The sequence below is a fragment of the Centrocercus urophasianus genome, unplaced genomic scaffold (assembly GCF_019232065.1).
Source record: "Centrocercus urophasianus isolate 14NV4802_14NV808 unplaced genomic scaffold, USGS_Curo_1.0 seq_10, whole genome shotgun sequence".
In the NCBI taxonomy this organism is placed as follows: Eukaryota; Metazoa; Chordata; class Aves; order Galliformes; family Phasianidae; genus Centrocercus; species Centrocercus urophasianus.
This window is the reverse complement of record NW_024884142.1, coordinates 61,753,663-61,891,275: the sequence shown is the minus strand read 5'-3', so window position 1 is coordinate 61,891,275 and position 137,613 is coordinate 61,753,663. Positions and strand designations below refer to the sequence as shown.

Below are 137,613 nucleotides of genomic sequence, written 5' to 3'. Positions count from 1 at the left end.
GGGGGGGGGGTGGGAGGGAGGTTTTGAAAAGTATTCTAACATCACATGAAAGAACAGTGGAAAAATATGCTTCTACACAGTGAGCCAAAATAGCGCCTATACAACCTCCAAGTCCAACAGAACTCATCAAAAACAAAGTAAATGCACCAATGGCGCAGTACCTGCTCCTTCTGCTCCTGTTTTTCTATCAACTGAGTGTTTACCTGAAGCTGGTCAATAAATTTTTCAGAAGTCTTCTGTCTAATATCAATTCCTGCTGTGATTGGCCTGGGCAAGGAAAAAAATTACTTATTTGTAATGTTCTCAACTATCTTTAGTTCAGTAATTCTTATTCTCTCCTTTTTCAACATGAAACATTAGCAAAAGTTATAGTATTATTGGACACTGAACACCCACTCTAAAACATCTTGCTAAAAATACACACGAATTTTGTTTCCTTTTAGGAACTTTTTGGCTGGTGTCAGTTGGTATGTGTTATACAGTATTTTTACAGTCAACAAGAACATGCTTTTGTAGTTTGACTGACTGATTAGATTCGTTTCTTACCTGTTTCCTAGGTTTCCAGTCTTTACCTTTGTGTTGAAGGGAGATGGAGGAATCTCCTTCATTTGTTCTGTTTGTTCTTCAAAAAAAAAAAAAAAAAAAAAAAAGTTTCAGGGAAAGTCCTTTCTTTTAACTGACTGTTATCTAAGCAGCAGGAAAAAAGTCAATGAAAACAATTTGTGCAAGGTTTGACTTTTAATTTAAAAATATTCTATAAAGTATTTTTAAATTTGAAAAAAAAAACACCCTACTAATCCTCAAATCTAACATTTGGGAATAATGAAACAAGAAATGGTGATTTGTACTCCTTGCCTCAAGAGACTTGTAATGCGTAGTTAATGATGTGATCACTGCAGAATATTACACTGCAGACTCATCACTGGACAGCACTGAAATTCTGTATCTATAAACCATGCTGACTCACAAGTCAGTTCTTTAAACATTTTAAATAGCAATATTTATAGGCAAGAGACCTTCTAACTGGGCATTTTCCATTCTATTTCACAGAAGCGTGCAAATTGGTTCATCTTCCCATTTAGGCTTACAGGCTATGTTCCTTACAACAAGAAGGCTTCTACTGCATTTAATCATTTATCTAAATGTCACCTAATTGAGACTTGCTCTATAGCTCAAGTTGGTCTGTCAATTTCAGGAAAATGCCTTTATTGACTTATTCACACAGAACACCACTGCTGTTGCCAGAAACTACACAGCTTGCTTTTTGTCACTGACACACCTAGTGCTCCTGGAGGCCTTGGCAACGCACTCTCTTGCAACACAAAAGCTTGTAATGCCCTGGCAGGTCTCATGACTCAGTCTAGTTCAAGAAGCATAGGGGGTAACATCTGAACCCATTCTTTTCAGTGACTCAGTGGAAGTGATTTCCTGTAGAGCACTGACGTTGGTGATGCAAAAGTTTTCGTGTTCTTCCCTCAGCTTTTTCAGCCACATACTAAAAATCTTCAGTCTGATGACATAAAGAAGTGTTATTTCCGCAACTCAGTCGCCTGCCATAGACCAGAATTGCACTGGCACAGGCTGCCCACGGTGGTAGTGGAGTCACTAACCCTAAAAATTTTATTAAAAAAAAAAAAAAAAAAAAAAAAAGGCAGATGTGACACTGAGGGACATGGTTGGTGAGCATGGTAGTGATGGGTTGATAGTTGGACTAGATGATCCTATCGACTGATGAAACTGAGGCTGTTTAGTTTGGGGAAAAGGAGGCTGAGGGGAGACCTTATTGCTCTCTTCCAATATCTGTAAGGTGATTACAGTGAAAGCAGGGTTGGTCTCTTCTCACTGGTGACAGGACAAGGACATGGCCTTAAGAGGTGCCTGGGGAGGTTTAGGTTGGATATCAGGAAAAACTCCTTTAGAGAAAGGGCTGTTAAGCACTGGAATAGGCTTCCTAGGGAGGTGGTTGCGTCACCATCCCTGAATGTGTTTAAAAACTGTTTGGATGTGGTGCTCAGGGACATGATTTAACAGAGGGTTGCTAAAGTTAGGGTACTACAGTTAAGTTGTAGTTGAACTCAATGATCATTAAGGTCTTTTCCAGCCTGAGCAATTCTATGGTTCTATGATTCTACAAGTCTAGTATGTAGTAGAAGAATTGGAGGTGGCACAGCACGGCAGGTGAGTTCCAGCAAGGGACGCAGAACCCATGCTTCCTCCTTACAGTCTCATCTGTGAGGGTCTGCTTTATCCAGTCTTTTAGATTGTCTATTTATCTACAAGAAAAGTTGCAATGGGAATGGTACAGCAGGAGGAGTGCGTCAGCACTACAATTTTCCCCAAGTTCTTCCCAGTACAAGGCAAGAACAAAAGCATCCAGGCAGCTGTATACTTCACCTTTGTTTTCTGTTCTGGTTTCTTCCTGAGCATCTTGTCTGGAAAGCTGTTTTGTGGGGCTCTCAGTACTCTGAAGCAATGGCTCTGTGCTTATCCCTTTAAATAAAAATTGGAGACATTAGATGTGCTGCTGGGGCACTCCTATTCATGTTTCCAGAATTAAAAACCCACCATCATCACAGCAGTCAGCACTGCTCTGTTCAGCCCCATCCTCAAGCGCACAATCAGCTGGGGGACATTTCAAATCCAAGTGCACTGACAAGCTTCCAGTCAGGTGTTAAACTGATGTACTGGGGCTCCTGCCTTAGTTTCTCACACACTTTTCTCATCTTTGTATGCTGTATCCATATCCTATGTTTTATTCACCTTCCCTTAAGCATACCTTCCTCTACCTCACCATATCTCACTCTAATCTACCATTTCCAATTTAATGACCATATATATACACAAGGCCAAATTTCTTTTTCTATCAGACATTTTCCAAAATAAATTTTATAACACTTTGGTGGCTTGTGTAACAAACTACCATAAAAGCCAGCCCTTCCTCTGCCCTGCAATGAAGTTTTCACTAGGAAGGGCAGAAATTCAGTTTTGCACAGCATGCTTATATTCAAGTTTCCAGTGCTTTTCACCTACCTGAATCTGACAGCTGCAGGTGCTCTCCTGAGATTTCTGAACCGCTCTCGTTTGGCACCACTGGTGGGGAGCTGCTCTGCAGGGCAGAAGGCATTGCTGAAGGAGAGGTCTCTAAGCATCCTGGGCTCTCAACTTGTGAAGAATCTTTGGGTGGCAACTGGGCAGGAGATAAAGTAGCAGGAAAGCATGGAAGGGATGACATCGTGGCTACTAGATGGGAAGGTATCACAGGAGAAACAGAAAAACCTGAAAATAATAACCAGAGAAGGAAAATTAGAGAAGTTTATGACAGCTGATTTGCACCAAACTGGAAGTCTCTGCTAAGCTGGTGTTGCACTACAATACTGTTGCTTTCATATTCCCTGGTGTTTTGTACTGTCAGAGTGAAATAATGAAACTGTGCTCTTGTTATATACTTCAATTGTAAAATGTGCTTGCTGTACATCAGACATACCCAAAATTACCTGAAGTATGCTGCGTTAGAGAGAATTTACAAAGTACTCCTGAGAAAGTAAAACACATTTCTCCTATGTCGTCTTAAGCACATTAGCAGGTATGATTTAAATATCACAGAGTATCTCTGAGGTGACCCTTGCTGCACTTTTTATTAGAAGTGGAAAACATATAAATAGTTCTGCAAAGCGATCAGAGACCCAGCCTCACTGCTTCCAGAAAAGAATCCTGTATCAGTCTTACACGGCAAGGTTTTGAGCCCAGCATTACCCTGTGTCAGATCAGAGCAGCTCCAGCTGCTCCAAAGGGACCCACCACTGCCAGAGCTGAGCCATGAGTAATGCTGGGTATCCTCTGGGAGAGCAGATTTATGAAAGGGAAAAACCAGTGTGCAACAGCAGCTGGTAGAGAGGAGTGAGGGATGGGAGAGAAAAGGCCTTGTAGACATCAAGGAAGGGGGCAGGAGGAGCTCCTGGCGCAGACCAGAAGTCCAAAGTCTGTATTTCAAAAGAAATCTATATGAGAGATGTGTTAATAAACATATAAGACTCGTCCTCATATACTTCCTGATAATGAAAAGTAAAAAATTAAAAGAAACATTTTCTGGGGTTTACAGTTTGTGCCTAAGTCTATGTGGAGAAATAAATATTTTAGCCTGACTGCCAGAGGAAGTGCTCAAAGCTGCTGAAAACCACCACAAGACCTTCTCTTTCTTTAAAGAACTGCTGCATTGCACTGCTGGAGTACAAATCATGGCAGATAAGGTTGCTGCGGCATCAGGAGGGATTCCTCAAGTACCTGGGTTGTAAAGCGCAATGATTTTCTGCTGTTCGGCCACCAGCCTCTGCAGCTGCTCCATCTGCATCCTCAGTGCTCCATCCTGCTGCCCTGCAGTCTGAAAATATCATGAAGAGACAGTATAAAACTACATTTTGGAAAGCTTTTCAGTCAGAAAGAATCAATGGACTTCGGATTTAGGAATTTCTTATAGTGCATTATATTTAATGCTGACATTTGCATTTAAAAGCTTTTGCCATCTCACAGCTCAGAGCAGATACTGATACAGTGCAGGCAGTGTGTGCCTCAACAGGTTTTGCTGTTCGGCCTCACATCACCCAGCATTTTATTCCAGTCTATGTGCCAGGATTTCCATCACTTGGAAGCTAAAGCATAAATGAGAGGGAAGCGTCTGTGTCTCGCACCAATAAGCTGAATAGCATCAAAACAATTGATATCTGTCAGGTCCAATTTCAACTATGAAACTTTAAAACATACCCAGGTCCAATATTTAGTGGCTTGTTGAGCTATTTGGTAAAGGATATTACCAGAACTGTTGATGAAAAGAAGCTTCAAAATTCTCTCAGTCAAATTAACTTACCACACACAGAAAGAAAAACTTCTACAGCATCCTTTCTCGTTTTTATTTTCTATCCCTTGCTATCTAATAGCATTTTTTTATTACGGGAAATGTGAAATTTAGAGCAAATTTAAGACCAAACTTTTTTCTCTTTCACAAACACAGATGGTTGAACAGACTTAGAAATAATAAAAGATTATGGCAACATAAAACGTTATGAAGTGTACATAGAAATAATAAAAACCTATGGCAACAAAATGTTAAGAATTTTTCTCAAGTTTATAATGAAAATGAAATCAAAGAAAATGCCAAAACTATATACCATAATATATGAAACTCAAATCAAACGTTGCATTTGCTTTCAAGTTTTCCACTGTGCCTGTTAAAAACACATTAAAATCATAAAAAATTCAGTTAATTGAGAGGTTTGTGTAATGCTAATTTGGTCACTCATGCCCAACTTTCAGAGGCACTAAACACAGAAAATTCCCCCCAAAATTTGGGAATTGTCAGCAGAAATTGCAACGTTCAGGTTGTGTGAAGATAAAACAGTACCTTTGTTTATATTGATCTTACATGTTGATGGTTGCTTTTGCTTAGACACCAACATATGCTAGATATGGGCCTTTTTTCCACGTTATTATTTTGTTACGAAGTGCCTCTCTTTTATAGAACTGAAACTCACAGTGTAAAGTTACCCTAATCTTGTTGCTATGTCTAGAGTTTCCCAAGACTTTGCCTGAAGGAACAATTTAAACTCTAACTGTTCCATCTGGTATCACTTGATAAGCACAATATAACAAAGTAAGTCACAAATTCACTTTTTATTTTCCAGAGTCTTTAAGAACTATTCCAATACTTCACACAGTCAAATGCCAAAGGCTACCAGAGAACAAACAATGCTCAACTGTTCATTACATTTAATGTTATCCTGGAAAAAACTAGCAAACTCCTTGGCTCACAAGAAGTTACCTTCAGCTACAGCCCTTTTTTTTTTTTTCCCCCTCAAACAGCAACCAAAGATTAGCAAGATTCCTGTCCCTGTAGACAGAGTACCAAAAACATTCATTAGACTGAGACCTACTCTAGAGTGAAGATGATGTGGACTCCTGACTAGTTTTATAAGTATCTTCTTCATAAGAGAAATAGGGAACAGGATGCCAGGCCAGCTTCAACACCACAGACTGCCGTCCTCATGTACGGGGAGGTTAGATTAGAAGGCAGAAGAAAGCAGCTACTGCCTCAACACAGCCCAACTGCAGATCTCCTAGATTATGATTGAAGAACAAAAAAGTTTTCCCAGCTCATGTCTTTTGAACAGCTGTGATGCCAACAGTAAGAAGAGAAGAAGCCCTGAGATAAATTACATTCACAGCAAGACATATGATGCAGCCTGGTTAGCACAAGTAGTTCCGATTTTGTCATCAACATTATTAAAAAGAAAAATAAAAAGTTAGAATTATGATAAAGCTTCAGTAGGTAAATGATTGGAAGCAGAAGAGTTCCTTTACATTACGTAGCTAAGGCACTGTACTGTTTATTATCTCCTAAGCAACACATGGAATGTTCATCGGAAGAGTTACAGTTTGGTTACTCCTGTCAATCCCTCTGTAAGAGCTAAGAAAAAGAGCCAGAAAAAGAAAAAAAAGATTAAAAAAATAGATGGAGGATAAGAAGAGGACTTATGGAAAGAGAAAATAAAAATGTGAATACACTTCACAATCAATACATGGGAGGCCAGAATATCCAAACTTCTTTCCTAAATTGAGAGAGACAGCAACAACTATCCAACAAGGGGAACAACGGGAAAAGTATCTCATAGGAAATGCACGTTATTGCACGGATTCATTAAAGCAACATAATCAGACACAGAGTTATGGTCCACTTCCCAACACCAGCCAGTACAACCTCCTACCTACAGACAGAGAGAGGTGTTAGCAGCCTGAAGAGTTTCTTCCTGAAGAGGATCGGCAAACGTCAGAAATACGCAATTATAAATTCAGTGTTTACTTAAAGCAAATTTACCTGTTCCATGTTTTTGTCAGTGGGAGCACCCTGGTTCATTCCAGGCTGTGAGGCAGGGAGCAGAGGAGGAATCAGCGTTTCTGCATCATTAATTCCAGTCCCAGTTACACTGCAAGCTAACTTCTGAGGAAGCAAATCAGAGTTGTCCAAATAATTGCCTTGCATGCAGAAGATCTTGGTCATGGCCCAAGTCATCTATTGAGTCATTATTGTTGACCATCATATTACCGTAAAAAGTGAATGCTGCTTACTGGAGGAGTCACTTGTGAGGAGTCACAAGTGACAACCAAGGAGTCACTTGGTTGAGTGTGAGTCACTCAACCAAAGCTGAGGATAAAGAATTATTTTGTTGAATTATTTTGTTGGAAGATGATACCATGCTTGTTCGATCATTTACAGTCTGCTGTAACATATGGTCTGTTTCCTTAAAAGCCTTGCTTTCTGAAATCCATTTTAGGGATATGCAGCAAAAACCATCATAAACAAATGTGTTATAATGATATGGTAAATCCCATAGTCAGATGTTTTTATAATTTGTTTTCTTTTATCCAAGAGATTGTTTTTGTTTTGTTGATTGTTTTTTTAGTCCAGGCTGAATGGAGAGTATCTTCTGATTTAATAAGCAGCTTTTATGTATATATATATACAAATAAAACACAGCTAGGATACATACAGTAAGGAAAACTATGAAATAACAATATTTCCATCAACTAAAATGGATTAGTAGTGCTATCGCCTTCCCACTATTTAATTCTAAGGTCTCATGGAAAAAAAAAAAGAAAAAAAGAAGAGGAACAGATGTAAGATTCTGATTACAATAAGAACAAAAACAACGAAAGAATTCACCAAGTTTCTTGACCCTGTCTTTCAGCTAAATCTCCAGCCTATAAGTTTAGAGAAAGTAGCTCAATGTCTAAGGCAACAGGGAAAAAAAGGGGGGATAATAGGAGAAAACAAGAGAACACAAATAACATTGGGGGGAGGGGGGGAGAAGGAAGCCTCACTAGAATGCTATTTGATGTTTAGGTTGCTTATAAGAATATTAATCTCAAAAAGATAAAGCTGCTGCAGCTTATATCCATTTTCCGTAAGGCTGGTAATGAGTAGTCAGAGCAGTAGAAATAGGAATGAAGGTTTGCTACTTACCTTATAAGATTGGGGGTAGGTGTGTCTTCTTCAGCAGCTGAAGCTAGTAAGCTTCCCTATCTTGTCTGCTATGGGAGCATTCAAGATCATTTACTTGCGCTCTGTAAGATATGTGGACTCTTAAAGGGCTTCATTCTCAAGAAAATGGTTTAATGCCTTCATCCTACATTAATGTGAGTGGTTTATGTATCATGTATACACAGCCTACCAAACTTGTGTAGCTAGGAAACATGATATGTGCAGGCTTAAATTCCTTTTAGAGTAATCTACAGTTCCACTAGAAACATTTTAGCAATCTACAAATGTAAAACAACTAAGTTCAGGCTGCCTGAGCACTAAAATGAGAACTGAACAGAATGAATCTACAAGAGGATTGAGAAAAAAGGAATAAAAAAAAAAAAAGAGAAAAGGAAACAGGTGTAGTCACTGAAGCTACTCGGATACAGAATTCAAGTGCTGAGCACTTAAACAGCTGCAAGCTGCTAGAAAAACACTTTCATCAGTGAGGGGGTGATACCAAGGCCATTAGTGCCCTGACTTACTGATGTCACATATTGCATTAGGGGTGTGGAAGTTTCATGTACTGGTCATACTTTCTCCAAAATATAAATGATCAAATGTAAGCTGACAATTATGAAAGACAGACTCTGAAAACAAGACATGCTCTCTAAGAGTCTCTCCAACCTCATAACTCACTTCTAGTGCTACAACTACTGGAATGCTGTTAAAGAACTGTGAAGAGTTGAGGAAGCCCCTCTGATGCTATTAGCAAGGAAAAGATTTGCAACCCTGGGCACTGATTAAGAAGTCACTGACTGACTAACTTCACAGTATCAGATTTCATCCCAAGAAATTCTGGTAACTGCTCATCATAGTTGATTTTCATCATTATATTGTAATCTCAGGAGGTGTGTGTGGGGGATATGTCCTTGATGCAGGTTTAACAAGTAAGAAATTTGTTTATAAAAGTTAACATGGCCTAGTCAGCTCATAGCTGACTTTAGATAAGAAACAGAGAGCTAAAACTTGCTCTACTGTGATCCTTTTCCATGTTTCCTTTCTACTTGCTGGGGATTACCAATGAGAAACAGCAGCTTGTTTACAGCCCTGGTCGCTAGGGGTCTTGTGGAGGCATGGCTCAAACAAAGCCACTGGGAGCCTCCCTCTTTTCCAGGAAACGAAGTCATTCTTCAGTAAATGTGGCCAAAGCAGTCAACAGCTGCTCCCTGTGAGGTTGGCACAGAGCACCTTGGCAGCCAGCAGGAGCAAACAGGGAAGAGCACCACAGGCTGATGAATGGCTGGTTAATTGTTTGTGCAGAATCTCTATTTTTATCTGCAGGCAGACTGAAATCTAACTGAAAAGCCCTGACAGTTCTACTGAGGAGCCCGAATGTAGAAGTAGGAAGTGAACCACAAGCACTCAGGCCTGAAGACCTCAAATGAAGCCACTTAACTTGACTGATAGCTTTGAGAGCTGTCAGGTACCCCGGTGAAGCCCTGTTCTTAGAAGTTATTATTTGAAATTTTCTTTCTTTTTCTTTTTCTTAACTCTGTTACCAAGAGTGGAACAACAGCCATAGGCATGATGCATATGGATGAACAGGACAGAAAGACCTAAATCAGTGGTGATAATTTTCTTTTAAGCAGCACCATTAATTCCTGTTAACTTCTGCATGCTTTGGGAAATGTTTGACTTGAGATAATGAAAAATACACATTAACACAAAACGTTTTACAAAACATTGAATAATTTCAAAAAATAGCTACCTAGAAGTTTGGGGGTTGGGGGAATAGAGCTATCAAAAATACTGGAGTTTCCAGATAGATTCTTGTCATATTTAGTTTTCATATCAAGACTCCTTTTCCCTCATCTCATATGCAGGCTCTCAGATGAAGCAGAAACTCAGGTGAAAGGGAAAACAAGGTTGAAGTTAAGGGACAAAAAGAAAAGGAAACAAAAAAAAAAGGGAGAGAATAGTAGGAGAAAAAGGCATTGTGTTTGACACCAGTCTCTTGGTGTCTGTCCGGCTGAACAGACAACTTCATACCAAGGGGTGCTCAGTGCCTTGGCTTTTTCCCTGCCCTAGCCCGAAGTCTACACTTTGGGCAGGCCATACATTCCTTTAGCATCTTTGGATCTTTTTTCAAGAAGGATCCAGATGGCCATATTCATTCAAAGAATGTTATCCTGCCTTTTGTACCATTAGATCAAGATAACAAATCAAGTATTCGAGGTGAAGACATCAGGATATGCTGAATCTGTATATGAGCAAGGCTGCTGTGGCTTTGTGCCTAGGCAGTAGCAAGGCTGCTTTGGCTTTGTGCCTAGGCAGTAGCAAGGCTGAGCACGTGTTCACCACACATACATACATACAGGACACACACATGGTCAGCCACACATAGCACTCATGCAGGCTGCTGCAGTACAGACATCCCAACCCTGTTCTTCTCCTCTGCCTGATGACAAATGATGGGGATGTCTGGGGAGGGGGACAAAGGATTTTATGAAGCAAGGAAGGTGACTGCAGAATCTCTTGTTGGTAGATAATGTTGAATGCGAAAAAGACCGTAGACCAGCCTCCATGCAGACCTCCTTATGGAAGCCAAGATTTAAGCCACTGTAAGCTGCCCACTGCTGATTTTAGTCACCAAATTGCTATCAGCAAGCAAACTTGAAATTCTGAAATGGGTACATGTGCTAAATACTACTTTTCTGAAAGATTGGTCAAGCACTGGAATGAGCTGCCCAAGGAGGTGGTGGAGTCACCGACCCTGGAGGTGTTCAAGGAACGGTTGGATTTTGTATTGAGGGATATGGTTTAGTGAAAGCTATTGGTGATAGGTGGATGGTTGGACCGTGGATGATTTTGAAGGTCTTTTCCAACCTTGGGGATTCTGTGATTCTTTGCCCCTTGTATTACCTGCTGTTGTGCCTCATAAGAAAAGCAGTCTGCAAAGTTAAAAAAAAAAAAAAAAAAAAGGCAAGATTTTAATTCTCTGCAAACATAGAAATCTGCTATGAAATAACAAAATATTTTTGTTACCTGGAGAATAACCCGTGAGAAAGAAATTTCAGCTAACTGGTAACGTGCACTGACATAAATGGGTCTATATTCTCCATTACAGTAAGACAACACAAGCCCACAACAATGAAAAAGTGCATGACCTTTGGGGAAAAAAAGTGAACAATGTGTAAATGAGTGACAGCATTGTGCTCTCAGCATATTTCTATGTTCATTTAGTTTGCTAAGAAACACGTTAAATCTAAAGAGCAAGAACATTTACATATAAGATCTGACACTCCTGGGCATCTCTTGCAATGTAAAATTATAAAAACTAGATACTAGATACTGCATTATGCTTTCACATAATTTGCATGGTTTTCAGCCACTGGAGGGAAACCTTGCACTATTCTGAGTGAGAAAAATCCCCAAACAATTCTAAGGTAGCCAATCATTTTTTATAACATAACAATGAAAACTCTTTTACACTTGAAATAAACACATGGTTCCTAAAGTAATTGTAAGAGATTCTTAAGATAGTATCAGTTTCTCACAACAGGCCATGATGTTAAATGTGAAATTTCAACATCACTGAATAATCTATGAACAGTTGCAATTTGCTGTATGTTACAGTCTACTGAACTCTGATGAAGAGACCAAACAGTTTTCAGATAAACTCAAGGCTCCAAACTTGAGTCAGAAAGATAGTAACAGTGATTTGCAGACAGTTTTTTAAATGGAGCATTGCTTTATTTCTGAACCAAGTGATATTATAGTTGTTTTAATTGGCTCATGACATGATATCTTCTTCAGCTGGAATCATCACTGCACCTTAAACCAAATCCACAGCAGGGACACTTTGCTACTAGAGCTACAGAGGCTGTAACAGATGTGAGAGCAATAAAATGGATGCAGCTTACAGCAGCAAAACAGACTTTCTAGTTACCAATAAACAATGCTTCCTTTGAAAGACAGGCAGTGAGCAGTTTTATTTTGAAAGCAGTTTTATTTTGAAAGCTGGGCCTTAAGCTCTTCATTAGTTAAGGATTTTTTAAAATCCCACTGCAAGTTCCTGTAGTTCAGGATTCTTGTGCATACACTCCCCTACCCAGACACAATGCATCTCACTCTGGCAGCTACTACCTGGGAAACTGGGAGCATAAAACTCTCTGTAAAGAGAATTCCATAAATATGAGGTTGGTTCAGTTGATGTGAGTCATATAACACCTGATCCTTTTAGTATTTTTCCAATAAAGTTTGTCCAGTGCTCAGTTCTGAGGAATATTAAGAGCTATGGAAAAAAATAGTTGTGTATGAACATATGCTAACAGCATTATCCAGTGTGTTTGTAGCTGTCAGATCTCATATCCTGCACTGCCATGGGTGGTTTTTGTTTCTCCTGTCAGTCCACTTGAATACTTTGGCTCCTATCCTGAGGCAGCAAGGATATGAACTAGTCCACGTCTAACAAGATTCCTTTATGCTCTAGTTATCTGCTGGAGATATTCAGGACTTTATCAGGCTTTATGGAGTATCCAATAGTTTGTCTGTGTACTGGGTATGTTAGTTGCAGGAAGCTGCAGATGTAAGATTTGAAGGAACATTCATTTCTGATAACTGCATTTCCAAATGTTCTTTTGCAGGGTAGAAGTCAGCAGAGAAACTAAAGTGAAGGTTTCCTAATTACTTGTTTTTTTTGTTTGTTTTGTTTTGTTTTGTTTTAACAACAAATACTTATTTTTCTGAGGTGATCAAAGATAGAGGCAACCATAGGATTCACACAGGATTCTTTAAGGAGCTGTTGGCTTCGGATTTTGCTTCAAGCATCTTTACAGAAGTATGAGTGCAACTTGAATTTTGTGTGTCAGTACGTATTTGGCTGTTTGTTTGCCCTAGTTTTCCTCTTTTCTCCCTTTTTCTTTAATAGATGAATAAAATTATATAAAACTGCTGTGAACAATTCTACAATGAAGTAGGATTTGGGAGTAAATTTTACACAAAACTATATATTTTTACTAAAAGTGAAATACATTTAAAAAAACACTAGACTACCTTAATTCATGGCATTCTTCACCAAATAAACATTACCTTATCTGAGATCATACAGTGTATAGCAGAGCAGAAAACAGACCTGTTTACACTGTCTGACAATAATTTCATTCTGTCTATTCTGTGTCAAATTCATGCAGATTCTCTTAAATCTCTAAAGTATTTTCACACTTACTGAGTAGTAAAAGTTGCCCTGAGTGCCAGACTCTGAAATGCAGAAAACGAAATTGTCATCCAATATTCTCCTATAATGCAATCAATGGAAAGCCAGAGAGAGAGAGATTTCAGAAAAGAAAAATGTAGAACACATGGCACTACACATTGTTATTTTCCTTTCTGTGGGACTGTACCATGCCATTAAACCAAATTTGTGAACTGAAAATATAAACAACACCAGTCATCAAAAACAAACTAAATTTTCACAAGAATCTGCCCAATTAATGCAGATATGGCTGGTGTTCTCCATATTAAACAGTTTTACAAACAGAACACAGCTAAACAAACTGCCATTTCAGTCTCATCAGTAGAGTCCCAAGTAGATGGTTAAGTCTGTTGACACCTCTGAAGATCATCTAGTACAGCCCTCTCCTCAAAGTAGAGTAAATGTGTGCCATGACCTGTGTTGCGTTATCCACAGAATTATCTAAGTTGCACACTGTTTTCATTGTGAAGCTCTTAAGTAGATCCCTTGTAACATGTAATACAGTGATATTTCTCAAAGATTTGTTTGCACGTGCAGCTAGGGATTCCTTATTTGAAATAATTCTAGGCAATTCATATTGAACTTGCTCCTCAAAAGCCACTGACAAAACTTTCAGGTTTTAGCATTCATAAAATCTCTTTAATTTGGAAATTTTGTATTGTAATCTGTTCTTCTGACAGTTCTGTCTGGTGTTATTCTGCTTTGCAAGTAAAATATGCTGCAAGTTTTACTAGAATAAAAATCTGATCTTCTAGGAGACCAGACTACAGCACTTCACACAAACCTTGAAGTCTGTTGACTGCTTAGAATAAGAAACACTAACAGTGCTGTGTTACATGGCAGATAACTCTGAAGGAAAACATTTTGATAGGATAGAGGGAAATAAACCTTCTTCTTTGCCATCAGAATGCTTCTACTTCTTTTGCTGGCTACCACGTAGCTGAGTACATAACAGCACAAAAACCAGCAGATCAGTTTGTACTGAAGAGAACTAATAGATGGATTTTACCCTTCAAGGAAAGAGAACCCCATCGTAAGAGCTATACTAGACATAGTTTTGGGCTTGGAAAATACCACTGCTACCCTAGCTTGGCGATTTCTGAAATGTAACATGAACCCTCATTTAAGTGAATAGAAATACACCCAAAAAACAAATTCCAAAACAATTTTTGTTCCTAATACTTGTAGTGATCCAGACCAGACCATCGTACACCTTTAGTATTAGAAAAACGAGCTGCAGAACTGATGAAAAACTTCAGGATTTATTCCAGTTTATTACATCCCTCTCTTCCTTGTACCTTCCTTTGCTGGGATTATTTTTGGACATAGTTTGATATTTTAAATGTTTGATGTTTTAAAAATTGCATCCCTCTGGGAAGGTCACTGGGGCCCCTCAGTTAAGTCATTATTAACCTCTCCTGAAAGCCCAGATCACACATGTGATTGAAACACTGCTAAAAGATGTTAATCTAGACTGAGTGGATATTAATTACATTATTTTGTACTAACTGTACTATATATAATGAATGTTTAAGGTTGACAAAACTATACCAACTGAATAAGTGCTTTAAAAGTTTTGATAGAAGGGTATTAGTTCAACTGGTTTAGCTTGCTTTTACTTATAAATCAAATGATAATGCAATAATTCACTTCATATTTCTAATAGAAAGGCAAAGAAAATAAATGGAAGATGTTAATTTCATTAAAAATATGAAAGGTTCATCAGGATCAAGCAATCAATCCGAAGAAAACCAACCATGGTTGTCAACAGCCAGACTGTACAAATAACGGGTCTGTGAGTTTGATCGGGAAAGGATCGTGACCGGATCATTAAGAACTTTCACTACGGAAATCACTTTTAAATGAATAGGTCCCTTTTTCTTGACTGAATGAAAACCTATACACTTTTCAACTCAGATTAGATAATGGAGTACATTCAACCAAAAATGGAGAATTTGTTTTAAGGAACTAGCGAGAAAGGGAACTGAACTGTGTTTAAAGCATTTTGAGAACTCCTTGCCCTAGTGGTCACACCTTCATCACCAGGTTATGTTGTTCACCCACAAAAGGTGATGTTATTGAATTCCCCTTTGTCCCGAAGGACCTGCAACTGTACAGCCAAGAAGAGTATTAGAGCTATTTGTGTAGTGCCCTTTAAGGGTGAAGCATCCTCTATATAGATTTTACTGATTTATTCATTTATTGAGAGGAAGCAGAGGGTGAGAAGTGGGACAAGGAAGGGGATCTGTACTTGACATGGGGTATCTTCATGAGGATATGAGCTCCTAACTCATAGGCAGGTAGTGGTGAGGATACCCTGGTTGCTCAGCAGCGATTTGAAAAAAGAGATTATGAGACTCTTTCAGTGGTTTTGTGAAATCATTTCCTCCTTCTTTTTTATTACAGTATTTGAAAACTAACCAGATAGATAAGAGATTTGAGATGCTTCATGAGATACACTGTTATGACATTTTGAAAACTTTATCATTTTCACTGAATCAAAAAATATTTTTCAAATTCAGTCTGAATTCTCAAAGCTGTCAATCCTCAAATTTCTGTCTTCATGCTATTTTTGGCAGCAAGCTCAGTAACTCCTCAACTGTTCCCAATTTTAGTCAACAAAATTCCCCTACAGGGGATTAAAGGTAAAGTTTTGTCTAAATAATAAAACTACTTATAAATTACTTATATCCATTATGTACTTAATCATTACCGATTCTATTAAAAAAAAAAAAAAAAAGTTCATTTCTAGACCATTTTGTTCCATTTTTTTCCATTTTTCTACTGATCAGGAATTCTAATCTCTCTTTGCATGTAACTGTCATTTTCTTTCCTCTGTCTGTCCTTCCTACATGCAAGGCCCAAATGGTTTTCGTGTCCTTTGTCCAATATGACTTTTGCGGGTCCATTAGCTTATGGTGATCGCTCTTCTAAGAAAATGAATTTATAAACAGAAAAGAGGGCACATGAAGTTTAAAGATCATGAAAACTGACACTTTTACGGAAAGCTGATTATCAAATTAGTTCTATTTTAAGATATGTGCCAGAAAATAGGTTTAGATTTAGGCTGTCTGTAGTGAGACATTACACCTTTATTTCATGCTGGGCAAAGAGGAACTGCCTCCTTCTGAACTCCTTGAATGGCAATGTCAAGAAAAGCTTCCATATAGCAAGCAAAAGCAGAAAGGAATCCACTCAAGAGGAGTATGTGAATTCAATACCACAGCCCAGCCCCAGCCTACAGCTTGGGGAGAGAGAGAGCATGAATTGCTTTGTTGAAGCTTTTCAGCTGCATCTTCTGTAGGTATGCGATGACACAGCTCAGTGTGTATCCTTCTGTCCTGAAACATCATAGAAAACTAAGACTCTTTTTCAAAGATAACTGATGGGATATATGTAAAACAAGATAATTTGTCACCATGTATGCAGTACAGTGTACTGCACTTGTACCCCAAAGCTATTTTAATAAAAAGAAGCACCTGCAGCAAGTTCAGAAAAGTCTTCATGGTAGTAGTGAAAATGCCATCCCACTTCCTACAGCTCCGTGCCCTTTGCATTTTCTAAATTCCCAGCACTGGCCTGAGCTCAACAGTCAGTTCTATTAATGAAAAGAGACACTGAACAAACATCTGGAAGCAGAGGACCATCAGTGACATCCACTGACCAGCAGCCTCCCGCTGCCCAACATCTATCAAATGGAATCTGCCCTTCCAGTTATTTCACTCTGGTCTCACTCTTCTATCTGAGAGTATATTTCACAAAACAAATTTATGAAAGTAATATGTATAAATTAAATGCTTTACAATCCAGACTTCCCTTCTGTAGCTGCCTACAAAGTTCAAGTCAAATCTGTAAGGACATGAAGCCAGCACTGCATTGGTTGGAGCTGAAATTCTATTTCTCAGCTGCCTCTTGTGAGCTCTTCCCAAGCCTTTCATCCCCTTTTCTCTAGGAAGACCATTCATGGTGATTGGGATTTTATCTGTCTTAATATTAGCACAATCTGTAACCCAAACACCATTTTAATCTCATGCACACGCCATGTTCTCCTTCCCTTAGTAACATTTCTAGCTGCAGCCCGTGGAGGACCCCTGCAGGAGCACCCCAGGCCAGAGTTGCAGCCTGTTGGGAGCAGCTCATGGCAGGGCAGGAGGGCTAGGGGTGCTGCTGCTTGTGGGGACCTGTGTGGAGCAGTGCCTGAAGGGTGAGCCCCATGATACAGAGCCATGTTAGAGCAGTGCTTGGAGAGCTGCAGCCTGTGGGAAGATAGGCAGGATCTGTTCAGGAAGGGCAGTGCTCTGTGGGAGGGACACCACAGAGAACAGGGTGTAGAGTGACCATGAAGTGAAGAGAGATGCTAAGTCTTCAGGTATTAGAGATTCGGCACTGAATAAAAGAATTTTCAAGGTAATACATGTAGCTAGAATCTTAGACATGAGGTTTTTATCTTTGTTACATTTTTTATTTGTTGAATTATCACACAGAAAATCACCAGAGCTATATACAACAAATGCACACGTATGCATTTACATAATTTTGAATCATACTCTTGCTCAAGTTATTATTCAGTGATGATAAGTAGACACATCTTTATAACACCAGGCATTGACATTTAAGAATGTCACAGTGCACTGTGAACGAGGATGGGTTACACCAGCACAAGCAATACTCATTCCAAATCATACCGTATCAACATCATTCCTCAAGACTTTTTTTTTCCTTCAAACCTATAGTTATTGTCCCTTTGCAGAAAGATGTGGCTACTGATTCACAATCCTGTCTCCTCAGCCATGAGCATTAAAAGAATCGAAGTCAAACATCCAGCTGCATATTGCATTCCTTTATTCCTGCCACAGAAATGGAATATTACGCATAACAGTAAATCAATTTGCCTTCATTGCAGAAGAACTGCAGAAAACTGGTAGGAGCTTCAGCACACCGCAATCACAAAGCAGTGGGGCTCTTTGATATGATCATCTCCTCATCCTGTCTACCTGGCCACCTCACATATTGTTACAAGGTGGTGAAGTTCTCACAATGAACAGAAATTTCACTGAGGGTCTACTGGAATGTCCTTTCCAGTAGGATCTACTGCTTAAAATTATCTGCATTTATTAGAAATATCCCTATATTCAGAGTAAGTAAAATGCTGACTAACTCACTCAAAAATTCTGGCTAAATTAAGTCATACATATGTACTTGGTGCTAGTAAATCCCTTCCTATGAAAACCGTGAGTGGTAGCAAAATACAAAGAAATACAAGTTCTGCAACCAATCTAGTTACAACAAAAAGGGTTGGAATGTGACTATAGGCATTTCTGTTCAGTTTGCTGGCTTCTAGAATGTGGAGTGTGAATTTCAGCCAGAACGATGCAATAAAACAAGGAAATAACACACCAAGAAATGTTCACAAGTTGATCAGCTTCAAAACAGCACAGAACTGGAATCCAGTGCCAGATGAAGAGAAGAATGTCCCAAGTAAAGACCTTTTGTCAGTTCAGAAGATACATAATTAGATGTCAGAAAAACCTCTCTGCACATATATAAATTATAGAATCATAGAATATTCCAAATCGGAAGGGATCCACAAGGATCACTGAGTCCAACCTTTGACTCTGTGCGAGTCTGTCCCTGAAAAATGGAACTGTACTTCTGAGGCCATTGTCTGAACACTTCTTGAACTTTGGCAGGCTTGGTACCATGAGCACTGCTCTGAGGAGCCTCAGCCCAGGTATAAGCTTCTGCAATTCGTGATGAGCAGGTGGAGGGTAGAACCAGGCAAAGATTTATGAGATCTGACGTCTAAGCCCAGCTATTCCTGGAACCTGTTTCTTCATTTCTTTGCCATGCTTTGCTCAAAATGTCATCCATTTATCTAAGTATTATCCATAGAGTGACCTGTCTACCACAAAAATACAGTGGAGACCTACACTTAAATAAGAATTCCAGGTATAAATACTTAGTAACAACAGAATAAATGTAAGTAGAATGAGCCTGGACATAGCCTGATTCATTTCCTTTGTGCTCTTAAGATATTTCAGAGATGTAGGACAGACAAGACACAATATTTTTCTTAGAAACAAGGAGAGTAAACTCCTTCTCTGTAAACTTCACTTTTCTGATAATTCGGAGAGTGCACTTTAGAAGAGGATGAATGTTCAAAGAAGTAAGTAAGATTTCAGTTTTCTGTGGGATGGTGCTACTCTTTTATCTTAATTATTTTCCTGATAGGAATTGTAAGTCCCGGTTGCTCCCCTTGAGGTAGAGAGAAGCCCCAAAAGACTGTCTACTACAGACACAGTGAGACTGTATTGGGTTGCTTGATGAACAGAGTTCTTCGGAAATAATGTTGCAAAAATTGTATCATATAGTAAAAGAAGATGCATTGTCAGTCAGAATTTCACTTGTTTGTCGTGAATGATAAATGTCAGAATTTGTCTTTGAACTACGTTTATTGTATTTCTTGTACTTCATGCACCAAAGGTCCTTCATGATCTTCACAAAATAACTTCTAAACTTCACTCCAATAAACGCATAGAGTACAGGGTTCAAGCAACAGTGTAAAAATGCAATGGTCTCAGTGATATATTTTGCATAGGCCATTCCCTTTTCAAAGTCACAAGATTTCTCTTTCTTGCCCATATGTGCAACTGCCACAAGAAGAACAGTGTTATAGGGCACCTGGCAAACTAGGAAAACAGCTACAATTAATACAATCACATTGATTGCTTTGTTTCTTTTGGAATTCTGGGCTTGTTGTAAGGATTTGACAATGAATGCATAACAAAAAATCATGAATATGAAAGGTATAAAAAATCCAAATCCCACTTGTAGACACAGCAGCAGTGATTTCAGGACAGTGCTGTCAGACATTTTGTCAAATCTGTGATCGCAAATCACTTTGGTTTCATTAATGGAGATGTTATAACTTGCACTGTATAGAAAAGAGGAACTGGAGATTAAGATAGCTGATGCCCACACAGCCAAACAAATCAATTTACTGTATGCAAGCGTTCTTGCCCTGAGTTTAAATGACTTTGTTGCCTGTACAATTGCGATGTAGCGGTCCACGCTGATAAAGGCCAAAAGCAGCATGCCACAGCTGAAGTTGACTGCATAGATACCTCTGGCCATTTTGCAAATGAAATCACCAAAAATCCATTTGTCAGCAGCATAATTCACTGCCCACAGCGGGAGAGTCAGCACAAAAAGTATGTCCGCTATGGCCATGTTGAAGAGGTACACATCCGTCATGGACTTGGTTCGTTCATATAACGCGAAGGTCATCACTACAAAGATGTTACCAACCAGGCCGACGATACAAATCAGCGAGTATGCAACTGGCAGAAACGCTTTTGTGAAGCTCCTGACTTCCAGCTTGGAACAAGGTGCTGTAATTAGAGAAGCGTAGTCTGCATCAAAATATTCTGTTGTACCGAAATCTGTCTGTGAAAAAAAAAAAAAAAGGGAAAAGACCAAGAGTCAACTCATAGGTGTCAATCCTTTCTATATATGGTTTGTTGTTTAAGTACTTACAGTATTCATTTTGTTAGTGAGCTTCTGAGAAGGAAATATATGTGGAGAAGAGTTTCAAAATGCTCTCCCAAGATTTCTGAAAAGGAAATGAAAGTTGGATTGGGAAAACAGCACAAGAAATGTGAAGAAGCAGAAAAACATTTGGAAATGGAACTTGGGTTGTAAGAAGAACCAGATCACATCAGCTGTATCAACAAGACACAGTATCTCAACAAAACACATATCTCTGCAGCATGGCGTGCAGTTATGGAAGGTGAGTGGTTTGTATCAGTATCATTAAGAGCACCATCTGATACTCTTAGAGCTTATAAGTGATGGATGAGAGTATGTGTCCTATAGTTCACACTGACTTCACAGGAAATCTGAATAAATCAAATCTCACGTTCAAAAATGCAGTGTGACAGTTTAAATCAGTGTACTGAGATAGATATAGAAGAGCAAGCAGCATAATCTAGCATCTTACTACATAACAATATACACTGTTTTAACCTCTTTTTTATGTATGTGTGTGATGAAAAAATGTTATTGACTCTCTTTTACTGAGGAGAAACTCAAGCATGGAGTCTTTACAGTAAGTACAGTAAGTACCTGTCCCCACCTCCCCCCCCCCCAACATCACTTTAAAGAGTGCTTATCGTTGTGCAGGATTTAAGTTAAGTAAAGTCAAATCCATTGACTGTGATTGCAGTGAGACTCAGACTTCTGCAAATCAGGCCACAGGGTCTAAAGTTTTGACTTCAGATGGATAAAATAGGGAACATGCCACTGGTAGGAGCATGCCATTGGAAGCCACAAGCACAAAGCTAGATGTAACTGACTTGCTTAACCCCACACAGGAGCTCACAGGCAGGAGATCTAGATCTGCAAACACAGTCCGGATATTGCAAGGAACTGGGAGAGGGAAAGGACAGGACAGTCTTCACTCTCCAAAGGCATAGCAAGAATCAGTGTCCTCAAGCAGAGAGTCTGGCTCGTATTGGACGTCTTCAGATGGGTAAAAGAGCATTTGAAGCGTGTGGTTTAAGCATCGCAGCTTCTTTGGCTTTCCTGTCTTTTAAACAAATCTTTAACCACTGCTCCAACTTCCTCTGTGAGTTTTCAAAGCTGATTTTTAGAAGCTGCGGGGATATGACAGCCTAAAAGCCCTTGAACAGCTTCTGAAGCAAGCTTTAATAACTTGAAATGTTTTCTCTGAAGTGCAGAGGTGTATAAGGCAAGCTGTCAAGTCATAAAGAACACCTGGGACTGTTTCCTCTGAGCTACCCTTGGTTTGTTTCCTCTGAGCTACCCTTGTCTGCAGCTGCTGCTTCTCCCTCCTCTGCCCCAGCCAGCCACATACCCATTTGTGGTGTCTCTGTTACCCTTTGCACTGCCTGTACTAAACAGCTACCTGTTGTCACGGAGTTAGCTAGATCAATCTATGCCCATGACAAGGGGGCAGTAGGCCCCTGGGCCCCCCCCAGCCTCACAAAATGGGAAGGGAAAGGGAAAAGAGATAGGGAGATGGGAGCTGGGCTCAAGGAAGGAAAAAAAACAGTGGCAACTATCTATGGAGGAAAACTTATTTTACTAACTCTGATATTGGAATGCAAGATAACACAATATAATACAATCTAATTGAAATTGGCACTAATAAATCAAATAAGATAGGAGAGAGAGAGGCTTGACTGAGACCAAGTCAAACGTGAAAAGGCAGTAAGAGCCCACCACATCTGGAAGGGCCAGGTCCCATGACTTCTGTGATGTATAGGGATAGGTACCCAGAAATGGAGCATTAACACTTTAACTCCCAGTGCACTACATGATGTTATGATGTGGAATAATGAAAGCCAAAAAACATAAAACCATTACACCTGTCTAGGTTATTATTTTAGAAACTGTTATTTTACTGTTGAATGGATAAATAAACAAAGAAATAAATAGGAAGACACACCTTCCTTGGATATAAAAGTAATTCTTGAATACAAAGCATAGATGGAATAAAAAAAGTGTGAAGGCATTTAGAAAGAAGGAGGTACACGTGTCTCCTGAAATCTGTAAGCACAGGCTCTTTGTATCCCTAAGAAATTCTTTGGGGCACCACCAGCCACACGTTTCTTCATGGGAGGACCAACAAAAGCCTCCTGAGGCTAGCTGGTACAAGAGGGTAGACAAAGACTCAAACTGAAACCAGAATAGCAGAGATCAGATTTACAATCTGATTTAAATCTCTTGAGCTTATTTCCTTTTGAGAATTTGGAATAGAATTCATCAAAGTTGTTAGGAAGATGCACTGACTGCAAAGGAAGCTGAATCAGAACTATAGACTTCCTGATTGAAATCTCTGCAATAGTCTTTCAATAGGCAGCTTTACTTTGCACTAATACATTAGGGAATTTTCAACAATAAATTTCTGTACATACAGCAGTGAGCTGGGTGTGTTCTAATATTGTTTATCTGTTACATAAAGGCACATCTATGCACATGCCACACAAACACACTTCTGAACATTGTCATATAAGCCCTCTATTTTCCACTCTATCTACATCAACTTTTCTTTTAGCTATAAAAGCAATATGTGAGTACTACAGTATTAAGTATAAATAGGTGAATTGGAATTATAAGATAATGGCTGAAGAGTGACCTCAGGAGAAAGATGGATTTTTGTAGGGAAAAGATTTCTAAGCACTTGGAGGACATCAGAAAGTATTAGTCAAGCACTGCCTACCATTACAAGCACCCTCCTGCTAATGCATGTGTTTTTATGTATTCAGCATGCATCCATGCATTATACGTAATATATTTTAGTACTTACCAGATTTGAAAATAGTCTGTAGGTCAGATGATACTGTACTTGTTACATTCTTCTATGGCTGGATCAAGCGCACTTACCATCAGCCTCAATAGAAGTATGCTTTGAGTTAAAAAAAAAAAACAAGAAATAACTGCAAGAGTCAAAGGTACAGAGTTAAATTGAAATTATCACCACTTCCTCCTGACAAGCAATAACTTGCTTCTTTTTACGTAAAGGAAATTATTTAACCTTATTTGTGCTGGAGACATGCAAGGCACAGAGAAGTCATTAAATATTTGAGTGAGACTACCTATATAATAATTCTATTTGCAAAAAACTGAGCCAGTATTAGAATCATTAAAAATAAAGTGATAAGATGATCCCATTCGGGTAAAAATTATTCTGTGACTCTTTGATCTGTTTACATCTGTTTTTAAAGTTAATTGAAATCAGAAATGAAAATACTTCATTTTATGATTCATTATTTTTTTTAAATATATGCATCTATTTCCAGGCTTTAGTTGTTGATTGCAATTTAGATTAATAGGTAATTTGTAGAGAAAACTGAAAAAGTATATTCTTTCTTCTTATTTTAGAAATTGTTTTTGTGAGTGTTCATTTGAGCCTTGTTACCTCATTAGAGGCACCAGATAGCATTGATACAGGCAGTCTTTTAAGCTACACTTAAATTAATAGATCCTAAAGAAATATAGGATGATAGATGTTTTGCTCCTATTTTCATTCAGAACAGAGCATACCACAGTGCAAGTAGATCCCAAGCAGCTTAAGTATGGTACTGCATTCCATGAACCATAACCAGGAAATGAAACAAAGACGTGGCTGGATGAATTTAGAAATAAGTTACCATCATTCATAATCAATTAAGCAGGCATATAGAATTTTCTTATATGTATGGGTTTTTTTGGATCCAAGCCCTTAGGTTCAGCTACAATTAAATCCCAACATATTTGCCTGAATCACTAGCATAACACATTGATACTTAAAAACCCTGAAATGAGGATATCATTTTTCCTATGTATTAATTTATATGCTGACACACCCATGGATGTTTAAATTATTACTGCTGAAAAAATATCTTTGCTGCTTCATGAATATAGAGCAAAAAAGTGTGAAATCAATCTGGACTGTGACTCTGCTAACTTCAATGGACTCAATAAAAAATAATTTGGACTTCTTATTGCTGTTTGGAACAAAGCACTGCCTGTCATCCCAGATCTGGGGAAGATTAAGACTGAATCTGTAAAATAATTGAGATAATGAAATATGGTTTAGAAAAGTTCAATATGTGGAAGAGAGATGTGAGAGCAGAGAAGATGGTTTAAAGACAGAAAGTGAAGAGAAACAGTAGCAGACCATTAAGATCATTTCCATTACAAATTTCCATTGATAAATCAAGATAACACCTGCAGTTATAGGACTGAGTTGCAGCAGTGGTCAAAAGACTTGTTGATCTGTGGTAACTGGATGGGCATGGAGTTTTGGAGTCAGGCTACCACACGTGATTCTGTTGCTCACTGAGTACCCGGGACATCTTTTGGAGACCTGTCATTCTCCTCTAGTTGCCTATGATGTTCTATTTCTTTTCAAATGCACTGATACTAAATTATAATCTCTTAGGCAGCCAGGAGGCTTTCCTACCTGATCTCAATCTCCACAAAAGTCAGCATAAAGTAGCGGCATTTTATTAAGAATGATTAGAAAAGCAAGAAGCAATAAAGCAGAAGTTATGGTAATGCTTCTGTAAAAATCTGTTGGGCTCCCACCACACAACTACAATACAGTTCTTCTCTTTCCTGCTCAGGAGGCAAATGGTGAGGCAAGGCTGTTGCTAGACAGTTATCAGGTGTATAGGAAAACTAGCTGAAGAAATATGGAGAAGGTGGTCTGGAAAAGAAACTTCCTAGACATGACAGAGTTCTATAAAACCATGAGTTCTGGGAGGCTTTAAAATTTAAAAATGATTTACTGAGTCAGAGAAAAAAAAAACATAGGGAGCTTCCTGTGAAGCTAGCAGGTAATATCAGGTAAAATACAATATCATCACACACTAGGGGATTTTTTGCTTCTGGATGTTACAGAGGCAAAACACACACAAGAGTTCAAAGAGGGATTAGGCAAATACAGATCTAGGAGGCCTGCAGAGGTAATTATTCCTAATAGCTCGCAGGAAGCCTCCAGCTCAGTGGCATGGTTAGAAACAGACTCCTGAAAGCTGAAAAGATACCCCAGGACAGGAGCCATGAGGCAGACATTCTCTGCATCTGGCCATCTTCAGAAGTAAGACCCTGAGAGGATCTGTGGTCTGTAGGACCATTCCTGTATTCTTAGCTGCCACCATGCCCAGCCATGTGTCCCATCTTGCTCTGGAACCACCCAGGTTCAGCATCTCAGAGTAGCTGCAGAAGGATATCTATGTTTTCATTGCCCTACAGTGTTCAGCAAGTAGAGCTGAGCTGTGGGTCAGTGCTAAGGGCAGAGCAGAGGCAGAATTGTGAGCAGAGAGAATGTATGAGCAATGATGCAGTGGAAAGTGCACAGCAATTGTGCTGGCAAGCTGCCCAAACCCTGTGACTCTTTCGAGACATCCTTAATCACAGCAACAAACTACTCCTCACCACTTATTTCACTTATTTATTTCATAGCAATTTTCATCACTAAAGCCTTGGGAATTTTTAGGCCATTTAATTCACCTTATCCTTTTTACCATGGGATTTTACTTTAAAAAAAAAGCCCACATTTTTTATTGTTCCACTAACCTGCTCTTATTTGCATTTCAAAATGTCATAACGGAAATCATCTAATTAACATGATTCACGTTTCATGTGAACGTTCCTAAGGTATTTTCTGAACTTTCTTGGAAATAAAAATGTGAGTTTCATTTCTAATTCTTCTTTCCATCAAGTGCTGTGAGAAACAGTACATTTACTTTTGGTAAGCTGAAGTGCTTATACTTCTTGCAGTAGCACAACTATGTGTGACAGCATAGATCTTGCATACAGATAAATAATTTTCTGCCTAAATACCATTTCAACTAAACCATTGATGTGGATGCTCACTGTGTTTGACAGTTTGAAACACATCCCCCAGCCCTGTTTAAAATAGCACATTCAGAGCAGGAGCACATTTTATGTTGGTGAAGGGATTTGCAGGCGGCCCATTCCTCTGTGGGACTTTAAGTGCTTCTTTCTCCTATCTCTGGGACTGACGAGATGGATCTGAGTCTCACACACAAACTTTTTTGTACAAAGACAAATCTAGCCTAAGGCAGTCATGTAAGAAGTGAATAAAAAGTAATGGAAGCAGAAATTTTATCTGTATTACAAAATTGGATACGCCTACGTGTCACCAACCAAGTCCATCGTGATTGTATTCCATATTCAAAGAAGCATGTCTACTAGTAATATCTCCCAGAATCTCTTTCAGACAACAGCCTGTGTTTGGAATGCTAACAGTTTAGCTTGGGAAGCAATTGAATACTATCATGTGTATTTCACAGAATGAGACAAGGCATAATGAGATGGCTTGTTTCATTAAAAGATAAAGCAGAATTTCAGATTACCCACTACAAAAATTATTTCTCAATTTTTTCCTTATTCAAGAGCTTTTTAATTTCAGTGTATCTCATGCTTTTTGCTTGCAATAAATCCAATATTTAGCAAGAGTAACAGTCTTCCAGAAAGTGAAGAATTAAGTCCTTTTAGGTGAATGCCCAAATTACTACAAGATAGCTAGCACAACTTACCTCCTTAGCGCATTTTCTTCTGACCCAATTACAAAGCTCAGACTGCCTTTCTTGCAGATGCTTTGCGCTTCGCCTTCACACTGCGGCAAATGGAAAGAGTTTTTTCTTTTTAAGACATCTATTTGAAAATCTGCCTGGTATGCAAATGAGGCCCCCACATCTAGCTAGTTTTTGCTTGTATGTTAGAACTCTGAAAGGAAATTTACTCTCGTTTAGCTAATACGGTTATTGTGGTTTCTCAAATCTCACCACATGTTAGTTTTCTGCCACCACTAATTAAGGAAAGAAAATATTGAAACATTAGGAAAACACTGTATGAGTTATTCCAGAATCCAAGTGTTTCTTCTGGAATGACTCAGGATGTTTTTCTAATTCTAAAATACTCACACCTATCGCACCCCATTCCTTCCTGCTTTCATGTCTATTCAGTTAAACTTAGACCAATTTAGTCTGATACAAAAACCTAGCCACCAGCTGAGGTTCTGGTCACTCCAACATTCTGTCAGACCACAAAATGTAAACTGTCTTTTTACATTCAGGTTGCTTATATAACCTGTTCACTAAAAAAAAAAAAAGTTACAATCACATATTGTCAATATATTTTCTCATTATTTTCTTTAAAATTATTCCAACTGCTTGACTCTGGCATTCTGCTCCCTCTGGCATTTTCCTGTATTTCGTACTTCTATATTTAGTTTTTGTTTTGTTTTGTTTTGTTTTGTCTATTCCTCCCTCTTTTGTTTTCTGGCTTTCCTATTTTTCTCTTATTTCCATCTCTAGTTTCCATCCTCATCATTTCTCTTCAGCATTATATCTTGTAGTAGTACTCATCTGCTTCCCCCTTAACCTTTTTCCCCCTTAATCTTTTTTCTTGATATTTTTGGTTTCAGTCCCATCTGATTCCACCTACTCATGTCTTCTTGTATACTATGGATTGCCAAGGTCCAACCTAGCATCCCAGTACAAGCATCCATCAAGGTTTTAGTTGGGCATCCGTCAAACCAGTCAGAGAAGACAAATCTTTGCTAAGGCCTTCTACAAGGTTTAGTCAAATGAGTGAATATGAGATTAAATAGGTAATGATGGTTACAGAGCACTTGGAAAGTTAAGGGGCTGCATAGTGTTTAAGTCTCATTCCTAGCCCAACGTGTATAACTGTATTTGTAAAACCTCACAGTCTGTTTTCTTCTATCAATGTATGCGCTATTTAATTTGAAAATGGAGTCTAAAAAATAAATAAATAAAAAGATGGGAAACAGTTTGTGGTTCATGTGAAAATGGTAAAGAATCAGAGGTGATTTCTTATGTTGAGTCTGGAATTTTCTGAAGGAGGAGCACAGTCATACTCAGAGCACTTCTCTGCTTCACAGCAGCTTTGCTTCTTACAACAGCCTACCTCCTAACGGAGCTAGGCATGGAGGAAGCACGAAGAGCTGTGTGTCCTTTTGTTGATAATTACTGGATTCAGAAAAGCTTGCTAAAACAATTTATTTTCTAAAGATCATGTTGATGGAAATCAAAGTTTTAAGCAAACAGATTTTTAAAATTGTGGGATTTTTAATGGAAGTTTGGATACATAATATACTAGTTTAGGAAAAAAAAAAAACACAAAAAAAAACACAAAACAAACAAACAAAAAAAATCAAGTGGGTGAATTAATCTATTGCTGCTCATTCTTTTATTCTCTTTGGTAGGCTGAGGTTACATGTCGGATTACATTTCCTCTTAGAGTAGAGAAAGTAGGCGATGAGTGATGTCATTCTATAACCTAAGGACTTTTGAAAGTCTAGACTGGAAAACAAATGGGAATCATAAGGTTTTATAGAGGTAAGGAAGCTATTCAGTAGTGAAAGGAGAGGGGCAACTGACTGAAGATGCCAGAAGCTCATAATCTGAATTACCTACCTTTTCTGCTCATGAGAAAGTATTGCATTGACTGGAAAATAAATGCTCGTTCCTGGAATCCCAAAGAAGAGAGTAGCCCCAGACCCAACCCCTTACTCTCCACCACTTCTGCAATGTTTTGCATACAGCTGTGCATCACCCAGTCATTTTGTAAATGTCTTTTCTGAGGTCATGGAGAGGGCAGCTGTCTACATAAAAGTCTCCCCTCTGGAAATGTACATGTCAGATGTAGTTATTACAACATTCTTTGACCCCACCTGAGTTAATGAATCCATGAAACCTAGCCCAGGTTACTAGACTTACAGTATATGTCATTATTACACTGATCTTATGACAGCAGCAATACTGAAAGGCTTAAAAGCAGATTCTCCTTAAAATAGATCTGAATTGTTTTAAGTGAAATGTGTTGCTACAATGAAGACAAAATATTGTTAAATATTTCCAAATAACTGCTGCCCTTTGAAGCAAATGGTGCCCTGCAAATTCATGACTAATTTACACTAAGACGTGGAGAACATGTGAGTTTCTGTATCAGAAATGCTGCAAGCACCATGCAAAGAGAGAAGTAGAGTTAAATGTGCAGTAGTTGACATAATTTCTATGTTTTTGATGCTGTAGCCAGATGATACCCTTTGTGGTAATATTTTTTGCTTGCTCGCTCACTCACGCACTCTCTGTTTCAGGTCTCACTGAAATGACTACCAGTGTAATTTCTCAAAGCATGTCATCAGACTGTACTCCTAAGCACTGACATTTCATCCTTAGTATGTTGAATTCATTGACCTGATTTCTTTTTAGAGCTGTATGTTCTTTGTATGACTACAATTACAAGTGCCCCACACCATGGAATGCCCCAGTCACCTCTGTTTCCACAGCAGTAACCTTCACGGCCTTAGTAAGCACTAAAAGCTAGAGTTTAAAAGGTGCTTATATACCTAATTATGCAATTAGTTTCTCAGTGTGGAAATTTTGAAATGTCTGTGATCCGGGCACCGGTGTAAAACCACAAGTGATAAAATGGAAGAATGAAATTTGTAATTGTGCCTGCACAATATGCAATGCCTGGGTGGGCTGGATGCAGCTCAAAGATTTCTTTCAGTCTGTGTGGGCCAAGATGCAGCAGATGCTTTTCAGCCCTGGGACTGTGATTTTCCCTATCATAAAGACAGACTGGAGGGCTTGACTGGCCACTTCAATCAGAGAAGTCTCTGTCAGTCAGCTGACAAGACAGAAAGTGATCTGTTTGTTGGGAAAAGTGCATGATTGTGTTAGTCTGATAATCATCATCCCACCCATACACATCACCCAGGTGGATGAACACTGTCACTTAACTTGGACTGAGAAAAGAAGCATACATAAGAAAGGGGTGTAAGGCAAAGCAAAAAATGACAGCGCAAAAAAAGAATTCAAGGAGGCATTGCGTAGTGGGGAGAAAGGGGAATAAAGACATAAACACCAGCTGAGGGCAAATTATTCCCCCTTGTTATTTGTGCATCGTAATGCAAGATGTAACCACTAATCCCAGCAACCATCTAAGACAGCTCAGGCAAAAACTCCCGTAAGAGATTGCTCTGCAAGGGGGCAAATCTCCACCCAGATCGTCCACACAGCAGGCACTGCAGTTCCTAAACTGTTGCTACTGAGATGCCACTTGTGGCATTTCTGAGGGTGGGAGGTTGTGCCCAGAACATGGATCCTCTTCATGATCAAATGTGGATCTGTGAAATAATCCAGCACGGTCTAAATCACTCTCCTTATAATAGGCTTTAAGAGTATTGGATATTCAGCTCTCAGTGCAGTGAACAGGAGATGTGTATGTCTGCTTTAGAGACATGAACACACTTGTGAATTTCCATGTGGATTAGGAGCAGAGGACAGTTCACCTTTCATTCTCTTCCAAGAGTGGGCACCTCTTGCATGCATACACTTACTGGTGGTTAGTGCTCTGATAAAACTGATGTTTCCAGTGTGATTACAGAACTCGCAAAGAGAAAAGGAATCCAAACAAGTAGTAGGAGATACATCACTGATTGTTTTCTCAAAGGAGCAGTGAACTGTCAAATGCTCTTAGTTAATTCTGTGCTGCTCAGAAAACACAAGCGTGTCTTTCCACTTCATCCCTTTTGTTTCTGTAAGTCTAATCTAGCCCACACTCAGTCAGACACCTGATAATGCTGTGGGCAGATATGTAGGAGAACCGTGTAGCACAGCTAAAGCCACTGAAATGCTATCATAGAGCAACAGGCTGGGTAGTGAAGAATGGTCAATGATTTCTCCAGATATGCTTGTGTAACTTCTGCCAGGTGTAGCAGAAAGGGCCAGATTTGGTTGTGTTGACATTCTGGCACTGATTCAGAAAATTATCCCATAAAGTTGGTTATGGCTCTTGCCCTTGATAAGGAAACTTCTCAGTCTGCAGTAAGTTCAAGAATTTTTAACTGGTCTCTGGGAATGTCTACTTTATCCAGCATACAGCCAGATGCCAGATAGCTCAGGCATCAGATGCAGGATGGCCCTAACCATCGACTTGTCTTGTTCTGAAATAAATTGCTTATGATGCACAGACACTTTACTCAATATCTTTATAGCACTGTGTGCACAACACAGACGTGTTTTTATGCTGAAGGGAAAAGACAAGGATGTCTGCAAGAACAAGATAGGCGGCAACTGATAGCTCCTCTGCAGAATGTTTTGGTTCCCTCTATCACTGAGCATTGGGAAAGTGTGCCAATATTAACCACTTCCTGCTTCACTGCAGCTTCCTCCCAGTACATTAACCAGTGCTGGAAGACAGTAAAATTTTTACTGCTTCATCATTCACCTCCAGAGGGCTGGAGTTTTAGTGCCTGTCCCAGGAACTACCACCTAGGATGCCCGCACATTGATCTACAGCTGCTCCCTCTGGCTGGTCTCTGTGGTTTCTTGCATTTTCTGAGCAGCACAGAATTAACCAAGAGTATTTGACAGTTCACTGCTCCTTTGAGAAAACAGTCAGTGATGTATCTCCTGCTACTTGTTTGGATTCCTTTTCTTTTCTCTTTGCCAGTTCTGTAATCACACTGGAAACATCAGTTTTATCAAAGCACTAACCACCAGTAAGTGCATGCATGCATGAGGACCTGGAGATTCATTGTCTTTGCTGTCTGCTTCCTCCTAGAAAGAGGGACAAGAAGGAACTGATTTTAACATGCCTCAGCATAGTCCCAACCCTCCTCCCTCCCCCTTCAGAGAAGTGCATCTGACCAACGTTTTTTTTTTCCTCTCTCACAAAGCCTTATTTTGTACTGTTTTCAACTGAACTCACCAGTCTTCACTTGGAGTCAGTACCATGCCTCAGCTGGAAATACTTGAGCCAGCAGACTTGTTCTTTTGTTACTTTCCAGGCACAATATACTTACATTATATCACTGTGTTCCTTGCCTGGAATTGCACTTTCTACCACCACTCCTGCAAATAAGGGGAAAGGCCTCACCCAGTGTCAGTGGTTTATGGGCTGGTACGGTCCAGTTCCATGACCAGCAGGGCGCAGGGATCCGCAGATCCGCGCCTCCGGAAAAGGGAAACAGGGGACCCCAAAATAATTGAAAACAGAGGCAACGATCTGAGGAGAAACAAACTAATTTATTAAACACAGTATCGGAATGCAAGATAACACACTATAATACAATATAATCAGAACTGAAGCTAATAAATCAAATATAGCGAGAGAGAGAATGTCTGAAAGGTGGATAGGGCTCACCATAAAGCTGAGGTGAGATGCGCAGTCCAGTTGAGCAGCAGGGAGACAGGAGGAGAGTGGAAGATGAAGAGCAGATGAAAAAGAGCACAGCAGGTGACACTGCCAGGAGTTCTGTCTCCTATATATAGGTAAGTGTTCTCCACACTAACCCACAGTGATGCACAAAGCATGGAGGGGACCCCTTGCCCTCACACTGGCCTGGTTCTGGAGACACAATGGCCTCTTCCTGGCAGGACACAACATGGAGTGTGTGCCCATCACACCTGCTCTGCTGTGGTTGGCACGGAGAGCCAAGGAGATCATGCTTTGGGAGTCTTCTCCTCATCCAACAAAGAGAGGCTTCCATCATGTTGACAGGAAGACTGGCACTCACTGTCAAGCCAGATCACTAAGTGTGTCTTTGTGACCTAGCTCCACAACAGGATGCACTCCTAGTGTCTGAGTTTACAGAGTTCTACAGTCAGCCTGGAGGTGTCCAGGAGGTTAGCTTGCACTCTTGCCAGAGAATCCTTGCTCTTATTGCTTCAGTGTGGTTAAAACAGGCAAAAGAACTCCCTTGAACACAAGATTTTTGCTGCAGTTTCTCCAGTAATTTTATGTGATAACCATCATATCTCAGCAGTGGCCTGGTACCTGCTACCAGCTGAGCTCAGCCAGAAGGTTCCTGAAGTGTAAGTAATACACTTCAGTAATACGGGAATGCTTTAAAAAAGCTTAATCTAAAAAAATAAGATGAAAGAGCATGAATTGTGGTGCCCTAGTTAGTGGTGTTAATGAAGAGTAACTGTGAAAGAAGTAACACTGTAATTACTAGATTCGCATCCTGTGTCACCCAGATGCTACTGTCTGATAACGGTGAACTACACCTCAGAATTCAGAAGTTCCCCTGACTTTACAGAAGTGGAACCACTTACAGAAGTGGTTAGTTACTAAAAAAACAAATTCTGGTTATGTTATGTTACTACAATAGTAATTTTTCTCCTTGCTGTTACCTCATCAGCTGTAATGTTTCATTACTCAGGTAAACACTTCACAGGGCAAGACATTACTAAAGGAAAGGCTGAACTTCAGAGCCTACCCCTCATTTCCATGTGACAGTGTGTCTGCTGAAAGTGAATGCCCAGAGCTGGAGAGAAGCCTGCAGGCATGTAAAGTAGATTCAGCCTCATTAAACACATTAGGAGCTGAGTTGATGCAAAAGATCAAAGGATTTCAGAGCTATCCTACATGTAGAAACTGACATCTGGTAAATTGTGCTTAAATTCCACGAGATCTGATGCCTTGCTGGCTTTCTGATAGTTCTTAATCCATTTTTATTGGACTACAGAGAATGTTGATTAAGCACAGATGATTATGGGAAAAATGGAAAGTAAGTGGGAGGCTTGCAGCAAAAAGTGCATAGAAAAGCTTGTATTTCTGCTGTTTTCCCTGTTGGTATTCTTATAACTGAAGTAACTTGTGTGTTCACTAATTTTCGTTTTCCATCATAGCTGAGTGCAAAAAAGACTGCAAAAGGCAAGGCAAAATGTAAGATTGAAAGACTGGTACAAGCAAGAGGAGATGTGTGGTTAAAAGTTATTTTGAGCTCCTGCTGTAGAAGATGCCACCTCAGTGAGGGCAGCACAAGATTTTATTCTTAACAACTCCCCTCTTCACGTGTTAGAGAAGCTGCCATCTGAATAGACAAGAAAGAAGCTTTGTGAGAGTACAATTTGCTCTAAGTCACGTACTAAGGGTGCCTTGTTTCAGAGAGGGCTTCAGATAACTTTTGATGAAGTTTTATTTTTGTGCTTCTAGACATTGGAAAAGACAATTATCAGATTTGATCCTTTTGACAATCATAAAAGCAGAGATTGTTCACTGCCTCCAACTTTATCTTGTCATATCTGAGGTGATAACATCCTACAGTAAATGTCTTTTATCTTCTCTCTTTCTGTTGTCTTGGATGCAAGATCCTGAACTGTTTTCAATCTGTGTTAGAGGATCTAGCATCCAAGATCCACACTTTTTTCTTGTTTTGCTCTCCCTCAGAATAATCATGTCATGACTTTGAAGCTCTTGTAGGCAGGATCTCCTTGCCAGGACACTTGTCAGCTTGCTTTCTCAGAGTAGATTTCTTCAGTCGCCATCCCACTCAAACGCTTTGAACTTCAGACTAGAGTCTGAAGGACTAGGATTTCTAAGCATATCTTCGGGATATCCAGTTCTGCCTACCAGTCCCTCCTGAAAGCTTAGTATCTCAGTCTGCCTGACTTGCATCTCCTCCCTCCCCACAACACCTTTAATGTAACATCAGAAGTGCAGGCTTCCTTGCTCCCTGCTTAACTCTTCAGGAGCTACACTGCAACTGTGAGCCAGCAGATGTCAGCTGGCTTTTCTGCTCAGAGCTGGGACTCCAAAATCGGACCTTTACAAACAGATGAACAGGATCAACCTGGGATGGCAACAGAGGGACAGGGATCCAATAGGAAACACATGAATAAATGCAAGAAAGCAGGCAAATAAAATTAGGAAGGAAATCAAGGAGGAAACGGACCACTGCAAGGGGAAGGAGCTCAAAGCAATCAGTCAAGGGACTTTTTAAGCCACTTTCTTGTGGCTACCTATCGTGTGGTTATCATGGTTGATTTCCCAGGCTGACTGGCCTCAGGACTAATGAATGCAGGGGGCCATTCTGAGAATAGTGCTGTTCACCTTCTCATGAATGTCAAAATAAAGGGGAAGAAGAAAAATATCCTAACATCTTTCTAACATCACCATATGCCTCTGAGAGCAAGAAATGCTCTGTGCCACACAGCCCAAAGTGAGTCTCACCACTGTTCCACTGGGATCTCATCAGTGGTCACACACTGCTTCATGACAGACCCTTCAGCCTCCAAATATACAGCAGAGGATCCACCGCTTTCTGTTATTCCTCTGTTCTGTTTCTAGCTGAGAATACAAAAGGATACAAATTTGTTCTTGGATATTTTCATCTGAGTGTGAAACTTTCCACTGCACAAGATTCTCAGATACATCAGCATCCCTGCTGTTATTCACTTAGGGAAGTTTAACATGCCATTAAATCCCCTTCCCCCGTGCAGCCTGGTGTCCAGGTGAAGGACCAGCTAGGAACAGTTCCCCTGACACTTCACACTGATTGTCAGTATCACAAGTGACAAAACTACTGGTTTACCCAAAGCCCTGGCAAATTCACCACTGTGAGAGATGCCTCTGCATTTCTACAGTTTTGAGCAGGAAATATTGTGTTAAAAAACAATCTTAGTTCGCTGAGGATCACTCCACATAACCTCAAGAAACAGGCTGGTAGCAAGTAATAGACCTCTGTGGTTTTAGACTAACCCTCTGGTTAAGAATGAAATCTGGTGAAGGAAAGGGACAGTTGTTACTCAATAAAGCCCTCCACCTCTTGTTTGGTCAGCTCACTTTCTCAACTCTATACTGGTAGAACTGAAGAGAGAGAAAGGAAGCTCAGCTGATTAGGTGTGCTGGACCTGAATGATCTTTTTTATGTTCCTGCCTGTTTATACTGTTTATTTCACTTCCCTCCCACAACACTTTGTGGGAACACTAAAAGAAAACCAAGTAATAAGAATTCCTAAGGAGAATCAACTCCACTGTGCAAAGAGAACCAGTTTACCTGAGTAAAATCACAGTAGTGGCAACAACATGTATAGATGCTATTACTGCAAAGGACCACACAATTGAATAGTGTTCAGTTTGCTTCCGAGGACTAGCAGATCCTTGGTGACCAGTAACAGCTCTGTTATACCACAGTGTAAGTCAGGATACATCCTTTTTAAAATTATTATTATTCAAAGATAACAAGAGCAAACCACACCGGGAGATGAACAAACAAAAAAGACAGTTCTGCAAGATTTCCTGTTCCGTGATGCATGGGTAATTGGCCTATATCTGTGACCCCATTTTTCTTTCAAGTCTGTAGTTGTACTGCAGAGATGTAGCCCTTCAATTCCAAGCCCACACTGTGAAAGAGCTGCAGTGGTCACTGCTTGGTACTGCAAGTTTTGAAGGAGATGCACAGCACTCTGTCATGCTTTCTAACTTTAACTTGGCCCTAAATCGGAATGGAAGCATCAGTGTTATTTGTAAGCAAAGGGAGAAAAGGCAGACGTAGAGACAAGCAGCTCCTTTCTCAGAAGTGCTCCAAATCTCAGCAGCTCTGTAGAGTTAGAGCCAAAGCAGGTGGAGCCGTTGCTGCTGGCTGCGGTGGTGAAGGTGCTGCAGCACAGGAAGAAGCCCTCTGCAGTTCTGCTCCCCCCATGGACGAAAAGAGGGGGAGTCAGTGACATTTGTGTGGCCCCCAGACACGGTGCATTTCATAGGCAGCACAACTGTGTGCATGGCTGGCACTGCAAATAAGCTGTGCTCCCTTTGTAAGCCATCAACCCAGTAAGATGTAGGTTCCACAAAGAAAAAAAAAAACACAGTTACCAGAGCTATGAGATCATACAGTCTATACGAGCAGCTACAGGCAGGCATACAGATTTTCATCCTTTCCCCAGATAGTTTTTCATCACAACCATTATGATGTCACACCAGCTCAAAAACCAAAGTACACCTCCTAAACTTTTCTTTGCAGAAGGGATTCTGCCTTCTTCAAAACGCTTCTCACAGCCAGTCTGCCAGTCTCTAATGTGCTGCTGAGTTGTTTTTTTTTTTTTCAGATTTACTGATTTTTTAATTCAGGTTAATTCCTTTGTCTGCTACTCACTCTGAATTGCCCAACTCAATATCTGCTTAATTATCAAGACCTGGCCACATCCCTGTGAAAGGAAACACAACTTCGGCAATGCAGAGTTTCGTGCACCGAGCCACGTCTCTTGTGTACTGGCTGGTGGCACACATAATCTTCGAATCATATCACAGAATGGCTTGGGTTGGAAGGGACCTCAAGGATCATGAATCTCCAACCAGCCTGCTACATGCAGGGCCACCAACCTCCACATTCAGTACTAGACCAGGCTGCCCAGGGCCCCAACCAACTTGGCCTTGAACACCTCCAGGGACGGGGCATCGAACTCAGGCAGCCTCAAACGCTGCTCTCTGCTACCACCCGCTGCTTTCTCAGCTACACTGTTGCTTGGACTGGTCTCTCTCTGCAATTTTATTTCCCTTTGTATGAAACAGATTAGCTTGTGTGCTTTCAAAATTGTACTTAGCATTCATTTCTGCCTGTATTTTACTCTGGGCTCTTGTGTCTTTCCTTCTGCAGGTTAGCTTAATGCTTTTTGGTATTTAATGGAGAATGAGCGTGCATGCAAGTAAACAATGCAGAACAGCTATTGTGTGTTGTCATCATGCTATTTATTCTACAGTAGCTTCTCCAGTTGGATGAGATCTACGGCCTCAATGCAGCTATTTTTACTTTTATTTTTTACTGGCACAATTAGCACACACTTACTAAAACCACAGACTAGAGAAAGTATTTATGAATTTCAATTTCTCTTTCATGGAAGAGGTCCATGAGAGTTAATTTTACTTCTGGCCCAGAAGTTTAGAGTGGAGGGAAAAAAAAAAAAAAAAAAAAAAAAAAAAAAAAACACTCAAAATCCAGACTTTCTCATAAGTTTGTCTACCACTATCTAACTTCAGACTTAACTAATTGAGAATCACAGAATCACAGAATGGCCAGGGTTGGAAGGGAGCTCAAGGATCACCAAGCTCCAACCCCCCTGCCACATGCAGGGCCACCAATCTCCCTGTTTAATACTAGACCAGGCTGCACAGGGCCCCATCCAACCTGGCCTTGAACACCTCTCGGGACGAGGCATCCACAACCTCTCTGGGCAGCCTGTTCCATCACCTCACCACTCTCTCTGTGAAGATCTTCCCCCTGACACCCAACCTAAATCTTCCCTCCATCAACTTAAAACTGTTTCAAATTCCAATTCTAATACATTTCCACAATTTAGCATTGTGACTGTCTGTAATTGAGGAACACTATCTTTCTAATGCTACACGTATGATAACTGGATAGATGGGGAGGTGTCTTGCTTTTTAATGGCAACATCAGCTTCTTATATCTACAATTTACTTCTTAAGGAATTTTTCAAAGTTTCCTATCTCTCCCTCTAGTTTGCATTCAGCTATTAAGCATAAACTCAAAGCATACCCTTTGAGCCACTCAGCACCAGGAAGATGCCTTTTCTCACCAGTTTTGCCCAGACTGGAATCACAGCCATCCAATACCCTGCTACCTTGTTGTGGAGATGAGCCTTTGATCACATAACCTAACACCAAACACCAGAACTATCTGCCTAAAACAGAACAGGAATGTCAGTTTAAAGCCATTCTTCCACAACCGCCTAAGCCACCAGGGCAACTGGAAGCACAGCTTCATCACATGCCATGTCTCCCCCAGTTGTGTGCCTTCCAGCATGCCTTGAAGGTCATTTGTTGGCCAAGACAGAAACACTGTAAGCAAAAGGTGGAAATTGTTCTATTTCAGAGCAAAGCAACAGCAAAAGCTAAGAAAAAAGCTGAAGCACCTGTTCTTGCTGTGAAGAGTCATGTGATAGATACCGCTACAGGGGAACTGTGCAAATGACCTGATTTTAGTACTTTGTATGTGTTGTGGTTTCCCCAGAGCCTTAGAACAGTTGAAAAAAGCCAACAACACAACACAAAGTTGCTAAGAAACTGAAAAACAATTTTTAGAAGCTTTATGACTTGTTTTTACAAACACAGAGATCCAAGAATAGGAGCAAGCTGCAGCTGCTTACGCAGAGTGCAATCAAGTTCACATTTTCTGAGACTCTCACAAGCACAGATCTTACGGGGAAGGAACTGGGAGTGTTCAGTCTGGAGAAGGGGAAGGCTCAGGGGAGACTTTATTGCTCTCTGCAACTCCCAGAAAGGAGGTTGCGGCAAAGTGGGAAACATTTCTTCTTCCAGAAAGTGGTAATGCATTGGAACAGGCTGCCCATCCACAGAGGTGGTGGAGTTACTGTCTCTGCAGGCACTTAGGAAAAGGTAGATATGGCACTGAAGTACATCATATAGTGGCATTTTGGTTGTACTGAACAATTGTACAGGCCTTTCCCAACTTTAATGAATCAATGATTAAATGCTAAACGATAAACTTAAAAACTTCATGCTGGAGTTGCATCAAGTTACTTTGTGCCTAATGATGGCCTTCCTCCACAGGAGAGTTAGCATGTGCATGCGCTCTGTTGCAAAAGAGTTTCAACGTGAAAACAAGGTAATTTACATGCATGGAGGCAGCCAGGTTTATTCTGCCTTTCCCCATAGTAATGATACAAAGGTCAGTTTTAGTAGAATAATGGAATAATTTAGGCTGAAACAGCTCTCTGGAGGTCCAGTCTCCTGCTCAAAGCAGAACAAACATTGAAGATCGATTAGGCCGCTCAAGGCTGTTATTAAAATCTCTAAGGACAGAAAATACGGAGATTCCACAGGCACCCCCTTCACTCCTGGATCATTTTCCTGATGATTTTTTGTTTCACTGCATAAATGCCACTGAAATTTCTCCAATATAATTTGACTGTTGTCTGTTGTCCTTATATTGAACACCTCTAAAAAGAGTCCAGATCTGTTCTACAGACAGTTCCTCTAACTGGGAAGACACAGCTTTTGCTTTCTCTGCTACAGGCAGATCTTCAGATCTCCACAGATCATGTGCTCCAGCTCCACAACATCTGACTTTTTTCCCCAAATGGCAATCCTATCCTCCAGCAAATTGGCTGCTGCCCACTATTTGGTATCATCTGCGAGCATGATGAGGATGCAGTGCACCCTATCATCCTGTTTGTTGATCAGTATTCAGCCCTGAGGAACACCACTTCTGTCACCAGCTGGATTTCAATCCACTACCACAACCTTTTGAAACATATTCAAGTGGAATCCTTGCACCCTCTGTAGTCCATCTCTCCACAATTCAGCTTCATAGATGCTATGAAAAACTTCAGCTGACATCAGAGAAAATGGCATCCACTATTGTTCCCAAAGCAATTGCCTAATGACAGGTGATCACACTGATCAGGTGCAGTTTGTCCTTTATAAACCCGTGCTGGCTTGTGCTTAGAAATGGCTATGAGGACTTTGATCAAATTTAACAGGGACTAAAGTGAGGCTGACTGGTCTGTAAACTTGCTCTTTCTCATCTTTTTAAGAGCTAGACATAACATCTTCCTTTTCTTGATCATCAGGATTGTCCCTTAACTACCACAGACTTTCAAAGATACCTGAGAACAGACCTTCTTAGGAAACAGAGTGAAGAAGAAACAATACCCCTGTCTTTTTTTTTCTTACTCTTCATCACTGTCACTCCATTCAGTAGCAGACCCACATTTTCTTTGTCTTCCTTCTGCTGATATCTCACAGAAATCCTTCTTGCTACCTTCAGAACCTTTCAGCTCTCAAACAGTTCTGACCCTTATACACTGTTCCCACATGCCTGTGCACATTCTGGAAGTCATCCCGCTTTACATCTGAGTAGTTCTTTCGTACTCTGAGGCAGTATACTTAGAGTAACCCCCTGCAATGCACCCAATCCCAGAAAATCCTGTCCAGACTAAAGCAAGGATCTTCCTTTACACCCTCCATTTATCTCTGGGCTCGTTTGTGACTTGCCATGTTGCTCTTCTTGCAAATTTGAGGTGGTTGAAAATCCCCATGAAAACCACAGCACGCAATCAGGACACTTCTTGGAATCAATTAAGGAAGGCTTCATTTTTTTCTTGATCAGGTGGGCTGTTGCAGGTAGCTACCACAATATTCCCTTTCTTAGCTTCCCCTTAGAATCATAGAATTGCTCAGGTTGGAAAAGACCTTAAAAGAGTCTTCAAGAAGTCCAACCACAACCTAACCATACTTCCCTAACTAACAACCCTCTGCTAAATCATGTCCCTGTGCACCACATCCAAATGGTTTTTAAACACTTTTGAGGATGGTGACGCAGCCACCTCCCTTCATCCCTTATGATAAGCTCTTGACAGGTCTGCCACAGTTTGTGTTACATTTATTCCCTGCACATTTACATGGACCCCTTCATTTCTCTTTCCTACCTGTCTATCAAGCCTGTGTCCAGCCATCGCAGCATTCCAATAGTGCAAGCTATTCTACCACACCCATGTCATACTGTGATGTCATAGCTTTGTGACTGCACAGGCTGGTCCTGTTTATTACAGACTGGTCTTATTTCTGTTCAAGGACTAGAATCTCAGATGAGGCTGAGTCAGTCCAGTTTCTCATGGTGGGGGATTTCCACACTCCCACATGCCTTTGGTTTTTGCTAGGCTTTGGTCTCCACGCCCAACAAACCTAGTTTAACATCTTATCCATACGTTAGAAATTTTGTCAGCAAAGATACTAATCATCATCGAGTGCATCTTATTTTTCCTCATTCCAGTTCCTCATTCCTCAGAGATCCTGTGGCCATTAAGAAGAAACAACAACAACAAAAAAACCCTCACAAAACCAACAAAGTCCTGCCCATGACCCCAGCCATGCAGTCAAGCGTTGATCTGCCAAATACAACTACAATTACCTGAGCCTTCCACTTTGCCCAGGAGAAACAAGAATGGCACTGGAGCTTCCCCCTCCTTCAGCTGAGGCCGCAGAGTCCAGCAGTCACCCTAGATCCCCTCCAAGGTCTCCAGGCTCATGCATGAAAAACAAGGTAGCCTGAGAGCCTCAGCCTCTTAACAATGTGCTAAAGATGGGTTCAGGCAAGGAAAGATTCCAAAACATGTTTGACTGACAGGGTGATGCCCCGTAGAAGTTCCTGACTTGTTACCTGCCACTTTCCCTTGGTATCACTGGCTCCAATGGCATAGTCAGATGCCAGTAAGACTATTCTGTTGGCAGGGCCCTATACTTCTCCAAATAAACATCTGCAGTTCGAGAAAAACCTTTTTTCATTCCCACAGAAATCACCTTTGCCCTGCTCAAACACTAACTCTGATCCTCCCCTTCCATACACGCATTCTGTCTTGTCACCGTCATTACTTTGATGATGACACTGATACTTTCCCACATTGCCTATGGCTTTTCTGTCCATCCTCTTCCACCAACTCCTTTACTGCTGTTTACTCATGGCAGTCAGTGTAAAGCACAGAGATGAAGGCAAGCCTACACTCCTCCTTACTGCTCAGCAAAAGCTTCCAAGCCTCAGTACGTGGCTGTATTTCTCCCACCTCATGCATGCTGGGAGCAGCACGGATGCTGATCCTAACACGCTGAAATCTGATGCACACCTGCTTTGGCCCTATTAGATTTCCTGCCCATTGTTCAACTCTCCCTTCTAGTTTGCTGCTGTGCTTCATTTAGCTCACAAGCATGAGGTCTGCAGCTTTTCTCCTGCTCTTTGCTTATAAGGCTTTGAAAAGTTTTTTGAGAAGCTTCTTTATCCCCTAGATCAAATAATACACTAAAACAGCAACACTAAAAGCAAACGTTCAACTCACTACACGAAGCAAGCACTCCCCAAAACAAGCTTTTATGTTCAGCTTTGTTGTGCTCTAATCATTCCTCAGATAGTTCTATGCAAAAGAACAAATCTCCATCTTCTTCCCATAATTAATTACCACATTTTTCCCTGAAAGGTAAATATTCAAGTGTATAGACATGTTCAAAGTGACGTTTTTTACATATAAAGACAGCTTATGTATTTTTCCTACTATTCTGTATTTCAAAATCACACCTCCAGACCCCAAAACAGGAATTGTAAGCATGAGCTCATGAGGCATTTGTTTCATTTTTAATGGAATTTTATACTGCTTGTGATACACAAGGGAACTGACACTTTCAGCGTTCACTGCAGTTCTCTCAGAGGTTCAATCTAAGTCAATGGCATCACATAGCCAAGTGAAATCAGGACAGTCATGTTGCAACTTCTGTTATGCAATACCTGACTACATCGAGGTCTGTAGAGCATTTTGCTTCAGGATGAATGAAATCACAAGTCTACCAAAACTGTACCCCTTATGACTTAACTCCTTTTTGACCTTAGCTTACAATGAAAACAATGAAAGAAAAAAACCAAAGAGACCTATCAAAAATCTGGCACTTCTGAAATGAACAGTAAGCTCTACAGTCATCCTGTTGAGATTCAATTCCTGCAGTCTAGACAATACTAAAAACAGAAGTTTAAGTTAGCTCTTGACTATAATCAAACTCAACTATCCAAGAATGCATTATTTCCTGGAAAGGAAGCTTGGTTTTGTATGAAATGTTTCTTCAGTGAAAATTACTACGTTAAAATGCAAAAAGCCCAAAATCTTATTTACCATCAGCACTCAATTCACACGTCATCCACAGAAGTGCTCTAAGTCTTCTGAAGAGCTAGATGATAGAAAAATGTTTCGGATGTTGAGGAACGTTTGGATGTTGTGTTGAGGGACATGGTATGGTGAGAGCTACTGGTGATAGGTGGATGGTTGGACTGGATGATCTTGTAGGTCTCTTCCAACCTTGGTGATTCTGTGACCCAAATAACAATGTTGTCAAAATAGCCTATAGCTGAGAATGGCTTTTTACTGCAGTTGTGGAAACAGTCACTTATGATGAAATATTTAATCAGATGTGCTGTGGTTTCTCATTCGTTTAAAAAAAATAAAATAAAATAGAGTAAAATAGAAACAAAAAAGTGAAGTGGAACGCAGCAACTTCACAACAAAGAACTGAGAAAGCTTTAGGGTGTTGTTTTTTTAATCATGTCATCATCACCACAGTCATGATGATGGGACTGTCAGCTATAGCTTAGCCCCTAATTATTTCTCTCACAGAATTCCCATAATTTGTTGCACAAATTAAAGTGTCTGAGGGTTTCACAATGTATGTTTCTGAATAAACCTATTGGTGCAAAGCTGCACAGACCAACTTTCAGTGCCTTTCTCAGACAGCAAAGCAAGCATTCAAGAGCTAAACTCGTCAGTCATCTTTAAGTAACTCAGTTGAACTACACAAGACAAAATTTTACCAATACAGGTAGTATTCTTTTTTCCCCTCTCTGCTGAATCATAAGATATCTGACAACTCAAACTGACACCCAAAAACTTAGACTTTATGAATCAATATGAGAAACTGCAGGATTCACTGGGCTTAAAAGAAACGTAAGTGCAAACGCACACACACACACACACACACACACACACACACACACACACACACACACACACAGAGTCTCTCTCAACTACAGACTAGACTGACTCTAGAGAGGAAAACAAATGAAAAAAACATTCTTCAATAAAATCCCCTAGACCCACAGGGCTTCCCAAACTTTCTAAACATTAAGATCTTTTTTTATTCAATAAGTCTCAAAAATACAATTTAGCCAGCATAATAGCTTTATTTTGCAAGTTATTATATACAATTCAGCAAAACCTCACAGGAGACTTACCACTTTTTGGCATTTCCTTAAATGAGAATCAAAGTGCAAGGTCTCCAACCAGTCCCCAAGGAAAGAGAAAACACTTTGCTGTTAACAGAAGTCATGTTAACATTTAAAGTATCTAATTAGTTAAAGGCCACATCTCCATACGCAATTAGAAATAATTTAATAGTTTTAGCTTCTTTTGGTATGACAAATTGCAAGAGATCCTACAGCTAACAGGGAACGAAACTACATTTTCCCAAGACACAGAAAAATGCAAATGGCACTGTCTACATTATTCCACACACCTTAAAAACGAACGCCAGCAATTCACTGTTCCCATGTGTTCAAGTTGAATTTTACATCCTTCAGACATGTCATTGCTCACCTTAAAAAGATTTCAATTAGAAAAAATACCTTTTAACATGTAGTATCTTGAGACAATGTTCCTCCATAGTTCAAGTAACTTTTACACACTATGTTATTTCTTAAAATATTGTTGTTACCTGAAGCCCATGGCACATTGATTTTCGGGGTAAAAAAAATTCTCCTGTTAAGCTGCTACAACACGGCACAAAGTCAGAAGTTAAAGGTGACCAAATGTTTTGGTGCTTTTTGCTGGCTTATTTTGGGGCGCACATAAATAAAAGGCACAACTTTTCTCCTTTCTTCTCATTATTTATGTACTACAAAAGCCTAACTTTCCAGCACTGCTCCATGCCTGCTGGCCCAGTGCAAGAAAGATCCAAATCAGCATCCAATGCTAGTAGCAGCTCTATTTACTTAACCAATGGCTTTAGTTTAGCATGCTACTTCTGAGGTGGCCACTGATGAGAGGCCAACAGTTTTCCTGGAAAAAGAAAATTACAAAGTGTTAAAAAAAAAAAAAAAAAAAAAAAAAAAAAATTATATTCATGTATATTTTCCAAATGTGTTCACAATGTTCAGAAAGTGCACATTTCAAAGTCTTGTTTCAGTACTGCTAATGTCCATGACCTATATATTACAGCAGCGCTTTGCAAAATGGCATCATTAAGGAACTGTCACTGTTTCCATTACTGACTCTGTTTTGCAAGAATATAATGAATACACTGAAATTTGCTCTTAGCTAGAACTTAGCACTGATAATGTCTTCAGTACGGTGTTCTAAATATCTGAATTTATTTCTCTGTGGCAATCAGAATTGGAAAAACAGTCAGTGGTTTCACTTTTTGGCGCCCATTTTTGCACAGCAAGTATTTTCAGGAATAGAAATGAGTTTACAGCAAAGGAAGAGCCCTCAACAATAACAGCTCCACAAACCATTCCCACACTGTTAAAAACTTAAAAAAAATAATTATATATATATATTTAATGATTTGTGGATCCTTACATAATCAATTTTCATGATTTAACAACCAATAACACTAATGAAATTATCATACATAAAAACAGCTTAGGTCTTAACATCAATGGTCTGACAAACATATTTAAACAAGAATATTCAGTTAAGATTAGTACCAAATTTAGCTCCTAAACTTAGCTAAATTTAGATATGCTCAACTTGATAAGTCTTTAAAAAGTCCAACTTCCAAAAAAGTCTGAAAAACAGTAGTTTCAAGTAAGTCTGGAGCGCCTAGGTACAGTGGCTAGATTTACTGTCAATGTGTATGACATACTGACTGGACAAAACTCTTAAAAGAGGCAGAAGTTGAAGCACTACCTCCGAAGGTTCTTGCTTTGGTTATCTTTAAAAACGTTTCAAACTGTTACAATAACAGTGCAAGTTCGTTATAAAGCCACATGACTCCATGGAGATGTTTTGTTGTAGACTGCTTTTTATTATGCCCATTGCCAGCAATGGACATCCTGCTTGGAAAATCCAACTCCTGCTGTGAAAGGTTTGGCTGAACCAAACGAAAAAAGTAATTCCAACATCAGACTCAAATGGGAACACAACATTTCATTTACAACTTGTAAAGAAGCCCTCACCACCTACAGTCTTTATTAAACAAGGCACAAATAGGGAGTGGATGTTCCAGCAAAAAGTGATTGTCTGAATTCAACAGTCCACAGTCGTCTTCTAGTCCAGCACAATGAAACGTTTTTGCTGTCCAATTCTATGCCACGTCTTCTAGATAATCTGCAACATCACTGAACTGAGAAACGGTATGGTCTTGTGTGATGTCTTCAAGCTAGGAAACAAATGAAATCAAAAGCTCAGGAAGTATAGAAAAAAAAAAAAGCATTATTTCACAAAATCCTTCACATCAGGTCCTTTCATTGGGACTTCAACTCATTCAGAAGGTGCATAGACAGATCTTGGAATAAAGGATAAGGACTCCTTATGCTGGATACTAAACCAGCAGTAAAGCTGCTTTATGTGTCTAGAAACAGAATTGTGCTACCAAACCACTTATTTTTGTGTTGTTAAATCAGCATGGTACCTAACTTGGCAGGAATGCTAAGTGTAAAAATACAGAACATAACAAATAACAAGACTAAGAAATATCTTAGAAACCCAGGAGAGCAGCACACTCCTTCATAGGAGGTTAAAAACATAAATGACAAATTGAAAAGAATCATACTTTATCACTGGCATTCAAGTCTTCTGTTTCCACAGAAATTTCATCTATTTCTTCACCAATACTGATATCACTTTTCTCTGAGCGATGGCTGGCACTGAGAAGAAAGAATTAGAATTTTCTTTTCAAATGTCCAAGCATTACATTTATATTCATAGCAAGTTAAATATGAAGTTAAAAACCCATAATAACTAAAGGCCTTCTACCAAGAAGGAGACATGATAAATACTTGCTTATGCCTCAGTCCTACAGTTTACAATAATAATATCTTGATTAAAAGGATGAAGCTCTTAAATATTTATTACTGACTACTCAAGATGCTTTTTTTTTTTTTTTTTTTTTAAATGGAATAACTGCTTAGTAGTGTTAATTAAGCAGTAAAACATCTCTAAGTGCATGGTTTAGGAAAAGAAACACCAGTTAATAAGCAACTTAAAGTTAGACAGTATCTTGAAGTTAACATCAGGCTTTTAAGTAACTCATTAAAACCTACGCCAAAGCAATGCACTTTGCTTTTTTTTTTTCTTTCCTCCTTAAAAAGATTTCTAAATATACTTGTATAATTAGAAGTTGTATGCTACACAAATTGAAGTTTGGAGGAGTTCAGAGATACTGGCAGGGTCCAGCACTAGCAACAAGCCAGGGCGTGAGTTAATCTAAGTATGTCAATGGATATGTTTAGAATGTATGAAATACTGAGCTCCTGCAATATCATCTCTGTCTTACCTGTTGAAGTCATCAGCGTACTCATCATCATCTCCATTTCCTAAACAATTTTTAGAAGGTATTAATAAAAAGAACATTATTTTTCAGGAAATGCAAATGAAGAATCAAAACTTATCCGGTTATTTTTTTAAAAAGAAGCATTCAAAACTTTTTCTTTCTTAGGAACCTAGACAACAAAACACAACATCTGATATTAGAAAAGTACGGAACAAATCAAATTTTTGTTGCATGCAGAAAATACTGGTCTGCATACAAAACTCAAAAGTTTTCACTCCTCTGTATTTCTTCTGATCTGATCTTTTCCCAACTCCAGTAGGTCTCTCAATGTTTTCCAACAAAATAACAGGAGATGAAGATCCTCTTTCGTTATGTATATTTCATTTTCTCAGATTCCTCTAGGAGGCTGGGCCAGAGCTTTGAGTTGAAAATGTCAAAGCTTAATTGTGCTTAGTTGTTACTTACCTAATTCTAAAGATCCCAGTTTTGCATTCACCAAGCGCAGGTCTTTTAAAACAGAATTTCTATTTAAATCTGTAGGAAAACCAAAGCAAACCATAACAGAAATTTAGCTCATAACTACAAGTTCCCATTTGTACAATCTATTATAAACATTATTTTATAGTAATTTTGTATAATTTTACAATATATCATAGTTGTATTACATTCAACTTTCAAGTCTGAACTGTGCTAACTTTTAAAGAGACGAACAACAACAACAGCCAATCTCCCAGCATTCAAGACTTTTTTTGCAAATCTCCCTAAATATCTTTATAGAATTCATGCAAAAAATGTGGTAAAAAGTTAAAAATGGACAGTAGGATTTTAAACTCTTGTAAACTGCTTTACACAGAAAATGGAAGCAGGTATTTTATGCTCCAAAATACAAGATGTGTCAATGTGTCAGAACTTGGCAAAAAAACAGTATGCTATCACTCAGAAATGAGCATTAAAAACAAAGCACATTCCAAACAGATGGGGGCCACCTACAGGCAACTTATATCCAAATATACAGACTATTCATCATGTTATGGGAAATATCTCCTATGTTCATCAAAGCACAAAAAGATGTGAAAACTTACCATCGGACTCCTTTAGCAAAGGTGCACCAGTCAGAGAACTTAACCCACTTTTCAGAGGTGGTGCATCAGAAAGGGATGCTAGATCTCCTGCTTTATTGGAATCAGTTTTCCTAGAACAAACCAAAGAAGTATTCCACAGAGCTGGAAAATGCATGCAAGTGACTTTCTTTTCTGTTATTTATTCAGTTGTCATAAAATTAGAACAGCCATATGGACAGCAAAAAGAATAAAGGAAAAAGACCAACCATTTTGCAGTCTAGGAACAGTCATTAGCTAGCACAAGTGTCAAGCAAGACATTCACCAGGGTCACTTTCTCGTCTATGCAAAGGTTTCTGCCCGACTTCTTTCTCCAACAGAACTCCCACACCTTCTTTAGCATCATCATTTTTAACAAAGAGTTTTTTATTATATACACGTGTAAACAAATTCAAAAGAAGAAAGATTCAGATATACACAAACACAAGTCAGGATTTAAGTCAGCTTAGCTTAAGGTCCGGTTAAACTGTTCGTTCTCAAGGGCACTCAGCCCAACAGAAGGGAAACTTCTCAGTTATGGCAAAATACATCTCACCACCACCAGCTAAAGTGCTCTTGGCTGCTACTCATTCTGCTCATATAATTGAAATATCAAGTTCAAATTGCAAAAAAAAAAAAAAAAAAAAAAAAAAAAAAAAAAAAAAAAAAAAAATTTAAAAAAAAAAATAAAAAAACCATTATTAAAAAAGAAACCATGATTTTCACATTTGATATTGCCAGACTTGTTTATTATTCTGATTGTATTCCTATAAACACTGAACAATATAATCTGAACCGTTCACTGTATCATTATTTCTAGGCCATCAAAATGCCATGTAATTTTAACACCTAAATTTTGAACACTGAGTCAGAGATATTGGGCCAGCTCTTAATCAACCCTTACTACCTGCTTGCTACCTTCCTTCTACAAAGAATCCTTCTTCCAGGGGCAAAAGAACTTATGCTTTTTGTGTACCAATTAATGCTGGTGTCCCTCCTAACCACTCTTTCAGATTCAGGTGCACCAGCACCACACAGATTTGTTTCATCTGAAAAATCTATTTATTTTTCTTTTGCTGTAGAGAAGATGCCAGGACACTAAAAGCAACAGGCTGAAAAAACAGCTCTGTTACAGTTAGTCATTAACTCATTCACTACTATTTGCATATTTAACAAGCTTTATTATGGAACATAATGGGGCAATTTGTAACACATTGTATTTTCCACAGAAAAATGACTGCCATTCAAGAAAAAAAATAAAAAACCTGTTCTTTATATATATCCCATGAAAAACAAATAATAAACAATCTTTTTCTTAGAGTCCAGTAACTTATTATAAAGAAACAGCAAAAGAACACCATGAAATATTGTTCCAGCTTTTCTCAGTAGATAGTTAAACAAAGCTCCAAAATAACCCACAACTCTGAGAAGAACACACAAAGATAAGTTGCAGAGTTCTGTAACAAAACTACTGTACAATTCAATCACTGAAAAAAACCATTTGAAGCAAGAACCAGTGACCAGATGTGGCCACAGAAAAAACAACTTGTTAAAAACAGAACAGCACACAATAAGAATTGCGGTGTGAAGAGGAAACCCTCAGTGGTGAGGAAGTGTTATTTATGCTTACAGTTAACATATCTGGCAAATATTTTGTATTCCTTACAAAGTTATACAAATATCTAAAGCACCACCTTTCTCATTTTTCACTTCTTTTACTGTTGGTCACAACTGCAGCTCCAGTGCAACAAGAAACACTGGTGCCTGTAACTCACGCATGTTCATTCCACCAAAGAAATAAGTTGGGGACATTATATGGCAAAACTGCTGCACCTCAGAGCGATACAGGTTTTTCTCTCTGGTACATTCAAGAGATCAGAGAATCATCAATCAAGAGATCATTTCAGAAACAAAATAGTTCATGTGCATTTACAAAGGGGGAGCAATCAAATGCCAGCTAGCTCCTGAAGGTGTGCAAGCTTACTGAGCACAAAAGAAACCTGTGTCTCTCCACACCACTTACCAGCCATAAGTTCTTTCTGGTTTGGGTATAGGATCATCAAAAAAAGAATCTCCCTCTATATCATCTTCATCCACACCTGGATCACTTTTTTCTTTGGTATGTAAGTCTTTGTTTTGCAACTGAGGATCTAGTTTTGTTTCATTAGGCAGAAAATGAATGCTTCTTTTGCTGGCTTCTCCTGACGAGACACTCGTATCGCTTTGAGTAGCTTCAGTAACCTTAAAGATAAAGAAAATAGATCTTACTGAAAGAAAAGATAATTTCTCTTCAAGAAAACCCATATGAACTGTTTTGATTTCTTAAAACACTGCAAGCAGTAGTATACATGTATCATAACATTAACCAAACACTACTCTTCAAAAAGTTCTTTAGATGTTATTGGCACTCCTCTATACTCATCAGAAATCATACAACAGAAAAAAGTTGTTTTTAAATCACTTTAGAAAATTTCTTTGTTGTTACTGTCTGTTAAAAAAGTTTGTTCTATCCCTAGCATGATTTTATATCTAGATGAACTCTACTAAAAGAGCAATCCTTTTTGAAAGACCATCAAATGAAGAAATCTACATACATGCTACTTCTTAAGTTCTAGCTTTGAATACATTTTTAGAGCATGTGACATGATTTTTTTAATTAGTGTTACTTTGCAACTCCTCTATAAACAATTTCTTTTGAGTTAAAAATCATCAGTTCCAAAATAAATCAATTTAAATTCAAGTAAATGACACCATCTTAAAAAAAAAAAAAAAAAAAAACAAAAAAAACCACCAACCACTTTTAACCTAACTTCAAAAATATTTACAGTTTCATGCAAAAGAAGGCTTGCCTTATATTGTAATTTCACTAAGAGACTACAGATGTGAATTGCATAGTTGAAATGGCTTGGAACATAACAAGCCACAGAGGTTCATATCCTGACTCTCTGTTTTCAGTGATAGACCTGCTTGCTTGAGAATGCTCTAAACCAAGCTGAAAACCACACCAAATGGCAATCCATGAAGTAACAGTCAAGTGTAACATGACTGCAGATAATTAGTATTGGAAGAGAAAAAGTGTAAAGACTAAAAGGATACAAACAAGGTATCTAAGAATAGGTAACTTTCAGCCTTCCAGTCATGCTCATGGCTCAGTTCTATAAATACTCATGCTTTTAAGGACTGCTCTATATATAGTACAGTCAGCTAATACTCCTATCTTTGCAAATCCTTGTGGCCCAGTGAACAACATTTAAATTTATGTAGATATCATCCCGGTGCAACAAAATGAAAATGAAAGCAATGAGATCTATTTACTTTACAAGCTCTACACACCAACAACAGCAACAATGAAAGCAAAACCAATGATATTGTTTGTTCCAAATAAGCAGCATACAGGCTGCGCTGACCGAAGGTGGTTTTGTGGGATGTTTTGGTTTTGATTTTGTTTAAAAATCAGCTATTATCTTTCACTTAAAAGGCTTAAGAATTTATACTTTCCACTTGTCTCCTTCCATCTACTCCTAACTAATGTGCCTCAGGCTGCCCAGCTGCAACCACTACCAAATAGGTACAAATTAACAACTGCATTGCAAAAATCTCCATCAAGGACAAACAAATGAGTAAAACTCATTCTACACTTCAGGTCAGGTCAACCTTGAGATATCTGCGTGCACACATACACACAAATTGAAGGTGAAGTACGGATTACTTATGACTTGTAATCTCATCCTGAGTAGTACTTCTCGGCTAATTTAACATCAACCTAAGACAGAAGTATTTCAGTAATACTGTTGCTTCATATCTAATACTGATATTTAAATCAACATTAGGATTTATTTCCCCTAAGCTTGGGCCAAGCAAGAATTATCTTCTCCTATAGCAAAAATGAATTGGTTAAAATTGCACTGAAAGGTCAATTACAGACATACTAGCTGTTTAAGAAACAATCAACAAACAGCAATTAAAGTGACTTAGTCTTGAAATGAAGCTTGCTTTTCTAATGGTCTCATTTTCAGGTTTTGCATGGCACACAACTGAAGAAATGGAATAAAATGAAGCAGATCCAAACTGTTTTTCTTTTTATCTTAATCACTCCCCTCTTCCAAATAGATCAAATAATAACATCACCCATGCAGTGTTATATTTCTCAGCTTTCAGTGACATGTTAGAAAGCTTCTAAGCTGCTTCCAGTTATCTTGGAGAAAAAAAAAAAAGCTTCAAACTTATGCTCAAATTACATTAATTAACAAACTTGAGTACTTAAGTCATTTTTTTTGTTGGATAGTTGGTATAAACAAGTGCCCTATCAGTGCCATACATTTTTCCATAAGTTCATGACCTCTGGAACTGTTCCAGTTAAATGTAATGAAAAATAAAGGTCTGCAAAATGTTAGTTTTGCGTTACCACAAAAAGACTGAAGAGAAAGCAACAGGCCCCAAGGGGAAGACAGTTGTATCCTTATGAGTTCCAAACAGCAGTCGGCCAACTGACCAAAAAGACGACAAGTAGCCCCATAGTATCTCACAGACATTCATGTGCTGTTACATACCCAGCCAGATAGGTACAGGACTTAGTACAGAACAGCCAAATGTTCTCAGAACGTGGAAAGGACAATGAAGTGCTTATGAACAGAGCCTACTCTGTAAGAACCCCAGTGAACTCTTTTTGCTGCCTAGAAATCACCTGTTAGTATCTAGGGTAGGGCCACAAAAGCGATCCAAAGGTTGAAACACCTTCCCAGCACACTGAGAGAACTAGGGATGTTCAGCCTGGAGAAGAGAAGGCTTTGGAGAGACCTGATAGCAGTCTGTCAGTACCTAAAAGTGGGAGAGGGGCTCAAAGAAAGGTACGTACTCTTTAGCATGGTCTGTTGTGATAGGACAAGGGGAAACAGTTTCAAACTAAAAGAGAGGAGATTTAGATTGGATATAAGGAAGAAGTTATTTTACCATAAAGGCGGTGAGGGATGGAACAGTTTGTCCAGAGAGGTGATGGAAACCCTGTTCCTGGAGATACTCACGGTAAGGCTCCATCAGGCCCTGGGCAACCTGATCTAGCTGTGATGTCCCTGTTCATTGCAGGGGAGTTGGACTAGAGATGACCTTTAAGGTTCCCTTCCAACTCAAAAGGTTCTATACTCTTTCTTCCTGTAAAGGAAGGCATAAAACACAAGCTAGCATATTCTCTGAGCGGACATTTTACCTGCTCAGACTTTTAATCCAAACACTTCTTCCACTTACAAAATCCTTTATAACTTGGAATCTGAGCATAAAGTAGTAATAATAAAGAGAAATGAAAGAAAACTGCTGATTATTTAAGTAAATGCCATTGTACCACTGGAGTCCACTGTTTTGCTTCTCCTGTATATTTTTTCATGACACACACACCATCTTACCTTACTTGGTATGGGGTGTGTACTTGATCTTCCATCAGATGATTTTGACGTGGAGCACAGGCCATCACTTAGAACTGGGGCAACCTAAAACACGCCACATAAATACTTATTAAAAATACATTGAATTATGGCATAGTACCATCCATCAGAAACAAGACTACTGTTCCTGCTCACACTGTATGCAAGCTGTGACACTATGCTGCTGCGTTAGGAAGACTATGACAACCACTTGTGAATTGGCTCGTGGACCCACTACATCTGGGGTGCAAAGGATTTTCTTTCAAATCACAATCACAACAGACACTAATAAAATGCTACTGGTTGGATTCCATTAATTAATTAATAAGTATTTGTATAATCAATGGGTATTAAGATGTATAATCAATGGATATTAAGATGTTATAATCACAAAAAGAACAAGAGAGTTAGGCAAAGTAGACTAAGATAACAAGAGAGCTTACCCGTATGCTAGGCTCACCTACAAGAAACACCAGAAGAGGGGATCTCCAGAAGAGATCCTTCCCCACTGGTAGCCAGCTCTTAAATAGCTCTAGGAGGGGTGGAGCCAGGGGTGGAGCCAGCAGCACAGGTGAATTGCCTTCAGCTGTGCTCCTCTGGCTGACTCATGGCTCGCCTCAGGTGATCAATCAGAGGTTCAGGCCGTGACTCAGCAGTTCCCATACACTATTATATACTCCATTAAAACTGCATTCTCATTGCCTTAAGATATTTCAATACTTTCATATGTTTAACTTTTTAAAATATTTATTTTAAGAACAGCTACAAAGCTATAAAAAAGCCAATTCTAATTCTACTAAGACCAGAAAAATCTAGAAGTACAAAGATAAAATAGTTAAAGGTGTTAACTAATCACACTAGAAATTAGAAAAAAATGGTAGAATGTTCTGTATCATTTTTCTGGGGTCACCCTATGCTAGTATGTGGTGGCAGGAAAGAAGTTAAAGGGTAGCATGAAAAGTAACTTTCAGCATTGTTTTCTGATAAATTACGTTGAAAGCTTTTCCTAATATACTAACTTGAAAGGTTTGAAACAATGTAAGTATTTTTCAGTTCATTTCTCATCAATGAAATAAAGGATTATGAAGAAAGAAAACACATTAACTGCACTTACTTCTTCATTGCCTGATATCTTTTTCTGCTGACACATTCTAACAACCTCCAGCAACAGGGGACCACCTGCAGTACCTTCTTCTGTAATTCCCAAATCTCGAGCTAAGTTTTCTCGATCATCCAGACCATTTAGCTGGAGGAAAAAAAAATAATCAAAAAAGAAATCACAACACAGAAACTGTCAGGAAACAGTATGCATTTCGTAAAAAATCCTAAAGCTTGTTGGTCGTATTTAATAGAGCAATAATCTGACTAACCTATATATAATCTAACTAATAGTGATTATTGAAGACTTCCTGTTGCATATGGAATAAAGTCACAACAGTTATGAAATCATTCACTTCTGATCTGCACGTGAATTTAATCACCGATCACCCAAAATTGTTTTAAACACCAGAACACTACCAAGCACACCATGGAGGATAAAAAGATAGCACTCAGACTGGGACGAGTATAGAAAAATAAAGCAAAATCTTTCAGCATGATCCACAGCAGTCTCGGTCAACTTTTGAAACTTTGGCCAAGTTCCACACATGCACTGCAAGAGAAGCCTTCTAGAAAGAAGAGGCTTTTACTGGAAAAAGGTAGCACTCCAAAGAGCACTGGATGCCTTTGTGCTGCAAATAAAAGACTCCTCCCAAAAACAGTTAGCAACATAGGAGAACACATGACTGCTTCTATTCAGTGGTATAAATCTGAATCTTAGCACAGATGTCTTCTAATGCAATAAATGTAGACAAGGAGATTTGATAAAGAAAAACAGTGTATGTGATTCAGCATGATTAAGTAGCTAAAAAGAAACACTGAGTTCTGAGAAACAGCGAAATATCCTCTGTACAGCCTCAGTTTTGGGTTGTTCTAATCTATGCTCATATGTTCATATGACCATCTCTGTAGTCATTTTTTGCCAAAACAATAAAATCAATAACTAAGTGAAGAAAAAGAAAATTACTCTTCAAATAAGAATTTTTTTTTTTTTAAACAAATTAAAAAGAGACTTTAAGAATAAAAATGAATATGAAATGAAAAGAGAAATTAATCATTAAGTGGAACCATTTCAATCCCAAAATCTATTATGAAAATGTTTACATCACAAAGAGAAAAAGAAATTGGTTTGACAGAAAAGCTACCTCAGTATCAAAAACCTAAAAGCAAACACTTTGATGACAAAGTCCTTTGTCCCTCTGAAATTTCTCTCAGACTAGATATTTATTTGATTTTAATTTTCACATACAAATATTAAGTTCACAATATGTCATGGTAAGATTATAGAAAAGTTCTCTCGTATGCTCTGCCATAGTTTTCCAATAATTATTAATTGGTTAATTTAAATTTAGCACATCAAACATTGACTTTCGAAAGGTAATAATCATTCATATAAGCACATTTAAACTTGTCTTTATGGCACAGCATACCTTTTACATGCTAAACATTTAATAAAAATTGTAAGAATAAACACAAGCAACTGGCATGCACTCCAAAGGATCAGCATCACACAGAAGCAAAAAAAAGTATCTTACTGTGCTTGATTCAGGCTGAAAAACAGCCAGCGTAAAATCAAGATTGAAAAATCGTAGAAATTCTGCAACAAGACCTGCCACCACACGACCTACAACAGAAATAAACAATTAAAAACATGTAAAAATTAAGTAGAAATATACCAGACAAACAATACTTCAAAGTTATAATACAGACATGGCTTCAAGATGAACAACTACACTGAATCAGCACTTCTACAAACGTCTTTAGACATTCAAACTACCACCTCACACGCAACTCCACATCATACCCAATTCATGATTTGTGTATCAGTTCCTTCATTTCTAACTCAGCCATTTTAACTGAATTATGTAAAGCCAGAAATAGTGCAGGGGAAAAAAGGAATTGTGTCCAAAATTCAAGTATAGGGATTGGGGTTTCTCTTTGTTTTCGCTTTGCTTTCATCTGTTCTGATCTTTTGAAAACATGACTTTGGCATTTTTCTTATGTGTGTTCAGTACTGTACCTTTGCAATCTGTTTTCACTGCCTAGAATGGCTTTACTCATCACAAAATATTAACTCAAACACACCAGTCACCTCAGTTATAAATTAAACTTCAGCAAAGTTAACTTTAAAAATTCTAGATTGTAATGTGTTCTGAAGCCAGTCATAATAACTACATTTACTCGATGAGAATAAAAGCATACTTTATATCAAGAAAGATATATAAAAAGGGGCCCGTCTCACCTTTCAATTCAATCCTTTATTCACTGTTGTTTTTAATTTTGAGAGACGTGCTAACCAGAACTTACCATCTTTTGTACTCAAAAAATTTTTCAGGTTTTCATTTACCAGAGGTGCTTTGTTCTGTCAAAAAGCAAAACACAAATGTTAATTAACAACATTCTTGTGTTATTAAGAAGTTAAAAATATTGATAATAATAATAATAATAATAATAATAAAAAAACCCACAACAAATTGGGGTTTGCTCTTACATATAGCTCATGGTACATGTAATTCACTTCTCTGAATTCTACTTTTGTTTTGATCCCATCATCTGCAAAAGCTGTAAAGCCATTGTCTCAGTATTTCTTTATAAAAGCTAAAGAGCAGGAAGAACTGCCACGATGTTATAAATAGCATACTGATTTTTATTTATTTGATAATTAAAAAGGTACATTAATCAATTAACTTCCCAAGTTGCTCCTTTAACAATAATGTCAAGTTTAAAGAAATTTGGTCACACTAAAAAGTGCTCATTCACAAATCATCTAGACAAAGGATGCTGGTTAGCAGTTCAGAAATCAGTGCAATTTTTTATTACTATTAATTCAAGGACCTTTTAACACATTACGAAAACGTTCTTTCCCACTGTTAGATTTGACTTCAACTGCGATTTTTAAGCAGAGAGAAATCAATTTGCTGTGTTTAGATTAGGCAAAATTGTTCAGGAATTTTTCAAATGAAATTCTAAATGTCATTCTTAATATACGAAAACACCCTGGGTAGGAACCTAACTGAATGTAAGGAAAGGTTCTGTTAGAGGCAGCACATACAAACAGCGATAGTTAACATACACATGAAAGCCCCTCACCAATATTTAAAACAACCAAACCAAAACAATGTTCCTAACATTTAGGAATTCAGAATAGAGATAAGCATTAATATACTTTCAGTGTCTGGAGCGTAAAATTAAAATGTCACGATAATTTTAAAGGTTCTGAAAAGGAGTGAACTGAGATGAATTGCAGCAAGTCTCTCTCTTCAGCCCTACTGCTCTTCAAACACTCTGGGAGGGCTTTTTTTAAGGGTACTCCACACTATGCTGAAACTTGCCACAAGAAATGGCACTGCGTCACTCTTCCATTATTTCTTCCTCAGCAACCTTTCGTTACGTTTCTGACATATGGAGTCTCATGCCATAGAATAATTACTCATGCTTCCCACCCTTACCAGTGTCACAACAACATCTATTGCAGTTGTGTGGTTTTCCAGAAAGAGCACAACCAACTACCAGCAGAGGAAAAGGGCAATTTTCAGAAAGGAGAGCCTGGATAAACAGCTCTCAAAGTGCTCTCCTGTTTAGAGAACGAACAGATACAGGAAACAAGGCAATGCTGGCAGTCAAAGGGGCCACAAAACTTCTCAAAACAGACCACTGTAACACCTTACTAATAATAACATCTTCTGGCAGAAAAGATGATTAGTTACTCTAGTCAAGTGCAGCAGAGCAACATAAAAGCAGCAGTGCTAAACAGTTTCCTTTGAGGCTACACTCTTACAGTAAAAGCTACATAACACTTTGAATTTCTAAATACTGGAAAAATTACTTTTTTTTTTTTTTTTTTAAAGCTCTTATGCAGTGATACATAATTTTCTCTTGTTATACTTCACAAATATAAAGTATTACAGTAATTATTTTTAATTATACATGAAGAATTGTCAGGGAGTAAAAACTGAAACATCTAAAATTCTCTTACCTCTACTTTCTCTTGTTCTTCTAATGCCAAAAAAACAGCTGCTCGCAACTCTGCCTGCCAAGTTAAAAAAAAAAAAAAACAATTAAAAAATGGCATTTCTACAAGCACTGTTTTACCTGTGCAAATAGAATGCTAAGAGCCAGAAAGTATCTTAACATCTATTTGTTTCTCCTCGAGCAACTTGGTATCAATTGTAAACTACAGCAATACAATTAAGACATTTAGGATTACACGCAATGTGATTTGAGTGTGAGAAAGCTTTTGGAGAAGCAATGGGGCAGGTGGGATTTGATACACAACTTCCCAAATTCTTCATTCTCAAGAAGATTCTAAAACACATCACCTCCTGTTTGTTTCCCTTGAGAGTGAGAAATCCAACTTTTTTTGGAAGCTTTGAAACACCTACCCTTAATTTACAATTCTTCCAGGAAACGCAGACACATAACTTACAATTATACTTTCTTCAAAGTCTGTGCTAAATTATACAAATTCCTATGACTTCTTGTCAGATCACACAAAGCAACACAAATTCTCAAGGAAAAGAAATCCTGACTCCAGTCATTTGAGCATACTAAATGAATAACACACATTACATTTGAGGAAGTAGTCTGATTAAGAATTAGTAACAGTGGAAAACATTTTGAAGTGGCCAGTAGGTAAACTGTGCCAAGCAACTGTGCGACCATAAAAGACACTGCCACTCTGCATGCCATTTTCCTCAGGAGCAAAGGAGAAAAAGGTTTTCAAAGACCAATTTGTCTTTGAAAATACCTAAAATACCTAAATTTAAATGCCTAAAATTAAAAACAATTTGAAGAGTGGCTGGATTTTCTTATGTAATTAGCAAAGCAAAAGAAGTTGGATACCTTTCTAAAAGAAAAAAAAAAAGTCATGCAAAAAAATCTAAGAGTTCTCTTAAGAAATGGGATAGGATGCCTACCAGTTGTATGCAGTGCTCACTTAGACAGCTGTCCTGTTTTCTCAGGGTGTTTTCTATTGTTGCCTAAGAAACATTTTATTCACAGTAGCAGTAATGCAGAACAAAGCTTAGTATTTGAACTTCCTCACCCTGATCCTTTCAAAGCCTTCGATAAAAGGGCGTTATGCTGTAAGCTGTACCAGGATTATGGTCCGTAAGTCAGATCTTGACAGCTACAGTGACTGCAAATCTATCATCCTGCAATCCACTAAAGCCATAGGCTTCTTTTCCATCCTGCATGCACCAAGTTTCAGTAGAAATCACTACAAGCTTTTAGCAAACAAGAGCTCACATCGATGACAAAGGAATTAAATGGCACTGAACTTTAAGCTAAAGTAAGGCTGATACCGTATATAACTGCTGCCTGTAAGCAGTTGGGAAATACATGGGTCAGTGTTTCAAAATCAGAGATAATTTCCACTTTTCCTACCATGAACAACTCAGCAGACAGCACCTCTTACTGATTGCTGTTGCAGTGTAAAAGCAGTGGCCCAGGAAAACATCCTTCCTGCATTGGACTTTCTCCTCTTCTGAGTCTAGCTAAGTTAATCCTGTCCCAAACAGTGAATCTTACACATGTACCTCAAGGATCATGCAGGAAAACATCTCTCAGGGTCTGCAGTTCCCAGACAGAAAACAGTTCTTACTACTTCAAGACCTCCCCAAATAAACAAATACATTTTTAGATGGCTTGTCTAAAATTTTCATCTGATTTGGGAGTACTCTTTGAAAAACAGTAAGACAGCAAACACCTACCTCAACAATTAATCTGAACCAGTGCACTTGTAAAAGCCACCCACAACAGCTTATGCAGCAAACACTGGATGAAATGGCTGCAATAGATTGTCCAGGACTGAGGAATGCCACAGGTCTCCCTTGCATCTCAGATTGCCAACATCCATTTGAAGCTTTTAAATATCTCCAACATGTAGGTACATAGCATGCATCTAGAGGATTTTACTATATGAAATAGAAGCATATAAGCATAGAGAGACCGAGGTGACTTGCTTGTAAGCAAGCAAATGCAACATCAAGCTGTCTAACCACTAGTGATTACCCCAGGCTTAAAAGTTGTAAGCACCAGGCTAAAAGTCTGCATTAGCCTGTATCCAAAGCTGGTATCAAACTGGAGACTGCAGCTTCTTTACCTCTGTCCTGTCACTCCCCACCAGCAAAGTTACCATCCCTAAGCAGAACCAGTAATTTTCATGCTAATTCCTCATTCATTTAAGCAGAAAACACTTCACCATAGCAGCCCTTATTGGCTAAGTCATTAAATTTGCTGGCAATGCTGGAAAAAGAAAGATGGAGAAGCCATACTACAGAGGAAACAATAAACATTTAACTTAAAAATAAGAAAAAATAATGTTTCCCCTTGATTTGAAAAAATGAGTTGATTTTCTAATATTAATTGCTTGAAAAGGACAGAACAGAGGATGATCACACTGTAGTGACCAGCAAATTGATTGTGACAGCTAACAACCCGAAAATATTTTAAAGCATTATGGCCTAAAATAAATGGAAGACGGGAAAACAAATGTGATAATTTTACTGACCTACACATGAGCAGTTAACACATCATTTTTTTTTAAATAGTATTTTTACTTTATCTCACAGCACATTATCAGCCAGCACCACAGCCATGCAGGGTTTGAACCAAATTGGCAAGAACAGCATCAGCTGGCCAACACATAACTAGTCATGTGACCACTGCAATGCTTTTATTCCTCAGATGTGTAGAAACAGCAAGTTCCACGGATGCTGTAAAATTTCAGGCACCATAATTTTTTTTTTTCCCCCAGAAGGAAAGATACAAATCAAAATAACAAAGCAATGCTATGAAAGCACAGTGGTTCTTCTTCCTCACATGACACCAATGAAAGGTGTCCCTACTCATGGCTGGGGCTTTAGACCCCTTAGGTCCCTTCCAACCCAAACCATTTCATGATTTTATTGCAGCTTCTATATGAGAATGATCACATCCTCTTCAAGATAAATGATCGTCTGTATTTATACAGCATGCCTCACATGTATAGCATCAGTTATTATTTTTACTGAAGCACAAATATTCCAAATTTTGTTTACAGAACTCACCAGGAATCAGTTTTACCCAGCAGTTTCATTCCAATCCTTAATTACTCCCATACATGTAACAAGCACACACAGATACAGCAGCTTAGGGAAAGTACAGGGAATTTTCAACTGTAAATAGCAAATATATTTGCCTATTTCCTAGTTTCCATAGTATGATGTCGTTAAATACTCCAATGCCCAAAATCTATGACAAACAGACAAGTCTGGAACAGATTTTTGAGCTGTCATACAAGTAACTGATTTCCTCATCCAGCCAAATCATTCACATCTTTATTAGCATACCCCAAAGTTAATTGAAAATAAGATATTTGTAAACTGTAATCCATTATGAAATTATATAGTATGAAAAAATAAAGGTAAAGTTTCTTGCTAAAAATTACTCAGTTACTGCTTGCTCTCAAATATATTATCTGGCAGCTTGATACATTTTAGCCACTGAAATAATTCAGTTAGTACTCCAATCATTCCAGAGCTGTCTTTACCTCTAGTATATTCCTCATACTAATTCAGCTATATTTTGGTAACATAATTTACTGTTCAGTGTATCCACTTCAGCAAATCTCAAACATAACTACCTATAGTAAGCCTTCTAACCTCATCTATCTTGAAAAGCAGCCACTACTCATTTTCAAATATAAAATAAACAACCATTTGACAGCAATACAGAGTGCAACTCTGCTTAATTTAGTTTAACAAAAAGACAATGGTTTTGGTATTTACACTTTTATTGTTATTATTTAATGCATGGTATAACCTAAACTAAGAGCTAACCTCTTAAGGACATTCATTTATCATGAGTTCTTCTGGAAGGCTGTTTGTCACGTACAACAACTTCTACAAGTCATTAACGTTATCAATCAACTCACAGCTAATGACCCAGCACACCAGTTAAGGTTTACAACCAAGAAAAACAAAATAATCACATACTAAACTCAACAGCACTAATTATAAGCATACCAATTATTAATCGGTGACTCCCAATACCAAAAAGTTCCCATTTCTGGGAACTGGGTTTGCTATTTTAAGGATAACATATATCATGTCAGATACTACTACTTCCAGCATTATATAATAATGAAGACTACCATTAAAAAACTGACATAAAACTCAGAACTGTTAACAGTAGTTCAAAAGCGTCCATGCTACACAAGGCAGGAATTAGGTCACAGCAATCAGGTGAGCTTTAGTGTTCTAATGTGCTTGTGCTTTTATTCCTCTTGAAGTTACTATGACTACACTATCACTATACTTCCACTGATTGATACTACGTAAGAAGTTAGCAGGTGGACCAGAAGGCCTACTCTGATACCTAGTCAAAAGAAAGTCACCCTACTCAAAACACAATTGCACGATCTTGAACCCTTCATCTCCCTATGGAATTTAAATAAGGATAATGCATTTAAAATGCAAGTGCAATACGTTTATAATAATGCTGTTTTGTTGAAAAGGATCACAGGTAGCCAATACTTACTGGACTTCTAAGTACACATGGAAGGATGTTCTCATTTCCATCTACTATTTCAGCTGTTTATATATTCCCAGAATACCAATAATGACTGCCCACTTGTTGAAATGCTCGAACTAGAATTCTGTGGATAAATGCCGCCACCCTTAATTTGAAATCCAAGCTTCTTTTCTCCTCGACCTTACAAGGAGATTCAACAGTTCTCATGCTTTGATACCCGCATGGCTCTTTGCTGTATGTGACAGTTATCGCTCGAAGCTTTGAGTGTGAATCCACAGAACATGCTTTCATATCCTTGCTGACACAAGTCTAGGCTAAAGGTCTGGAAACCAATTACATTCCATTGCAACACTCCACGTTTTTTAACACAGCATTAGTAGGCAGATAGCACATCCAGACCCTTTTTACGTTCAGCCAACCCCAAAACACAGCTCCACCACCCCGCGCACCTATGTTTAAACATCGAGCCTCCAGGACTCCGGTTTGGGGTCTTTTCTCGTGGAAGCAGAAAGAAATTCTGCGAATTCTGTCCAGCATGGCTCGGAGGCTTGGGCAGCAGCAGGAAAGCGGGTACTCCGGTGGCGACATAACACCGGCTGCACGACAGACAGGGCACAGCCGGGCCGCGCTCCGCCTCCCCGCCGAGCAGCCCGCCGACCGGGCCCACAGTGAGCGCGCAGTGGCTCCATTGCGAGAGGCGGGCGCTGGACACGGCTCCTCGGACAGCCCCAATCCGAGCAGACTGGGGGCAGCGCCGGGAAGATGGGCGCCGCCGCGAAGCTGTGACAGCCGGCGCGGGCCTGTGCCGGCTGGGGGGGACGCGGCCCGCCGAGCACCCCCGCGCCAAAGCGGCAGCTGCGGACCGGCAGCGCACCCCACGCACCGCCGCGAGAACGCTGCACACCGAGGAGAGGCCTTCCCCTCGCACCTTGATTTTATTGAGCACCCCGCTGCTCTCCAGCGTCTGCACCAGCAGGTCCCGCAGCTCCGTGTCCTCCTCCGCTGCCGCCGCCATCTTGTTTCTCCCTGACAACCGCCCAAACCGCGCTAGCGGCGGGACGGGCCCAGCAGATTCGCCGCCGCCGCCGCGGGAGGCGCTCACCCAGCGGCGGGTACGAGGACACGGAACGCGGCGGGACGGCTGTCACCTCCGACAGCGGTCTCGGAGAGATGTAGTGGAGCCCAGACCGCTCTGTTCCTTTGTGGCCGCGGCGCCTTGGAAACTGCGGCGGCGAACGCGCACTGCGTCCTCCGCCGGGAGCGGAGCGCGGGAAGTTCAAAGCGGCTGTGACCGTTCAGCTCCGCAAGAAGGGCCGCGTCCGTACGCAGCCCATCAGCACCCGCAAGGAGCGAGGAGGGCGGGCTGCGAGGGAGCGCGAGCCGCCCCTCCCGCTGCAGCTGCTGCCCGGCCGTGCCCTCGGCTTTCTCGCTCCCGGAGGGAGCAGTTTTCCCGCACACGCGTTCTCCATAGCTGACCCCGCTTTGGCAGGGGTGAAAGCGCAGCTGCTGAGGGGAGGGCTTCGCAAACCTGCAAGAAACTCGGCTCGAGAGCTGTCGACAGCACTCATTGAATAATAACTTGATAATCTAATCAGGGGCGTAGGGCAGCTGGGGAAGATTCTAGCGCCACGTTATTATCCTTGCAAGATGTGATCGTAACACAACATAAGAGGCATCTTGACTGAAAAATTTATTTGGTGCTGGAACAGGCTGCCCAGAGAGGTTGTGGAATCCCCTAGAGGTGTTCAAGGCCAGATTAGATGGGGCCATAGACAGCCTGGTCTAGTATTAAATGGAGAGACTGGTGGCCCTGCATGTGGCAGGGGGGTTGGAGATTCATGATCCTTGAGGTCCCTTCCAACCCTGGCCATCCTGTGATAGTACACAGCCGCCGCGAGAGTTGATTTTGAAATTTATCTATTTATTCCAGGACGAACTTCTTAATATTTTCCTCTTTAAAAGATCTCAAAAACTTTGGAAGCTACGACTACCCAGACGACGTAAGAAAGCCCCGCGGATGAAGTAAGGCAGTGTGGGAAGCCGATACAATTCCAGAGAACGCGCAGCAGATGGCAGTAATTCTGCGGCGGTCCCCTGAGAAATACTGAGCTCCCCCCCGCATGATAGAAGCGCTGCCGGGAGTCCTGCAGTTTGGAAGCACTTAACGTTTTTCACCTCAGCACAAAGTTGAATTCGAGTAAATTCTCAGCACTGCACTTTCAGTTTTATTCTTAAGCAGAGAGCAGTAGTTTAGTTTTCTCAAAGCCCCATCAGAAGCAAGACATAAGTGCAGAAACATGCTGCCTGCTATTACACCTACCACTCAAATTCCTCTGTTAGAACTCCAAGCCTAACTGAAAGATCTAAAAGGTGCTCAGAACCATTCTGTTTGAAAAAAAAAAAAATTCATCTGACTGTACCATATGCTTTGTGATAGCACAAAATAAATTAACTTAAGAAACATTACTTTCAGAGCACTCCTCATGCCTCCTATTTCATTATGTTAGCCCATGACACCGGAGGCAGGTGAGTAGAGGCTGAACATTCCCACCAGCATTCCATTACATGTTGTACCGTGCAACACATGGCAGCAGAAGAGCAGTCTGACAAAATGGTGTCTGACATGGATGCACATATGAAGCAAAGGTGTGGAACTGATTTCTTCCTTGCAGAAAAAAATCACACCCATTGACATCCACTCCTGATGTGTATGGAGACCAAACATTGGATGTGAGCACAGTGAGGTGATGATTGGAGCATTTCAGCAGTGTCAACCACAACATGAAAGACAAGCCACATTCCAGATTGCTGGCCACAGCTGTCACACCACAAAATGAAGAGCATCTTGACCAGTTAGTCTACACAAATTGTCTCACTGTGGTGAGTATATTGAAAAAAAAAAAAAAAAACAGCGTTTTGTAGCTATTTGCATAATCAAATAGTGTTATTGTGCTCTTATCTGTTATAGTTTCCACATAAATAAGTGAGGCATTACTTTTGGAGTGACCCGTGTACGCTTTCTTTTAATTGCTGAGTTTTTTTCTGGTTGTAGGTGTTACTGAGTGGTGCTGCAAAATACAGGATTTAAAAATATTGTTTTAATGTAAAACAGGAAAGATTTCAGAACTTCTTAAAAATCACAACACTTTTTTTTTTTTGTATAGTTCTCATTTCCTAACACCATTTACAAAAAAAAAAAAAAAAAACCAAAAAACACACAACCAAAAAAAGCCAACAGAAAGAAATAAATAATGAAGTTTACAAAGCATTAACCTTACCTAAGAACGCTTCCATCTTTAAATATCTTAGAAAAACCTGCTTACAGTAACTGTACTATACTGAATTACTCATAGTAATATATTGGCAAAAACACATCATTTATTCTCTGCTAAATATCATGAGTAACTTCTGACAAAGTCTTGAATTTATCTATTTATTTCTAAGACAAATGTTGCACACAATTTGGAAATGCAGAATCAACAAATATGGGAAACTAAGGTTTTTGAATGGTTCTACTTTGGTAAAAAAAATTACATTTGACTTTAATAGCAAAACAGACCATAAGCTTTGATGTCAGACAGACTTGAAACAAGATTATGAATGATTAGTCTTAATGATCAAGTACAATTTTTAAGAAGCATTTCTTGGAGTTTATTTACAGTTAGATGTTAATTTCAGTAACCCACATGAACTTTGTCATGTTGCTATGGCCAAAAAAGCCATGCTACCCTGAGCCTCCACCAAAAGGCATAATGAAAGTTTCCTTGGTTCAGTGAAACTATGAAGGCATCTCAATACAGGGAGTACTGCACAGTCAAAGGGATCAGTACCCTACAAATCTAGGCTGGCAAATGAGTTTCTGCCTAGCAATGTGAAAGAAAGGATGGAGACAAAACAAATAGGTAGAATAGCTAATAGAGACAAAAGTAACTAAAGGTGAAATTCTTCTGTCAGCCATACAAGCCTTGAAAAAGGGCCAGAACATGGAAGCACTGCTACAATAATATATTTGAACTCTGTCACAGCGCTAAAAAATTGTCAGTTGTCCAGAGGAAGCATGTTTTCTGTCAACTGTATAGTTGGTAAATATTACTTACCTTTCCAAGCTGACCAGCACAACCTGGAATTAAAAGTCTGTTCACTTACTCACACTGGCTTTAGGAAAGTGTTTTTTGCAACCTCACAGATTTTCTCCCTCTCATACTACCACTTTTGTCTTTGTGGTATCACATTAAACCCTGCTGTTCTCACTGCTTTTGACTTACTGTCCTGGCCTAAATGATCACAAGCTTAACAGTTTATAAAATTACAGAATGGTTTGGGTCAGAAGGAACAATTAAGATCATCTAGTTCCAATGCTGTAGGCAGGGACACATGCCTATAGACCAGGTTGCTCAAAGCCCTATCCAGCCTGGCCTTGAATGCTTCCAGGGAGTGGGCATCCACAACCTCTCTGGGCAACCTGTTCCAATGTTTCACCACTCTCACAGTAAAGAATTTCTTCCTAATATCTAGTCTAAACTTACCCTCTTCCAGTTTAAAGCCATTTCCCCTTGTATTTCAAATCAAATGAATGGAAGGAATTAGTAATGAAGAGGATAAGTACACCGTTAGTATAAAGACTTCATAAATAAATGGCTGAACAATTGGGTGAGTAATCATCATCTCACACAAAACTATACACCAGGGATTGCCAGAGCTAAGCCATGAGTGACTCTGGTCCCATCTCTGTGAGACAAATGCAACTTAGGCACCAGCCTTCTGTTTCACTGTCCTGACAAAATCCTCTTGAAAAAAAATACTTGATAGAAATTGCAAAGCAAAGCAAACTGTCTTAGAAGACAGTTAATCAGCAGAAGAACATTTGTTTGTAAAATTCCTTTCAGTATTTTAGCAACACTGCCTTCCAGCTCTCCAATACACAGAGTATTTAAAACCTATTCCACAGATAATCCCTTTCATATTCTGCAAAACTCAGTATATCACTTTAATAAGTATTCTTCACATAAAGGGCAGGAAAGCATTTTTAGTTGTCCAAGTTCCTATCCAGCACACAATGTACCATCTCAAACTGTTTCACAGTGCCATTCTGAAGAAAGTGTTACTATCTTAAGCCTATAATATAATTCCCAAGTCCACCTTTATGGAAGTTATAGGACCACATTACAAGAGACAGACCAAAATTATGCTTACTGTTTATACAGCAATGTAAATGTGACTTGTATGCTACCATAGGAGGAAGAAAAAGTGCTTTTCATGGAAAGCCCTATATAGATTTGTAACAATCAGAAAGGTCAGTGCAGGAGCAATAAAGGAGTTGCTGCAAAGGGATTAGCATGAACAGTATGGTGTTATAAAGGAAAAGCGCTCACCTGTCTCTGAAGATCTAGACTCAGAGAGAAACTCCTCAAGAGAGGAATCTCCAAAAAGACATCCCTCCCCAGTAGCAGTCAACCCTTAAATGAGGTCTAAGTGAGGTGTAGCTTCAGCCCTTGCAGTCACACAGCTGAACTGTCCTCACCTGTGCTCCCAGGGCTGACTGGGAGCTTTCCCCAGGTGCTCAATCAGTGGTTCAGGCCATGACTCAACAGTTCCCTTACAAGGTTTAAAAAGATTCAGTAAAGTTAACACTTCTTGAGGTCTCTGAAGGAACGAAAGCCTGTAGCTGGAGTTGAAAACAGAGGAAAAGGTGTCACAAAATGCTTCTGCTTAGCAAAGCAGAAAATTAAGATGAGTGAGGCAACCATCCTCATGGAATAACAGAACAATGTTATCTCTGGTCCTCCTGTTATTGTTAACATATTTTAAAAAGCTCTTTTTGTTGTCTCCCACAGTACTGGCCAGCTTCAGCTCTCACTGAGCTTCAGCTACACCCATTTTCTCCCTACAGTAGCCAAGAGCATCTCTGTAGCTCTTCCTTGCTTCCTGTGGTCATAGACTTCATTTTTTCACCTAAGCTCTAGAAGCTTCCTTCTGAGGCAAGCCAGCCTTCTGCCCCACCTGCTTGACATTTTGGAATTGCCTATTTCTGATCTCTTAAGGGGAAGCACTTAAACAGTGACCAGCACTGATGGACCCCAGTGTCTCTAAAAGTAGTTTCCCAAGGAACACTATTTTTTTTTTTTTTTAAACTTATTAACTGTGTTCTTATTTTCAGTACACAGATAAATATTAAACAAAGTCTTAGGGTGATATTATATGAAGGAGGTCCCAATTATCTGCCTCTCATATTTATCAAAAACATTCTTTTTAACTATAGCTTACGAAATAGTGCACTTAATGGAATGATCACAGAATCATAAGGTTGGAAGGGGCCTCAAGGATCATGAATTTCCAACCCCCCTGCCACAGGCAGGGCCACCAACCTCCCCATTTAATATTAGACCAGGCTGCCCAGGGCCCCATCCAACCCAGCCTTGAACACCTCTAGGAATGAGGCTTCCACAACCTCTCTGAGCAGCCTGTTCCAGCACCCCACTATTCTCTCTGTAAAGAGCTTCCCCCTGACATCCAACCTAAATCTTCCCTCCCTCAACCTAAAACCATTTCCCCTTCACCTGCAGTTATCAACCCTTTCAAAGAGTTGATTCCCCTCGTGTTTGTAGGCTCCCTTTAGGTACTGAAAGGCTGCAATGAGGTCACCCCACTACCTTCTTTTCTCCAGGCTGAACAAGCCCAGCTCCCTCAGCCTGTCTTCCTAGGGGAGATGGTCCAGTTCCCTGATCATCTTTGTGGCTCTCCTCTGGACCCTCTCTATCAGCTCTGTCTTTCTTGTACTGCAGACTCCAGACCTGGACACAGTACTCCAGATGGGGCCTCACAAGAGCAGAGTAGAGAGGAACAATCACCTCTCTGTACCTGCTGATCAACCCTCTTCTGATGGAAGATGAATAATCTAAGGATATAAATGCATAGCTTCATCATCCAAGTTATTTATCAGCCTACATAATCTTAGATGAACTTTGAATGCCTCTTCAAATCTTCAAACTAGCCTTTGGGCTCAGTTTTCACAAAGTGCAAAGAGTTAATTTGGGAGCCTCAGAAAATAAATCTTTACAATACCTCAAAAAAAAGTGGAGCACAGTGTTTTGCACACTGTGTCATATAGGTAGTACAGACTGCTCTCTCCAACACTACTCTGCAAAGACAGCATTTGAGAAAGAATAATTTCACATCCATCTCTGCTGACTCCTCATGAGCAGCGATAAAGATTTCTGTGCCAGATGGAAGAGTGATGCCCTCAGCAACAACAGGAGAAGCAGTGACAAATGCAAGGCTCTGGAGAACTACAATATTTTTAAGTCTTAAAAAAATTCCTGAAACTTTTGATACTTCTTGCTGTTGTTTCTGAAAACTGCAGCAGATGGATCGCTTGTTCCATTCAGCATGACATTTTTGTACTGCCATAGAAAGGGCAGAGATTACTTTCACCTCATCCTCCTTCTTGCTGAGTAAAAGCATAAACATGACTAGAACATGTTACCAGTGGGTAATAACATGACTTTGAATGAAGATTGTAATGGTCAAGAGTGTAATTAATTTGTTCAAAACAAATACTGCTTTGTCTGTGGAAGCAGATTTGCCCACATGTTTCTCAAGTGCATTTATGGAGGGTGGTTGCAATAACTCCCCCGTAGTTCAGAAGCACACAGTAGTAATTAATAATACCACTTGGCATTTGTGATTCACATATCAGCAGACAGGCAGGTGTTGGAGTCAATCTTATGGTTTGTCACAACACAGAGAAAATGAGAGCCAAGCGTGGTCTGGGATGCTCAATGATTCACTTCTTTGTGTTCTCTCCTCTTCAAAAGCTGCCTGTTGTTTCCAAACAAGAACGCTATCGTTTCAAACTTCCCCCATTATTTTGAGGAAGCATACACAAACCCGTGCGTCAGCGCTCCCTCACTGCACTCGCTTTACTCGACGGCTTGCTGTAAACGCAGGCTAACAAGCAACAGAGGCCTCAGCAGGCTCCCGAAGGCTCCTCCCCGCTGCGCAGCCCAGCACTCAGCTGTGCCGCCGGGCGGAAGTGCGAGCCGCGGTAGGGAAGCGGGCGCTGCGCCGTGCCCCTATTCTCAGCCCCCACCCTGCTGCGGGCCGGGCCGTGCGACCCGCGCTGCGGAGCGGCAGGTAAGGGAGCGGTTGCAGCCTCCTGCGTGTGCAATATCGCCGCGTCTCGGGAGAAGGGCCTGCACGAGGTATCCCGCGTAGGCGTTTTCCTCTCTCTTTAACCTGCGTGACTGTTTGCAAGGAGCTGGGCTGGAGTCAGGGACGTTGGGCCAGTTCTCGGGCTTTATTCCTTCGGCTCCCTATAGAGCAAGTTAAAGGGCTGCTAAAGAAGTAGTAGCATTACCCAGAGTTGGAAGAACTGTGTAGGTAGCACTTGGGCATCAGTTTTGGTATCCTCCCGTCACCTGGAGTCATCCCCATGAGATCTCTGCAGTGCTAGTTTTCTCTGAACTGCACCTGTAACAAAGGGTGATGGTTGTTCCTCAGGAGCAGCCAAGAAGTTAAATCGTTCAGCACAGCAGTAGAAGTGCATTGGTTACTGTATGAGGAAGGCACAGCACTGCCTTGCTTAGGACTTCCCCAGGAAGTTGGTCAGGGGGGAACAGATCAGAGCTACTCCTGAACATGCCCTACACCAGGGCTGCCTTAGGCTGGGTCATGTGAGAGGGAGGAGAAGAGGCCTGCTTTGATAGTGGCTATAGTGTGTCATGTGAAGGAATAGTTAGCCAGGAGAATGCTGGGATATAAACCCTGTTTGAGCCAGGAGCATTGCTAGAAATGAAATTAATGCTTCTGACTCCCAGCTTAGTAACTGGGCTGTCTAACTTGTTGCGGTAGGGTAGTGCTCATTCCCTTGTTTGAAGTTACATTGAGCCTGGACGCTCCTTTCAGTGCTTCTGGGTGCCAGAAAAGTGCCCTATTTTCTGGCTACTGCTGGCCACACTAAATTGGTTGTGAGCTTTGTTGTTAACAATGCAAGTCTGTCAACAAATACCTTAAATAATTTCTGTAGCTTCTTCTCTGAGTCTATAAGGCTGACCTACATGTAAACCAGGAAGCTTTCACGTGAGCTTTGTTTGACAAGCTAGTTGTTAGAAACAAAAAAAAAGAGACTAAAATAAAGGTAATTAGTAGCTATTGTCTAAAAGAAGTATGCCCAGTACCTGCAACATACTGCATTAGAACTTAAACAACAATAAGCGTGCTGAAGATTCTTCATGCAATACAAAGTACAGTTATAACAATAGAATAGCAAGGTCCTAAACTGTAGCAAGTAAGGATTCACTCAAATACAGCAACCATAGGCACAAAAATAATAGAAAGAAGTTTCTTACCTTCAGGAAGTCTCAAGTACATAGGGACCTCCCAAAAGACATCTTTGCTCTTCCTTAAATGGCCTTCCTCCTTTGCCAAGCCTTAAATTGGGTCTGGGAAGGGGTGGATCCTGACTCCACCCCTTCTGGTCATTCAGGTACATTGCATGCACCTGAGCTCCCCTGGGTTTGCCCCACCTTCGTACCAGGTGGTCAATCAGTTTGAAGCCCTGATATAGCATTTCCACTGGAGTTACAAAGCCAGATTCTCCCTGGCCCTTGATAACTGTGGGCAGTTAATTTTGTTATTGCTGTTGGACAGTGCACATATAACTGGAAGTGGACTTGTCCTGACTCAGTTGCTAGTATGCACTCTGTGTTGGTATCCAGATCGAGTAAACCAGGAATCATCGTGAAGCTATTCATATTACCTGCAGTTTTATCTGTGGTGTAAATGAGTCAATAGGCTGAAGTTTCAAATAGTGACTTTATGCATCTGAGTATGTTTCATTTTGAAACTGTAGGTCGCCTTAATAACAATCCTTTTGAATATTATGAATTTGTATAATTAGCTTTCATAATGCAAAATCTCTCTTTGTTCCCTTCAATGAGTGTATGTAATTAGTATAAGACTTGTTAATCTTTTATTTTACATGTGGAATTAATAATCCAGTATAATTTAGTAAACAAAAGCAAACTTTCATTAAAATGTGAACCTCATTTGTTATTACAGTTATAGTTTGGATGTGTATTTCCTCAGGCTGCATACTTTAGGTGAGGCTGACACACATTTCACCTCCCACTCTCAATAGGCTAAGAGATGAACTAGAATAAATCGATCTGTCGTCATAACTGCATTGTTTTCTTTCCAGTTTCTGCTAGGGTCTTCCAGGTCAAAGCCTCAGGTTGTGTATTGCTTATCAGTAAAAAAAATATCTTTTTTATATGTAAAAATGTAGGGCCCTTTTGTCCCTATGTTCCATTTTTAGGGGGCAGGGCAGTGTGCAAAAGAAACTGGAGCATTCAGACGATCTGATAATAGGACTTTTGAGGCCACCTCTCTGGTCATTATTTGACTAATTGTAGGGCTCAAATGAGAAAAGGAGATTATGACTTTTATGCTTTTTTTGCACATAAGTCTGTAAAAATTCCATTTCTTTGTGTCCGTCTTCTTAAGTCATTCCAGTTTGCAAAATAAATGCTATAATGCTTGTTAGTTTATATCTTTTGCAATCTACTTAGGATAGTCTTTTCCACAGTGTAGCCTTTCTGATGACAGCATGCAACATTGTTGTCTTCGCAGTTTGTGTTGGCTGACAAACACTATTTCTGAAGGCAAAGCTGAGCCTTATGTGAAGAAATCTTGTCTCTCAGTGTTTCAACTTGAGTAACTGTCATGCAGATAGATAAAGTCCTGCTTGCTTGGTTGTTAGCTGAAAATAGCAGTAGATGAAATTATGGGTGAGCTCTGCCACAAATGTTTGCAGGAGTGCAAATATTGGACCATAACTTGGTCCAGAGCCCCTGGGTAACAGTGGAGAAATGGCTTCTTTCTTATAAAGAGCTGTGGATTTGAATGTCCTGAAGTCAGTTATGATAGCCAAACTGAATGTCGTAATGGGTTGACCATTTTAACAGAGGAGTAATTTAAAATTCTTCATAGAAAAAGAGATATCACTCGTATAGTGAGAGATCTTGGAAGGGGGTCATAGGCTACGCAATGAGTATCTTCTTTTCATGCAGCTTGTAGGGCTGTGAAAATAAGGAAGTTGGAAAGGAAGTTCAATGAAATGTTAATAATTGCATGTAAATACATGTGTATGCTTCTATTTTCAGTACCTAAGAAGTGTCTGTGCAGGAGGCAGTTGAGTTTTTTGACCTGTGCAATTTTAAAGTCACCTGTTGGTGGAATTTGTTTTTTTTTTTTCCTCCTGATTGTTAGGGTTTACAGTGCAGTAAATAAACCAGGCAGGTACATGTTTTTGTAGAGGCTCTTAAAGGTTTATAACAAGAACAGGCACCAATTTGTTTTTAAGCAGCAATTTTCTTTAACTTCAGTTTAGTAGCTGTAATGAAAACACTAAATTACAGCCTGAAGCAGTGATTGAGCACCTGGTGGGAAGGCAGGGCCAACCTAGGGGAGCTCAGGTGCATGCAATGTACCTGAGTGACCAGAAGGGGTGGAGCCATGATCTACCCCTTCCCAGACCTCATTTAGGTGTTGGCAGTGGAGGTGAGGGTGTCTCTTGCTGGAGTTCTCTGTCTCCTTGAGGCTGTGTAAAGATAAGTAATTCTTTTTCTTATTTCTGTATCCATGGCTGTTGTGTTGGGGCTTGTTCTCATTTGCTGTATCCAAAGGCTTTGCTCTTCTGCTATTATTATCTGATTATAGCTTTACAGTAGCCTGTCTTTATTTACAGGAAATTGCGTTCTTGAACATCATACATCATTTCCTTTGGTTTTCTAACGTCAGCCTTGGGTAATCCAATGTGAATGTTTGATGTTAGCTTCAGAGTTTCTTTAATGAGTTATTCTGAGAATGTGAGTTGATTATGTTCTGGTATAGAGACCATAAGTATCCCTGTTAATTGAAGAGTGGCTCTATTTGTATTATATACAAGTTTTAAAAAAAATATTACATGGAAATTATTGTATAAGCTGGGAGGTCTAGCACAGCATTAAAAGAGACCCTAATCTTAATCTCACAGTAGATCTATAGCATTTTTTTAAACACAATTTATGTTGTGTTCTGTTCTTAAGGTACTTGTGTTTTTCTGTTTCTACACTTCTGATGTAGAACAATAGAAAAGTAACAAATTTCTCCTTTTAATGCTTTCTCTTTCTTTTACAGCTACTTGATTAGCAAGATGAAGCCTGCTAAATTGCACTATTGGATATTGGGTTGTTTTTCTATGGCACTGTGTTGTTGGTGTACTTCAGATAAATTCCCTCAGAGGTAAGCTGTGATTTAAAACAAGTGACTCAAAAAGCTACTGCTTAAATAATCTAAATCATTGTTCTTATCTGTCATTAGCCAGAAGGTGTTTTATGAGAACTACTTTGCTATGTTTCATCTCAGAAGCTCGGTTATTTTAATTACAGGTGAAAGATGATATTTATTTTTCTAAGCTAGGACATTTTTTTTTAATTTGTGTAGGGAAGTTAATATTCTACAGTGTTAGGGAATTGTTTTATTCAGGTTTCCTCTGTAGTAGTGAAGACTAGATAAAAGTATTAATAACTTTCAGTGGTGCTATGTCTGATTTTTTTCTGGAGCTATTTAGATAAATTGTGTAAAACCACACATGCATGTGAATGCATAAGAGAAAATGTGGCTATTATGAACTCACAAAACCAGAGGAAAAAAAACCGGCAAGTGATGTAATGTGAGAGCATCTCTACTGGAGCTGAGAAATAGCTTTCTCATGGAACTTTTTCTATAGCACCCTTAGAATGTATAAGCAAAGGAGATATGGATGTTAGCTTCCAGGGAATAACAATTTATTTTGACAGTTCTGCTTGTAATGCTATCAGCTTGTGCAGATTGCACTGTTGTCTTTTTTTTTTTTTTTCACTTGAGGTTTTATTATGTAGCGTAGTTGCTTGATAGCTTTTTATATCTTGTAATGTCTGAAGCAAGAGGTGTTTAGCCAGGGTGTCAATTTAGATTTACTGGAAAAAAAGAATCTTCTGTAAAAGCGTCTAAAATATGATTTACCCTTCCATCACTTTTTAAACAAAGCTTGTAAACTTTTTTTCTTCATGTAGGATTCAGGTAGTACTTAAGTCTCTCTAAATTATGTACCTCTTTATCAAGAAGCTTTGAAACACAAGTGTTTTTGTGAAAGAAAGTGATAGTATTCCTTCTAAAGATCTTCCCTAGGTAAACATAGTAGTGTCACAACTTGTTAACTTTTAAAATGTTTTGAAATTATATAGTTAAGTACTTAAAAAAATGTAGTGTTTGTGTGTAAAACAATGAACCTCAGAAATGCTTACTGTATGTTACTTCTTGTAATTCTTAATTTTTTTAGTTCTAAGTTTTGTGTTGTCTGACAGCATGGTGACACTTGGATGAAATTACACCTCTCGCAGCATCAACTGCATTGTTTGTGGTTATCTGTAGTTTGTTTTTCAGAGGAGTACTTACATTTCCAAGGCTGTATACTTTCTTTTCAGTTGAAAACATCAATCAGAATTACAAGATTAATAATGTCCTAAGCAAGTATCTTTTTTTGCTGGTGCTGTAAAAGCTTGCCAGTGGATATTTTCCAAAATGTGAAGCAAAACCTATCCTCTTTATCTTAATAAATGGGAAGCTTATCAAGCTAGTATGCAGATGTGTTTAACAGTGAGGTTTCTAAATATGTTGCTTTTATGTAATTTGTTACTGTTTGATCCTACAGTGTTTGGAGTGTTAAATATTGCAGTAGAAGTTATACAGCACTGAAGTCAGCATGTAACCTCTGTGAATTGCTGGTACTGTGCTCCTGGCTGGAGGTGGTGTTCTTAAAATACTTGAGGAAAAAATAGTTTTGTTCTTCTTTCTACAGTGATAGCCATTCTCACACCTGGAAAAAGCTGTATCTTGCTCACCACTGGCCAGTGACTGTATGCAAGGTGAGATTTGTTTTTTTTTCCTCTTTTATCTGGACAAAGGGAACCTTAGACAATAAATCTTTGAAAAGAGAATTAGTAAAGCCCATTGAGTTTGCATACTTGCATTTTAATAAAGGTACTGGCTGATCTTAGTGCAACTTCTGCGATTTTTTCTATACTCTGGGGTACCACTAAGCATGATGGATTGTGGTGTGTGCACTTCAAATGTAGTAGTTAATGTGGGATGTGCTGTACACTAAGCCTTAATTGCTTGTCACGTGTTTTGTTAGTCCTCAACTTAACCTTGTACTTTTGCTAGACTGTGTAAGCAGACTTCCATGCTTTGTCTGCCTGAAGACAGCTGGTTAGCACTTGAACTGTCTTGTATATTGAGGTTTAGCTTTAAAATGTTGGCTTCAAAGTTTTGGTAACTCATCAAATACAAATTCTATCTGGAAAAAGGGGGCCCTGTATGAAGTTGTTATGGCAAGTGTCTTTGAGCATTTCTGTATTTGGGGGATGGAAACAAAAAAAAAAAAAAAAAAAAAAGAACCCTGCCCTGCTGAAAATCCTGTATAAAAGTAGTAACAGCAAAACTTGCTGTCAAAAACTTCTGTGGAGAATGGGATATGCTTATGATAAATGTGTGGGGGAGATACTAATACAAAAACTTAGCTGTATTTAGCTGAGACCAAGGAGTGGCCAGTAAGTTGGTTGTTTACTTTTTTTTTTGAGGGAGATCAGAAAACTGAAGTTAAAATCATATGAAACAACATTTTTGTCTAGTTTCACCTCCCTGAGTCATTGGAAAAAGGGAGATACCAACTCTACTCCTATAAGTGCTTTCTTTTTTGTTCAGATTGTATGTTAACTTGGGAGGTTCCCAAATTCAGTTTTGAATGTGAAGAAATAGATTATTCTGCATCTTCAGTTATTTAGATGTGATTGCTGTGTTAAGTTAAAACTGCTGACATGATGTCAAAAGGAAAAATGATAGCTGGGCAGAGTAAACTGCAAGTGTGTTATTGTTTAAGTTAAAAACTGCTTTGTTACAGTATGTTGTGCAAGCACTTATGAGTTGATGTATCTTGTGCAAAGGAATTTGATTACAGGTGAGGGCTTCAGTACATAGTGTGTTCTTGACACGTGTGCATCTTAATGCCTACCTATTCTGTATATTTGTGTGTGGAAAATGTTTCAGGTATTTGAAGTCCTGCAAGGCCTTTTTTTTTTTTTTTTTTTTTTTTTGCAAATGTAGTGGACGTGGTCCATCATACCAAAAATTTGTGAATGTACCTCTCTCAGCTCTTCCTGTGCTTTAATCTGTACGTAACTGTGCTCAGCTCTTGTTTTAATACTGAGTGTGTTCTGCACAATTAAGCTGGAAAGTACTGTTTTAGAAAAATGCTGTGGTAAGGCTCAACTTAAATTTTCTGTTCAGAAATCAGTGTGAATTTTGTTAGATGGAAGTAGGAGCTGCAGAAGGGAAAATAAGGGGGCTTGCCCTCCCTTTTTGTGGAGTTGGACACATCTTTAATTCGAGAACTTATGAAGGTAAATGTTATGATTGCAGCTTTTTCATCTTGGAGATTGTAAAAAATGAATAACTTTTGTGGGTTTTTCCCTTGTGAAATAGAGAAAATCTGATGCAAGTATCTATGCAATTTGGTTCCTGTTCTGGATAGAATAGGAAAAATGAAGAAATGGATACTAAACCCTGCTGTGATCTCTTTTACTATAAACATGCTGGTGTTTTCCCATTTTACAATATTGATTTTAAAAAAAATTGGAAAATTACCATGGTCAGAACTAGAGAGGAGGGTGAAGAAGCCATCTGACGAGCGCAGCGTGTGACCAAATGTGTTACAGGTGGCAGTGGGCACACTATGCTGCAGGCCTGCAGTGCAACACCAACTTTGGGAAATGTGTAGGAGAAACTGCTAGCTGGGTTAGCACCATGATTAGGGAGAGCAATTGCAGGTGTTTCACAGACCTAAAGGTAAAATGATGCCAGATCTTTATTCATCTCTTCAGTCTGCTGTGTTTCAGCGCTGTGCAGCTTGAAGAGGCTTTTACTTGCTGGAAATAAGCTGTTGACTTTCGGTGCTCTGTCACTCAGCTGTTCTGAGTTACTTGGGGCACCCAGTTTGGTCTTGGGAGACTTAAAATGTTGGCTGTCTGGCCACAGTTTGACTCTTTAGCTTTCCTTCTGACCTCAGAATGCTATTTCAGATAGGAAACAGCACAAGTCCTGGGTCTGAGCAGAAGCCCTGGTTGTGTCAGCTAAATTGAACTGAAAAATGCAGTGGCATTTGGGAACTGTGGTTTAAAAATTGGATAAGGAGCACAACTGTGCTGTTCTTGTGCCCAGCTGAGCAAGATTGTTATCTGTCAGTCTCCTTTTCAGGGGATGTTTAGTCACTGGTCATTAACTTCCTGCATCTTGGGCTGGTTAGCTGAGCTCTTTCAACTCCTCAAAGCTTGTTTGGACAGGAGCAGTCTCATTAATGTTTCCAGCGTGTGTTTGTAAGAAAGTCCTGCATAGCCTACAGTTTTGCTGCTGCTGGCTTGTGGCATGTAGAAGGCAATTAGTGAGATTACAGATCTGTTTCTGTGTTTCTCTATACTCCACTTCTGCTTCTGCGTCACGTGAAAGGCATTTGTGGCGTAATTAAGGCAGAATGGGCAACGCAGAGCTGAAAAGATAATATTTTGGAGGAAGAAAATCTGAGGAGGTTGTTATTAAAGAAAATTGTTTACCAAAGAGAGACCTAATTATTAAGCAGGGTAATCAGGGAAAGCATGGTCATTTCATACATCACAAAATGACTGTAAAAACTTTTTATTTGTGCTCAGAAATATGTATTCAGCTCTAAATAATAGCTAATGTGTAGAGTATTTCTCCTGTATTAGCAAAAATCTTGACTGGAAACCTTGGTAGGAATGTACATTATCTTTGCTCTTCGCTCTCTTCCCTTTACTCAAAAATAGCTTAAGAATGCTTATTTCAAGTAAAATAATTAGAAAGTACTTTTTTCTTTTATCTACTCTTAGTGTTTTTCCTTTTCATTATACTAACAAGGCTACTCCTGGACTTTTAAAGATGGTTGTGTGCTTGTCCAGTATTGCAGCTTATGTTTATATTTTTTTTGATGGCTTTGCACCTCTTAGAAGGATCTGGTGATAAGAAAAATAATGAAAAATGCCACCTACAATATAGGATAAATGTAGGGCTAACTCATTCATTTAGCATGGCTCTTCCTATTAGCTCAGAATCTGTCCTTTTGTCTTCTGTTACTGCTGCCTGTGGGGATACCCTGGTGTTCTCTTGGTCTGTTTCAAAACTTCAGCTGTGGTCAACAGGCAACTATCACAGCTTCATGTACCTGGAATCACTGATTTGAACAAGCAGAATCTCTTGTATCTCTAGTGCTTTGGGCCACCAGTGAATGTGCTTTGTTTCTTGTTCTAAGCTATTATCTCTGGTCACATATAACAAATATTTTGTATTTTTGTTTTCTACAGATGAGTGCTAATGATTGTCAAGACCCTCCAGACTACTGGACAATTCATGGGCTGTGGTATCGTTGTAGATTGTTTTAATTTCAATCTGGAAAGAAAAATTTTCATACCAAAATGTTTAGGGCTTTTTTTTTTTTTTTTTTCAATGCCATTCTGTTTTATGATTGCTTCAAAAAAAGCCTTTCTTTCATTGGAAATTCAAAATCTGCTCTGATATAAAACTGATGTGTTTTCCTGTATATCCTGTGAGTCACTGAGCTACAGAAATCTTTTCATGTGAGCATCTTGTTTACATTTGTCTTTATAAAATCACCACTGTTCTCAAAGAGAAAGGGAAGTAATGGCTTCCCCTCTTTCTTCCTGAGTACAAAGATTTCGTTAGTGACTCGTGACAGCATGTAAATATCTTAACTGAGCACAAATATTGTGGAAGTCTGGAAAAAACTAATTTACTTCAAAGGAATCAACTACGTAACATTGGTGTCAATGACAGCAATTAGGTTTTCATGACAAATACATGGAAATATTCTCTATGGAAAGTTAGTAAACCGCATGTCCTGGGAGGATGAACAGCATTAAATATAGATTTCCAATGACTGTCTGATAATACTTGCTCAATTGTCGCTTAATGCAGTGGTTGGGGAGCTCAGTGTTATCAGTGGCCTGATGTGCACAATTCTAACAAGACAGTTCCTGTATCAGTACTTCCTCTGTACATTATTACACATTGTGATGAATTGTAGGGCCTAATTAAGAGCCTCTACATGGGAAATGTTTTAGCCATAATTAATGTACTGGATTTTTACTTACAAAACTTCATAAATGCTGATGGACAATTTGTATTTTGCAAGTTTATAACTATAATCTCTCATACATATTTAAAATTGAGACTATGATATCTCCCAGCTTTAGTAATAGCTAATATCTTTTTTCACTTTGATTTTGCTTCTTTAGGCCTGACAAAGGTGAAGAATGTAATAGGACGTGGCATTTCAACGTCACAGAGATTAAGGTATTTATTTAAAAAAACAAACATACAAACAAAAAGGCGTCATCCAAACAGCTCAGTGTTTTTGTGCTTCTTATGTGCAAAATGTGTAGCTCAAAACAAATCTGTGATTGTAGTTTGCTGAGAGGTATGACTCCAGCAGTTGATCAAGTGCTTCTGATACTGCTTGAAGTGACAGTGCATGTGATCAGTAGCAGCTGTTCATACCTGGTTTTGTGGACATGTGGTTGAACTTGTTAAGCCACTTCCTCTGTAGCAAGAAAACATCGAGGGAAAATAGGCACTGAATTTCCAATGATAACCAGTATTTATGAAAAAGAGGTTACAGTCAGGTCATGATTTTTTTTTGTTGTGTTTTTTTTTAAATGTGTTAATTTATTAAAAATATCTACATCTGAGTTACAGAACAGGTTAGAAGGGATCTCTAAAGAGCATGAGGTGCAACCCCACCTTGCTCAAGCAGAGACACCTACTGCAGTTTGTCTAGGCAGCCTTGGTGTATCTTCAAGGAGAAAGACTCCGCAGCCTCTTCCAGATGTTTTCTACATAGGAGTGGGGAACTTGATCATGTGATGATGAGAAGCTCTGTGGTTGAGCAATTTCTGAAGGAACAGCTGAAAGAAAATCTTACTAGTCTGTACTAATGTATTTGGATGTTACTAAGGTATTTGCATCTGCCCATTACTACCTCCAACAGCATTTCAAGAATAAGTAGGAGAAAGGACCTCTTTTCTTTTTCTGCAGATGAAGTTTCTCAGTGATGCTGAAAGATAAGGCCTCAGTTTTAGAAGAAAATACCCATTTATGTTGATTTTGTTAGAAATAGCTTTTAAACTCAGCAGGTAAGTTTATTAAGAAACTGTGTTATTTCGTAGGATCTTATGTCAGACATGAGACGCTATTGGCCTGATGTGATTCATTCATCTCTGAATCGCACCCACTTCTGGTGAGTACAGACAAAACTAAACAACAACTTTGGATATTATTTTATGGAAAAAAGTCAATCTGAGTTAATTATCTTTCAGGGAAGGTGTTATGCATGAGAGGCAGCATCCAGGAAACCGCTGAAAGTGGTACATGTAAACCTCCCCCTCAGTTTTCTTAATATAGCAGGTTCTGAAGAGGGAGCTAAGGCAAAGGTTTTGAAGCAAACCTTACTAAAAGTGAGCAGTAGAATGTTTGTTCCCTTTTTATACAGGGAAGAGATGCATCTGCAGCTGATATTTAAATCTTGCACTGTGGTTGTGTTGTAGGGATGTCAGAACTAGCTGCAAGAGCAGTTTTTGGATCATTTCCTCGCTAGCTTCTCTGCTTTCCTTTTGATATTTCTGAACAGAGAGTGGAAATGGAAAAATAATTTGCATTGGGTGGTCCTAGCCATTTCTCTTCAGACTTCTATTTACTTTCCTAGCAGCTTAAAATCAGACCAACTCAGCGTTTGTTTAGAGATCAACCTACTTGGCATAAGGGAAGGGAGAAGGAGACTTTGATCTCTCCTGACAATGTTACTATGCGTATTTTCCTTCTTTTCTGGTTCCTCTTTGCTTTTATATCACCAGGTGCATGGACTGAAGAGCAGTATAGATGTTTGAGGCTGCACAGACTTCAGTAGTTTGAATGTATTATTAAACTAAAATCACTGGCAATTTGATGTGATTTGTTTCTGCCTGATCTACTGTGAAGATAATAACATCAGATAGACGTAGCTTTAAATGCTGCTGCCTCCTGCTTTTTTCAACTGTAATTACCTCTGGGACTTTCGTTTAGATTACTTCCTCTCTGAGTCACTAGGGCAGATCTTTGAAGGGAATGGGAGTCTCTTTTAATGTCCTCACTCTACAGAAGATCTTTGTCCTCCAAGTCTTAAAATGGTCTTAGAAGTGTCTTACATCAGTCTGAATGTCAAAACTGTCCCTCCAGAAAAGTGATCGTGCTTCTCTGTACTCTTCTCCTTGTGCTGTGCTGGGGAGAGTATGGCTGTCTATTTCAATGGCATCACAAATTTATGCCAAGTTAAACTGTTAAGGGCATAAGAAAAATGTGTCCTCAATCTATTCCCTCCCATGTCCTGAATGCTCACCTGTTCTAACACAGATACCTTAATAGGCAGCAGGTATGAACAGATATAAAGTCTTTTTTGTTTCTGTTTGAGGCTAGCAAACAGTGTTTATCTCTTGTTATCATTAGTATAAAAATAATCTGAAAGTTAAGTTAGAACACTGTAACTAGTATTTTGATTGACAGAGTAATTCACTCCCTCTCAGTAAGGTAACAAGCACACTTTAATTGGCAATTCTAATCGCAGATTTTGTAAACGCAAGTGTTAAGCTGGTTGGAGGCCAGTAAGACCTTGCTGTATGTCTTAATTCAGTTAAAATAGTGTTCACTTCAATTTTTTTTTAAATGTCTAGTATAAAATAAATGACTGAAATGAGAATCTGAAAATAAAATTAAGATTTTTCATTGTAGACTTGAAGGCACCTTAGGTAAGGAACAGAAGCAGCGACAAGCAAAATGGTTAAGTATCTTAGCATATCATATTGGGGTTTTTCCAAGACTGCCCTAATTGCTTACTGTGTTTCTTCCTGTACTTACCTCTTAGTTATTTCTGGCTTAAAGGAGGAGATAAAGATTCTTCAGGGGGATTAAAGAATGGCTGTAGATGCCTCTGTAAGAATAACTGTGCATCTTTGTTCACCTTGTTTACTAGTGAACTGTGGCCTTTGTTACAAAGTAGTGTGAATAGGATACAATAGAATGCCTTGTAACAGGATGTATACTTTGCCTCTCAAAATTTACTATCTGAAAACCCACTTCTTGGGGAAGTTTTAGACATTTTTTGAACAAAATAAAAATTTCTAAGTCAAGAGAATTCCCTTCAGGATCAGCATAGTGGAAGGGATCTGTGCTTCCCCAGGGCAGGTGGGTATCCCTCATCTTAAACATCCTGTGGGCAGTTCTTGCAGATGTGGGTTCTTACCAGTTTTCAAGCTGGGTGATTTCTGCAGTTCTTGGACTCACCTGACATGTGCCCAGTGTTGTGGGCTGCATATCTCAGATACTGAGCTTGGGGAGCTCTGTCCTTGTTATATTTTTAAAAATCTTAATGTTTAGCATTTTTTTTTTTTTTTTATCACATAGGAGAGTTTATCAATTTCATTCCTTTGTGTTTTTGCTGCCACTTAAGACTCCGTTTGTAGAACTTAACTGTTAGGTATGTCAGTGTGGTATTTGTATCTTAAGAGCACCATCAAGAAAATGGTGAAGAAGGACAAATTATATTGTGGAACCCAGTCTAATGCTGTACCCCCAAGTACTGTGGAAGTACTTGTGTCCTACGAAGAAAACAATGTTAAAGTTGTTGATGGCTAACATGTTCTCTGTGATACTGCTTATCTTATGAGTATGAGGAGGTACGGAAGGGAGGATGACCTTCACAAATGCAGGTGGCCATGTTCTGTATCCATGTGCCACCCAGCTAAGGCTCAGCACAAGGACCTTGTCTAATTGTGGCCTATGTGAAGGATAAGTCTCAGTGAATAGCATTATGAGATGTTCTTTGAATTTCTAAACAAATGGTTTATCATTCCTTTTTTTTCCTGCAACTTGTTTAACTCTCTTCCACTTAAACACTTCACATGCCTGTGCTGAATGGTCAGAGTTAGCTATATCTGCATCATGGTTTTTTTTTTTTCAATGTCACTGTGCTGCAAAAATGAAATTATGTGAAAAGAAACAGGTAGAGAGCAGAACCATTACTGACTTTAAGACAAATTCATATACATAACGTATAGCAAAACACAATACTAATCTGGAATGTCTCAAGTCCACGCTATTGTCTAAGCCACTGTACCATCATTTCCTTTCTCTTTTGCATCTCTTACTTTTATTTGAAAACTTTTTCTCTTGCAGCTGCCAATGTTGAGGACAGCTCATTTATACATTTCTAATGTGGCTTACCGTCCAGAAGAATTCTTCCTTAGCCTGATGTTACAAACCACGATGAGGGGCTTTAGCTTTTCTCTCACTATCCTTACAGGTTCAAAAGCTCTTGAAAAGTGCTTCCTCTAAAAGAAATAAGTGTTGCTGTAAATAATGTTTTATAGGACTTGAATTTTGGTTTCTTCCTATAGGAAACACGAGTGGGAGAAGCATGGCACTTGTGCAGCCTCACTTCCGATTCTAGATTCTCAGAAGAAATATTTTAGTAAAACCCTGGAACTCTACCAGCATGTTAACCTTAATGGGTATGTTAATGAACTCTCTGGTCTGCTTTTACTTCAGACAGTTTCTATGAATTTAAGATCTAATTTAAGAAAAGAGTCTAAAAATCTCAGGCATAAATAACTTTTAGTACTGGAGTGTAGAAGAGGGGTTTTCTGCTTTGAGAAACATGTCTCTGGTCATTTCAGTCTTGTAAGGCAGCGTGCTTCGTTTCATAGTCACCTTCTAACACAAGCTGTTAAACTTTGAGAAGCTGTATCAGCTGTATCTCACTAACAAAAACTGTGAGACTTTAACTTCTAAATCAAGTGTCAAAAGCTCCAGATCTCTGAGTTGTACTGATACTAAACACTTGGTTGTGTTTAGGAAATACAGTTTTTATGCTCAGAGGGGAAGGCAAGCTGCAGACAAACTTGTGCAGAACATCCTGGGAAGGTGCTGAAAAATAACAGCAAGGAAGGCTGTCCAGAAGTGCAGTCTTCAGTTGGTGTGTACAGCTCTCAGCTTTCCTTTCAGAAGTAACCTCCATCTGACATTCTTGCTTTGTCCTAAGAACTGATTTCTCCTAATGGTTCCAAACACTGGCAATTGTAGATACACTACCTTGATAGAAGTGTTGGAACTTGTCCAAGCACTGTATGAACATATCACAGCTACAAATGAATATCAAAAGTCCTACCCTGGTCAATGCTTATTATGGATGGGAAAACATTTAACTTGGGCTTGTTGATCATGAAACACCTCTTTGTGTTGGAAGACTTTATCTGGGAGATGAGAAAAATTCTCCTTTTGTATTTAGAAATGTATATGTATTTAAAAAAAAAAAAATCTGGTTCATATTTTCTGAGCGTCTTGTTCAAGCAATCTGTTTAATAGTCTTATTTACTTTGCATATGCACAAAGGAAATCTTTTTTTCATCCCACTCATGTTTTTGCAGGTGTCGTGTAAAACTTAATCATGCTTTTCTAAGCACAGCGCATGTTGTATTTAATGTTAAAACTAACAGTAACTGATAAACCAAATGCCTAAGTAGCTGTGTGACTAGAACATCTTACAGATGGCACAGTGACCGACTATGGCTCTAAATCAGCATGTGTAGTGAAAAAAAAATTCAGATTGTAACATCTTGAAGTTAATTGCTCATAGCATACTCCTCACTGAGGGAGGGAACAAAGCACCCACATAATTAATTTCATCTTTGCTGGAAAATGATTGCTAATGTTCTCATTACTTCATATATGCTTTTAGGAGGGAAAAGTAGTGTTAGAATGATTACGAGTTCCCTTAAAAAGATCTTTAATATTAAGAGGATATCATACAGGCTCCTGTAAAATGATGATAGAACATTGTGTTTTCATTAGCAAGTAGATCCTTACACAGTTGGGCAAGATCTCCCTCGTGCAAAACTTGACCTTGGAAGGGCTAAGCATTATTAGCGCTCATCATCCAAAGAGATGCTGAACATTTCCATGTACTGCTGAAGAAGCAAAGAAGCTGGTATTCTAAGGCTCAGCACCTGTTGGGTCCTGAGGTTTGCTAGCAACTGAAAGTGTGAACTTCACTCAGGACTGAATCTAAAGGAAAGTGTGTTTAAGCCAAAAGTTGTTGAGAATTACCTTGTTGCTCTTATATGAACAGCTGTCCTGTTTAAAAAAAAAAAAAAAAAAAAAAAAAAACATCAAAACATTTCTAAAAATCACTTTGTAAGTAACCTGACATCAGTGTTGATCCAGATTCTGTGTCCTAGTGGCCAGAGCACACGAGTCAGTGTGCCCTTGATGTAAGGGAACGGTGCCATGTTAGCTCTCAGCAGTGCAATCTGGAGATCCAGCAAATGATAGTAACATGGTCTTTTTTGTTTGTTTTCTGAAGGCTTGTCTCTCTCCTGGCTTCTCAGAGTAAAGTATAACAGTGGGTTCTTGCTGACCCTGCTTAGTTAATGGGAAGTTGCTTTTAAGAAAAGGACACCTTCCCTTGGCCTGGCAAAGGATGGAAGACAAGTTTTCCTTGTTCAACATAATTTTAAGTTGTCACTGACATTATTAATTTACTAATGCTTGTGAAGTTATATTTCTATACAAGAACCATGGAAATGTTTTGTCTTTCCTTTAGTTTTCTCCTGAAAGCTGGGATAAAGCCAGGCAGTACATACTACCAGGTAAGAAAGGACCTTTTATAAATGCAGCATCACATGTGTATACTTCCAGCAAAAGTCAAATTATTTCTAGAGAGTAAATGATCTTTAATTGCATGTGTTATATTTAAAGTTGTGCTTCGTCTTAAACTTTTTTCAAACTTACTGTTGGAAAATGTGGTAGTGACTTAGTAATTTTTACAAGCTTTTAAATTTTTCAGATGGCTGATATAAAGGAAGTGCTTACAAAACTTTATGGTGTTACACCAAAGATCCAATGTCTTCCTCCAGAAGAGGTAACAAAATAAATAGATAAAACCAAACACAACCACACAAAAGCCCAAAAATAATAACATCCGAACAAACACATTTTTATCAAAAATTTAAGAGAGTAAAAATAGTGAAAAATCTGCAGCATAGCAAAGCACGGAGTGTTCCTTGTGCGTGCAGCTCCTTGGAAATTGGGTGTTGCTCAGTTCCTAGAATTGAGTTCACAAAAACATTACCTGCATCCTGGCACCACTGAGCTCAGCTTATGTTACTGTTGATATATATCCATTTCTTAACACAGAAATATTGTTAATGGAGGGAAGTGTCCATTCTTCATGCCATAGCTTTGTTCTTAGTGTAGGTACTCAGACACTGGGAGTTGTGGGTTTTTAAGCCCTATTTGCCTTAAACTTTCTACAGGCACCTCTTACAGAATGCTGTACTCATTAGACTAGAGGTAAACTTTATATGAGTACTTTCTCCTGCTGTTGCTGAAGCATAACTGCCATATAACAAATCAGCAGACCCAGTAAGAATGAGCTGAAAGGAGCTAGTTAATGCATTGCCCTTGACAGGGGTACTGTCCATTAAAAGCAGTCTTTAATTCACTGTGAATGGTTTATGTTTTGCTTGAAGTTATTCGCTATACAGAACCATTCAGAAATAAAGCAGTTTAAAGGCTCGTTTCTGAGCTTTGTTCTCAAAAGCCCCTATCTGAAGAGATATGAAGGTGTTTTGATGGTCATAGGTTCAGTTCTTCCTTTAGAGCTATTGTGGTCTAATGTTTCCATTTCTTTGTGTTTTTCCTTGCCAAGATTGTACTGTGAATTGCAATACAGCAAAGAATGTAGTACATAGGCTTTGCTGTAGCATAAAGTACTTGTTCTCATTATCTGAACTAAGAATGCTTTCGGAGGAGTGAAGTAGTAGTCTGAACAATATATGGATAGGCTGCGTAGTTGTCAATTTGTTTCCTCTAAGGTGACTCTACTTTAAAAAACAAACACACCAAAAAGCCACAAAAAAAAAAATCCAGCAACAACAGAAATCCATACAAGATAGTTCTTCCTCTTCTGTGGATCTTATTATTTCGGCTCAATAAAAATAGTTTACCACACTTGCTAGAGTTATGGCCCACACACAGAGAGCAGTTTTATGAAAACTTCCCAAGATACAGTTGCTGATGGAGTTTAATAGCTCTTATGCTGTCAGCTCATTTGCTTTAGTAGTGCCCTGAGATTCTTAGAAGTTGCTTCATGTGAAAAAGAATTTAATGTTAAAATTATTTTTAAATGTATTTTTGTTACTCTAAGCAACAAAGGAATATGAGTTGAATGTGGCTTTACAGAGGGATGCAGTCACTTCTGTTCATTCTTAAGGGTTTCATAACAGGTCTTTTATCCACATATACTTTGTGTGTGCATCCTCTGTGACTTTGCCAATCTCCATTCCTATAGCAAAGAATTATTTCTTTAATGCCCACTGTGGGTTATTTTAGCCTGTTCTGCAGTCCGAAAGTGATGTTTCCACCAATCCTGGCAGCCTACTTTGGTATTCTCTTCAGTAAAAACTTCTGTAAATCCAAGGTGTTTTTTTCTCTCTTTTTGGAGAGCTTTCTTTGGTTCAGTTCCCATCCTTCTGTAAAAGAGTTGGTGGAAGGTGCCTTTTGGGTCAGACATATTTTTTTAATATGCTCAGAGTTCAACCAGAGCTCATTGCTAAGATGAGCGGCTTCTGTGTACTGGGCCAGTTTACTAAACAGTAAGATAATCTGCCATGATATTTCTTAATAAGTCTTACTAGTTATGCGCATTCCCCAAACTGTTAGTGAATTAAAGTACTGGAATGTGTTTACTTGCCTACAAGTGTGTTCTATAAGATGTTTGTAGTGGATGCTTCCAGTACTTGTCTCCTTCACATTTTTACAAAGGTAACTGTGCAAGCAAGCACTGCTGTATTCAATAGGTAAGGCAGTATATTTGACAAAATGGTTTATTTTCTTCTTTGTAGCAAGCTGATCTTATCTCTTATGTTTCTAGAGTGAAAAAGCACAAACACTGGGTCAGATTGAATTCTGCTTCACCAAGGAATTGAAGCTGAGGAACTGCACAGAGCCAAAGGGTGAATCCAGCCAAATGCACAGCAGCTTGCAGCTTGTGACAGAGGAGTTATCTGTCTGCAATGACACTCTCCCAGTCTATTATCCTTCACAAGTCCAAGATCACAAATGGAGCCTCAAGAGCTTGAAAAAACTTCTTCAACAAAACAAGTTAATGACAACAATCCCTTAAAGTCATACCTTGGAAAGCAATTTTGACTTAGCAATATTACAAAACCTTGCCTGTATCAGGTGTTCTGAGGGCACTTCTGCTTGGGGAAAAAAACCAAAAAAAAAAAAAAATGCTTTGGCCATTGTAAAAGAAAATCATTTGCATTGTAATACCAGCTATGTAGGCTGAAGTCTTGAATTGCTGGTCTGGTACAGATGAAATCAGAATCTAATTTAGAGCTCTGTCTGTACTTCTTGGCTTATTTTATAATTTGAATCAGTGTTCAAATAAGCTGTGACGACTTAGTTTCATTTGCAGTTCAATCTGCCACTTCAGCCACATGTTTTTTTGGCAGTGACTCAGGGTAGCTAAGTTATTCTTTGTTTTCAAAAGATGCTTATCAACTTGAGATGACAATTTATTGAAGAGAATATTGTAAAATGGAAGAAAATGAGGTCTGTCTGCTTTGTGTAAATATGTTCTCCAGAAGCACTGTAGCATTAAACCTTTCCTCACTCAGATTACAGGTGCCCAAAAATGACAACCTTTTAACAAATATACTTATTGGCATCTGCTAAAAGAACCCTGAGATTGTACTTGCAGCCTCACCTGTTCATAGGTTGATTTTGGCCCAGTGACTAATACCATCATGAAGAGTGACTGGTTTTAAATTGTCTGCTTTTATAGGAAAATAATATTAGACTCTAGAAATATTCTTAATGTTTAACAAATTTGAACAATTAGCAATTAATCCCATAACAATAACATGCCACAAAGTTGCATGCTTCCAAGTAAGACTGATTTAGATGAGATCCTTTACGCAGTGCTATGGTGATGCAAGTGTCTCAAATTGTCTTTGAAAGGCAATTAGGACTCAAAGAACCATCTGTTAGAGAAGTGTATTACTGCAAAAATGGTAAAAGCATTGTTAAGGACAAATTTATGTTATCTTTTAGGTTTAGAAACCATTTGTATTTACTTGGCTTGTCCCTGTACCTCTCCTTTAAGGCGGTTACCTTGCCATTCCAGAGTACTGTGGTTGTATTTTTTTTTCCAAGTCCTCTCTAGAAAAGGGAGGGTTCAAGTCCTCTCTAGAAATTTGAATTTTTTTTTTTTTTTTTTTAATACATGAGATGGGGTATGATCTGCATTTTAGCATGTCAACACTTCAGTAAAGCATGGGTTTTTCTTTCCAACTTCTTTCCTTCCTGTGTCAAGGAATGTAACAGATCTGGAGTATGTTATACAGCCTTTAAAGTCAAAACTAAAAAAAAAGTTATCCTTTTATTCTTTTTCCCTACACCATTATTGTTGTAGTGGAAATACTCAAAATTGATCTTTGACATCAAAAATGTCGAATTCAGAAGGGAAAAGGCAGAGGATGGAGTATGTGGTACTTGTTGTAAAGCCATATAAGCTCACTGCTGTTTTAAGTACATTAGTGTTTATGGGTTAACTAATTTCAAGGGCTGTGTGATTGTTAAATTTGAGAGTGGTGTTTTTTTTTTTTTTTTTTTTCCAGTGACTTTTGTTTGGCTGAAATTCACCTTTACATCTTTTTTGAAGTGTAACAGGATGAATCCTGCTCTTGATTCAGTGAGAACTTTGCACATGTTTCTGAGTGGAAGGTGATTCAAAGACCAGAAATTACCTGTTGTGCATTGGTATTTTTGGCCATTTTTCAGGGAGTGCTGTGATGGTCCAGTATTTTCTCTGGGGTTGACTTTAATAATTGTGTAATGTTCTTGTAAGAACAGTAAAGAGCACACTATAAAACTTCTGTATATGTATATGTTTGTGTATGCATTGTACATGATATATCACATCTGTTTGCAATTAAGAACACCAATACAGCTTAATTATGAACACAGTTCTCAATTAGAACAACTGACTTCTCAAAATCTGTAGATGTTGTCATCTTGGGAGCAAGGGTAACATGAGAAAAAAGATATAAAATCTGTAATAGTACACTGCTGTCAGATGAATGGTTGCTGGGGCTGCTGGTTATTTTAATTCTTCTTCACAGCTGAGGAAAAGCTCAAATAGAAACAATGGGAGTGTTGCTGGTTCTTGTACAGGCTTAATGGAAGCTTGAGTCAATAGCCTGATTTTTTTTTTTTTTTTTTTTTTTTTTTAATTGTAGTGTAAGTTGTTTTCCTTTATATCTTCAAATAATGCCTAGGGAGACAAAATATATTATGTACAAAATCTCCATAGTTCACATGTAATGCATTAGTTACATATTGCAGACCACAGCTGCAAATACCAGCTTCAGAAGGAAGTAGCATAGACACAGCCTTTATAGTGTGATGCTACACGTTCAAGCTGATTCTTGCAAAATGGTCAGCAGATCAAGACAAATCAAAGCTATTGACCTCTGCAGAGCAGACAGTGCAGCTTCCATATACTTTTCGGCCTTCTGCTCAAATGCAAGCAATGTGAAGGAGCTGCCAAGTTCCAGAACTTAGAGGATAACCTGTATCATCTGAAATGGGAGAGGAAAAAGGGAGGCTGCACAGCCAGCAGTACGCTGAACAAGAATCCTGCTACTAAATGAGAAAGTGATTGATGAGGGTTAAGTCAAGATGAACTAAAAATAAATCAGAGACAGAATCTCAGCATGGCTGAGGCTGGGAGGGACCCCCTGGGTGTATCTGGTCCAATCCTGCTCCAGCAGGGACATCCAGGCCTTTGTCCAATACATTTAGTTTTTCAGCTTATATATTAACAATATGCAACCACTGTGACTTGGTATTGATAATCCCACTTGTGTAACTTCTAGGATGATGGGAAGGCTTTTGAAAAACAATTGGCTGACTTATGCAAGCAACTTCAGAGATCTGTACAAAGGATTCCCTAAAGACAACCGAAAGAGCAGATGAATGAATGGTAGCACCAGTTCAGACCAAAGATTATGGCTATCCCTATCAATGACTCGCAGCCAATTACCAACCTTGGCAATTGCTTTTCATCAGGTTGTGTGCAATTCTAAGTGTTTTACTAATACAATTTAAGTACAAGAGGTAAACAAAGGTATGTTGGGAATCTCAGGAATTGCTTTCAGTTCTGAAAAGTGGTGCTTACTTCCTTAACCAAAATAAAATCTGCCAGCCTTGAAAACTGAACACATCCTGAGGAAGATGAGTTTTATTTTTTTCTGCATCATTAAACTAATTTAACTAAATCTCAACAGGGAAGTTGTTTGTGCAGTCTCAGTGCTTTAAAACACTAGTCAGCTCCACAAAGGGATTTAGCTTTTTTATACCGGTTGTCTGTCTGCTCTTATGCACAATGTGTAAGTATTCCATGGTGTGTAGGTCAGCACAGGCTCTCTCCTTTTCATGGTCAGTTCCTGTTCTCTCTATTGCTCCAGCACAGATTCCTGCCTCAGCTGGCCCTTGCTGTCTGTCAGAACAAAGTAGGGCCCCATCACATCCCAGCAGCAGGGCTGTGGGGCCTACAAATGTGGACAACACAAGTGCCTGCAACAGCAAAGCAGTTGCTGGCTTTGGCAGTGGAGACGGCAGCTTTTGAGAAGTCCTTTTGTATTCAGACCACTCAGCTCTGGTGTGGATGTGCTTCAGGCAGTTTTGCTCTGCTTCGATCTGGCTTTGATCACCATTAAGTAAAGGCTACAGAAGGTTAGCGGCGCCACTAACGTTATTGCTGCCTGATGATGCAGGGGAAAATGTCAGGACTTTGATAGTCACTTTCCCAGTAATGGAGCAATCAGTGGTAAGGAACGGTATATTTTTCCTGAGTTTGGGCTGCCTTGCTACTCGGGCAGCTTCCTTGATGAGGCTCATCTCATGCCTTCTTTCCCTGCAGGTGAGGATTCCTTGCTATACACAATTGTGTTATGCCACCCAGACTTGATATACATAAATAATGCTTTTCTGAAGGGGTTTCGGTTACTTGTGCTTTGGAGATAACAAGTTCTGGTGTACAGGCTCAGTGAGGCCTGATGCAGGAGAAGGACAGATTATTCACCACGGAATTTTCTGTAACTCACACAATTAGGAACCTGTGCTCTACATGCAAATCAAAGAGAAGCCCAAACAAAATTAGCGAGAGCAGCAATTACCATGTAATAATTACCACCTCCATAAACAAGCCTGATGCATCCCAGTGGGTACGCGCCATTGGATTACTTCTGCATAGCACTGCTGAGCAAAACTCGCCACTGTCAGTGCTGGGGAGAGACCTCTTCCCCTGCAGGTCCCTGCTGCAGGTGAGGGAGTTGTCTGTGCTCCAGCAGAGGCACAGTGCTTCCTGGGATAGGAAGAGCTGACCCATCACTAGTGCTTCCCTTCCACCTGATTGACTTTCCACAGGTCCACCTCTCTCATTCCATGGGTTAAGCTACGATCATGAAGTTGTCTCTCCGAACTTTTTGTGCTGTCAGTTCTCAGTGCCAGCTGTTACACATTCATGCTCAAAACAATGCAGAGATTCTCAGATATTTACCAGGTGCCTGAGGCATGCATTTTTGAAGGAGGCTGATGAATTGACAGGTGAAGCAGGAACAGCACTCATTTCCGAGGCACACAGATATTCAGGCTGATGGTGCAGGTGTCCTGCACGGAGAGCACAGCTGGCGCTACCCCAGTTACCCTCCCAACTCCATATTTCTTAAGAGACTTCATTTGCACAATTTGCAGGGCCTTCAGTGAGCAGTCTGTCACTGTCACTTCTGAGATCTAATGCACGATTGCCATAGTGAAATAGCGCCAAGACACAAACTTATCTCCAGAAAATCATTTTGTTTTCTCTTATATTCCCTTCGTTATCCTCAGGGAAAGACCAACCGTGCTCTTTGATCTCAGGCAATAGCCAAACCATTCATGAAGACTCAGATATTGCAGCAGAAAAAATGTCAACTCTCATGGACAAAATGCATGCAAAATATCACTGGGATATCTGAGGGATCACTGAGGGACCTGAGGAGGGTAGACAGATTGATGGATAACTTTTAATCTGTTATTCATTATAAAGGATTGGGGGTTGAAACTAGATGATGAACACAAAACATTCTGTACCTCCACACCTATCCCTTTGGCACCTGTTATTTGACATTTTTGTTTGATTAGCAGGTTTGCTGTTACACTCACATCTGACCAAGAGTAATGTATAAGAAAAAAATAATTAATCTAAAAGATGGTTATGCTCAATTAACAGTCTGGGAGATCTGTAATTACTTAAACAGAAACATGGCACAGTTGGTGTTGTCCGTCTGGGCAGATGGGAAAACAGGGAAATCGTAGTATCTGTTTTCTTACTCAGCTCTGCTGCTGTTCCTGTGTAAGCAGCTTGAAATCTGGTTGCAGTTTTAAGTCCCATGGAAATGAAGGCAGACTTCCATGCATTCATTCTATGCAAAGGGGCATTTCATCACCCATAGGTCTGGACATATCATTACAGTCTGAATTTTAAAAATACCTCAACTTTTGGAGGGAATCTGGTCTCTGCAGTGCCACTGAAACCCTGGTACGAGCAACAGAAGACCAGCCCTAAACCTGGCTCCTTCCCGGGATGATTGGGGACATGTCAAGCTGCCTGGGGGCAATGGACTTGCAGAAGTCTCTCTCTCCCTTCCTAAGCCTTTTGGGGGAAACCAGGTGAGCCAGAGTTTCCCAAGATCGGACCTGATACTTCTCATGCCCCGCATCTCCCTCATCACATGAGTTTTGCAGCCACCTCTTAGAATTTGATAAGCAGCATTTTTGAGCATTTTGTGTCTCTGACTGAATTCTGCTGGAGGCCACCAGTGGTCAGTGCTGGAAACTTTAATGAGGCAGCTTGCTTTATAAACTGCAGAGAGCCAGATGGAGCCAATTCTGTAATCCTGAAATATAAATTATGTATTATTTAATACAGATTCTGAAGTCCCTGCAGGACTGCAAATCAGCCACTTAATAGCTTTTCACTTTAAACATACTGAACTCTGTAATAACTTGATGTCATTCTGAACACAGTGATTAAGTATTCAGTTTACAAGACAAATGGAGACTCATTAGAGTCAATCAGAGAAGAATAACATGAACAGGAACTGTCGGTATTTATCATAGTTTCAGAAAAGAATATTTTACCAGATACTTTGGAAAAAAAAAAAAAGCTGCTGCTTTGTTATCCTGTGAAAGTACTGCCTTCTTCATAAGAACTTCTAATGAGATCTCTTCCAGTCCCGATGTTTTATGGTAATCTGACTGTACGACGCCATCGTACGTCAGTGTGAAATTAAGTGGTGAGTGTGGCAGTGTCTCTCCTATTGACTATTTCTTCGCAATCTATTTTAAGCTTTTGCTATTGTAATAACCAGAATGAAAGGAAGCTTTACTTTACGTAATGCAATAGGAACTGAATCAGCAGCCAGTGACTTCTAGAACACTGGCCAGAAAATAAAAAAGCAGCAAGGGGAAGGAATATTTGATATGCTTAGTTGGTCATGTTTGCATAATGTGGAAATTTTTCCAGTAATTTAAAGATCAATTACATGAGGAACACAAGGTACATTTAGTTAGATACACGCATTCCAGTGTTTATGATTCCAGTTTCTTGTTACTTCAATTCCATCCATCTCTGTAAGTTTTTTACTGTATTTATCCTACTTTTTTTTCTTTTTTACTGAGGTTGCATGGGCTTTGGCTTCCAAAAGTCAAATACAAATGTCAGAGTAATGCTAATACATCGTAGCCAAGGAATTGGAATAAAATTATTTCCGCTTAGTCAGGGATTTCAGAGTGAAATATGAAGTAGTATCATGAGTAGGTTTGGAGACAGAAAGTCATAGATGGATGCTGCTTTTCAGAAAATTGCTGAGTATTTATTTCCCTGAAATTCTCTGCAGCACAGCAACAGCTGTGGGCTCCAGACACAGCATTCAGGGTTCCCATTGATCAAAGAAGGTTTTATTGTTTAAAAGAATCACAGTCAGGCTCTACTAATTAATAAATAACCAATGTATTCCAAATGACTTGCAATAAAGCTCCTGTTTTAACTCACTGTTTGCAGTAACAGCATGATTCTCTTCCAGGTTATGTGGCATTATTTGTATTTATGGTAGGGCTGTGTTTTGCACCTACTTTTTGTGAAGATAAAGTTGGCATGGCCATCTCCTAGAATCTCGAAGTCAGTTTTGTATTCATTAAGAGATCATGGAATCATAGAATAATTAGACTTGGAAAAGACCTCCAAAATCTTCTAGTCTAACTGTCTACCTACCACCAATGTTTCCCACTAAACCATTTCCTTTATTACCATGTCTAAACGTTTCTTGAACTCCTCCAGAGACAGTGGCTCCACTACCTTCCTGGGTAGCCTGTTCCAGCACCTGACCACTCAGAAAATAATTTTTTCCTAATATCCAGCCTCAGTCTCTCTTGGAGAAACTTGAGGCAAATCCATCTAGTCCAATCACTAGTTGCACGGGAGGAGGCCAACTTCCAGCTCACCACAACCTCCTTTCAGTTAGTTGTAGGGAATGATAAGGTCTCCCCTGAGCTTCCTCTTCTCCAGGCTAAATAATCTCAGTTCCGTAAGCCACTCCTCATAAAGCCTGTGCTCCAGACCCCTCAGAGCTTTGTTGCCCTTCTCTGAACATGCTCCAGAGCTTCAACATCTTTCTTGTAAAGGGCCCAAAACTGAACACAGTACTTGAGATACTGCTATTCCAAGACAATGGAAATTTGTATTTAAGTAAGAGAGCAGAAAGTTTTGCTGAAAAAAAAATAATATTACTTAAGTAGTTTTGCCTTAGAAAAGTAATTATGTTTTCATAGAAAGAAGGGAGAGGTTTTGTCTTCATTTTCTTATTCCACATGTTGAATAAAGACTCTGAGAGGGGGATCATGCCTTGATGCAACCTGCCTGGGCTTTGTGTATTTATTGGGATTAACTACTACTCAAACCGCTCTCGATAAATTAAAACAGAGAAAAATTCTATTTGCATAATACATATGACAATAAGCAGGATTCGTTTTTATTGTTTTTTAATTTTGTTTTGTATATTTGGCATTTCAGATTCTGCTAGTTGTGATTTTTTGGAAGTATTTCATTTCAGTTTTGGGAAACATTTTTCAGTTTGTGGATAAAAAGTAGGTTTTAGTCATAACAAGGGATGATCAATCTAGCCTTATCCAGGTTGGACAAAGAGCAAATTTGTACCCGAACTCATCTTGAATATTTTTGAGTCTCACGTAGTGGTCACTGTCCACATTTTCATTTCTGTCTTGGAAGAGCAACTTCCCAAGCCAACCTTTTTCTGATAGCTAGAATTTTACTTCCCAATGAACCTTTCCTAGAAGCTGGACTCCTATACTTCATCCATTAGGATGCAGCAAAGATACTTAGAAGAGCATTGCAATGTGGTGGGCCAAGTTATATTCTGTAGATGAACAAAAGCATCACCTAAATGAAAATTCAGCTCTGAAATCCTTGGGACTTCTTGTACATCTGATCTGAGCTTTTGCTGAGCTGATGTTAGCCTTCTTGCTTTGGTTTGTACAGAAGAGAGGAAGAAACCGAAGGACTAAGCAGCTTGTTGCAATTCATTCTTAGAAGTGAAAACAGATGTGACTTGGGCCTCATGTGGTGCTGCATATATTAGGCAAAACTACACTGCAGCCTTAGTTGCTCTGTTCTCTTGTAAGCTATTGCAAGAGATTTAACATAAGGTTGGTTTGTGTAACATAGAAATCAATTAAAAATGATAATATTTTGTGCCTACAGGTGCCATTTTACAAGTAAAATGACTACAGGAGCAAATAGAATTTGAAAGCAAAATATCCTATATCTGAGTTCAAAATGTGCTAATTGATAGCATTAATGCAAATTAACATCGATTTTAAAAACCTTCTGAGACAAATTTCATGTCAGCTGAGTAATGTGCGTTGCCTACATGGAGACACATTTTTGCTGTCCTTGAAAACTACATAAACTGGAGCTGCTGGAAATCTGCACTGTGCAGTTAGCCCAACAAGTGAGTTCCGATGGTGTAACCATCTGTGGAGAACACGGGGCCTAAGAGAGCTTTCCTGAATGTCACAACGTGTGTTGTTCCATGGCAAATACCACTGCAAATTTCTGTTTGGTTGGATTTGGAACATCCGAGGATGAAAACCTTGCCTTCTTCTCAAGCAGAATAAGGTCAAGTATCAGAATGTCCCAAAACCTGACATCCTACCTAGAGGCTGCAGCCTCTAGGTCTTCCTGTTGGATATTTCACTTTTAAGCCTTTGAGTGTTAGAGGTTTGAAAATGGGTATCAGATGAACAGGGGATAATTTGATCAACTGAATTCAGAAAAAAAGTAAACGAACGAAAGAACTTTGTAATAGCAGCATGCTTATTTTGTGAATTTAAATCAAGCCCAACCAGTAGGCTCAGCCCAACCTAAATTAGCCACTCTGCTCCACTGCCCATCTGTATCCACTTCCACAACTCAAACAATATATTTTTTTTAATTCAACAGGCTATTGTGAGGCTTTATTGTTGCTTATGGCAAAACTGGTGATGTTTTAGTAGAAACTGCATCAGTTATTGCTCAAGTGAGAACATCCTGACATAAAAAATTAATATTTTCCAAACCCCAATTAACTAAGCTGAATGAAGATTCAAAGATAGGACTTATTACTGATGATCTGTAGAAGTGATAGGTATATACTTATTTCTAGAACATTTAAGTCAGCAGTTACTTCAGACATTAGACAGTGGAAAGATTTTCAGTAGAAATTTGCAAAAGAGAAAATAGTAATATTAGGCTGAGTTTTAAGGACAGTTTGAAAGCTGAAATTGTGCACACTGACAATTAAAGTAGCTGAAGCAAATATAACTCTATTGACAATAGATGACACAGGGGTCAGCAATCATTATGGTGCTTAAATCAGATGACAACAAATTAGAGATATTTGATAACCACGTGTATCATCTTTGCTAAACAATGTGCCTAAGAACATATATTTCAATATTAAGCATACTGGGATTGTTGTGGAAACCACTGCAAAATAACATTCCCATATGACTGTCAATTGTCAAAATAACAATCATAAAGGAGAGAGTGGGAAGAGAAGAGACAGAAAGATAGCCAGTGCAAAGTAGCTTCCAGATATACAGTGACTGTAAGTATTCTTTTAAATTCCCAATCCTTGCCAGATTTCTTTCCCTCCATATCCCAAGCAACTATCTCCACTCATTAAAGTTAGAAAAATGGAACAACTAAGTGGAATACTTTTTCAGGAGTTTTGGGGAAATGAGAGAACATTAACTGATGAAAAATTGGTTATGGCCTTGTCTGGAAAGGGTTTAGATCTCACCCTTTGTTATATCAATGCAATTATAGCAGAACAAAATGTTCTTAGTATAATAGGGTTTATGCCATCTGCAAAGTAATTCTCACTCCTCTGATATTGTTTGCTTCTATGTTAATGGACTAGAGATACGCTGCACAAACTGACAGTGTAATTCCATGGTTGCTTTAATGGAAGTACATGAGCTGTTGATACGTGGTCAAAAGTTATTAACTGAATCAGTTGTGTTCAGCTGCAAAGCTGCCATTCTTTGCTGACTACACAAGTCCAGCTTGCTAGAGCTTTGTTTTCATTCTTCACTCCTGAATATGAGAGGTGAAACTCACTCAGACTGTTGAGACTATACAGGTGACCCTTGAAGCCGCTTGTATTCATCACAAGGCCATCACATTTAGGAGGTTATCCATAAGAGCTAGTGATTATCTTCGCAAGCGCACAAAGCTTCCCACCTTTTCAGTGGCTGACGCAGAACACTGGTACAACAGGAAGGAAATTAAGCGTGAGATTCTCACTGTGCTAATAGCATTTTCTTCTTTTAAAGCCAAAACTTAATTACCGGAAAAGACCTTCAAAACAAGAAGAATTTGTAGTTAAAGGCTACATTTTCTCTTGAGCAGACTAATGCATATGTATACTGGTGGCTGAGTGGTTATTAAATTCCAAATCTTTTGAGGATCTCTAAGCATCATTTTCCTTCATTGCACCTTTGTGCTACTAGGAAAATCCTAGGAAAGTTTGTGTTCATGCAAAACTTGCCGAAGACCTCAAGACCTCACAACATTGACACTTATGTCATGGCAAATTCACTTGCTTGAGGTTGAACAGCGAATTTAGGATTCCTTCTTTACATGACTGGAATTATTTCTTACTGTTTCTGTAGTTAACATGGTTTTATAACTTTTTAGTCACAACATGCTCTGATCGTAAGGTTTTATAGGGTTTTGAAACTTGTTTGCCCGACCAGTAAATCACAGAATCTAATACTACTTTTACCACGTATGTATGTTGAGTGATATTTCTGCCTGAAGGCTGTTTAGGGAAGTTAAACACTGAAATCAGGACAGATTTGGTCTGTTACAGTTACACTATCTATGAGACAGGGTGATACCTGATATGCATAGAAGTGGGAAAATACTTCAGTTAATGAATAAAAGCTTAAGACGACTCAGTGTATGGTAACTGCTGAGTCACAGCCTGAACCACTGATTGAGCACCTGGGGAAAAGACCCAGGCAGCCCTGGGAGCACAGGTGAAGTTAATTCATCTGTGGGACCAGAAGGAGCCAGGCTCCACCCCTCTTAAACCTCATTTAATGGCTGAGTGCCACTTAGGGAAGGATTTCTTTCTGGAGGTCTCTCTGTGGTGAAGCTTTCCTCTGTGATCCTGGGTTCTTCCAATGCAGGTGACCAATCTTTATCCCTTTATTCATAGTACCTTTCTATTGTGCTGATCCTTCCATCATCACAGCTTTGTTGTAACGCCTTTCCTATCGTACTGATCTGTTCAATTGCTATGTTTGGAAAAATGGAAAATGTTTTATGAAGATGTAATGTGTAAAAAAGTAACACAAATACTAGAGTTTCACATGCGTTATGACATTTTGTTTTGGTTCAGGAGCTAAAATAGTTCAGAATTAAGAATCCTTCCTTTAGCTCCCTGTTTGGCTCAAGAGTAAGCAGTGTGTGTTCATGTATGTCCAGAGCAAGGAACTAGAAGCAGATCTGCGGTTCTGAAGAGGAAAGTTAAATCTTGCAATGCACCTCATTTTGTTTGCACCTTAGAAGATATTTTCATGTGAAAGAATCAAGTATGAGTAAGAAAGTGCTGAAAGTAAGCACTGTGCATGCAATTAGTAGGTAGTAGGTAATCCAGAGGCTCTAGTTATTTCATGATTATTTTATCATGGGCTGAAGTTACCTTTTCTGTCTCCCAGTGCTTTTTTATTTTTACTTTTTTAAAAATTCATATAGGGGATGTGACTCTGCATTGAAAATAGTTTAGAACCAAGTTCCCCTTTACTGAACTTGACGTCTTTCCCGAGGGAACTGAGAAATCCTTTCTATTTGGAAGGATGACAGAAACTGAACCTAGTCTTATAGTGAAACATCTCACAGCAATATTCTCCACAGCTTTGGGAAGGTCATGTTGTTAAAAGGGGGATCAGATAGCCCATACTTGAAAACAACTTGGGAGCAGGAAGGTGAAAGCAGATTCACTTGATATCCCTTAAAAATGCTAGTTCTCTCTTGTGAGCCTAAAGAGAAGTGAAGTTGGAGTCCTCTTGGATCAAGGACTGTAAGTGGAGGGGTCAGCTCTGCTGGAGCAGAACGGAAGTCAGTTAAACATGGGTTCTCTTTGTGATATGCACAGGACTCCTGTCAGCCCTATAAAAGCAGAAGTCTGTACCAACAGCATTCTTATAGGCAGCCCGGGTTAGCTGGATGGCCAGGTGTGTAGGGCCAGTTCCCAATTTTAGCTTCAAAAATCAGCTGAAAAAAATCATTTGGTGTAGGAGTTACTTAAATCCTGATGACACACCTGAGGGCTTTATAAGCTCATGAGGGGAAAACGCTAAACCTGGTAGAGAAGGAATGTGAATGTAGATGTGTTAAATAAAGCTGGGGAAAAAATAAGACTTCTGTTGTTTATCTGCTTTTGGAAGATAAATCAGAATGCTCAGTGGTCTCATTTTTGTCTCACTTGGCTAAGTTTTTGGCTGAACAGTGGTCAGGTTCATTTGGTTGCCTGTGTTGGGACCCTTGAAGTTTTCTGGAAGGCTGCTTTAAAGGTTATTTGTAATAGTTACTTGCAGAACAACTGTGTTTATTTTCTAATACAAGTAAGCTTTTAATTGATAGGTGCTCTCGTACTGATCATCTTCAGCAGGCTTTGCCTTTCTTTGCTTAAGAAACTATGCTTTGAAATTTGTGAGGAAATGCAAAAGCTAACTAGTAATACAATAATTCATGAAGCAGAACATAGAAATCATAATGTTGAAGGGGACATCAAACATTAGCAAAAAAAAAAAATAAAATCAATTCTATTATAGACTTAATTTTACTGAGTGTCAAGAAACGAGATGAATACTTTGGAACAAATGTATAAATTCTACTGGAACTTTTCAGTCTCTCCAGATAACAAGATGGCAGATGACAGAAAAAACACAGGAAATCAGTAACTCAGGTTTTCAGACTGTTTTGCTGGCTGGGATTTCTTTCTACTACAGAGTTTTTCTCTCAGTAAATACAATTAGTAACAGAACTAGCATCGTTGTAAGCTGGAACTAAAATTTTACACTCATCTGTAAGGATGGAGATTGGCTTGTGTGGCATGATTGGGTTTTTTGTGCCACTGTCCTAACAAGAGGAAGGACTTTTGAGTTTGGATATGTAACTCTTCTTGTTAGTTTTGCCACTGGGGATACCTGTGTGACCTGTAGTCTTTATTTTAGAAGGAGTCAGCTATATTGTTAAAGGGAAGTGCAAGTAAGAAATGGTTTCATCCCTTGAGCAATGTGGTTCTGACTTGTCTGCTGAGCACTGCTTAGTAGGTCGTCTTTCCTTTCCCTAGAAAACCAAAGTATGAATGATGTGGGGATGATGCTCCGCTGTATCATCTTGTCTGGTCCCCCTTTTGCTGTCACAGTGTGACAGGATAAAGGTCCTGCCTACAGCTTATTGTCCCCAGCATCTTGCTCCTGCTGTCACTTTTGTATTACTGTATTGATCAGGGTGATCGTTCATAAAATTTTGTTGATGACAGATATACACTGGACTACAATCTTAAACTGTTAGTTGTCACCCATAATGTATTTCATTTCTTGAGTAAACTCAAGAATATCTAAAGATGTTCAAAGCTGTACCTCAGTCGTCTCATGCTTTCTCTGGAAAAATAACTGGTTTTCACTAGAAAATGCGATCAAAATATGCAGCATGACACAGTTTAAAAGAAAAAATCTGTCACTTATCTTTTGCATATTTAAACTTCAAAACACTGAAGAAATTTGTTTAAAAATAGCAGTTTTGAGTAGCTGGTTGGTTTCTTTTCCCCTCCCAGAATCAGATGCTTATCACCTGCAGTGTTCATTAAAATTAATAGAAGAGACTGCAGGAGGTTGGGAAAATTCCATCAGGTGCTTTCTTATTTTCCAGCTAAGATCATCACTGAAAACATAGGAATGTGAACTGGTGAAAGGGGCTGAAATCACACTGTGTGCTCTTCTTGGGGGCCGGGGCTCTTGACTTCCTATTTTATTTTTATGCTTTCTGCATTTCTCATTGCTTCTATTTGACTGAAAGGAGGTTGTTTTCTTACAATGATATTTGATATGGTAAAAGCACTGTGATTGCAGTAGCCTGGTGCTGTTTTCTTTGGACAGATGTCAGCATTCTGTCTGTAGATAGATCCCTCTGAGAAACCTGTGCAGCCAAGCCAGTCACAACAGTTCCCATCAGTGCTGCATTTATTCTTCTGTGTGGGCAAGCTCATGATTTGCCACTTGAGAGCAGAGTAGCTTGCATGAGTTGGTAGCAACTCAGGAGCAAACCTTTCCAATGTCCTGCTCCTCGCCTCTGTGGGCTGCTACATCCTGGGTCAAACGCAAGTACGCTCTGCACAAATAGTTTGGCTAGTTTTTTCTCTACTTTGCATCTGCTGAGGAGCTTATGCTTATGTTATACACTGAAAGAGTTTCTTTGTCTGCTTGAATAGGCATGCTGGTGGGGAAATAGGCAGCTGGTGAATTTAGAGTACTCTAATGTCACTTGGCAACATATGTGACACTGCTTGCCTGATGCTTTGCTTTCCCTCATGTTAGCTGAAATTGAATATTCTTTTAGGAGCACCTTAATCTATGAGTACCATTTTATCTTGATGCTGTTTCAGTGCTGTGCATCAATTTTTGCCATCTTTCAGCAGATTCTAAGTGCAAATGTGCCCAGAAGTGAGCTGAGATTCTTGTCCTTGTGCACTTGAAATGCCTGTGTTACACTCACTGGGTAAATCAGCATTTGGATTTCTGTTGCTTGCGTGTAATCTTTTGTTGCTTAAGCATTACTCTTGTGTTATGTTTATGTTGGGGAAGTGTTGCTTGTGCTCTCCAGATACTTTGTTACATGTATATCTAGGCAACCTTACTTTCTCTGCTCTCATGGTATCTCCTAGGCTACTTAATCATCTTTCTATAGTGTAAGCCTTTAGATGTTGATTCCAGGAAGGTGGAGGGGTAGGCGGGAATTGTTTTTTCTTTGCTTCAGGAGTACAACTTCTGAATGCAGCGATGGATACTAATGGTGAGCTGTGTGAGTACAGCCTGCTCTGCCAGTGAAGGTTAATCAATGCAGTGTCTGAGGCATGGACTCAGATATGAACAATCCAAATTGTTTATTACAGGCTCTAACATCCCCTATATAGATTTACAAGTTTTCTCTTAACTTTCCCACATGCCTTTACATGTCAATAAAGCATTCCACAAATGCTCCTTAACTATGCCTGAAGGCACTTATCCAATTGGAGCCATGAGTTGCTTCTAGCCATGCTATCTTCCTCCAATCAGGACCATCATCACATGGCCAATTGTACAGCTTATTTCACTTCGCTTTTCTCTGCTTCTGGAGATGTCCTTGGTTCTCAGCACTGCTTTCTCATGCTGTTTATCTTGCTCCACAGCTGCTGCTCTGAATAGCCTTGTATTCCTGCAAACCAAGATGTGAGTTTACCTTTTGGGCTTGACTCCACGTGCACTGAAGCTGGGTAGATCACACTCTGGCACAGCTGATCTTCCACTACAGTGATGGGATGCAGACTTCTTTCCTTACAATTCAGATGGTGTTTCAGCTTTCTTTGTGTATGGCTTGGCTGATGTAGCAAAGCTGTTCCTGCTACTTCCAATAGAATTCAGCATGTGAAGGCTGGTTCCTAGTGGGGGACTCCAAACCAGTTCATTAACCTCAGAGTGAGGGCAGTGTGACTGTCCTCTTCCCTTTCCATCTCCTTATGATGACTGCTGCAGTTGTTTGAACTGCTGAAATTGCTGAGAAATCATGCTTCAGCCTGGCTTGAGCTGCTAGTGTCAGCTGCCTTACCCCTGCTGAAAGCAGAAGGCCCTTTGCTTAGCCAAATACTGCACATGGCAGCATGTCTGTTGAGGCTCTGTGCTGCTGCCTTTTGGGCTGGTCTTCAAGGAGTTGTGCAATATGTTTGGAGTGAAATTGTCTCCTCTGTGTTTGCAACCTGAAAACATGAAATGGCAGAACTTCTTATAGTCTCTTACAGCAGGAAAATGTTCTCTACGCTTAATTTGTGTTGAATTCAGGCTGAAAGAGCTGAGGCTGTTCATACTGGAGAAGAGAAGTCTTCGGGGAGACCTGATACTGACCTGTCAGTATCCAAATGGAGGCTGTAGGAAAGGAGGCAGATTTTTTTTTTTTCTTTTTTAAAGCAGGATCTGTTATGACAGAACAAGGGGAAATGGTTTCAAACTAAAGGAGGTGAGATTTAGGTTGAATATAAGGAAAGTTTTTTTTTTTTTTTTTATTTTTTTTTTTACAGTGAGGATGATGAGGCACTGGCACAAGTTGCCCAAAGAGGCAGTGGATGCCCTGTCCTCAGAGATGTTCAAGTTCAGGCTGGTTGTTCAGGTGAACAACCTAATGTAGCTATAGGTGTCCCTGTTCATTGCAGGAGAGTTGGACTAGATCACCTTCAAGGGTCTCTTCCAACTCTTAGGATTCTACGAACTTGTTGAACTGATGTCTTTCCCTGTGGGTACAACTTCAGTGGGGTGTATCCCAGAAGCTTGTGCAAGGGCTTGCTGTTTGAGAGATTACTTGACTGAAAGCTTACAAGAGTCAGCATCTTTACCACAGGAGTCCATTAATTTCATATTAAATGCAGGTGGTAGCAGACAACAGTGTCCTGTGGTTGACAGCTCAGCTCTCTGAGGTGACAGTGCAAGAGAAGATGGTGCAGCTGAAAATGGCCTAAGCTGGCCTCATGTCATGACGCTTTATAGCTCCTACATCTCCATTCTGCTTGGAGATGGAGCTTGATTACTACTGTTGCTCCCTCTGCATTGATCTTGCTGTTCAGTCTAGACCTTCTCATTAAGTACAGCTGGGCAAGCCAGAGAACTGCAGAGGTCAGCAATTAAGTAGAGCTGCTCTCTAGCATTCAGCATTTTATATTTCAGGAGACACAGAACACGATTTTATTTTGCAAATGTTCAACTCAGATTTTCAGGCAACAGATGCATGCTTCTTTGTTGCTGAAAGCCCTGTTTTATTTGCCTCCAGTCGTTTTTATGCTTCTCAGGAATGACTGGGCATCTAATTCACAATTAAATAGTAGATTATTTTGTTAGCACTAGGGGCACCCCTTATGTTGGAGTAAGCAACATTTCCCCTGTGCTTGCTTATCTGTATGTAAGCACTGTTTTGTTGTTCTCCCCATATTCTGCTCAAGTGATGGTGAATATCCACCAACATTGAACATGAGGTAGTTAATGCTGAAGCATGAACAGAAGCAGCTTTTGCTGAGGAAATGCAGTCATCTTGTTTTAGTAATGAGCTTAAAGCATTCCAACATCTGTTCTTGGGGAAAAAACAGTAGTGTGGGGGATCTTGTTTGTTTGCCTGCTTTCAGTCAGCATGACTGGATTTTGATGACTCTGGCATAAAAACAAAAAAAGGCACAGGCAGCTGAGACTTAGCTGCACCATGGTGATGCGCAGCTCCTGTGCAGTTATTAAACTGCACTATTTTCACAAACTTCTAGGATTTTGACACTGAACTTCATCTATCTAATACAGACTTAGTTGGATGCGACCAGTGGTGAGTTGCATAGATTATAAGGAAGTGATTGTGTACAGTTTTTTCTTCCATTTACCATTCATAGCATAATGACAAATTGTGGTTAGTTACTGTGAAAAATATGTTTTCCAAAAGTGTGGTCAGGCAGTGGCACCTGGGGAGGTGCCACTCCCAGGCTGCTCAGGGAGGTGGTGGAGTCACTGTTCCTTTAGGTGCTCAAGAAATGTGAAAAAGTGGCACTGAGGGATGAAGTTACTGGAGATGGGTTGGTGGTTGAACTCTATGATTTTAGTGGTGTTTTCCAGTTTTAATAATTCTATGGAACTGAGACTGTGGTCTTTTTTTTTTTTTTTTTTTAACTCTCGTGCCACAGTGAACTAGAAAGGCTATGATGTATGCATTCATGGTGGGCACTGGGCAGTGCTAGCTTACTGCAGTGACTTTGATATGCTTGGACATCTGCACTTGCTGTTGCAGTTCTTCTTGTCTGCACTGTGGGGTGGCTGCAGTGCAACCTTTGTTGATGTTTCTCCCTCAGTCCTCTGTTCCTCCAGTTCTTACTAAGTGTTATTATCAGCTGATGTATTCCAAAGTGTTGGTCAAGTGTTGCACTCAAATCTGCGCCTGTGTACACAACACATAGGTATAAATACTGTGTAGAATAAGTGAGCTAGAATTTGATTTCTTGATTGAAATCATTGTGTACTTGTTGCAAGGTGAAGGTTTTCCTACCTCAAGTGTTCCTTCTTTTAGGCTGCAGTATACAGCAGGAATCGCTGGAAAGGACCAGAGAAAGTCTTTGTGCCTCAGAAAAATGAACCTGAAGTGATCGCAGAAGTTGCTGATGTGATATTTAATTCCTTTCTAAGTCCTAGGCATCCTCTGTGAGAATTGAAGAGCACAGTTCATTGTATGGTCTGGTTGTTTTAGAGGTTACTGTAATGATCAACCTTTGTTGTCTTGTAGAAAATGTGGGCTTTCTAGTAGAATTCCTAGAACTTAGGCTGCCTAAAATAGCGTGAGATGGGCGGTGCATTCAAATGGCTGTGGGGTCTCCAGTGAAGCATCTGAAAGTGACTTTTCTTTGTCCCTGGCTGTCTGTCTTTTTGCTGGTTAAATCCTCCTGATACAAGAAGATTAACACTTCAGAGAACCAACCTTTACTGGGTGCTGGTGCTTTATTAGTCCATCCTCTAAGAAACTGATCCCTGTAGCTCTTGTGCACCTGACAGGCACTGCTGCGGGTGCTGGGGTTGAGCAGACTGGGAAGTGTCCATCATGATGCAGTGGGCTGCTTGCAGTGAAGGAGGCTTCAGTAAGTCACTGACCTGGTGTAGAAGTTGAACGGAGTGTCAGAAGCTGACTGCTAGTCTCAGTGTTGCCTGCCTTATAACTAATGGCAGTTATGCCCAGGCAGCAGGAAAACGTATTTAAATGCAGGTAGGGACCTTGGGAATGCCCTTGAATAAGGGAAGATTTCCATTGTCTTCTGATACCTCATCAGTATGTGTTTCAGCCATTTTCTGTATTCACATGGCCCTTTTAGCCAGGCTAGCAAACTCAAGTTGTGAGTAAAAATGAGTGGGGTTACATGAGCTTGGAAACGTGTTAAGTTACTTATGTGAAGTATGTTGGTTGATATTAAAGTAATGCTTCCAGATTAGTTCCGTGGAGAGTACAACAGAGCAAATTCTCAGCTACGTATCACTATTTGTCTCCCCCATTATCTATGCATTTTCATCAGCGAAGAGTCTGCATGCTATGCTTGTGTAAGAAAATAAAAATAATATTTAAAAAATCCTGCATGAGTGAAGGTGATCTACCGTTTCAGGAAGGCTCAAGATCTGCTGCTGTACCAGCAACATCCACCTTCAGCATTATGAGCCAACATAATGAAATAGAAGGCATTACTTTCAGAGCAGCCCTCATATTATTTCTCTGCTTCTGTTTTGTGTATCAAATGGGAAACAGTGCTTTCTATTATTGCAAAGTGCTGGAGGTGTGAAGTATGTGTCCAGTGTGTTGATATAGTTTATAGATAATGGTTTTTAGAAATAATCTTCTGCATCTGTGTCCCTTCTGCTAGTGTGAAAATCATTATAACACCATGGGGTATGCAGCTGGCAGCAGTCATGAGCCAGTACTCAAGAGATGGATAAGAACAGAGTAAAAGCCACCATCTAAGTAGTCCAGCATTGTTACACAGGAGAGCAAATGCTTTCATATTCTTTAAATAAGTTAAATCAATCTTTGTGTGATTCTTGACCTACTTATCATATTTTCAATTATTACTTCTGCTGCTAAACTGTGACTGTGGTTAACTAATTTTCCCTTGGAGAGAAAAATACTTTAAAAACCCATAACTCTTGCTTGTTGTGACTTCTTGCTCTGATCAGATTTGGGTGTCCTTAGAGACAAACTGTACTTCTACTTGCTTGTATGTCTTCTGCCTCCATGATGTTCCACATATGCCATCCACCTACTGATCCCATCCATTGTGCAATATTTCTGAAAGGCAAAAATTCCCAATTCTGTGAAACTCATTCTCTTTTGCATCCAATATCTCTGTAAGTGGATCACAGGGACCTGAGAGGGAAGCATGGATTTTAATTTGCTGTTCTATTCATAGAAAATAACATCAGTCTTGGCTGTCAGTTAAATGCCACTCATCATTCTGCAGTGACATGATTACTTTTAGCATGCCATGATTAACCTTTGTTTCAAATTCTTGACTACATCAAACATTGGCAAGCTTCATTTACCAAATACTCAGGAATTTTAAGCTTGGGGGTGTGTCAAGGTGCTTTTCCCTGTGGATGAATGTTCTAGCATAATGCTCTCTGCATCTAGAAGAAAAATGGTAACCTCACCTGTGAAGGTGCAAAGCTTCTTGTCAAAAACATTCCATAGACTTCAGTGGGATTACTGTGGTGACAAAATGCAGCTGAACGGAAGTGAGACGCATTGTTTTACTTTTCTATACAAGAGGTTGAAAGACTCTATTTTTCTTTTTAGGCCAGATGATTGAGGTCCAATTTATCTTGGAGTACAGAAAGAGTTCAGTAGCTATTCTGGTGTACATGTGTTGCACTTGAAGAATAAGTGTTTGCAAAAGGTGTAACAGGACCTTATTCAGTTTTCTTTGTTTCTACCTCACACAAATGAACATTGAGTATTTTCATTAAAAATCATTATAGCCAAATTTAGTCCTAAGTTAAACATTAAAACATTAAACTGCATGTCTCAAGAGTTGCATCAATCTTCTGTAAAAGAGGTGAACGTATTAGATCTGCCTGCATCTGATGAAGAACCTGGATGCAGATGCAACAATGGCTATCCTGTTCCCTTCATTTCCCTCACCCAGAACTATCTAGGCACGTCTGAGTTCCTTGCTGCTGCAGGTGTTGTGCTGTTGCCCTCTGCTTGTGTCCATGCTCTGTGTCCCCAAACCAGCAGGCTTTGTGTTCTGTGTGGATTGCACTTAATCAAGGCTCATATTCCACTACAGAATTAGAGAGCTGAGCTCTTGCAGCAGTGACTGAATGCACATCTCTGTTTGTGGTCCCAGCTGATGTACCTTCTGTTGTCAGAGAGATGTTGTCTCTCCTATAGATCTGTGTGGTGCTGCAGTTCTCAGGGCAGCTTCTTGTTGCTGAGCAGAGCTGGGGGAATGGGGGTCAGAGCCCAGAGTGGGATGTTGCTGCTTTGTTTTTTTTTTTTTTTTTGTGTGTGGTATTTGTTGTTGTTTTTTAATGTTTGCTCTGAATTAGTTAATCACTGTCGCTGTGGAGGTAATATGTGACTTTTTGAGCATGGAGCAGAAGAAAAATGCACTTTGCACAATGTCTATTTGTTCTGAGATGGTTGAGTAGCGACTTGTTTACCGGTTACTGCCTGGATGCTTACCTGTGTGACCTGATGTAGGGAACTTGCTTTGGCAGTGGGGTTGGACTTGATGATCTCTGGAGGTCCCTTCCAACCCCTACAATTCTGTGATTTGGTAATGCTTTTGGGAATATGATGATAAAGTTGTCAGAAGGTGATGCACCTATGTTAGCCTCAATTTGACTGGAATCCAAATCATACCCGCTTAAGCCTCGGTCCCTGCGGCTGGCAAGCTCGTGGTTTCTGCTGTAGTGCGGTTGAGACGAGCTGCCAGATCTGGGGGAGGGAACAGGCTTCACCTTCCTAGGCAGCGTATTGAGGGAGTAAAGCGTTTATTTTAATGATGGCTTGCTTTTTTTTTTTTTTTTTTTTTTTTTTCCAGACCGGAACACCACCCAGATCGGTGAACTCCGGCTCTACTGTTAGTAGTGCTCTCTAATCGCTACATCCCCGCGCTCTGAATCACCGCCAAGACTATATCGCTCCTTAATTCCCTCTTTCCTCTCCTGCCCCGCGGTCTCACCCGGCGTAAGGCACAGCGGGACGGCGCAGCCCCGGCGGTACCGTTGCTATAGCAGCGGCGCAGCGCAGCCTCGGGCGCAACTTTGGCCGCGGTGCGGGAGCCGCTCGGGTGGGGAGCGGAGCTGCGTCGCCCCTCTCGCAGCTCTGGGCTGGGCGGTGCGGAGCCATCTTGCCGAGGGGCGGAGGGTCCCGCGCTGGGTCCCGCTCCGGTGCCTCCACTCTGCTCTCGGCGGCCGCCGCTTTCTGAGTTGTATTTCGTTTCTCCTCTCTTCCTGCGAGGCATCTCCCGGCAGCATGCCGATAGCCCACCTGCTGGAGCTATGGAAAGGGATCGAAGTGGAGCCCATGGAGACGGAGGTGAGCAGCCCGCGGGCTCCGCACCTGTTGCCCCACGGCCGGAGGCGACGGCGGAGGGAAGCGCCCCGAGGTGCTGGGACAGAGTGCCGGGCACAGCACCGCGTCGGGGAGGGCGGCAGCTCGGCCGGTGCCGTAGGGCTGGGACAGCCGCCTGCTGCTGTGCCCTACGTACCGTCAGCTGGGATTGCAGCGGCTTCTTCACTTGAGTTTTGAGACCTATGTCAAGGAAGGGCATCATCTTCGAGTGTTGTAGTGGGCACCGTGGATTCGGGATGGGTATTTCTGGGGCTGCCGAGTAGTGTGAGGAAAAACGGTGTGTTCTCAGTTGGCTGTTTCACCAGGTGATGTAAATAGAGGAGTAGCATTTGTGAGTGCTGTGTTTGCTATGCAGTGCTAAGTTTCATTTATGCTTAAAGGCTTCCTGGCTTTTGCGACTGTAGTTCTGAGATAGATTTTGGCAGGGATGTGGAGGGCAGCGTTGCTCAAACAGACGCTGTGAGAATGCTGAATGCCTCAGCAGAGGAGCCCAAGAACTCTGAGAAAGGTTTTCTATGAAGCGTGGGCTTAAGTACCTGAGAAGCACAGCAGGAGTGATGCACTGTGTGTTGTTATCCTGGTGCCGTTCATGCTGGAGGTTTGAGGTTCATAACTAGTTTAGAGTCGGAGAGGTTTGTGTTCAGTACTGAGTGCCGCCTCCTGCTCCAGGCTGTGTAAGAAACCCTGTGTGCTAATGCAAGCTGGGTCTGAGTGTCTGCACATTGCTTCTGATTTCAGGTAGTCAGATAGCACCTTGCTCAGTCACCTTCCCAATGAGGAGACTTCCATCCTATAGGGATTTAAGATTATAGATCACTGAACAGTTTTTCTACTGGACTTCATAGAAATGATGCTATTCTTACTCAAACCAAATCTACCTTTCCACTTACTGCGATATTTGCCTCTGTTAAGTGCGCGTGCCCAGTGTCTTTCTGCCCCAGGCAGGAGACACTCAGCCATTGCACAGATGTCCTTTTGTGCATCAACCCCTGCGGGGAAAAACAACCTCTGACCACAGGTGAAGCTCTCAGCTTTGTACGAAAGCCCAGTTACCACTGCCTGAGATGTCAGCATCCTTATTTTCTCCCCTTATTGCTGGAGAAGGTTTTAGGCCCTTCCAGTCAAAGCAACAAAGCTGTGTGGGTCTCCTTACCAATGGAGTTGACCCTTTATGCATATAGTTAATCACACGGATGGTTTTAGTTTTTGTTTGCTTGTTTTTTAATCATTTCTTGCTCTTAGGAGTACCATAGCTATAAACTATGTGAGATAATCGTTCTTGATAAGATTTCACTTATGAAAAGGTCAGAAAGTTATGGACAGTGCTCTACTGTTTACGTAAGAATAACAGACAAAGCATCACTTAATTTCCTTGATTTATTGTTTTCTTTTAAACCCATTAAATAGACAGAAGATCTTACAGCCCTTTAGGTTTTGCTGTGGGAAGAATTTCTGCAGTACCATTTGCTCAAATCTAGTTAAGGTACACAAAATTAATTTGGTATTCTGCGGGCTCTTGTCCATGAAAAGCATTCATAGTTTCCATCAGTGATGCCATTGGCTCCATAATGGGTTGTTGCAGCCTGAACGCTTGTGTCTGAGCTGCGTCTTGGGAGCTGTCATAGGCTCTGAAGCTGTGTGGGATAATGTGTTTTTGTGGCTGTCTGCAAGTTGTTCTTTTCTTGTGTAAGCCTTTCTCAGTTAGTCGACAAGGAGGGAGACGGCTCCTCTTGTTTAGGCAGTAGGGTGTGCTTCTCCTCCTCTCCCTCAATGCCAAAAAGCCTTTTAAAATAGATGTGTTTAAGAGTGCTTGTGCATGACTCAGGTGAATGACTTGCAGATATTAATGATAGCATTTATAGTAGATCGATCGCATCATAAGGAAGAGTGCATTGAGGACATATTATGTTTTATTATTTTGCAAGGGAAGAAAGGGATAAAATCCTGCTGCCTTCATCTGTTGGCTTAGGAGGTCATTAACTTCCTGATAAGAGAGCAATAACATGGGGATATTTACTGGCTCTGAATTTTCTTTGCGCTTAGGCAGACTTATTGATGGATGGAGAGTAAGTTACAGCTTTGAGACTGTGTTTTTTCAGAGGACGGGATGCTTGCTTAAGCTTTCAGCTTGCTTCTGTCAGCTTAGACTAGAGCTGAGCACTCACTAAAATGTTAATATTGATGTGGAAGTTGTGTTTAGAAAACATAGCATTAAGTATACATATGTTCTCTCTTCTTAGCAAGAGTTACTGTTCTGGGCTTCAAATGTACCTTATTCATGAATAATCTTCTTTCATTCTTTTATCACTTCTCTGACAAACCCAGTTTCAACTGTTCATTGGCCATCTTAGTGCCAGTGTGCTCCTGCTTTCTTCTGTGTTCTCAAAGTAGTATACAAATTTTTACACATGTTGTGAATAAGTCACATAAATACTCAGCAAATAGTATGTGGCTTTATCATAGCTTATGAGGGCTGCTCTGAAAGCGATGGCTCCTATTTCATTATGCTGATCTATGACATCAGAGGTGGATGTTGGTGGTACAGAATCAGAGGCTAAACCAATATCCCATTACTTTTCGTTGCTGTGTGACAGATGGCGGCAGAGGTGCAGTCTGACAAAATGGTGTCTGACATGGAAGTACAGATGAAGCAGAAGTGCATCACTGAATTCTTCCATGCGGAGGAAATAGCACCCAATGACACTCATCAACATTTGCTGAACACTTATGGAGACCAAACATTGCATATCAGCACAGTGAAGTGGTGGGTGCTGCATTTCAGTTCTGGGTGGCAGTGGGTCACCTCTGCTGGTACAGACTTCAGACAAATGTGGTATGCAGGCTCCTGTTCATTGTTGGCAAAAATGCATTGCTGATAGTGACTGTGTTGGAAAAACAGTGCTTTGTCCCTGAGAATTTGCTCTTTTAGATAGGTGTTATTGTGCTCTTTGTATCTATAGTAGTTTCCTTGGAAAGAAAATAGGAGACACTACTCTTGGAGCACTACACATCTATGAGAGGAAGATTATGTTCTTGGATTCAAAGCTTATATTACCTACATTAAATGTGAATAGTTGAATGTACCTGTAGTGGTGGAGCTGTATCTTTCCGAAGAATGTGTATTCACATGAAAATTTTCCTTTCTGTTCCCTAGCCTGTGGTGGAAGAAGCTACCCTGGATGAAGAACCTGTAAAAGAGGCAAGTCTATGTATCTGTGTTTCACACATTAGTGAATGATTATATTATAACCTTTTGCCTTTATAGAAATGGAATGTCTGAGGAGCTTTCTCTCCATATGTTTCTAGCATTGAAGATGCAAGTACAATGTGGTGGGTTTTTTTTGTTTTTAAAGAAAAAAGAAGTTGGCCAACTGGAAGGAAAATGATTTTTAGATGTTGTTCTGCTGTCTTTCCCAGAAAGAATACTTCTCCAGGCCAGTGCCTTTTCTAAGGGGGGTATTTTATAATGGCCTCAGGAAGAGTAACTGCCATCATAACGCTGCTTCTGTGTCATGAGTTGTGCCTGACTGATTGCTTTACATGTTATTCAACTTTGATTCCTGTATGTCCACTGGAATTGCTCTTCATCAAGAGCATGGCTAATCTAATCATTTCATGCAGGTTTTATTTATTTGCATTATTGTGGCATTGTACTATTTTCCTAAAAACTGTAGAAAAATACTGTCCTTGCCTCAGAGCTCAAATGCCAAATAGATGCAATGGAATGTGATAGAGAGCTGCAAAGCAGTTGAGAACAAAATTAAGCATTGACTCTTGTGATCAGCCAAGGGCAAAACTTGACTACATAACAGGTTGCTGCTGACCAAAGGTGTCAGCAGATGGTGATGCTGCTGGTCTGAGACAGTAAGCAAAGGATGTGTCGAAGATGGCTCTGTATTTCTTTCTTTCAAAAAGTGGCTGAAAATCTTAGGGCTGAAGGGAGGTTGCAAAGATGTTTGTCTAAATTGCCTCCTTTGAACACATGAAGCTTCCCCACTCCTGGTAAGCTCCTTTTACTCATAAGAGTTCTATGCTTTAGCTGAGATATTTGGGTTTTGGTGAAGGGTAAGGTGGTTGTTGCTTTTTGCTACGCTGAAGGAGTACCTTAAACTCCTAATGATAGAAAGGGGGGATGGAGTCTTGTTTTTTGAGTCCTTTGGAATAGGTGCAACTTCATCTTGTGAACTTCTTCCCCTTTCAATTTTTAAAGATGGCAACAAATTATTCTCCAAAAAGCCTAGGGCTGAAATCAAGCGCAGGTAACAGCCCTCATCATGATATCTTCTGAGAATAATGCTGAAAATTAAGATCATGGTTAGCGGGCTCTTGAGTTTCAAGAGGATATTTCCACTTCTTTCCCTAAATAAATGTAAATGAATTTAAACCTACTTCATTTTTATTAAGGGTGTACCTTAGGATTCTTAAGTTTTAACTTAAACAGATAAAAGTTGTGAGTAATGATTACTTAGACATCCCAGCCCTATGTTCTCTTGTTTTCTTACATGTTCTCTGCTCTAAGTACAATTTGCTTTTTGGTATCTGTATGGTAATTGTGTTTAGCTCCTGTGTATCTACTCCTGCTGTATTTCTAATGGGAGTGATGCAGTTGTGCCTGACAGAAACTTGTTGTAATTATGTATTAGAAAACACACACAGTGGGGACTAACAAATACTTGACAGTGAAATATCTGTCAAATGTCAAAGTTCCTTCGCTATTCAATTAAGTTTTCTCAGTGCTCTACAGTGAGTATCATTAAGGAAAATGGTTGGATTTCTTTGTCCTTACTCTGCTGCTGTCATGTTATTTCAGACGTTGTCTGGCTGAGGCTATAAGCCTGATATTTCGGTGAAGCATACACCTTACTGCAGGGGTCTTAAAGGGAGCTGTCTGCTGTTGAGGTGAATTTTCTTACTGATTGCTCTTTGTGCCCAATTCCGAAGTCAGTTTTTCCACTAAACATTGAAGCATGACTTAGGGGGTGAACTGAAATCGGGATATGCAATGGATAACACTCGCTCAGGGGATGCTCTTGTTAGAAACTTGCTCTGGGCTGCATTGACTTCATGCTGTTTCTCTTATCAAGTGTGTAGTACAGACAAATGAGACAGTGGCAAATACATTACGGAAACTTCACTTCTTGTTTTTCAGTTGGCTGATCTTGATGATGGACAGGCTTTTTTTAAACGTCTTGGAGTGTGTAACTGATTAATTTGTCTGTTGCCTATAGCATGTGTTTCCAAGGCACATCTTGGTCCTCCAAGCAATGTGTCAGCACTCAGGAGTGGGCCACTGGCCCAGCCACAAAGGCAAGAACATTGGTTGATGGGGACTTTCTTGAGACAAATTCTTATTCAAGTCCTTGCTTATACTTGTTGGATCCTGTTTTTCTGTAAAATGATTTTTTGACAAGGTTGTCTTTATTATTTTTAATAGGGAATAATAAGCTTGACCATGAGTTATTACAAGCACAAATACATTCTTAAATAAGAGTGCTGTGCTTTGTGGTTTGGTCTAGATTCAAGTAAAGAATTTATATCGGATATAAATTCTTCCCTGAAGCTGCAGTTGGCAGCAATATCTATTGTTGCATCCTTCTTAAAATAAATAAATAAATGAGCATATGCAAGTTTCAAAGCACTGTGATACTGCATTTGGAAGCTAGATTTCAGCTTTCCTTTGCTTTGAGTTGTTTCACTCTTCCAAAGGGGTTTGCAACTCTTCAATTAGACTTGTAGGGAGGGGCTTTGGAAAAGTTGAGAGTTGCAGCACAAGTTGTGGCAGTCAACCAGAAACAGAACTAGGTGAATTCTATGGATTTTTCTCTATGAAAACTGCATGGTGAAAGTGAGAATGGTAAGACCTGGCCTTATTGTCTGCTTCTGGACTGAGATTTCAAAAGATGCATGTAATTTTCTGCTTGTATCATGCGCTCATACAGGAACAATAAAATCATAGAGACCAATTAAAAGAACCTGGCTGCTTCTTTCTGTCAGGCATTTATATACCTTGGTGAGATCTATCCCCTGAAGCATTATCATCTTCAGATAAAGCAATTTCAGCTTTCTTAAGTTAATTGGAGGTGTTTTGATATGCATAGTATTGACTGCTCAACTGATTATGAAGATTAAATGCCTTTTTTTAATGCAGACCACAGTATATTTTTCACAGGGTGAATAAATAAAATAACATACCCTCTGAAGCATAACTCTTTTGTGTTGGCTAGAGTCTATCCTGAGCTTTGTTGAAGTAGGACTCTGCTGACATGGATCTTGCATCTGTTCTTGGTACTCCAAAAAGTACCTGTGCAGTGGAATGGTGCAGCTTGCACAGCTCAGGGAAATGGTGTGTACTGTTATATTTCTCCTCCCTCCCATTTTTTCCATTTATCTTTATTCCTTAAGTAGACACCAACACAGCCTAGTCTGATGCTGTTATTCAGTATGTAGCAATGGGCAATCCAACACTTTGGACCATAGCAGTTAATGCTGAGTAAATGTCATGCTGAGTATGGGGGGAAAAGGTCCTTGTAAAATATACACAAGTTGTAAAGCACTTAACAGAATCAGGATGCTTGGTTTTTTTTTTTGTTTTTTTTTTTTGGACAAGTGTTATTACTCTAATAAAAAAGTTCATATATGGGAAAACTATTCCCTCAAGCAAATGAACTTGTTCTATAATGGCAGTTGGTGCCTGAGAGACTGCTACCTATGAACTAATGGTGTCAATGGGAGAAATTAGTCACTTGGCAGCCACCGGAGGTGAGGATAAATTCTATCTATGATGACTGTGGTGCTTCCAGAGGGCTGTGGTTTTGGAGTTGACTTGACTCTTATATTAAGTGGAGGAGGAGGGGGGAGAAATGCACAAATTTTACACTCAGATAATTGCAGCTCTAAGATAAGAAATTCTATTTTCTTTTGTTATAATAAACTGAAAAGTCTTTATTTTTTTTAAACTCCCAGCTTGTGTATTATTTTAACTCAAAGCTTGGAAGTAGATACTTTCCCCAAAGTAAAATTGAAGTGGCAAAAATGAAGTAAAACAAATGCTGCTCTGGAAGGAAAAAAAGCTTTCCACTGGCTACTTTATTTCAAAGGTATGATGGGGAGGTCAAAAGGTAGCCCCACCAGCTGTGCTGTAAGTACCAAATGGATGTTGTTAGACATAAGGTAATTATCCTGTTAGCATTGTAGGTAATAAGAATTAAACTTCTGTTTCTGGGTATACATATGATTTAGGCTGCAATGTATTTTATTCAAGAAGCTGCCTGGTTTCCTGTTGACTGGAAATGGAGCCACGGGTAGTTAGGTTCTGTACAGTATTTCTTTCATAACTAAATTGTAGGCTCTTCTCAGTGGTGTGTAGCAGTAGGGCAAGGAGTAATGGGCAGGGAATTTGAACAAAGGAAGTTGCGTACAAACATGCAGAACTTCTTTACTGTAATGTTGATGGAGCACTGGATCAGGTTGCCGAGAGAGGTGGTTGAGTCTCCTTCTATGCAGGTATTTAAGACCCAGATGCCTACCTGTGTTGCCAGTTTTAGAGAACCTGCTTTAATAGGGGGGTTGGACTTCAATGATCTTTTGAGATCCCTTCCAACCCCTGTGATTCTGTGTGATCAGATGACCTCTTGCTGGTTGTAAAGCCTTAGGTATTAACTTCATGTAAGTACTTCTACTCTGGATGTGCAGAAGGAACTTAGTAAATTACGGATTTCACCCACTGTTTAGATCTGTCTTGGATTGCCTGATCACTATTCTCATCTGTCTTGTAGCTTCTTTCTTCATCTTTAATTGCTGTTTTTGTGAAGTCAGTAATTAGACTGATTACTGTGTTCTTTCAGTTCTGTCTTGGATTCTTCTTTCTGTTATCAAACTGAAAAGGACAAAAGGGCAGGGGGGGGGGCAGGAGAAGGGGAATGTTCTGTGAACTAATGAGCAATTGCATGTATGATGGATGACTGAAGTACTCTCTTATCCTTTTGTTGATGTCTTTCATTTGTGGTGCCTTTAGTGTTTAAAATGTGGTGTTAAAGTTTGTTTATTAATGTTTGAATACCTGAAAAGATGACCTGGTCTTCATGTGCTGCAATGAGCACAGCTCTCATTTCTAGTGATCTGAAACTGGTGGGGTCCACAACACTTGCCAACATAAAACTTTATTCTTTTTATTTCTTTTTAGTCTTGTTTTTAACAGCAATAAGGATATCATAGAACATGTAATAGTACTTCTTGAGGAAGGAAATACAATTAATAGAACAACAAGAGATACGTTACTGCTGAAAAAGTTGATAGTCTCATTTTCAAGAGTGTCTGATTTAATGTGACCAGATTGCTTCCTGATATGGTCCTGAGTATGCACTGATTTATCCCCTGCATTTCTTCTACAAAGAAGAATAAATCTTCTATGACAGAGTTTTCAGTGACCTCTTTTGTACAAGAATATGGCAGCAGTTTTTTTTTTTTTTAATGTTATTTCCTTTTTCTTTTTAAGAAGGTTATGAATCACTCTTCCTACAGAAGTGCTGATAGAAAGGGATTAAAAATCACAGGTACTACCTTGATTAGGTCAGTGAGCCCTCATCAGAGAGGGTCCTGTCACCTGAAAATCATTTCTGGCTTGTATGAGCAAGGTAGTCCTATCTTCCTCATCCTTCATTGTGCCTGGCAGTTGTTACATCCTTTGTGAAAGATGCAGAGGGCCCTGCTTGACATGCCGTGGTCATGATCTTGCAAAGCTGTCTTGTGCTCTGTCCAGCTGAGTAGAGAAGTCATTCAAGGAGTGATTCAGTATGATTTTCAGATGAAAAGGATGAGATTCTTGATCTCTCTATCTTATTTCAAATCTTTCTGGGAAGCCCCTTAGGAGAAGAATATGCTGAATCCTTTAGCTGGTGTTCTGAAAGACCTTGGAAGAAGATGAGCCTCTTAAGTTGAATTGTCTCCAGTCAGCCCTATTGGCAGTTCATGCATTCTTTTTTTCCCCAGCAAGAGTAAAAGTCCATGACAGTTTTTGCTAATGTAAGGCTTAATGGCTAGGGTGAAGTATGTAGAACTGTTTGCCTCATTCCCAACCACCTCTATTTATTTATTATTGTACTGCGAGGAATAACACAACACTTCCGTAGCTTTTCTGTCACTTCATCACTGTTTTGATTGTTTCATTGTGATAGTGATTCTATTAACAAGTGTGGTAGAAAAGAAATGGGAACAATGCACCAAATGGTCAGTGCCTTCTTTAGCTCTGACTAGCAAGGTGTTAGTATTGCTTTACTATGCCAAACTTGTAACTTGAGAATGAGTGCTAGAATCAAGTGGAGGTCTTTGCATCTTTTCTTTGTTGTAGTGCTCTTGAACTCATGGGTTCCGTATTGACTAGGAGAGCTGGTCACCATGCAGATCAACACAATGGTGATGGAAAGTTCTCAAATAGAACTGGCAATGTAGGATAACTGATTACTTTCTTGCAATCTAGTTATGAAACTTTACAGTGGAAGAGAACAAAGGATAATGATGACACTTTGGTTTCCCTTCGACAATATAGAAGAGTGTGTGTATATGTGAATTAAATTAAGAATGTGTATATGGGGTGTGATTTATAGCTCTCATGGACATCCTAAACCAGACACCTGTTGCATGCTTTTTGTGTGGTTTTCAATTTGTAAAAGTTCTCAGTCTCCTCTGTTCTTTCAAAGAACAAGATCTGGGGATGGGTAACCAGTGAACAATAGACAAACGTTGGTACGTACTTGTTTTAGCAGCAGAATCAAATTGTGAACTGAACTGCCAGCAGAAGTTTAGCTTATTGTTGATTCTTAAGGCATTTCCTTGTTAAGTGAAGCAGCTCAAGACACTGCTGTGTCTTACAGTATGCAAAAGAGAATCGCAAATAACAATTATGTTAACACTGAGTAAATATAATGTCATGCACAATGATCACACACAACCTTATGCCAGTGATGTTACCAGCATCTCTTCCTGTTAGTCTTTGGGTTAAAGTGAGAGCACTGGATGAGTGTTGCAGCCTTAGTGGGTGACGTACTGATAGCTGGAAGAGGGGCTGATGCTAATGCTCCCACAAATATTGGTAGTAGAGCATCTGTGCTTAGAGTTATTTACTGATCTGTTGTTGTAGTTTTTTTTTTTTTTTAACCCACCCCTCCCTTATTCCTATCTGTGTTATGCTTGTCCATGAAGCAGAAGGCTTCCTCTCAAATTCCTGCTGTAGTAAGTAATTGTTCAGCTCCAGGAGTAAGTATTTAAGCTCTTGTGTTGCTGAGTTGCTCCTGTGATCTAGCTTCCATGATTCATGCTTGTGCTTGCCAACAAGAGTTAGTGTAAGGCTTAATTAAACGTGCAAAACATTTTGAACTTACTGAGTCATTTTCCTGAAATATGGCTTGTCATGCTGTGTCACTGGTGGACTTGTACACCTTTTGGGTCCTTAATGCCAGCTTTGAATAAATAATTAGCTTATAGAAGGTGGAGTGTGTACACGCTGTCTCAGATCAGTCAACCTTGAAGTAACTGAATAAAAAATATTCAATAATAAAGAAATACCCAAGACTGGTATACTCAATTGGCGAGTGAAAAATGTGTGCTTTTGTTTCTTTCATGCTAATCATAGGATTTGAGAACCCCAAAGGCTTTGGTGTCTAGTTGAAGCTGACATAATCCTATTGATGGATAAACCAGGCAGAATTGAGCCAATGTCCCTGGAGCTATGGAGCTTCCCTGGACTGCGAGTGAATTTGATAGCTATTTGTCTTCTAGACAGGGAAATGAGAATCCTCATGGAGATCAGCGGAAGTCTCTCTGGCATTGTGACTTCTGGAATCCTCACTTCAGCCTTCATAATACTTCAGGTCTGCATTAAGCATTTTGCAAATATTGCGTTATATATTGGAATATTTTAAGCTCTAATTGTGGTGCAGAATAGAAAACTAGCTAGAATATCTGAACTGGGAAATAAATGTGACTTCAGCTTTCACGTAGGATAACTTTAACAGGCTGATTCATGGCTGTGACTGAGTAGAGCAGCAGGAAATTATTCTTGTAGAACCTCAAAAATCTGTAAGAACGAGTCTTTTTTTTAACAGGTGTCTTAAAGCAGTCTAATTTGTTGCATCCACACTGGGAGAGAATGAGACAATTGGATTGGAGCTCTTTAGAAAAACCTGAAGTTGAATTTTGTTGGTTTTTTTTTTTTTTTTTTGGACTGACAGTGTACCATAGGCATCTGAGATTTTTGAATTGTTTTTTTCTTTCTCTTTTTAGCTGGTCACTGTACAAATACGGAGAAGGTTGGCATGGAAGAAGGGGGACAGACTTTAGCAAGTTTTGTGGTGATAAAACAAGGGGAAATGTCTTCAAGTTTTAAAGAAGGCAGATTTAGGTTAGATGTAAGGAAAAGGTCTCTTGCAGTGAGAGTGGTGAGGCACTGGAACAGCTATGGTGGATGCCTTGTCCCTGGAGACTTTCAAGGTGAGGCTGCATAAGGCCCTGGGCAGCCTGATCTAGCTATACATGTCCCTGTTCATTGCAGGAGAGTTGGACGAGATGGCCTTTAAAGGTCCCTTCCAACTCTAAGGATTCTGTGACTCTATAGTATCTTTATCCTTTTATTGAATTTCAATTGACAAATTGTGTCTTTGCTGCAGAGCTCATTTCTGGTTATATGTAGAGCCATGAGCAGCACTTGTTATGTTTCTGAAGTGATAACTTGATCAGTCTTCCAGTTAGATGCCAGGATGATGCTAGTTCTTCCAAGTTGATGTAAGGGGGATAGCCAGGAAGGGTTTCTTGGGAACTATCAGACCACCAACTCCCACACTCCTGACTGTAGCAGAAGATCCTTCTGGAATTAACTGCAGTCAGCTTAAAGAGAAATGCCTTCCATACTACTTCCAGTTGTTTGTCTGTGGTGGCCTATACATAGTGTCCATTCTCTAAATATTTTTTTTTAATTGCTCTGCGGTATTTTTTTGTTTGCCTTCAAGGCAAGTACTATGTGGTATTGAGACTGGTATCTTGGTAGTGTGTAAGGGTTCATTGCAAGCACATTACAGGCTGTAGTGAGATCAGTCCCTGGCACTGTAAGAGGAACAGGCCATTCAAACCTTTCCCCAGCTGCTGTTTTCCTGCTCCTTTAACTAACATGGAAGTACTCTGCGCATCAACAGTTGGAAAAGCCTCTTTTCAAGAGACTGCACTCCTTGCTGACAGCTCAGGGAAGCATTTAATGATGCCCTAAGCACTGCACAAAAGAGATGCTGATTGTAGGAGAAGCAGTGCAAGCTCTGTTTTCCCTGGCCGTCTGGATATAGTGTCTTGTGCTGCTTTGAAGAGTAAAACTAATCCAGATTAAGGTGTTTGTTTGCAGTAATTAATGGCTTTCTGAAGGATGGTGAGCACTGGCAAATCCTGTTTGCTTTGCTGCATCAGAGAATTCATGTGCTTGGATACTTCCTGTTCATTTGCAGGGTGAATCTCCTTGCTTATGGGCTATTCGGCAAGATGGAGAAGAATGAAAGCAAGCAAAACCAGCTTAAACTTCAACAGTATTGGGACTGAGGAGTGTGTCGGGGCCCAAGTAGCTGTAGCAACTTGCTTACGCAGTCCTTGAACATAGCATATGTGCTCTGGCTAAGACAGAGATACCACCGTCTACAGTAGAAAGAGAACAGGCCTGCCCAGAGTCTAGGGCTTTTGGTTTGAGTAACTACAGATTTGTTTGTTTGCTTTTTATTTGATGGGAAAAGGATCGTCCTTTATGAGGTTAGAAAAAGTCAGTAGTTTTGTGGAATACTACCGTGGCCTGTGCACCCAAATCTATCTGCATATGCAGAGTTATTGTAACAGAAAGATCTTCAAGACTGAAACAAATAACATCATTATTTCTCCTTGTTTCTGAGATTTTTATTTTAATATGGCAAAATAAGCAGTGGAATGAATTTGTTAGTGAATGTGTAGAAGCAAAAGAGCTTTCTGTGCGACTTCCCAATGAAATAATTTGTGGGATGCCAGGATCAGCCACCTTCTCTGCATAAGGACCTGGGAAAGGCATGGCTCACTCCTCTGGTGCATGTACGCCAGGGGGCTGAGTGCTCTCTTCTGCGAGAGATGCTGCTTTGCCTGTGCGAATTAGCATAGATGTTTAGTGACTGAAGAGGGTAGGTGCCAGATGTATACAATGGTGTTTTAAGGCATCCATTGGTTTTTCTTTTCCTCCTGTTTTCTAACTAATTTGAAGAATAAATCTGAGGCAGCATAAACCTAAAAGCAAACTGGAACTCGTAGGTTTGTGTGATCATTGGAGATACTGCATTTAAAGCCACTTACATCATAGACTTCTGTGATACACTGTAGCATTTCACAGGGCTATGGCAGCATTGCAATGGGCAGATAGTGCTTTCGCTTTAAACAAGGCAGGGCTTTAATTTAGGTTTTTGACTATAATAAGCTTGGTGAGAGAATTCAGATGCTTACACTGGAATTATATAAAAATATGTATATATAAACATGGAACCTCAAGACATCCATAGGCAAAAGAGCTAATGGAACCAAACAGCCTGTTGGGTACCTCTATCTGTGGTATGGGGGAAAAGTGGCCTCTCCTATCCTATGTCTGTACTACTCCTGAATTTTTTTTTTTTTTTTTTTTGTGACTGGCATGGACAGGGCACAATCTGTCCTATGTCTTTTAAAGTATTCTTAATGTATCACTTCCAAACAGTGAATGCAGACATAATTTGGATACAGTGCCCATCTCTTGTCAGGTGCTGCTCTGTAGCTGCACTGAGACTACATCAGCTATGGAATAATAGGTTCAGCACCAGGAGCAGCTGAGGAATGGCAGCATGAGTTGTAGCTAACAAATGTATGTTGGGTGTCTGAGGAGCCTGAGCCATGCTGCTTTGGCTTTGCTGTTGTATTGTTTTATATTAGCTAGGGTGAAACTAGCAAATTAACTGCAGGCCTATCTTCCAATTGCAGCATGGCCATACCTGCAGTCTGTTGCCATGGGGACAAATGTCTCATTTAAAGACTTGCGCAGAAAACTCCTGTACTTTGAGATGGCACTGTCTGTAAGCAAGCAATTATGCAGCTGTTCGTTGCTGAAGGGTGCCATGGTTAATAGATTCTGAGTTCAATTTATTCTAAATAATTGGTTTTTCACTTGATAAATCTTCAGCCTGTTCCTTAGAAGGCAACTCATAATTGCACTGTTACTGTACCCTCAGCCATAATTTTCAGATACTATGGCCACCTTCAGTCAGATATGAAAGAGGGGCAGTACTTTCAAACAAATTCCTGTTCTCAAAGCTTTTGAGGAGTTGGCAGCCTAGCAGAGATGAGAGGCCAGAAATGGAGTCCCACCAAGGGAAGAAAGCAGAATACCCCACTATGTGCTACTTGAGCTGGCAAGCTGGCCTGCTTCTGTCCCTGTCCAAGAAAAGGGAAGGAGATGAGTCTGAGGGGCAGCAGCCACAATCTGTTGAATGGTGTGCTCTGCTAGTACTGCTTCTTGCATTACATTGCCTACCTTTACTACTGGGAGACCTTGTGTTCCCCAGATAAAAAGAATGGAAGTTTGCCAGCTTCTTTGTTTCCCTGCAGAAACCAGATAGCACTTTTGCAGATGCACACTCACTCTGTTTTGAGCTTTGCTTTTATGTAATTGCAAAACCAGATCAGCTTTGAGGGAAATGTATCTTAAAGATGAAGAATGTTATTTTGTAGCATGTGCCTGTATGAATAAAAAGCAGACTTGATTCTTTTTACCTGAGTTCTATGCGAATGTGGACTCAATTTAATATGCCCTAAATAGCAGTCCTTCAGTGTGTGCTTGCCTAGCCTCAGCCACATTATCCTGCAGGCAATACTGACATCTAGTGCAACTCAAGTACTGCTGAGCAGCTTACTTCTGAAGCTTCTATAGAAACTTTAAGACTTCTTATGTTTGCTCATTTCTGAAATCTTGCTGTAGGGAGTGGTGTGGCCTCAGGATTCTGATGTCTTGGGATGTGTGTTCCCTTATCTGTGGGGGATTCCTTCCTGGGTGAGTGAATTAAGGTGGTGGAGGACATGTTTCCACATCATATAATACAGATTTCCATCCTCCTAATATTTTCTATGGATGGTGCTGCCTCATTTATTTTACTGCCATTCTTTAGGTGTTGGTACAATGTTTACACTTGGTTAATGCTCAATGAGCTATCATAGAGCAAGTCTTGGAGAGCTCAAGCAAACCACCGAAGCAGGGTGATGCTTCAATATGGCAACTATCTTGAAGATAAGCTACTGAATGGATTTCAGCATAGCTTCAAATAAGTTTTGTATATTCATGTATCACACTATATTAGTTTTGTACATCTTGTATACTTGTAGCCTGATGAATTGCATTAAGTGTATAAGATAATGTTGAGTACTTCTCAGACAGGTAGTTATCATAACTATTTATTGTGGCAGACTAACGTAATTCTATGCATTAATGTATTTCACCCAAGTTTAAAAGAGAACAAGCTAAAAAGTTCCCCTCTAAATTCTACTAAATCCCGCCCCTCCCAGTCATAATCATCCAGTTTCTGGATGCAGCCTCAGACTAATGTAACCCGGGACTGGTTTCTGGTTGGAGCAGGTGTTGGTCTGAGAGACCTCTAGAGGTCACCTCTGAATTATTCTGAGGATGAGGATTTCAGCCTCTTGCCCACTCTTCTTTTTCTGAAATGAAAGATATACAGGAAGATCCTTTCTATGCTTCTTTTTCAATCCTACCCATCTGAATGGATGGTGCATGAGATGTACTAGGTGTTTCCTAACTAAACGACTAGATAACCTCATCAGCTGTGCTGGAAGCAGTTGCACAGTGCTGCAGGCTATGGTGACTTGGAGTAGTGAGGGAACGGCAACAAGGAGCCTGGTACAATGATTCACTGAAACTTACCAGTTTGAGTGTTGCTTGGGTTGCTGTGTCTTTGAGTGGCATGCATTAGTCGTGGTGTCATAGAGCTCAGTTTAGGCTGGTCTGAAGTGCAGCCATGATATTTTGGTATTCAAGGTAAATGCACTAATTTTACTCCCTTCCCAAATTTCTCAAAAGTCTTTTGCTCTTCTATCTTCTGAGCCTGACAGATCTGCACTCAGATCCACAGCTCTGTATCTCATGCAGCAACAGCAGCAGTACAAGGAGCAGCTGACTGTGATGCTCAGAGTGCATTTGTTTCTGTCTGATGGCCTCTTGGCAGGAAATGTGTTGAAAGAGAGGGACTACTTCATGTGATAGGCAATCTCTGGATGCCTCTGAGGAGCTGCACTCCTACTCTGCAGAGTGCTCCTTGAGTTGCCATCCTGTAACTGGTAACTACAGTAATTTGTCCAATTGCCCAGAGAGGTGGTGGATCCCAATCCTTGGGGATATTCAGGGCCAGGCTAAATGGAGCTGAGTGACCTAATTTAGATATAAGTTTCCCTGTTCATTGCAGGGGCGTTGGACTAGATGACCTTTAGGAATACCTTTTAACTCAAATGTTCCTATGAAGTTGTTCTGAGCTAATTCTTGAGCTTGCAGTAACTTTATTCACCAGTAGAGGTCTGTCTTGTCTAGAAGAAATGTGGAGATTTTTATCAGTTAAGATTTAATCAGCATTGGGAGAACCTGAGACACTCTTCAGACTTTGTATGTTTTTGTACCTTGTATGCCAATTTGAACATTTAGGATCATAGCAGCTGATGTTGAAGTGCTACATGCAATTCAATGAACCATGTTAGCCGGTTGTTGGGGAAATTCTGCCAGCCAGATGCAAAATGATGGTCTGGGTGGCTCAATTACCTGCTCTTCAGTCCCTACAGCAGAGAGCAATCAAAAGGCAGAGACCACAGCCAGATTCCTAGGAGTGTGGATGAATAATCAGTGGGAAAAACTACATATGAGATGTTGCAGTCTGTCCTTCTCTTGAAGCTTTTAAGTCAGACTGAGCATTCTCTAAAAAATACGCTTTCTGGAAAATAGCAAAGCCCTATCTTTTGGGCTTTATTTAGGTGCAAGAGGATGAAAGCACATGGGTCACAGTAGGCAGGAATTGTTATAGTAAGTGATCTTAGCTGTTTCTTTCAAGGTTTAAAAAATTTCTGCAATAGTTCTTATTTTTCAACCTGAAACAGTTCTAAGTATTCTTTGTATCTATTTTATCTTTTGGGTCTATGAGTGTAGCAACTCTGAGCAGTTTAAAAACTTTTTCAGGAAACCTCTAAAGACCATAAGGCTCCAAAGTGAGACTTCTATTACCTGTGACTCATACCTTCTCCAGTACTGGCATCAATATCTATTAAAATATACAAAATTTCCCCTCTTTAACCCTTTGTCCGTACTGTGGGGTATGAATATTTCATTTAAAGTGTGACGCTGTATTGCATTGAGCTGGCACAGATTTATTTTTTGCTTTTGCTGAAGTTCAATGACCTCAGCCAGAACAAGTCAAAGCTATGACAGCTCCTTCTAATCATCTTGTAAGTTAATCATCCCACAGTTTGGCTAACTACACAGTGTGCAGATGGTTCTCCTGCTCTGTATCTGAACTTTACATACTCTTGCTCTTGATCAATGTTGATTTCAAAATCCTGTTGTCAAATCCCCTCCTAATTTTGCAAAATATATTTGGGGAAGGGAGGGATTGTCTTATTTAAGGCCCTAGTTCACAGATGGACTACTTTCTCCCATTAGCTCTGTAGTTGCAGTTATTTGGGTACGCTGTTCAAAAATTTTCGGAAGGTAAATGTGCAAAATTGTGGTTGAATGAACAGTTGTATTCCCCACTCCTGCTTGTCTTCTGCTTGTGCAATGCATGGGAGGCACTGGGGACAGAAGGAAGGGAATGGACTGTGACAGCAGAGCTAAGCCATTGTGCTGGCTTTTCCGTTTTTGAAATCCTGTCTTAATTTCCTGACGTTTTGCCTTAGAAATATGTAGTTAAATGATTGAGATGAAATAGCTGCTGAATGTGCTCAGAGGAATGGAGAGAATTTTGTATGAAGAGATGGGGGAAATTTTTTTTTTCTTTTATGCGTTGATCAGTGAAGATCAACTAATTCAAGAAGCAATTTAAATCTCTTTAATTTTCTATACAGATATTTGAAGTGTGCATGAATTGCATGGTAACATTGAATTACAGGTAGATTTGAATGGATGCCAATAAATGAAGAGAACAGAAATAAAAATGACTTTTTTCCTGAAGGAAATATGTGAAATATTTTCAGCTGTAGGCTCTCTTTGCTCTTCTCTGAAGTCTGTAGCTGACTCCCTGCATTAATTAACTGTTTCTAAATGCTCTATAGCTATGAGCAATGCATGGAGGTCATGGATAGAAGAAACTGCTACTGTAAATCTGGAAAAAATCTGCATTTGGATCATCTCTAATCTTAGAATAACTAGACTGCCCAAAAGGATGAACAAGAAGTAAATGCTTGTTAGAACATGCTAATATTCTAACTATATGCTGAGATGAAAGTCTGAATACAATAAGGCATTTGCTTCTGGCAATAGGCTTTTCTGGCTTATGGTGATAAGGAATTATCCACAGTGCGAATTCATCCTCACAGCGCTTATTGTAGCAAGGAAAGAATATGATACAGAAGCCAAACTATTCCCATGCCAGTTTAAGCACCCAGATAGTTCATTTGGATCTGTTCTGCCTATGGGGAAAGTCAGAATTTTAAAGAACTTGTTCAAAGTCTGTCTTTCTATTGCTGTTGGAAGTTTTAGAGTTTATAGCTAACAATAATTTGGTGATGTGGAATATTCTGGGTTTATCTTTGTGTTCTGTTTCACATGTGAAAGACATCAGGGAAAAAACAGCCCAAAATATAGCAAACCTCTGTAATTCTAGTTTGCAGCCAGAATTTAATGATCTGTTACTCCTTCTGCATATTTACAAGTATATACTTTTTGTATTGTTTTGGAATAAGAAAGGCTTACTGAAAAGCTTCTTCGGAGGCTTTCTTTTTTTCCTTATTTTTCTTGTACTGTACCTTCTGGACACTGACATTTGTGTCTTAACTTGAACCTTGAAAACACTGCTGTCAAGCATTGTCTGAGATCAGAATCACTATGCCTATGCAAAGGTGGTTAACCTTCTATTTTTTTGTTTGTTTGTTGTTGTTTTAGAAAAGGCAGAACTTTGGTTGAATCCTTTAGAACCTTGGCCACAGGATTCCTTAACCTTCTAGGCATAACATTTCAAGACATCAAACTGACTTCTCTTTTTTAAGAAGTTGTACTGCATGGGGCAGTGATAACTTCTCCACTGAGAATTTCTCTAACTGTAGTGTAGCCATGCATCTTTACTTTTTTCTTACATTAATTGCAAAATGAACTGTCTTAATGCTTTGGTTATAAAGGTTGTACAGTCAATTATTGATGGAGAGCATCCTGAAGGTTAATTCTTGGAATAAGGGAAGCTAAGCAGGTTGCATGGAGGAGCAAGATTCCTCATTTCTTTCACTGCGTCAAAAACACAGTCCTAAACATCAGACTCCTGGGCATCTGCCTGCATGCAGGCAGTTTGGGGAGGTGTGAGGGAGTGGGGGTTGGTTACCTGAGAGCTGTTTTTAAGGCTTCAGGAGTGTGCTGGGCAGTGATGCTCGCAGATTAGGGAAAGAGGGAGAACTCTCATGCCAGTTCCTGCAGTCAGCACTTCCTCCACAGATCACTGCGTGTCTAGAGTCGGTTATTTTGGGAAGGGAGAGGGGATTCTGTTGCTCAAGGTTAGTTCTTGATTTGCTACAGATTGTGTTGTACTGCCCAGAATGTAGGCTGTGTCCCATTTTCTGTTTCCTTTTTTCTCCCTCAAGGTGGCTCTGGAGTCAGTGTGTCAGGAGGAAGGGAAAGGAAAGAACATGTCTTACGCTTTCATATCTTTTTGGGAAGTGGGAGGAAAAAAAAAAGTTTCTGCAATGCAATCTTCCCCATCAAGTATAATCAGTCTGTGCTTTTCAGTGCCTATTTAAAAAAACAAAACAAAAACCAGTAGCCTGAAAAGAGTTGTGGCTGCTCTCTTGCTCTAATCACTGGTAAGACAACATCAGCACTTCTGCAGGGTAAGTCTTATCTTGAACAGACTCACACTAGCCATTTGCCTTGTAAATAAGAGATCTTTTTGCATAGTAGAATAAATTATTTAACTTATTTTTCAGTATGTTTCACCTCAAATTACTGGGGGGAGGAAATTATTATGAAAGCTCCAATTCTGTTGTTTTGAGCTTGCAGATCAGTAGCACTGTGAGCAAAGGTCTTAGGAACCTGATTGCACCATGTGTCCACAGCTGCTGTGCTACCCATTTCTAAGCACAAATACTGCAGGATTCAATATCTATTGTTTATTTTGTAAGGGGTGAGCTAGCCAGGAAAAATTCTAGCTTCTAATAACCAGTTCTTCTGGTGCACTGTGAATTTATGAATCAAAATAATGTTAGGTTAAAATGAATGACAGTCAGGTGCAAGGACTGATATGTTGTTAGAATCTTTTTTTTTTTAAAAAAAAAAGCTAGCATACTTTCATTCAATTTGTTCTTTACTCACACTTGCTTTGTATCGCTGACTTAAGGAAGGATGTTTTGTCTTTTCAGTTTTGAGTTACAAAGGAGTGTAGAAAGGTAACTAAAAATAGGGACAGAAAATAGTATCTGCAAAACCCACCTACCTCTTTGCCATCGACCTTAGTGCAATCATAGTGCAGAGCAACACTAGGCTTACAGTAAAATCTGAGCTTTATTTGTACTTTAAATTCTGTAGGGGATGCAATATATTCCAACTCAATATGATGGTGGAATGCTTCATGTCTTTTTCAATCTTGTGTACACAGTTTATGGCTAGCTGGCTGCTTCTAGGGTGCAAATTGCCATCTCCCTGATGGGAGCTGGGATTAGATGAGAGCAGACCTGCCAAGAGCTGTGTAGTTCATCAACAAAGAAGTGCTTTATCAAAACATCTTTCTTACACTGTTTACATTAGAAAGATGAGGTAAGCTTTTGCTGATGAAAGAAGCAAATTTTTGTCTCTAAAAAATAAGTGTATTTTTAAAAATTAAACTGTATGTGAAGCTTCCATAGTGTAAAACAGCACACAGATTCAAAAGGGTGTGTAGCAGTGTCTGGACGTACAGATATTATGTGCATGGGGTTTGGAGAAGGTTTGTTTGCATGCTTATTTAATTATAAATTTGGTTGAAATGGTTGTGAATAAACTGAGACTGTTAAGTTTGAGTGTCATGCTGAACAAAAAGCAATTATTAACCGTAGAAACCATGGGAGAATTTGGGATATATTCAGACAAACCAAAAAAACTAAAAAGTAATGCTGGGGTCTGTCATGTAATGTTCCCCCCAAAGTACATCTTCTATAGATACGAGTGCAGACTTAGAAATATAGTTAAGTGGTTACAGTATGAAAAACTGCAACCTTAAACTTATCCTGTTTGATTTCAGCATGCTTCTAGGTAATAGTCAAGAAACTAAGAACTAATGTAAACCCTGAAGTTTTGTGTATGTTTGAAATTAAATGTGATGTACTTACAGGTAATGCATAGCTAGCATTTTCACCATGTTGTGGCTTTTCAAGGTCTTCCCTGCCTTACACAGTGCACGTTGAGGCTTTTGTAAGAAATATTTCTTGCTGTTTTATCAAAATTAGACCCACAGTTATAGGGCGCTTAACACATCATAGAAACAGCCTCTGCCTTATTGCTCACATTCCCTCACTGCCAGCATGAGGACCATTTCTCATCAGAGAACCTGGATTCTTCTCCTTGGCCCAGCCTCTTGAAGGGGCTGCTCTTGGTGCTGTGTGCTCCTCAAAGCTCGTTTGTATGTTTGTCCAGCACTAGGCTGGGCACTGGTAGGCCACAGTATCTTCTAACTACTGCTCTCACCAGATCAATTGCTTATGTGGCCCTCTTGGTTTATCTCAGTGGTTACTCTGGATCTGCATTTTTATCACCACTGCATTTCTCACGATCAATGCTGTTTCACAGCAAGCGATTCTGCACTTGTTGGCTACAAATGCTTACAGTGCTCTGTGATGTTGATGCTCAGGAAAACACATTCTTGCTGGAGGGTCTTGGATTTTAGTGCTATTGTGTGATAAGAGTTTTACCTGCAGAGTACCTCAGAAGGGATAGTTCTGGTCAGCGAAGTAGCTTATTCAGGCTAGATGGAAATAAAGTCATATTAAACTCTGATTCAACTAGCTGCTTCATTGTATGCTCAGTTCTTAAATGCAGGGAATATCCCACTCTCATAATCGAGAGCGGACTTTTTTTTTTTTTTTTTTAGGTCAGGTTGTCCTACAGCATCCTGCATCGTAGGATGCCACTGACCATGGCAATGCATCATTGTTGGTATGCTGCTGAGCCCACATCCTCCAAACCTAGAGGCAAACTCCTCTGGCAGATTCCCAAAGGGGGAGGCAGTGATGCCCATGATCCCTGATTTCTGTGCTACTGAATCAAACACAGCATTTGTGCACTGTATAAAAACCTCTGCATCTATCTGTATACAACACCTTTGCATGTAGTGTTTGTTCTCTGTGTATGGGTTTTCTAAAA

General features: G+C 39.6%; 3 protein-coding genes across 7 annotated transcripts; 1 reads left to right on the top strand and 2 right to left on the bottom strand.

Moving 5' to 3' along the window:
* Nucleotides 1-17,722: 17,722 nt before the first annotated feature.
* CCR6 (C-C motif chemokine receptor 6) lies at nucleotides 17,723-27,416 on the bottom strand. Of its 3 annotated transcripts, XM_042818562.1 has the most exons (4): nucleotides 27,338-27,416; nucleotides 23,596-23,694; nucleotides 20,802-20,877; nucleotides 17,723-20,711 (listed from the first exon to the last, which is right to left on the bottom strand). In XM_042818562.1, the coding sequence occupies exons 3-4, from the start codon at nucleotides 20,808-20,810 to the stop codon at nucleotides 19,629-19,631; spliced, it is 1,092 nt and encodes a 363-aa protein (XP_042674496.1). In that variant the 5' UTR covers nucleotides 20,811-20,877; nucleotides 23,596-23,694; nucleotides 27,338-27,416; the 3' UTR covers nucleotides 17,723-19,628. The 3 variants fall into 3 exon arrangements, 2 of the variants coding, with proteins under 2 accessions (XP_042674496.1, XP_042674504.1); XR_006168750.1 differs by lacking the exon at nucleotides 20,802-20,877 and having other exon boundaries at nucleotides 20,657-20,711; XM_042818570.1 differs by lacking the exons at nucleotides 23,596-23,694; nucleotides 27,338-27,416 and having other exon boundaries at nucleotides 20,802-21,327.
* Nucleotides 27,417-45,295: 17,879 nt separating this feature from the next.
* On the bottom strand, nucleotides 45,296-65,780 carry CEP43 (centrosomal protein 43). The gene is made up of 12 exons (XM_042813079.1): nucleotides 65,679-65,780; nucleotides 60,213-60,266; nucleotides 58,544-58,598; nucleotides 57,772-57,860; nucleotides 56,253-56,384; nucleotides 55,121-55,204; nucleotides 51,748-51,965; nucleotides 49,709-49,818; nucleotides 49,092-49,160; nucleotides 48,630-48,669; nucleotides 47,907-48,000; nucleotides 45,296-47,513 (listed from the first exon to the last, which is right to left on the bottom strand). Exons 1-12 carry the CDS (start codon nucleotides 65,763-65,765, stop codon nucleotides 47,439-47,441), a joined length of 1,107 nt encoding a protein of 368 aa, XP_042669013.1. The 5' UTR covers nucleotides 65,766-65,780; the 3' UTR covers nucleotides 45,296-47,438.
* Nucleotides 65,781-72,779: 6,999 nt separating this feature from the next.
* On the top strand, nucleotides 72,780-95,230 carry RNASET2 (ribonuclease T2). 3 transcript variants are annotated; one of them, XM_042813091.1, is made up of 10 exons: nucleotides 72,781-72,883; nucleotides 76,928-77,032; nucleotides 78,630-78,696; nucleotides 82,201-82,256; nucleotides 83,152-83,209; nucleotides 84,082-84,152; nucleotides 87,340-87,453; nucleotides 89,544-89,589; nucleotides 89,787-89,861; nucleotides 91,875-95,230. In XM_042813091.1, the coding sequence occupies exons 2-10, from the start codon at nucleotides 76,944-76,946 to the stop codon at nucleotides 92,124-92,126; spliced, it is 828 nt and encodes a 275-aa protein (XP_042669025.1). In that variant the 5' UTR covers nucleotides 72,781-72,883; nucleotides 76,928-76,943; the 3' UTR covers nucleotides 92,127-95,230. The 3 variants fall into 3 exon arrangements, with proteins under 3 accessions (XP_042669033.1, XP_042669025.1, XP_042669042.1); XM_042813108.1 differs by having other exon boundaries at nucleotides 72,854-72,951; XM_042813099.1 differs by lacking the exon at nucleotides 89,787-89,861 and having other exon boundaries at nucleotides 72,780-72,883.
* Nucleotides 95,231-137,613: the final 42,383 nt, after the last annotated feature.

Excerpts from the sequence above, each read along its gene's own strand:
- CEP43 (XM_042813079.1), bottom strand. The coding sequence starts at position 65,765 with ATGGCGGCGGCAGCGGAGGAGGACACGGAGCTGCGGGACCTGCTGGTG. Across the intron at positions 51,966-55,120 it reads CACACCCCATACCAAGTAAG|GTTACTGAAGCTACTCAAAG; the intron begins GTAAGATGGTGT and ends TTTATCTTTAAG. Across the intron at positions 49,819-51,747 it reads CCAGAAAGAACTTATGGCTG|GAAAACTGATTCCAATAAAG; the intron begins GTAAGTGGTGTG and ends GGTTTGTTCTAG.
- RNASET2 (XM_042813091.1), top strand. The coding sequence starts at position 76,944 with ATGAAGCCTGCTAAATTGCACTATTGGATATTGGGTTGTTTTTCTATG. Across the intron at positions 87,454-89,543 it reads CAGCATGTTAACCTTAATGG|TTTTCTCCTGAAAGCTGGGA; the intron begins GTATGTTAATGA and ends TCTTTCCTTTAG. Across the intron at positions 89,590-89,786 it reads CAGGCAGTACATACTACCAG|ATGGCTGATATAAAGGAAGT; the intron begins GTAAGAAAGGAC and ends TAAATTTTTCAG.